Source organism: Oncorhynchus kisutch, linkage group LG20 (assembly GCF_002021735.2).
Source record: "Oncorhynchus kisutch isolate 150728-3 linkage group LG20, Okis_V2, whole genome shotgun sequence".
Taxonomy (NCBI): Eukaryota; Metazoa; Chordata; class Actinopteri; order Salmoniformes; family Salmonidae; genus Oncorhynchus; species Oncorhynchus kisutch.
In genome coordinates, this window is record NC_034193.2 from 36489924 (window position 1) to 36634102 (window position 144179).

Genomic DNA, 144179 nt, shown 5'->3' on the forward strand with positions numbered 1-144179 from the left:
TAAAGTGTATAACCATACCCTGCCTGCAGTTTGATAAACATAGTGCATTCAACCCTGTGTAAACTCAGGATTCTGTAAAAGCATACCCTAATGAGGATGTGTGTTGACTTAAAGCTTCCTGTGCCAACCGGAAGTGCCATAATTGGTGTCTCAGGGGCTGTTTCGAGGGGTTAAAAAAGTCAGATCTTTCCAAAACTTCATATGTGTGATTAGGCAACCCCCATGAACTGGAAATCAGTCATTTTTGCCATAAAATTTCTAAGGAAAACTAAATCACACACACACACAGCTTGGAAGGAGGTACCCATTGAGGTGCGTAGAGACATACACTGCCTGCATTAGTTAACCTTGTTGGAACTTTTAAAGAACCGTCAGACCTAGAGTTCCGAAACTTTAGAATCCTGTTCTAGACCTCAGGTCGATAGTGCGTGGTGAGTTATGTGGCTCTAGAATGTTCTCGGACCGAGAAACAGCCTCGTACATTTGCAATGACTTAATTCATTTTTGCATCACAAAAATGACGACATTTAGAAATGTCCCAGAGTCTCAAGACTAGGTGCATTGTGACCGTCTCGGCCCATATAGACGGATCCCAACGTTCCTGTCCGATAGCTCATTCAAGGACCCCGTAGCAAGTCATGGAAAAAAATAGATTTTCAGCACCAATTAGGGTCTTGCTCGGACACCAAATGACCTATCGAGCCGAAACTTGGGATTCGGGGTCGCCTCAGCTAGGCCTACGCATAACATCAGAAATGGACCTGCAGCTAGAATGTAACTTCGTGTTTTATGTTTTTTTTAATGGTTTGAACCAAAGGCGTTGTGAATTTTGGGCCAGCTCTGAAGTATGTGACAGTTGGCTACTAAACGAGTTGGAAAAAGTGGGTTTGGTGTCAGTTTGTATCAGTTTGCTCTCAGAATGATATCTAATTGACTGATGGACGGTGACTTGCTGGTGACTCTTGTCCATTTGCAATATGTTTAAACAGTGAGGTACCATCACCAAAGTGACATTCTGAAATCAACCCTAACAAGCGATTGAGGATGACTGATTACCAGAATGACTGCCCAGCCATCCCGAGTTCATCGGGCCAGTCAATTTCGCATTCCTGCAGGATTTTTATAGCATGACAAATTCGTGATGGTAAATGCCCATTGAACCATATTGCAAATGCACAGTGACTTAGCAAAAGTGAGAAAACATAAACAAATGGACATAATGAAATCAACACAACGAGCGATGGAGAAGACCCACTATCAATGCCCGGCCATCCTGTGTTCATCAGGCCAGTCAATGTTGCATTTCTGCAGGATTTTTGAGCATGACAAATTTGTGATGGTAAATGCCCATTGAACCATATTGCAAATGCACATGCACTTGCAATATGATTCAACAGTGAAAAAACATCACCAAATGGACATGATGAAATCAACACAACGAGTGATGGAAAGGAACAACTATCACTGCCCGGCCATCCTGTGTTCCCATAGCGGGCATTAATATCAGAATGACCGGTAAATGCATTTTACAACCATATTTTTATTTTTGGGTTACCAGGTGCCTATTTTCAATCACCAGTTGCACAACAATGTGTATCCATCAGAATATTTTAAACAGTCCATAAAGCACTCAGGACGGCCCCCATGGATAGAGGGCCGTAGTAAGGTACTCCCATAGCGGGCATGGACAATAGGAGTCCCGGTAAATGCATTTACAACCATATTTTTAGTTTTGGGTTACCAAGCACTTTTTTTACGAGGGTGATACGTTTAAAAAAAAAAGTTCAAATTTTTGACTTTTGACTTCCTATGAAATCATATTGGAAATGGACAAAACATATGCCTTATGCACAAGTAAAAAAAAATATATATCTTTAAGAAATGGCTTTCTTCTTGCCACTCTTCCATAAAGGCCAGATTTGTGCAATTTACGACTGATTGTTGTCCTATGGACAGAGTCTCCCACCTCAGCTGTAGATCTCTGCAGTTCATCCAGAGTGATCATGGGCCTCTTGGCTGCATCTCTGATCAGTCTTCTCCTTGTATGAGCTGAAAGTTTAGAGGTACGGCCAGGTCTTGGTAGATTTGCAGTGGTCTGATACTCCTTCCATTTCAATATTACCGCTTGCACAGTGCTCCTTGGGATGTTTAAAGCTGGTGCTGCTGCTCCAGTTTCAACTGTTCTGCCTTATTATTATTCGACCATGCTGGTCATTTATGAACATTTGAACATCTTGGCCATGTTCTGTTATAATCTCCACCCGGCACAGCCAGAAGAGGACTGGCCACCCCACATAGCCTGGTTCCTCTCTAGGTTTCTTCCTAGGTATTGGCCTTTCTAGGGAGTTTTTCCTAGCCACCGTGCTTCTACACCTGCATTGCTTGCTGTTTGGGGTTTTAGGCTGGGTTTCTGTACAGCACTTTGAGATATCAGCTGATGTACGAAGGGCTATATAAATAAATTTGATTTGATGATTTGATTTGATTCAGTAAAGACTTAAAGGTTGAGACCGAGTTTGCGTCTCTCACATGGGTAGGCAGACCATTCCATAAAAATGGAGCTCTATAGGAGAAAGCCCTGCCTCCAGCTGTTTGCTCAGAAATTCTAGGGACAATTAGGAGGCCTGCGTCTTGTGACCGTAGCGTACGTGTAGGTATGTACGGCAGGACCAAATCAGCGAGATAGGTAGGAGCAAGCCCATGTAATGTTTTGTAGGTTAGCAGTAAAACCTTGAAATCAGCCCTTGCCTTCACAGGAAGCCAGTGTAGGGAGGCTAGCACTGGAGTAATATGATCAGATTTTTTGGTTCTAGTCAGGATTCTAGCAGCCGTATTTAGCACTAACTGAAGTTTATTTAGTGCTTTATTCGGGTAGCCGGAAAGTAGAGCATTGCAGTAGTCTAACTAGAAGGAACAAAAGCATGGATGAATTTTTCTGTATAATTTTTGGACTGAAAGTTTCTGATTTTTGCCATGTTATGTAGATGGAAAAAAGCTGTCCTTGAAACAGTCTTGATATGTTCGTCAAAAGAAAGATCAGGGTCCAGAGTAACGCCGAGGTCCTTCACAGTTTTATTTGAGACGACTGTACAACCATTAAGATTAATTGTCAGATTCAACAGAAGATCTCTTTGTTTCTTGGGACCAAGAACAAGCATCTCTGTTTTTTCCGAGTTTAAAAGTTGAAAGTTTGCAGCCATCCACTTCCTTATGTCTGAAACACAGGCTTCTAGCGAGGGCAATTTTGGGGCTTCACCATGTTTCATTGAAATGTACAGCTGTGTGTCATCCGCATAGCAGTGAAAGTTAACATTATGTTTTCGAATTACATCCCCAAGAGATAAAATAAATAGTGAAAACAATAGTGGTCCTAAAACGGAACCTTGAGGAACACCGAAATTTACAGTTGATTTGTCAGAGGACAAACCATTCACAGAGACAAACTGATATCTTTCCGACAGATAAGATCTTAACCAGGCCAGAACTTGTCCGTGTAGACCAATTTGGGTTTCCAATCTCTCCAAAAGAATGTGGTGATCGATGGTATCAAAAGCAGCACTAAGGTCTAGGAGCACAAGGACAGATGCAGAGCCTCGGTCTGATGCCATTAAAAGGTAATTTACTACCTTCAGAAGTGCAGTCTCAGTGCTATTGTAACGGTTTTGACTTGAGGTTATTATATATAGGGGTGCCAGGTAGGTTGTGCCTACCAGAGAAAACATTGGTTTCTCATTTTGGTTTGGGAGGGAATGAGTCCCATCTGGTCTGTCAAGTCTACACCAATACAAAGGACTTATGTAAAAGTCAGGATGGAAATAAACTTTTCATAAACCCTTAAAACATCGGAAAGAACTTCAAAAACGATTATTTTGCGTGGGTTGTATTACCAACATAAATGATTACACACACATATAATAATATAACACAATGAGTTCTGATTCCTCCAGAAATGTCCTGTACCTCGGGCCTAAAAAGAGTCCAGCCCGGTAATGGAGTTCAGGGAACTCCAGTGACCTTTGTCACGCAATGTTTGTCCGTTCATTCAAGAGTAGCGTAAACCCAGTATTAATCATACAATCAAAATAACAATTATTTTACCACACAACTATAAAGCCTATCAACTCTTACTAAGTCCTCAACTACAACTAACTACATAAATCATCACAGTATACAGCACATCAAAACAAATGAAATACCGTATACAAAAAGGTTGTAGTCAGTCGGTCAGTCAGACAATCCAATCCTCCAACAGATCTCCAGCGGAGAAAGGGCATGGATGCAAAGAGTGGATCCGATCCTGGGTAAACTCTATTAGGCTACAAAACACACGTTTAAAGGCAACAAAACAAACGGAATAAAGAAGCTTCGGAACTGAGGGTTGAACACATCCTCATTCACGTCTCCATCACAACCCCCCTTTTGCGCAGCTGATGCTGGCTATTTAATTGGGAATTAAAGGGAAAACGCCCTATTGGAAGGAGAAGCACTGAGACGTTGTCGTGGAAATTTCCTGTATTTACCAAATCATGAGAGCAAACCACACACAAGTCAGAGTTATCACAAAGTCCATTTTTAATTATATGAGCTCCATCACAACCCTGTAACTCTCAGATCAATTCAGTGTCTATAAATGAATTCTCTGAGAGTCCCTTACACATTGCAACTGAGATCCTTTATAGCAAAGACACACATAGCCAGACAGCATTGGCCATAATTTATTGCTCAGCTTTGTCTCCTAAACGATGTTCTTTTCTCGCTCTCAGAACCATAAACCAAATCCTCATATCAACAGGCATATATCAAATCCACCCCTCCTTGACAAGATCACAGAGACACATTGACTGGCACACAGACATTGTGGAGCCAAGAGATACACGCTTGACCTGTAATGGTTCTCTTCATCTGAAGGAGAGGCGGACCAAAGCGCAGCGTGGTGGTTATTCATATTCTTTAATTGATAAAGAAACTACACATGAGATAACTAACAAAAACAACAAATGTGAGAAAACCTAAAACAGTCCCATCTGGTGCAAACACAAAGACAGGAACAATCACCCACAAACACACAGTGACACCCAGGCTACCTAAGTATGATTCTCAATCAGAGACAACTAATGACACCTGCCTCTGATTGAGAACCATACTAGGCCGAAACATAGAAAACCCCAAATCATAGAAAATCAAACATAGACTGCCCACCCAACTCACGCCCTGACCATACTAACTAAATACAAAACACAGGAAATAAAGGTCAGAACGTGACAGTACCCCCCCCCAAAGGTGCGGACTCCGGCCGCAAAACCTTGACCTATAGGGGAGGGTCTGGGTGGGCGCCTGTCCGCGGTGGCGGCTCTGGCGCAGGACGCGGACCCCACTTCACCATTGTCTTAGTCCGCCTTATTGTCTGCCTCCGTGGCTTTCTCACCATGGCCACCCCTCTCAATGACCCCACTGGACAGAGGGGCAGCTCGGGACAGAGGGGCGGAAGCTCTGGACAGAGGGGAAGAAGCTCTGGCGCCTCTGGGCTGAGGGGCTCTGGCGCCTCAGACTCCGGCAGCGGCGCCGGACAGGCGGGAGACTCCGGCAGCAGCGCCGGACAGGCGGGAGACTCCGGCAGCAGCGCCGGACAGGCGGGAGACTCCGGCAGCAGCGCCGGACAGGCGGGAGACTCCGGCAGCAGCGCCGGACAGGCGGGAGGCTCCGGCAGCGGCGCCAGACAGGCGGGAGGCTCCGGACAGGCGGGAGGCTCCGGCAGCGGCGCCGGACAGGCGGGAGGCTCCGGCAGCGGCGCCAGACAGGCGGGAGGCTCCGGACAGGCGGGAGGCTCCGGCAGCGGCGCCGGACAGGCGGGAGGCTCCGGCAGCGGCGCCAGACAGGCGGGAGGCTCCGGACAGGCGGGAGGCTCCGGCAGCGGCGCCGGACAGGCGGGATGCTCCGGCAGCGGCGCCGGACAGGCGGGAGGCTCCGGCAGCGCTGGAGTGAAGGGAGCCCCTGTAAGGATGGGCCGGAGAGACAGCCTGGTGCGGGGGGCTGCCACCGGAGGGCTGGTGCGTGGAGGTGGTGACGGATAGACCGGGCCGTGCAGGCGCACTGGAGCTCTTGAGCACCGAGCCTGCCCAACCTTACCCGGTTGAATGGTCCCGGTCGCCCTGCCAGTGCGGCGAGGTGGAATAGCCCGCACTGGGCTATGCAGGCGAACCGGGGACACCGTGCGCAAGGTTGGTGCCATGTAAGCCGGCCCAAAGAGACGCACTGGAGATCAGATGCGTAGAGCCGGCTTCATGGCACTTGGCTCGATGCCCACTCTAGCCCGGCCGATACGCGGAGCTGGAATGTACCGCACCGGGCTGTGCACCCGCACTGGGGACACCGTGCGCTCCACCGCATAACACGGTGCCTGCCCGGTCTCTCTTGCCTCCCGGTAACCACAGGGAGTTTGCACAGGTCTCCCACCTGGCATAACCATACTCCCTGTGAGCCCCCCCCCCCAATAAATTTTTGGGGCTGACTCTCGGGCTTCCATCCGCTCTGCCGTGCTAGTTCCTCATAATGCCGCCTCTCTGCTTTTGCTGCCTCCAGCTCGGCCTTGGGGCGGCAATATTCTCCTGGCTCTGCCCAGGGTCCTTTACCGTCTAGAATCTCCTCCCAAGTCCATCTCTCCAAATAGTGCAGCCTCTCCCACTGCTGCTGCTGCTGCTCCTGCTGCTGCTGCTGCCTCTGTTGCTTCTCCTGCTGCTGCTTTTGCCGTTGCCCATTACCACGCTGCTTGGTATGATTCTCAATCAGAGGCAGGTGTCATTAGTTGTCTCTGATTGAGAATCATACTTAGGTAGCCTGGGTGTCACTGTGTGTTTGTGGGTGATTGTTCCTGTCTTTGTGTTTTGCACCAGATAGGGCTGTTTAGGGTTTCACACGTTTCTTGTTTTGTTGTATCAGTTGTTCATGCGTAAGTTTACTTATTAAAAGAACCATGGACACTTACCACGCCGCATATTGGTCCTCTGATCCTTTTCGCCTCTCCTCCTCTCCCCTCTCTCCGGCCCAAGTAACTTAGTCCTGACAGAGAACAGATAACTGCAAACCCGGCCACAGTATTATACAAAAATAAACATTCTGATGAGAAGTAACTTACAAACATATGATGAATATGAAACATCTTACCTATGTTACCAACTAATTCTGATTATTCCCCAACAACGGTTCAGAAAAATTCAGGGCCCAGGGATGGGGTCTAAAACCAGACTGAAGCATTTCATATACATTGTTTGTCTCCAGGAAGGCAGTGAGTTGCTGCGCAACAGCCTTTTCTAATAATGTTGAGAGGAATGGAAGATTCGATATAGGCCGATAGTTTTTTATATTTTCTGGGTCAAGGTTTGGCTTTTTCAAGAGAGGCTTTATTACTGCCACTTTTAGTGAGTTTGGTACACATCCAGTGGATAGAGAGCCGTTTATTATGTTCAACATAGGAGGGCCAAGCACAGGAAGCAGCTCTTTCAGTAGTTTAGTTGGAATAGGGTCCAGTATGCAGCTTGAAGGTTTAGAGGTTCATCATTGTGTCAAGAGATATAGTACTAAAACACTTGAGCGTCTCTCTTGACCCTAGGTCCTGGCAGAGTTGTGCAGACTCAGGACAACTGAGCTTTGAAGGAATACGCAGATTTAAAGAGGAGAACGTAATTTGCTTTCAAATAATCATGATCTTTTCCTCAAAGAAGTTCATGAATTTATCACTGCTGAAGTGAAAGCCATCCTCTCTTGGGGAATGCTGCTTTTTAGTTAGCTATGCGACAGTATCAAAAAGGAATTTCGGATTGTTCTTATTTTCCTCAATTAAGTTGGAAAAATAGGATGATCGAGCAGCAGTAAGGGCTCTTCAATACTGCATGGTACTGCATGGTACTGTCTTTCCAAGCTAGTCGGAAGACTTCCAGTTTGGTGTGGCGCCATTTCCATTCCAATTTTCTGGAAGCTTTTATTTTTATTTTTATTTTATTTAACTAGGCAAGTCAGTTAAGAACAAATTCTTATTTTCAATGATGGCCTAGGAACAGTGGGTTAACTGCCTGTTCAGGGGCAGAACCACAGATTTGTACCTTGTCAGCTCGGGGGTTTGAACTTGCAACCTTCCGGTTACTGGTCCAACGCTCTAACTCCTAGGCTACCCTTGCTTCAGAGCTCAGGTATTTTCTGTGTACCAGGGAGCTAGTTTCTTATGAGAAATGTTTTTAGTTTTTAGGGGTGCAACTGCATCTAGTGTATTGCGCAAGGTTAAATTGAGTTCCTCAGTTAGGTGGTTAACTGATTTTTGTCCTCTGGCGTCCTTGGGTAGACAGAGGGAATCTGGAAGGACATCAAGGAATCTTTGTGTTGTCTGTGAATTTATAGCACAACTTTTGATGTTCCTTGGTTGGGGTCTGAGCAGATTATTTGTTGCAATTGCAAACGTAATAAAATGTTGGTCCGATAGTCCAGGATTATGAGGAAAAACATTAAAATCCACACATTTATTCCATGGGACAAAACTAGGTCCAGAGTATGACTGTGACAGTGAGTGGGTCCAGAGACATGTTGGACAAAACCCACCGAGTCGATAATGGCTCCGAAAGCCTTTTGGAGTCACCAAAGATTAGAATATAATCTGCTATGACTACAAGGTCCGATAGGAATTCAGGGAACTCAGTGAGGAACGCTGTATATGGCCCAGGAGGCCTGTAAACAGTAGCTATAAAAAGTGATTGAGTAGGTTGCATAGATTTCATGACTAGAAGCTCAAAAGACGAAAACGTATTTTTTTTTTGTAAATTGAAATTTGCTATCGTAAATGTTAGCAACACCTCCGCCTTTGCGGGATGCACGGGGGATATGGTCACTAGTGTAGCCAGGAGGTGAGGCCTCATTTAACACAGTAAATTCATCAGGCTTAAGCCATGTTTCAGTCAGGCCAATCACATCAAGATTATGATCAGTGATTAGTTCATTGACTATAATTGCCTTTGAAGTAAGGGATCTAACATTAAGTAGCCCTATTTTGAGATGTGAGGTATCATGATCTCTTTCAATACTGACAGGAATGGAGGTGGTCTTTATCCTAGTGAGATTGCTAAGGCGAACACCGCCATGTTTAGTTTTGCCCAACCCAGGTCGAGGCACAGACACGGTCTCAATGGTGATAGCTGAGCTGACTACACTGACTATGCTAGTGGCAGACTCCGCTATGCTGGCAGGCTGGCTAACAGCCTGCTGCCTGGCCTGCACCCTATTTCATTGTGGAGCTAGAGGAGTTAGAGCCCTGTCTATGTTGGTAGATAAGATGAGAGCACCACTCCAGCTAGGATGGAGTCCGTCACTCCTCAGCAGGTCAGGCTTGGTCCTGTTTGTGGGTGAGTCCCAGAAAGATGGCCAATTATCTACAAATTCTATCTTTTGGGAGGGTCAGAAAACAGTTTTCAACCAGCGATTGAGTTGTGAGACTCTGCTGTAGAGCTCATCACTCCCCCTAACTGGGAGGGGGCCAGAGACAATTACTCGATGCCGACACATCTTTCTAGCTGATTTACACGCAGAAGCTATGTTGCGCTTGGTGATCTCTGACTGTTTCATCCTAACATCGTTGGTGCCGACTCTCTATACTCGCCAGTTTTAGCTTTAGCCAGCACCATCTTCAGATTAGCCTTAACGTCGGTAGCCCTGCCCCCCGGTAAACAGTGTATGATCGCTGGATGATTCGTTTTAAGTCTAATACTGCGGGTAATGGAGTCGCCAATGACTTGAGTTTTCAATTTGTCAGAGCTAATGGTGGGAAGCTTCGGCGTCTCAGACCCCGTAACGAGAGGAGTAGAGACCAGAGAAGACTTGGCCTCTGACTCGCTGCTTAATGGGGAAAACTGGTTGAAAGTTTCTGTCGGCTGAATGAGCGACACCGGTTGAGCGCTCCTACAGCATTTCCTTCCAGAAACCGTGAGAAAGTTGTCCGGCTGCGGGGACTGTGCCAGGTGATTTATACTACTAACAAAGTGTCCAAAGAAGGGCCAGATGTATACAGAATGGTGCCGTCTGCGTAGAGGTGGATCAAGGAATCACCCGCAGCAAGAGCAACATCGTTGGTATATACAGAGAAAAGAGTCGGTCTGAGAAATGAACCCTGTGGTACCTCCATAGAAACTGCCAGAGATCCGGACAACAGGCCCTCCGATTTGCCACACTGAACTCTGTCTGAGAAGTAGTTGGTGAACCAGGCAAGTCAGTCATTTGAGAAACGAAGGCTGTTGAGTCTGCCAATAAGAATACCGTGATTGGTGACAAAGTCGAAAGCCTTGGCCAGGTTGATGAAGACGGCTGCACAGTACTGTCTTTTATCGGTGGCTGTTATATCGCTTAGTACCTTGAGCGTGGCGGAGGTGCACCCGTGACCAGCTCGGAAACTGGATTGCACAGCGGAGAAGGTAACGGTGGGATTCAAAATGGTCAGTGATCTGTTTTTTAACTTGACTTTCGAAGACTTTAGAATGGCAGGGCAGGATGGATATAGGTCTGTAATAGTTTGGGTCTAGAGTGTCACCCCCTTTAAAGAGGGGGATGACCGCGAAAGTGTTCCAATCTTTTGGAATCTCGGACGATATGAAAGAGTGGTTGAACATACTAGTAATATGGGTTGCCACAATGGCGGCGGATAATTTTAGAAAGAGGGGGTCCAGATTGTCTAGCCCAGCTGATTTGTACAGATCCAGGTTTTGCAGCTCTTTCAGAACATCAGCTATCTGGATTTGGGTGAAGGAGAAGCTGGGGAGGCTTGGGGAAGTAGCTGCGGGGGTTGGGAGAGCTGTTGGCCGAGGTTGTGGTGGCCAGGTGGAAAGTTTGGCCAGCAGTAGAGAAATGCTTATTGAAATTCTCGATTATTCGTGGCGTTATCGGTGGTGACAGTGTTTCCTAGCCTATATAGGGTGTGGTGTATTAGGTATTAGTATTAGCTATAGGGTGCAGGGTATTAGTATTAGCTATAGGGTGTAGGCAATTAGGTATTAGTGTTAGCTATAGGGTGTAGGATATTAGTTATAGGGTGTACGCTATAAGGTATTAGTATTAGCTATAGGGTGCAGGGTATTAGTATTAGTTATAGGGTGTAGGCTATTAGGTATTAGTATTAGCTATAGGGTGTAGGCTATTAGCTATAGGGTATGGGGTATTAAGTATTAGTATTAGCTACAGGATAGTGCATTCGTAATGTATTCAGACCCCTTCACTTTTTCCACATTTTGTTACATTTCAGCCTTATTCTAAAATGGAAGTTATTTTGACCCCTCATCAATCTACACACAATACCCCATAATGACAAACCAAAGTTGTTTTATTTTATTTTTTAAAACATGTTTGCACATTGATTAACTTAAGTATTCAGACCCTTTACAATGATATCAGATGCATCCTGATTCCATTGATCATCCTTGAGATGTTTCTACAACTTGATTGGAGTCCACCTGTGGTAAATTCAATTGATTGGACATGATTTGGAAAGGCACACACCTGTCTATATAAGGTTGACAGTGCATGTCAGAGCAAAACCAAGCCATGAGGTCAAAGGAATTGTCTGTAGAGCTCCAAGACAGGATTGTGCCGAGGCACACATCTGGGGAAGGGTACAAAAACATTTCTGCAGCATTGAAGGTGCCCAAGAACACAGTCACCCCCATCATTCTTAAATTTAAGAATTTGGAACCACCAAGACTTCCTAGAGCTGACCGCCCAGCCAAACTGAGAAATCGGGGGAGAATGGCCTTGGTCAGGGAGGTGACCAAGAACCCAATGGTCACTCTGACAGAGTTCCAGAGTTCCTTTGTGGAGATGGGAGAACCTTCCAGAAGGACAACCATCTCTGCAGCACTCCACCAATCAGGCCTTTAAGGTAGAGTGGCCAGACGGAGGCCACTTTTGATGAAAACCTGCTCCATAGCACTGAAGATCTCAGACTGGGGCGAAGGTTCACCTTCCAACAGAACAAAGCCCGTAAGCACACAGCCAAGACAACACAGGAGTGGCTTTGGGACAAGTCTCTAAATAACCTTATGTGGCCCAGCCAGAGCCAGGACATGAACCCTATCTAACATCTCTGGAGAGACCTGAAAATAGCTGTGGGCAACGCTCCCCTTCCAACCTCGCAGCGCTTGAGAGGATCTGTGGAGAAGAATGGAACAAACTCCCCAAATACAGGTGTGCCAAGCTTGTAATGTCATACCCAAGAAGACTGGAGGCTGTAATCGATGCCAAAGGTGTTTCAACAAAGTACTTTGTAAAGGGTCTGAATACTTATGTAACTGTGATTTTTCAGTTGATTTGAATAAATTAGCAAAAATATGTAACGTTTTTGCTTTGTCATTATGGGGTATTGTCGATTTGAGTATTTGAAATGTATTTTAAATCATTTTTAGAATAAGGCTAACGTAACACAATGCGGAAAAAGTGGGAAGGAATGTTGTTACACCATGTAGGAGCAGTATAGACCTAGTCTGTTCATTATATACATCTACATGATGTATTGTTACACCATGTAGGAGCAGTGTAGACCTACATTAGCTAGCTACTTACTTAGTCTTTTTATTTGCACTAATCAATCAACACATGCAGGTCTTTGTATGTGTCAATATAATAGTATTATTTAATTAAATCCATTTTAAATAATCTTTGTCTGAAAATAAAAATGATCCTCAACTGCGTTTCCCCTCAAATCAGAAGACGGCGATGTGCGTCTTTCAGGCGACGCTGCCAGCGTGACGTATAATCTAGTGGACGGTTCTTCATAAACAGCTCGTCAACCACCTCGGTAGCTTGCTAACCAACATAGCCGAAAGATTCAAGCTATTTATGCGCTTTCGGTGTATATTAGCTACTGTGTTTTAGACACACTTCTGTTTCTAAACTTGTTAACCTATTTAATTTAATATTACGTTATTTTGTATTAGTCAGCTATAGTAGCTGGCTGGTTTAGTTAGCACTAGCCTAGTCGCTAATGATAGCTAGCTAACATCCCCGACCATGAGTTTACTCAACTACTCTCCTCCTGTTCAAGAAGAGGAGGTCTGCTGGACGGAGAAAGAGGGTCTGTGGCTGAACATTGTTGTGAAAGAGGAGAAGGAAGATGAGGATGTCACAGTTAAACAAGAAGTAGAGGGTGAGGCTGTTACAGTGAAAGAAGAAGAGAAAAACGTTACAGTGAAAGAAGAGGAAGACGCGTTCAGAGTGAAAGAGGAGGAAGATGTTACAGTAAAAGAAGAGGAGGATGCAGTTTTTGGAGTGAAGGAGGAGGGGGAGATGACTGTCACGTTGAAGGAGGAAGAAGAGGAGGTTGGAGATCTGTTTCACACCAGTAAGTACCGTCTCTGCAGTCGTTGAACCAATATGCAGTAAAGGGGTTCTACACTTTAATGTTGTTCTGTAGGTATGGCTGAAGCTACGCTAACGTGTAGAACATCAAGAGTGGACCATCAACAAAACGTCAACAATTGATCAAATGCATCTAATGACATTGCCTGAAATACTGTAGTCCTCAATTTCTCCTATTAGATTAGCCCAATATGTACTCTTAAAGGGGCATTCAGCAGTTGTTACATCCAATTTGGGACTTATACATTAATGATATGTACCCATTGTTTCTTGAAGAAGTCACTTATAAATGCCTCATGAGCTTAGTTCAACTGTCGTACCCCATTAGAACCCCAAATATAAGCTTTTTTTACTCCAATGTTTATCAGTAAATGTAAAATGTATCCTCAACATAATTAATTGATTTAATTGAGTCTCAAGCATTACTAAAACATTTAACATTTTCATTTAATTCTTTAAAAAAAAATCTAATTTAGAATAAGTAACGTAATAAAATGTGTAAAAGGGGAAGCGGTCTGAACTTAATGAATGCGCTGGGGCCCCAACTAAAAAAAAACATGGGTCAACCAAGAGTCATCTTTTCTTTCTACAAACCGATTGGTAGAAATGTTATAATGTTTATTTTTCCATATATAGACACACCCCATGTGTTTTAATTTAATCAACTATATGTACTGAACTGGTCTGATGCTTTAAGCACACTGTTTGATTAAATAGTTAAGACACACAAATGACTTGGGAGCCAGAGATCAAGATAGCCTAACCACCAGAAAAAAAACCTCTTCCTCCTCCCGCTGCTGCTGGCCTTCGTAAATTCTGATGTTATGCTCCTAAAGTTTCTGGTAATAGGCTACACCAGCAGTCTGCAACCTTTTTCCATCCATCCTTTGGGTTCCTTTTGGCAAACTCCAAGCAGGCTGTCATGTGTCTTTTACTGAGGAGTGGCTTCCGTCTGGCCACTCTACCATGAAGGCCTGATTGTTGGAGTGCTGCAGAGATGGTTATCCTTCTGTAAAGTTTTCCCATCTCCACAGAGGAACTCTGGAGCGCTGTCAGAGTGACCATCAGGTGTTTGGTCACCTCCCTGACCAAGGTCCTTCTCCCCCAATCGCTCAGTTTGGCCGGGTGACCAGCTCTAGGAAGCGTATTCCATTTAAAAATGATGGAGGTCACTGTGTTCTTGGGGACTTTCAATGCTGCAGAATTTTTTTGGTACCCTTCACCAGATCTGTGCCTCGACATAATCCTGTCTTGGAGCTCTACGGACAATTTGTTCGACCTCATTTCTTGCTTTTTTCTCTTGACATGCACTGTCAACTGTTGGACGTTATATTGACTGGTGTGTGCCTTCCAAATCATGTCCAATCAATTGAATTTACCACAGGTGGACTCTGAACAAGTTGTAGATACATCTCAAGGATGATTAATGGAAACAAGATGCACCTGAAAGCAATTTCGAATCTCATAGCAAAGGGTCTGAATACGTATGTAAATAAGGTATTTCTGTTTATCTGTTGTCATTATGGGTTATTGATGACACCCCTCTGAAACAAGATAGCCTAACCATCAGAAAAAACCTCTTCCTTCGCCTACTCCTCCCGCTGCTGCTGGCCTTTGTAAATTCTGATGTTATGCTCCTATAGTTTCTGGTAATAGGCTACACCAGCAGTCGTTATGCTCCTATAGTTTCTGGTAATAGGCTACACCAGCAGTCGTTATGCTCCTAAAGTTTCTGGTAATAGGCTACAACAGCAGTCAGCAACTTTTTCCATTTGGTGCCAAGTTATCTGACCATTTCTACTTATCTGGTGCCAGTTATGATTTTCATATTCACATTTTATTGGTAGTTTCATTTAATTTATAATAGTAATGATAATTATTATAGTCTTTATCTCAACATCATTCTCTGTGGTTAATCTACATTCTATTTAAATGAAAATGATTTGGAACATTTTTATTGCCATTGCTAACTTTCTTTTTAATAAGCTACATAAAGCAAAAAAATGCTAACATTGCAGCCTGCATGTATTAAATATCATATAAATCTCATCTCATCTTGAACTTCTTCCATTTTCTAATAATTGCGCCAACAGTTGTTGCCTTCTCACCAAGCTGCTTGCCTATTGTCCTGTAGCCCATCCCAGCCTTGTGCAGGTCTACAGTTTTATCCCTGATGTCCTTAACACAGCTCTCTGGTCTTGGCCATTGTGGAGAGGTTTGAGTGTGTGGACAGGTGTCTTTTATACAGGTAACGAGTTCAAACAGGTGCAGTTAATACAGGTAATGAGTCGAGAACAGGAGGGCTTCTTAAAGAAAAACGAACAGGTCTGTGAGAGCTGGAATTCTTACTGGTTGGTAGGTGATCAAATACTTATGTCATGCCATAAAATGCAAATTAATTACTTAAAAATGATACAATGTGATTTTCTGGATTGTGTATCATACAATGTGATTTTCGGCAGTGTATCAAATACTTGTTCTCCCCACCGTAAGTATTTGATCACCTACCAACCAGTAAGAATTCCGGCTCTCACAGACCTGTTAGTTTTAACAAACAGATCACTGACCATTGAATCTCACCGTACCTTCTCTGCTGTGCAATCCGATTTCCGAGCTGGTCACGGGTGCACCTCAGCCACACTCAAGGTAGTAAACAATATCATAACCGGCATCGATAAAAGACAGTACTGTACAGCCGTCTTCATCGACCTGGCCAAAGCTTTCGACTCTGTCAATCACCGTATTCTTATCGGCAGACTCAACAGCCTTGGTTTTTCAAATGACTGACTCGCCTGGTTCACCAACTACTTCTCAGATAGAGTTCTGTATCAAATTGGAGGGCCTGTTGTCCAGACCTCTGGCAGTCTCTTTGGGGGTACCACAGGGTTCAATTCTCGGACCGACTCTTTTCTCTGTATATACCAACTATGTTGCTTTTACTGTGGGTTATTCATTGATCCACCTCTACGCAGATGACACCATTCTGTACACATCTGGCACTTCTTTGGACATAGTGTTAACAAATCTCCAAACGAGCTTCAATGCCATTCAATGCAATACCAAACTCCTTCTGTGGCCACCAACTGGTCTTAAACGCTAGTAGAATTAAATGCTCTTCAACCGATCTGCACCCGCCGCCTGACTGGCGTCACTACTCTGGACGATTCTGACTTGGGTATTTGTTGTTGTCCACATATTCTGTGGACAACAGCCATTATCACAGTACATTATTATACTTTGGTCGCCTTTCCATCCAGTTCTCTGCTGCCAATGACTGGAACGAATTGCAAAAATTGCTGAAGTTGGAGATTTATATCTCCCTCACTAACTTTAAGCATCAGCTATCTGAGCAGTTTACCGATAGCTGCAGCTGTACACAGCCCATCTGTAAATAGCCTATCCAACTGCCTGCCTCATCCCCATGTTTTTATTTACTTTTTTTGCTCTTTTGCACACTAGTATTTCTACTTGCACATCTATCACTCCAGTGTTAATTTGTAATTATTCGCTACTATGGCCTTTTTATTGCCTTACCTCCATACTCCATTTGCACACACTGTATATAGATTTTTCTATTGTGTTATGTGAAATACTTTTTTTAGTAAAAAATAATCGTAACTTTATTGACAACACCCAAATGGATACTGTCAATAACGCGGTTCTTCAATAATTACACATAATTCATAATACTGTAGCAAACATTATATTAAACAGGACATTCAAACTAGCCTTACAATTATAATCCAAAGTAGTGTGAAATGTACTCATAAGCAACCTGGAAATGGAGGTTACTCCCCTGAGTTTTCCCCCATTCACATTCAGAATACATTGTGAAAAACTAAAATCTTTGCTCCCCATTTTTGCTCCAGGCAGATATAGTACATCCATAACTATCGGTTTCCTCATTAGCAGGGAGGAGTTTTTGCAATCAAATTGCCCTCGTGCCGCAATTTTAGCAAACACAGAAAGTGGCCTATATTGGAGACAAAAGTCATCTGGCACACTGTTTATAGTTTCAACAACATGAATAACTTATTTCTAGCCTACAATCATTCGATGTTACTACTAATGTGAAAACAAGACAACATATGACTTTTCTTGCTCATTTTAAGACAATTGTCAAATAATTGTAACATTCATTACAGATGTCAATTGTTGTACAACATCATGGCTTCGCTGTTGGCATCAACTTTTACAGTGGATTACCGCTGTTGTGAGCCTTTAATCATCTGTCTGACTTTGTTGTTCACACAGGAGCGATACTCAACTATTGTGGATCCTCTGGGGAGCCTCAACAACCTCATGATGCTGAAGAGGCAGAGAAGAGTCTCTCCGGATCAGAACAAGTTAATAAACACCTGCAGAGATCCACAGGGAAGAGAACTCACTGCTGCTCTGACTGTGGGAAGAGATTCACCTCATCAGGCATTAAAATTCATCAGAGAACACACACCGGAGAGAAATCTTATAGCTGTGGTGAATGTGGGAAGAGTTTTGGTCAATCTGGCCATCTGACGCAACACCAGAGAACACACACAGGAGAGAAACCTTACAGCTGTGGCCAATGTGGGAAGAGTTTTGGTCAATCTTGCCATCTGACGCAACACCAGAGAACACACACAGGAGAGAAACCTTACAGCTGTGGTCAATGTGGGAAGAGTTTTACAACATCTCGCTCTCTGACTCTACACCAGAGAACACACACAGGAGAGAAACCTTACAGCTGTGGTCAATGTGGGAAGAGTTTTTGTCGATCTGGAGAGTTGACAGTGCACCAGAGAACACACACAGGAGAGAAACCTTATAGCTGTGGTCAATGTGGGAAGAGTTTTGGTCGATCTGGAGAGCTGACAGTGCACCAGAGAACACACACAGGAGAGAAATCTTATAGCTGTGGTCAATGTGGGAAGAGTTTTGGTCAATCTAGCCATCTTACTCTACACCAGAGAACACACACAGGAGAGAAGCCTTACAGCTGTGGCCAATGTGGGAAGACTTTTGGTCAATCTAGCCATCTGACTCTACACCAGAGAACACACACAGGAGAGAAACCTTATAGCTGTGGTCAATGTGGGAAGAGTTTTGGTAGATCTGGCCAGCTAATATCACACCAGCGAACACACACAGGAGAGAAACCTTATAGCTGTGATCAGTGTGACAAGAGATACTCTGATAAAAGATCTCTGATCAAGCATCAGACAATGCATACATGAAGGAGTTATTTCGTGATATCAATGAATTAATGTCACAATGTAGAATGTTTTGATGTTGTGAAATTCCTTAAAATACTCCAACAATGTAGAACCCTAAACGTTTGCCCCATTCAATTGATTTCAGTGTGATATGGATATTAGCCTTGGGAAAAATCCAGGCTCTGAATTGAAAGAGTACTATTTATGTGATTTAACAAAAAGTGACTAACACAAAAAGAGTTGTGTTACACTTACCGTGTTGGTGACCCACTTGAATCAAAATGCAACACTTCAAAATGTAGCTAGCTGTTTTCTACAAGTTGTCCTCTAAACAGTGATGTACACATTATTCCCAGATTCTGTGTGGTTTATGAGCTGTTAGTTTTAACATCCTCTCTGCTCAATTGATTTTGACATGATATCGATGAGTGATGACAAATAAGTGTTGTGTTCCTTTGTTTAGCGACCTCTAAATTTAAATGCATCACTCCAAAATGTAGCTGACTGTCTTCTGCAGGTTGTCCTCTAACCGGTGGGGTAAAAGATATCTCCCATTTCCAGGTGTTTTGTTTAGTTGTGTTCGTTTCAACATCATGTACATCCTGATTTCCCCCCAAATCGATATCAGTGATTTATACATATTACTTTATGTTCTATATTATACATACGATACATATTAACAAAGGGGTGTACATTTGGGTTTGATATTTAATATTTACAATTCATGTAACATTTAGTAATCATAATTATTTATGCAATCAACTGACAATTTTCGGGTATAATTATATTGACGTTGTTGCCCTTCTTTTAGAATATCAGGATTCATTCTCTTTTAGAATATCAGGGTTCAGTACATTTGGGGACTGGGCCCGATCCAACAACATGCCTATCGAGTGAACCCTGAAAAGAGAGAGAAGCTTCGCAGTGAGGTGGAAAGTTACTACGGATATTGTAGGAGTTTCCTCTTGAAATCAGACATGTCCGTGGCAAGGACAACTTGGATGTTGATTGTCTCAAAGGTGGTCAGTCAAAAAGATTTGTGTTGTGCGTTTAGCCAGTGCGTTACCATGGATCACAATTTATTTTGACTGCATGTTTTTCCTGTATTGGAGATGAGTTTTGTTTGGGCTCGTTCCAAGAGGATGAGAGTTCTAGAAGTTAACGTCAACTCACCCCATTCCGTACAAATGTGCGCAACCACGACATTCAAACGAGGCTACAAAGAAAACTAATGTGACTGTGTTGACTTCAAAATCTGGGGTGTGAACAACGTTTCTATTCAAGCGTTGATCGACATGGTAATGTCCATCGTGACGTGTCATGTCGTAACGTTCAGCACGCATAAAGCAACTATTTCTGTCTTACAATCTCTCCACCTGGTGTAGCACTTCTCTCGTTTAAAACAAGATATGGACAGTGACGGGGGTAAGGGGGGGATACCTAGTCATATTTTGCGTCGTCACTGCAAGCCATCACGACTCTCAAAAAAACGGTTTACTTCTGAAGATCACTTTAGCACTGTCCTAAAACCCGATTCAAATTCGACACAAACCTTCAAATAGGTATGTAATGACACATTATATAAACTCGTTATAGTGTTTTATTTACATTTTAGCGGTGATAAGTTGGACAGATCGAGTGAAAAAAAAGCTATTTTCCCACACAACATCTCTCCTTACTATCACGCATTAGTTTCGCTTCCCCACCCGCTATTTAAATAAAAAAAAGACCCGACAGGGTTCGTTGCCTTCTTCAATCATACAGAAACGGGCAGCGTTTAGGTTCATGTCATTTATTTTCTTGAAAAGGGGAGAAAGTGTGCTTTACAATGGTATTGACATTACAATTGATCTGGAAGTATTACGTTTTTGGGGCGCTAAAATGAGGTCAATTGTACGGACCAAGGCGATGTTCAAAAGTGAGTGAGTTTTAGGAAAAGGAGAGTTCTAGAAACAAAAAATTATAACAACAAAAAATATTTAGAATTACTCAATTCTAATTCTAAAATTTTATTTGATTTTACCTCATGTTTTGAGGTTGGACTTCAGCCGGTCTAGCTCGTTAGCACATAGGACGCAGTGATTGGTGTCACCTCGTTAGTATGTGTTACACCTGTGCTGGCTTGTCCATCTCGTTAGTGGGAAAGTGTTTCACCTGAGCTGGTCCAGGTTCTATTTAAGAGTATCTGGCCCAGTGCTCCATTTGTCTTGATAGATGTGGAGAGTCAACACCTTTAGTTGCTCCAACTTTTTGGTTTGCTTCCCGTCTGTAAGTTTGAGTTTTTCTTTCGTTTGCCTCTTGGGCAGATTTAGTGGGTCTCATGGTGGGTGTCTTTTAGGTTCCAGTTGTTGTTACTAGTCAACTTTCAGTGGACACCCCCATAGTGTCATTCAGAATCCCTCCTAAAACCCCACCTGTTTAGTTTTGTTGTTGTCAGTGACTTTGTTAGTTCCCTCTTCTATTTAAGTGACGTTTCTGGTTTTCTTGCTGGGGAATGTTACAACAAACAATGTAGTAAAACAAGCTTATATTTTGGGTTGTAGCATCCAATTCTTGCTAATCAAAGGCATTTCCTTGAAATGTTCATTAGTCTTTCAGTTGTTGTTCTGTTTGCTGTGTATGTTATTTTTTAAATATTTTTGTGACGTGCTGTTTAATTAAAGCTCGGTTTGAACATATTGCAAAATAAATGGAACCAATCAACAGACTTTTGCGCCATCTTAGTATGAAAAACAGTATAAATTCAGTGCATATGTTGAAATCAACAATATGTCAAAGGATTCAATTACTGACAACTGATTTTTTTTATTTTTATGGATCAAACGGATCAATCCCACTTTTCCAGCCTGCTGAAGGCGTGGTGGAGTGGTAAACACCACCCCCGGCTCTACCAGAGGCTTGAGGTGGTCTCCCACAGCTCTTATGTCATGTCCTGTGGCCTTGCAGTTCCTTTTCTTGACTGCCCCTGCAACACAAACACATTTAGACATATAATAGGAAACATTCAGGGCTGGTTTCCCAGCTAATCTTCAGCTTAGTCCCAGACTAAAATAGTTGTTTGAGCTGTCTTATCTCAAAGCGACTTGCACAGACTTCTCTTTAAATAGTGGTAGATTTAGCCTGTTCTGGACTCAACAAAGCCGATTGCAAGAGGGCAGATTAGAGCTACTTCAGGACTGAATGGAAGCTTAAATGAATCTTTCAAAGAGGCAGGTTTAACTTCTGCTTTGTGCTGTTTGTGAGGGAGCCTGGACTATGTGGAATGTCTAAATGAAGACCAACATGCACTACAGAGGTCAGACCAGTACTGGCGGATAGGAGTCATCCATTACATTACTTTGAGACCGCTTTCCTATGTACAAAGAAAATGCATTGGAGATATCTCTGCTTGAGCCTAGACTTTCCTCTCTGTCTCAAAGAGGAAGGCCTTCACCCAATTCTCTCCAACTTCTGATCACTGAGGTTTTAGGCATCTGGAATCTTTCATTGTGAAACTGGTGATTTGTGTGGTTCCAGTGAAGCAACTGTGTGTTTAATTGTTCAATGTCTGCAGGGCCATTTGTGAACTGAGTCTTTACATCTAGTTTCCTGATGCTGCTGGTCAAGCCAATTATAAAGTGCAATTCTCTGAATATGGGCAGTTCCCAGAAGTGATTGGCTGGTTAGATGGATGTCATGTTCCCATCAAGTCCTGATGCTGAGGAGTACCGTAACCATAACTGGTTTCCCATCAACTCCTGATGCTGAGGAGTATCGTAACCATAACTGGTTTTCCATCAATGTTCAGGGTGGATGCACTCCTCATTGAGAGTTCTCAAACATTGTTGCCTGTTGGAAAGGTGCAACTCAGGATTGAAGGATTTCCCTCAACTCTTCATTGGTCTCAGTTTCAGAGAGGACAACTACTTGGTGACAGTAGATATTAGGGTGAGAAACATGGTTTACTAATAGTTACTACTGTCGTGGAGAATCGTAACAAAATGTAACACTTACAAGAACTTGTGAATTCAATATAGGCTTTTAATACAAACATATCAGAAGCCTAGATGGTCCGCGGAACACACACTTTTCCAGAGCACTGGCTCTGATTTATACACATACAACATATGAGTCCATCCCACATGCAAATTAAGTTACTTCCCTCAGTCCATCTGCCAACATTATCTTTCAATCTGTGCTTGTTCACGCCCAATAACGCCCATATCTGCTTTCAGTCAAGTTATAATGGTGACAGGACCTCTTCATGTCCCAAAAATAATACATGCCCATCTTATCCTATGGGCCCTTTATGTTTGGCTTGTCCTTATTAGGACTAGTAGACTGTGTCTCTTCTGTTCATGTCCTAAAAATATATGCCCTATGTCTATAGTCCATCAGTTGGTCATTTGGCTGACCCCCCTCCTTTGTATGTCCCTCTGACCTTGGTTTGTCCAGCTGTCCTATGCTCTCATGGCCTTACTCTGGCCTCCTGTCCTATACAATAGACAATGCATTTTACCAGAATGGCAAATGCACTCTAAGTGTATCTTTCTCTTATGTTACAGTATTATGTTCCTCCCTATATGTACATCTTTCTCCCACACTACATAGTAACGTGGTCTACTAATAGTTACTACGTAGTAACATGGTCTACTAATAGTTACTACATAGTAACATGGTCTACTAATAGTTACTACACAGTAACATGGTCTACTAATAGTTACTACACAGTAGCATGGTCTACTAATAGTTACTACACAGTAGCATGGTCTACTAATAGTTACTACACAGTAACATGGTCTACTAATAGTTACTACACAGTAACATGGTCTACTAATAGTTACTACACAGTAACATGGTCTACTAATAGTTACTACACAGTAACATGGTCTACTAATAGTTACTACACAGTAACATGGTCTACTAATAGTTACTACACAGTAACATGGTCTACTAATAGTTACTACACAGTAACATGGTCTACTAGTTACTACACAGTAACATGGTCTACTAATAGTTACTACACAGTAACATGGTCTACTAAGAGTTACTACACAGTAACATGGTCTACTAAGAGTTACTACACAGTAACATGGTCTACTAAGAGTTACTACACAGTAACATGGTCTAAGAGTTACTACACAGTAACATGGTCTACTAAGAGTTACTACACAGTAACATGGTCTACTAAGAGTTACTACACAGTAACATGTTCTACTAAGAGTTACTACACAGTAACATGGTCTACTAAGAGTTACTACATAATAACATTCCTTTCCTCTGGAAAAAGAACACTGTTAGAAGCACAAAAACTCATATGGTTCTTAGAATGAAGAAGAATAAAGATATATTTACCAAAGGAAGTAACCAATTTACTGTCTTTGGTTATAAGAGCCAGTACACAGTGAGTTTGTATATGTACCATTTGTGCTCAGTTCTTCATTTGAACTGTCCAAATGGTCATCGTCAGGGTATAACCAATCCAGAGGTTGGTCGTCGTCTGGTATACCATCCAGAGGTTGGTCGTCGTCTGGTATACCATCCAGAGGTTGGTCGTCGTCCGGTATACCATCCAGAGGTTGCTGCTGCTCTATTATTCCAGACAGGAAGTCACTCAGTTCATCAGTGTTGTGTTGTTTTGGTGGTCCACCACCAGTAGTAAATCTCTCTCTGGTTTCTCTCTTTTTAAAGACAGTTTAAGGTTTTTCCACAGTCTATAAAAAGGCAGAGATAATTTAATAATAGAAGTGACGTCACAAAAATATGAATTTGAGAAATGTGAAATAATGATAATGCAGCTCTCACCTCTGTTTCTTCTTGTAATCCTGATAATAATGCCGATATCTCACCTCTAGTTGTTGTTTCTTCTTGTAATCCTGATAATAATGCAGATATCTCACCTCTAGTTGTTGTTTCTTCTTGTGGTAACATTTCCATCGAATTCACAGCAAATTGCAGACCAACCTGCTTGTTCTACTGCTCAGTAGCAGCAGTGTGGTTTTTACCTTCAATAACTGGACGGTTTGGCAACATTTGTTTTGGAGCGTTTTTTCATACACTAAAGTTTTTTTGAACAAATTATTTTTTCCTCTGCTTTTGTTTCGTCTCAAGATTACTGAACCTAATCAGACTTAACCCAGGTGTTCATACTGAACCTAATCAGACTTAACCCAGGTGTTCATACTGAACCTAATCAGACTTAACCCAGGTGTCCTCATTTAGGCTTACTTACCTGACTCCAGTCTCCGACTAACTAAGCCTAATTTAAGCCACGTTCAGGAAAGCTTCTTAAATGTCCTAGTTTAACTAGTCCTGGCTTAATCTAAGCCCTGCAGGGTCTGAATGAAACCTAATGTCCAGTGGGATTGATCTGTTTGATCCAATTGTTTGTTTCAGTTTACAGTTGTTGAATCCTTTAACGGATTGTTGATTTTCAAAACTTTTCAGTTTCAACAAATGCACTGGGTTGGTTGAAAAGTGAAACTGTTTTGACATAGTGGAAGATACACTGAATTGATACTGTTTTTCATACTAAGATGGACTAAAATATGTGCTCATTAGTTATGCAAGAGGGCGGCAGGTAGCCTAGTGGTTAGAGCTGACAAGGTAAAAATGTTGTTCTGCCCCTGAACAAGGCAGCACTGTTCCCTGGTAGGCAATCATAAATAAGAATTTGTTCTTAACTGACTTGCCTAGTTAAATAAAGGTTAAATTAAATAATTAAGTCTGTTGATTGTCAGCCATAAGGTTAATTTGTTTTGCAAAATGTTCAAATCAATCAATCTTTATTTATACGGCACATCTCAGACATGGATGCAACACAATGGCTTCACAGCAAAAAAATGAAAAACAATGAAAAACAAACAATATTTACTACACAACAAACATAAGAGGATAAAAAAACAAGATTAACAACTGAAAGACTAATGAGCATCCTAAGAAAAATCCATAAAATATTAACAATTGGATGAAATGTTCAACCATAACGAGATGGACAAGCCAGCACAAGTGTAACACATACTGACTAACAAGGTGACACCAATCGGTTCTCCCTACATGCTAACGTGCTAAAGTCCAACCTCAAAACATAAATGGAAAAACCAAAGCCTGTAACACTTAAGACAACAAATATATCCTATATTTTTGTTGGACAACTTTGCTTACCACCAACAGAAAACAACTTCCATTTAACATTATAATCAACTACAATGCTCCACCTACAATATAAACATGGTGTCTACTGGCTGTCAACAAATAAAAACAAGAAAGAAAAAAAACTTTTTCCCCCCACTAGCTTCTAGAACTCTCGTCTTCCTAAAACTCACTAGCTTCTAGAACTCTTGTCTTCCTAAAACTCACTAGCTTCTAGAACTCTTGTCTTCCTAAAACTCACTAGCTTCTAGAACTCGTCTTCCTAAAACTCACTAGCTTCTAGAACTCTTGTCTTCCTAAAACTCACTAGCTTCTAGAACTCTTGTCTTCCTAAAACTCACTAGCTTCTAGAACTCTCGTCTTCCTAAAACTCACTAGCTTCTAGAACTCTTGTCTTCCTAAAACTCACTAGCTTCTAGAACTCTTGTCTTCCTAAAACTCACTAGCTTCGAGGTAACACACACCATGGTAACACACTGGCAAAACACAAAACGTTTTGACTGCCCCCCCTTGAGACGATCAGCAACCAAGTTGTCCTTACCACGGACATGTCTGGTTTCAAAAGGAAACTCCTGCAATATCCGTAGTAACTTTCCACCTCACTGCAGAGCTTCTCTCTCTTTTCAGGGTTCACTAGAGAGGCATGTTGTTGGATCGGGGCCCAGTCCCAAATGTCATGCTCTAGTACATTTGGTTTGGCACATCTGAGAATGAACCCTGATATTATAAAAGCAGGGTAACAATGTCAATATAATTGTACCCCAAAATTGTCAGTTGATTGCATAAATAATTATGATTACTAAATGAATTGTAAATACGAAGTATCAAAACCAAATGTACACCCCTTTGTTAATATGTATTGGCAATATTTCACGTAATGGTGAGGCATGGAATAATAAAACATGTATCTTTTGTCAGGCTGAATGTTTGAAATGTGAGTAGGTGATTTGGGTCATGCTTCTTCAGTAGTGGAATAAAGACAATTAGCACTTGGAATATAAAGAAATACTGGAGTGATGTCAGATTGTTAACTTCTTAGGCCCCTTTTTTCTCTCCACTTCCTCTCTGAATGACGTGCCCAAAGTAAACTGCCTGTATCTCAGGCCCTGAAGCCAAAATATGCATATAATTGGTAGCGTTGGAAAGGAAACACTGAAGTTTGTCAAAATGTTAAAATAATGAAGAATATAACACATCCATCCCTGGATGCAGTTCCTATGGCTTCCACAGGGTGTCAGCAGTCTATGTTCAAGGTTTCAGGCTTGTAACTTCAAAAATGAATAAGAAATGTCAGTTTTAGTAGAGGGACAGTCTTGGAAATTTGTGTTTGCACACACCATAAAGACATTTAGCACCTGCTCAAATCGTTTTTTAATTTTTTTATTTGACCTTTATTTAACTAGGCAAGTCAGTTAAGAACAAATTCTTATTTTCAATGACGGCCTAGGAACAGTGGGTTAACTGCCTGTTCAGGGGCAGAACGACAGATTTGTACCTTGTCAGCTCGGGGATTTGAACTTGCAACCTTTCGGTTACTAGTCCAACACTCTAACCACTAGGCTACTTCTTTCCAAAATAATTATTATAGTTTGATTACATTTTAGGGTATTTGAGGAGTAAATAAAAAACATATTTTGACTTTTTGAAACAACGTTTAGGAGTAGATTTTTGGATTCCTTTATCTGCATGTTGAACGAGTGGATTACTCAAATCGATGGCGCCAACTAAACATACTTTTTGGGATATAAAGAAGGATTTTATCTAACAAAACGGCATGTTATAGCTGGGACCCTTTGGATGACACATCAGAGGAAGATTTTCAAAAAGTAAGTGAATATTTAATCTTTAAGTGTATGAAACCTGTGCCGGTGGAAATTTGTATGTGGGGCGCCATCCTCAAACAATCGCATGGCATGTTTTCGCTGTAATAGCTACTGTAAATCAGACAGAGCATTTAGATTAAAAAGGATTTAAAATGTCATGATTTAAGACACTTGTATGTTCATAAATTATTAAAATCCATAATATTTCGGATTATTTATTCCAACAGGAAATTGACCCGCTAGCGGATCCGTTATTACCATGACGACCGGGACTCCTGTCCCTAAAACTGATTGTAGATTTATTATACTGCGTCCATGTATATAGGCTGCAAGTACGTTGAAATTAAATGGTCTTCTTTTCAACTTTAAACTAAAACTTATATTGTACGTCGGGCATATCATAACCGGCATCGATAAAAGACAGTACTGTGCAGCCGTCTTCATCGACCTTGCCAAGGCTTTCGACTCTGTCAATCACCATATTCTTATCGGCAGACTCAGTAGCCTCGGTTTTTGACTGCCTTGCCTGGTTCACCAATTACTTTGCAGACAGAGTTCAGTGTGTCAAATCGGAGGGCATGCTGTCCGGTCCTCTGGCAGTCTCTATGGGGGTGCCACAGGGTTCAATTCTCGGGCTGACTCTTTTCTCTGTATATATCAATGATGTTGCTCTTGCTGCGGGCGATTCCCTGATCCACCTCTATGCAGACGACACCATTCTATATACTTCCGGCCCGCACTTGGACACTGTGCTATCTAACCTCCAAACGAGCTTCAATGCCATACAACACTCCTTCCGTGGCCTCCAACTGCTCTTAAACGCTAGTAAAACCAAATGCATGCTTTTCAACCGTTCGCTGCCTGCACCCGCACGCCTGACCAGCATCACCACCCTGGATGGTTCCGACCTTGAATATGTGGACATCTATAAGTACCTAGGTGTCTGGCTAGAGTGTAAACTCTCCTTCCAGACTCATCAAACATCTCCAATCGAAAATCAAATCAAGAGTCGGCTTTCTATTCCGCAACAAAGCCTCCTTCACTCACGCCGCCAAACTTACCCTAGTAAAACTGACTATCCTACCGATCCTCGACTTCGGCGATGTCATCTACAAAATTGCTTCCAACACTCTACTCAGCAAACTGGATGCAGTTTATCACAGTGCCATCCGTTTTGTCACTAAAGCACCTTATACCACCCACCACTGCGACCTGTATGCTCTAGTCGGCTGGCCCTCGCTACATATTCGTCGCCAGACCCACTGGCTCCAGGTCATCTACAAGTCCATGCTAGGTAAAGCTCCGCCTTATCTCAGTTGACTGATCACGATGGCAACACCCACCCGTAACACGCGCTCCAGCAGGTGTATCTCACTGATCATCCCTAAAGCCAACACCTCATTTGGCTGCCTTTCGTTCCAGTTCTCTGCTGCCTGTGACTGGAACGAATTGCAAAAATCGCTGAAGTTGGATACTTTTCTCCCTCACCAACTTCAAACATCTGCTATCTGAGCAGCTAACAGATCGCTGCCGCTGTACATAGTCTATCGGTAAATAGCCCACCCATTTTTACCTACCTCATCCCCATACTGTTTTTATTTATTTTATTTTATGCTCTTTTGCATACCAGTATCTCTACCTGTACATGACCATCTGATCATTTATCACTCCAGTGTTAATCTGCAAAATTGTAATTATTCGCCTACCTCCTCATGCCTTTTGCACACAATGTATATAGACTCTCCTTTTTTCTACTGTATTATTGACTTGTTAATTGTTTACTCCATGTGTAACTCTGTGTTGTCTGTTCACACTGCTATGCTTTATCTTGGCCAGGTTGCAGTTGCAAATGAGAACTTGTTCTCAACTAGCCTGCCTCGTTAAATAAAGGTGAAATGAAAAATAAAAATCTTCAACAACATTTTGCTAAGTGGGATAGCCCCAATGTCACCGTTTTAACGTGTCCAAATCAATAGTCCAAATGCATAAACAGTTTGTGATAAATTGAAAACCTTAACATAAAATGTGCTATATACACAAACATCTGCACAATTATCGTATTACTTTTTAAATAAGCTCCTTTATAAACTGCACAAGCACCAAAAACGCTGTTGTTTTGACAAGTAGCAATAAATCACTGAATTCGATTAGGGGGGGGGGGGGAATCAGGTTGTACTTGCTGTTGGAACTAACACAACTAAACAAAACACCTGGAAACAGGAGATATCTTTTAGCTCACTGGTTAGAGGACAACCTGCAGAAGACAGTCAGCTACATTTGGGAATGATACATTTAAATGTAGGGGGTCGCTGAACAAAGGAGCACCACTTATTTGTCATAACTCATCGATATCATGCTGAAATCAATTGTGTGACAGGAGGGAGATGAAGTTGCACGTCCTGTTAGTTTTAACAGCACAAAAACCATACGGAATCTGAAAGTAATGTGTACATCTCTGGTTAGAGGACAATTTGTAGAAAACAGCTCGCCACATTTTGAAGTGTTGCATTTTGATTCAAGTGGGTCACCAACTTTTCTTTAGGTTAGTCTCTTTTTGTTAAATCACATAAATAGTACTAGTCCATTTCAAAGACAAAGATTTTCCCGCTGAGGCTAATATCCATATGTTGAAATCAATAGAACAGGGGGCAAACGTTTAGGGTTCTACTTTGTGACATTAAAATACTCCTTCTACAATGTTAAGCAATTCTCTATTGTGACATTATTTTGTTGATATCATGAAACAACTCCATGTATTTTCTGATGTTTGATCAGTGTATCTCTTCCCACATTGATCACAGCTATGAAGATTCTCTCCTGTGTGTGTTCTCTGGTGTATAGTCAGATTGCTAGATGTAGTATAACTCTTCCCACATTCATCACAGCTATAAGGTTTCTCTCCTGTGTGTCTTCTCTGGTGTACAGTCAGATGGCTAGATGCAACAAAGCATCAGCAGTTTCAGACGACTTTGTGATCACGCTCTCCGCAGCCGATGTGAGTAAGCCCTTTAAACAGGTTAACATTCACAAGGCCGCAGGGCCAGACGGATTACCAGGACGTGTACTCCAAGCATGCGCTGACCAACTGTCAAGGGTCTTCACTGACATTTTCATCCCCTGTCTGAGTCTGTAATACCAAGATGTTTCAAGCAGACCACCATAGTGTTCTTGAGCACAGGGACTAAGGCGACCTACCTAAATTACTACTGACCCATAGCACTCACGTCTGTAGCCATGAAGAGCTTTGAAAGGCTGGTCATGGCTCACATCAACACCATTATCCCAGAAACCCTAGACCCACTCCAATTTGCATACCGCCCCAACAGATCCACAGATGATGCAATCTCTGTTGCACTCCACTCTGCCCTTTCCCACCTGGAGAAAAGGAAAACCCATGTGAGAATGCTATTCATCGACTACAGCTCAGCGTCCAACACCATAGTCCCTCAAAGCTCATCACTAAGTGAAGGACCCTGGGACTAAACACGGAGCATGCCCCCATTCTCAGGTTGAGAGCTTCAAGTTCCTTGGTGTCCACATGCTTGGGGTCAACATTATAGGCGTAGTTAACTGGTGAACTGTTGAAATCATGGAAACATAATGACGATTCTAATTCTAGATTTGGAATATAATGTGCAGCACCTTGAATATATTGTTGTTTGACTACCAATTAATAAACCAGGGAGGAATTACTGACAGAGTAGGAGCATGGTGGAGACATCCTAGAGAGGTAAATCAGGAAGGGAAATGACAGCAAGTAGTGCAGACGAAAGGGATAACAAGTTGGTGAAGCAACATATGTGCTGGAATGAGAACAATATAGATGCTACTTTGAGAACACAAACTCTCACATCTTTCACAGCACAGAACGAGGGAGTCCAGGGGATGACTGGAGGAAGCATTGTGGGATTCTCTTGGCACGAGTACAGTTGTTGAGATTGTGTGGAGGATGGTGAAGAACAGTGGAGTGAAAAGGGCTAAAGTTGGTAATGAACAGCAGTTTAGGGTCGGAGTGGGAATCATCAGCAAGGATGTTTTTGTGGGTGACCTGTTAAATCAAATCAAATCACATTTTATTTGTCACATACACATGGTTAGCAGATGTTAATGCGAGTGTAGCGAAATGCTTGTGCTTCTAGTTCCGACAATGCAGTAATAACCAACAAGTAATCTAGCTAACAATTCCAAAACTACTACCTTATAGACACAAGTGTAAGGGGATAAAGAATATGTACATAAAGATATATGAGTGAGTGATGGTACAGAGCGGCATAGGCAAGATAAAGTAGATGGTATTGAGTGCAGTATATACATATGAGATGAGTATGTAAACAAAGTGGCATAGTTAAAGTGGCTAGTGATACATGTATTACATAAAGATGCAGTAGATGATATAGAGTACAGTATATACATATGAGATGAATAATGTAGGGTATGTAAACATTATATTAGGTAGCATTGTTTAAAGTGGCTAGTGATATATTTTACATCATTTCCCATCAATTCCCATTATTAAAGTGGCTGGAGTTGAGTCAGTGTGTTGGCAGCAGCCACTCAATGTTAGTGGTGGCTGTTTAACAGTCTGATGGCCTTGAGATAGAAGCTGTTTTTCAGTCTCTCGGTCCCAGCTTTGATGCACCTGTACTGACCTCGCCTTCTGGATGATAGCGGGGTGAACAGGCAGTGGCTCGGGTGGTTGTTGTCCTTGATGATCTTTATGGCCTTCCTGTGACATCGGGTGGTGTAGGTGTCCTGGAGGGCAGGTAGTTTGCCCCCGGTGATGCGTTGTGCAGACCTCACTACCCTCTGGAGAGCCTTACGGTTGTGGGCAGAGCAGTTGCCGTACCAGGTGGTGATACAGCCCGACAGGATGCTCTCGATTGTGCATCTGTAGAAGTTTGTGAGTGCTTTTGGTGACAAGCTGAATTTCTTCAGCCTCCTGAGGTTGAAGAGGCGCTGCTGCGCCTTCTTCATGATGCTGTCTGTGTGGGTGGACCAATTCAGTTTGTCTGTGATGTGTATGCCGAGGAACTTAACTTACTACCCTCTCCACTACTGTTCCATCAATGTGGATAGGGGGGTGTTCCTTCTGCTGTTTCCTGAAGTCCACAATCATCTCCTTAGTTTTGTTGACATTGAGTGAGAGGTTATTTTCCTGACACCACACTCCGAGGGCCCTCACCTCCTCCCTGTAGGCCGTCTCGTCGTTGTTGGTAATCAAGCCTACCACTGTTGTGTCGTCCGCAAACTTGATGATTGAGTTGGAGGCGTGCGTGGCCACGCAGTCGTGGGTGAACAGGGAGTACAGGAGAGGGCTCAGAACGCACCCTTGTGGAGCCCCAGTGTTGAGGATCAGCGGGGTGGAAATGTTGTTGCCTACCCTCACCACCTGGGGGCGGCCCGTCAGGAAGTCCAGTACCCAGTTGCACAGGGCGGGGTCGAGACCCAGGGTCTCGAGCTTGATGACGAGTCTCAAAGATGGTGAAGGCTGAATTGGGTAAAGTGGAATCGGTTCGAGTGACCAGGAGCGGTATGATACTGATTGTGTGTCAACAGCGCAAAAGGAGAAAGCTTTGTATCTTTTAGGTTAAACATTTCAGACAGATGCACATTAATTAAAATGAATGATAGACGGAAGGTCTTACTGTGTTTTGGTGAAGTGGTTCTCCCATCTTATGTAAAACCTGGGTAAGTGAGATATACAGAAGCCGCTGCAGTGTTACAATTGTAAAAAAGTTTGGAAATGTGGCAAGTGTTTGTCAAAGGAATAAATATGTCGTAGTCAGATGAAGCATGTTGTAATTGTGATGGGAATCCTGTTCCCGAGTTGCCAGAGTGCCCTGTACGGATGAAGGATGTCACAGTAGCTAGGATGATCAGGCCCATCCAGCAAGTGTCCTATGTGGAGGCAGTGAAAATAGCTGAAGGGGGGAGAGGAGAAGGTAGTTCATGTCCCACAGTCTGCAGTGAAGCCATGCAGGAGAAGGATCCCAAAACACTAATAGTGAACAAGGTGGACTTTGTTGTGTTTATAGAGCAAGTGATAAATTGAATTAATAAATTATTAGTAACGTTCGTCCAAAACTAGCAGTTTACGCATTAGCTTGGAGTTTCTTCAACAAAATTGTGTTTGCATTGCCCTCACTGCCGCAGTGATAAATTGCATTAATAATAAACTAATAAAACATCTAAGAAGCAAGACATCATTGTGAAGGCGGCAGGTTCCTGAACCTGTGTAGGGATCTGAATAGTACCATTTTTGTTTGAAATTCAGGGTAGTGGAGTGAATTTGTAGGCTGACAATAAACCTCATAGAAGAAGACATGGTAGGAACCAAAGTGTTGGTCAGTGTTTCCAGTTGACCCTAATTAGATGTTACATTATATGTTGTCTTCTTACTTCATGTAGCCGGCTAGCAAGCTAATATATTCATACTTTGCTTAGTCATCTCCGATAAGACACCGCTGCACGAACATGCTTATCTAGGCCTACACCAGCACTGGTACCAGGCAGTATTAGCTAGCTACGTTTGCTCTGACTCTTAGCAAGCTAGCTAGCCCACTAACTAGCAATTAGCATTAACAGCTAATATTATTTGAGCAACACCTTGCTAAGAAAAGACAATCTTTCACCTTTAATGTAATGGCATGAAAAGAATTGCCAGAATATTATACAATGACTTATCAACAGCTGTAAAAATTTGACCCCCACAGGAAATTTATACTGGCAGTTATAGAAAGAACCATTTGCTATATGACCATTGATTCTTGAAGAATATAACTTATAAATGCCTCAAATGTTTAAACCGTATTACCCCACCAGAAACCAAAACATAAGCTCGTATAACGCCACTGTTTGTAAACTAATACTATATGGCTGAGGAGTAGGGTCAATCCAAGCGTTCTGACCTCACAATGACAGTAAAGCACCCAAGCTAACTGGCTAACGTTGGATAACTTGCTAGACACAAATCAGAGAGAACCTCACTCTTACCATTTTACTTGCCTTAGCAGAGCTGGTTAGGCTGTTTTCATGTTATCCAGAGCGTTGGTGACTAACTGTGCTGCTGGCAGCAATTTAATTTGAGCTTTTTTGCAGATGTTGACTGACACCGGCCATATTCAACGGGTGTTGAGCTTTATTAAATTCATCAGTTATTCTGCTCTCTAATCAAGTCAATAAACATTGGGTAGTTAGTTAGAATATATTTACTATACTGGCAAGTTTGATGTATAAGTAGCCAACTAACATTAGGTAGCTAGGTGACATACTGGTGCATACTGCTGTAAAGATATGCTATGCGTTTTGTAAGGATAGTGTAGCTAACATAATGTGTAACGTAACTTATTTGAAAAGTCATTACTTTATTACATTTCTCAACATTTCTCAGAATTATTTAAATCAGTTAATTTGTATCTGCTCTCGTTGGACTTTGGCTGAATATTTTCCTCCATTTTCTTCAAATCTGAAATCGATGTGATGCCACGCCCATTTTCAAAAAAATTGCATAATGGGCCCTAAAGTACTGCGTGTTAACATCCTATTTTGGCGAATTGAGTATGACATCCGGGAACTTTTGGCATACCAACTACATCATACTATGACCAATAAGCAAACTATATACTCAATATCACAAATAGTACGGTTAGTATGAGTATTCTAACACAGCTCAGGTCTCTGGGCAGCCATTTTGTTTGTTTAAAAACTAGGTGGCACCTTTAAAAAAGCCTCACAACAATCAACCAATCTGCAGTTCAACCAATAACAAAGCTGTAATTCCACCAATGTTTTGGTAATAAGATGATGGATGGGGCTGGAGAAATGTAACTACTCTCAAATTCATGCAAGGACTGACCATCCATGATATCAACATTGTAGTTTTAACCATGTTTTGAGGATATACAGTGTTGGTTTGCATTGTTTCTAAACATTGGAGTAAAAAAAAGCTTATTTGGGTTTCTGATGTGGTACTACATTTGAACAAAGCTCATGAGGCATGTGTTATATTCTTCAAGAATCAATGACTATAAATAAATAATTTAAAAAGTCAAAATATGGATGTAGCAATTGCAAATTTCCCCCACAACACCACACATCAGTTCAACAACCGCATAGTTTGTGCTTCTGTTTTTAAGACAGTACTTACTAGTGTTAACCAGGGCATGTTCACCATTAGAACCATTGGATGCCTTATGATGCATTTGGGAAACCGGGCCCAGATATCCAGTTTCCTCCTCTTCTTCATTTTCCGATGTGACAGTGACCTCCCCCTCCTTCTTTCACTGAAACGTCGTCGTCCTCTTGAACTCTGAATGCGTCTTCCTCTTCTTTAACTGAAACATCTTTCTCTTCTTCTTTCACGGTAACAGCCTCAACCTGTAACAGCCTCACCCTCTACTTGTTTGTGTACTGTAACAGCTTCCTCTTCCTCCTCCTCTTTCATGAGAGCTTCTTTCTCTATCCAGCAGACCTCCTCTTCTTCAGCAGGAACGGGGTTAAGGATGTCACAGTAGCTAGGATGAGATAATCAGTGGTGTAATAGATGACATAAAGGCTACGCTGCTACGGTGTGTGACTTCATATATAAAAATGTGGCTGTTCTAAATTCTGTGTCGCTCAAAGCCTTGAGTAATGAACCTGTTTTTGACACAATTGGCTGGAAAGCATTAATGCTTCGGGAAGCTTTGTTTCCCCATCACTACTTTTCAACATGTTTTCTGTGAATTAGACTAAGGGAATTTTGTAACCTTTTCCACCTTGGCTTACTGCTAGCGCACAAGCTGACTGACATCTGGAATGTATCTATTTTGGATGTTGGGCATTTTCCCTGCCATCATTCCCTCCTAATGGAGCTTTCTGAAGGTGAGTTTGTGACAAAATATATATTAGATTTGGATGCGGGGGATTGTTTGAATATTATGGATATTATTGTAATATTAAAGTTATAAGTTATAAGTGTTTGAAACGGGGGTCAATGCCCGTATTCTTAAAATTAAAAAAAAATGTATATAGGACAAATAACTGTTAATATTATCTAACGTTTGTAGGGTCTCCATTGTTTATGCAGCTTTTAAGAGGTTTAATTGATCTGGAACAGAACGCATTAGACGGTGATTCTCAGATGCAAAACCCATGCAGCCAATCCCCATCACGCTATTTTCTACGTAAATCCAAATAATCACATACCCAAGAATATTTATACATTAAAACAAAGTGTGCACCCTATATTAAAAGCTATTTTTATATTTACAGCCGACATACAGCCAAGAAGGATAACTGCCTCCTTATGGACCCTGAATGACTTCGTTGAAGCAGATGACACATCCGATGACACAGATGCAATTCTCCTGTTCTGCACGAACGTTTTTTCCAACACACAGAGAACGGAGAATTTAAACGTCCTGCCAACTCCCCCGGGAACCTCCACCCACTCGCTACATATTCCAGGCCCCAACAAGCAACGCATAACGAGGGCTCTTGTACATTGCTCTGAATCCACCCCCCCAGAAAAGTACTACTGTGCAGGGAACTTGCGGCTCCACGATCAGGCGCTCCATGGACACGGTATGAAGTCATTATATATATTATTAGTTATACATAGTTGTATTATTTATACATTTTTTAGGCTTGAATAAAACAAGGACAAATAATGTATGACTCCCACGAGACCGGCCCTGCAGAATCGGGAACGCTTGAAGAAAAAAAGTCAAAAAAGTTTCTGCGATTCGTCAGAACAGCCCGCACCAAAAAAGACGAGGTATTATAACTATGTATTGTTAATGTATAGTATTATACCTGAAATGTATTTGACATTATATGTATCTAACATATTTTTATATTTAATAAACAATTTTGAATGTATTGTTTTCTATCAGACTCCTCCCCGGCGTATAACGGCACAGAAGGCCACATACATCAAGAGCTGGGGGATTCCGGCTCACCGAACATTCCCAATGAAACAACCAAAGTGGAAGATATCCCGGTTTTAAATGACATTTCAGAGGCAGACGATCGTCTATTATTTGATGCAGCCAACCTTCTAGAGCCCGCCAATTCTATGGTGGCAACATCCGGATCTGAAATAGAACAAGCAAGGTTTTTCAGTCTTTTCCAGGGCTTTGAAATCGAGGAAGGTTTTGCTACACAAACGACTGAGGGTTTTACTTGAGAGACAGTACCGAGGCGATATGTTATTCTGGCATAGAACAATTCCACACATGTTAAACAGCAAACCGAATAAAAAACACATACAGTCGCTAAAATCATATGTGTAACACGGATCATTCCAGAAATAGCCAAGAACGCACATCCTTAATTATCCAAATGGCAGAGCCATCAGACCAAGTTGAGACAGTTGAAAGCCTCTTATCACAGATACCGCCAGAACTCCTAGAAATTATTAATCGTATGAACGAGGCGGGGGTAACAGACATAATACCGATAGATGAAAGCATATTATCACAGATTCCAGCAGAACTCCTAGACATTATTAATCGTATGAACGATTCAGGTACGCCCGATGAAAACCTGTTATCACAGATTCCCGAAGCCCTCATTTCCCTAATTAATCAGATGAACAAGAGCCAGACATCTTCGGCATCCCACACACCAACTTCGACATCCCAACCGTTAACGCCCATGTCCGTAGAGTCTGAAACGCAACACAATGTTTTTGGGGAATTGGAAAATTGTCTAATAAATCAGGTGGGAGATGGTATTGATAGAAGTGTCCGGGTTGTGTACCGAAATAAATTCAACAATACAGAGATTCGATAGTTTTTCAATTTCATGTGGGTGAATCAGAATCTTGACTATGCTGTGTTTTACGTAATGATATTGGACACTCTGAACGATCTGTTAGACGGCAAGAGATTATGGCGAACCACGTGATGTCTTACAGTTGGAAATTTGTGGAGATAGCCTGCATAACACGGTATCTCTTATTTTACCCAATGGCGAAGCAGATCTTGAACAATTTATCGCACGGTTAGAACGCCTTGTTCAGTCAAATTTAGCAGTCATAGCAGATCGGACCCTCGAGCTTGTAGTGCAAATAATACGGCAACCCCAGGGTGGTGGGGGTCAGAGGAAGCTTGATAGCCTAATGCAGTCAAAAATCATAAGCAATAAAAGGGCCTACCTCATAAACGTTCACAATCCCGATAATAAGCTATGCTTTGCAATAGGTCTAGCACATTTACTCAACCCTAGATGTACTGATCTAGCGGCATTGCAAAAGGCTAGAGAGCTCCAAACGGCCGTGGGTCTCGGTATACAGGATGCTGTGGCTTTCTCTGACATAGTCAAATTTGAAAACTTTCTGAATATCAAGATTGTGGTTTTGTACCACAGTAGAGCTAATGCTCTCTTGAAGTTCCAAAACAACCCCCAACCTCATCCTCAGATCCTGTACTTTTATGTGCAAAACGAACATTACTATGCCGTTACTAACATCACCGCACATGTCGTTCGACCTACTGTTACGAAAAACACAAAATTGAAACATGGCACCCCAAGGCCTGTAAATCTGTAAGCAGTTGTGACATTAACAAGAAATGCCCAAAATGCCATTGCAATTACAACCTTAAAATAGATAGCCCTAAACCGCATGTGTGTGGAATCATACATTGTCCATTCTGTAAAGGGCCTTTGAAAAGCAGAGACGCTGAAGTGGTTCAAGAAGTGCCACACGAGTGTTATATTCATCCCTTGGCTGAAGATTAACATTCAGAGAAATGTGTCCTACGATTTTGAGACAAATTAGCAATCGGGTTCATTTGCCTATTTTTGTATATTGATACAATATTAATACAGCAAGGCGTGGCACCCAGTGTCATAGCTCAAGGTAGTAAAATCTTGTGTTTTGTAGACCCAGTCTTCACCCAGAGATACATTGACAGTTTAAGCTTCTTACCCATGAGATTGGCTCAAATGCCAGAGGCCTTGGGATTTGAAAACTCTGTGAAAGGCTGGTTCCCCCACTTCTTCACACCTGAGGAGAATCTACATTATATCGGATCATATCCCAGCCCTGAAATGTACGGGTGTGATCAAATGTCTCCCAAAGAGTGTGAGAGATTCATGACGTGGTACGAGACAGTAAGACATGTCACCTTTTGATTTCCATAAAGAGATGGAATCATACTGCGACAATGATGTGGTTATACTTCGTGAAGGATGCCTCAGATTCGAGGTAATCAAAGATGCAGGCATTGGCCCCTGGAGTTGTACAACTATTGCATCGGCATATATGAAAACCTATCGTACACACTTTCTGCCTACAGCATCTATAGTAATCCCCTCGCCTGACAACTACCGACGCCAATTCAAGTCATACTCTAGTGGGTCCATTCAATGGTTGGAGTACAGGATAAAGACATTTTTATTCAACATGCTTTGAATTATTCAGAGACTTGTCCCGAAGCAACTCCGCCGTTGTCTTGGCTGTGGGCTTAAGATCGTTGTACTGTTGGTAGGTGAACCGTTGCCCCAGTCTAAGGTCCTGAGTTCTCTGTAGCAGGTTTTCATCAAGGTTCTCTCTGTACTTTGCTCCATTCATCTTTCTCTTTCTGATTAGTCTCCCAGTCCCTTCCGCTGAAAAACATCCCCACAGCATGATGCTGCCACCACCATGCTTTACGGCAGGCGAGACGCTTGGCATTCAGGCCAAATAGTTCAGTCTTTAGTTGCCTTTTGGTTCCAAGCGGGCTGTCCTGTTGTTATTACTGAAGAGTGGTTTCAGTCTGGCCCCTCTACTATAAAGGTCTGATTGGTGGAGTATTGCAGAGATGGTTGTCCTTCTGGATGGTTCTCCCATCTTCACAGAGGAACTCTGGAGCTCTGTCAGAGTGACCATTGGGTTCTTGGTCACCTCCCTGACCAAGGCCCTTCTACCCCCATTTCTCAGTTTGGCCCGCGGCCAGCCAGCTCTAGGTAGAGTCTTGGTGGTTCCAAACTTCTTCCATTCTAGAATGATGGTGACAACTGTTCTTGGGGACCTTCAATGCTGAAGACATTTTTTGGTACCCTTCCCCAGATCTGTGAATCGACACAATCCTGTCTCGGAGCTCTATGGACAATTTCTTCGACCTCATTGCTTGGTGTTTGCTCTGATGGGCATTGTCAAATGTGGGACCTTATATAGACAGGTATAATCATAAACAATATGATTTTACGTGGCATAAACAAAAACACAAATTCTCAGTCAGAAAATATAAGTCAGAACACAGCGCCTTTATTCTCTCATGTGATTTCAGGTTCTGAAAATGTCCTTCCACACAGAAAGAGAGCAGTGGTAGGGCTTTTTTGGTGTGTGTCTTCTTATGCTCCTTCAGGCTCCTTAACCAGACAAAACTCTTTACACACTGGGAGTATTGGAAAGGCTTTTCTCCTGTGTGTGTCCTCTCGTGAGCTTTTAGGTCTCCTACTCGTGAAAATCAGTTAAACACTGGGAGCAGTGGTATGGCTTCTCTCATGTGTTTGTCCACTCATGCTCCTTCAGGCTCCCTAACTGAATAAAACTCATTCCAAAGTGGGAACAGTGATAAGTCTAGTCCCTCTCATACCAAAGACAGAGTATTTAGTAAAATACTAAGAAGAGAACTAAATTAAACCTCCATAAAATAAAACTGTCTTCCTGCGAGACTAGATTCCTCAAAAACCTGAAGTCAGTTTTCAGAACATACCATAATTTCTTAACTTGGTGGCCGCCATAATAAATTATAATCCAGAACATAAAATCTAATATTTCTCTCATGTTTATAGCAGAGCTCTATAGGCAAAGGGGGATTCCTAGACATTTGTACAACTGAATGCATTCAACTGAAATATGTCTTCTGCATTTAACCCAACCCCTCTGAATCGGAGAGGTGCGGGCGACTGCCTTAAATCGACATCCACATCATCGGTACCCGGCTTTTCGTCTGTGTGTTTTCTCTCATGCCTTTTCAGGGTAGCTAACACTGTACAACTCTTTCTACAATGGGATCAGTGGAAAGGCTTTTCTGCTGTGTGTTTCCTCTCCTGAGCTTTTAGGTCCACTACTCTGGAAAATCTATTTTTACACTTTGAGCAGTGGTAAGGCTTTTTTCCTGTGTGTATTCTCTCATGCCTTTTTAGGTTACTTAACACGATAAAACTCTTTCCACACTGGGAACATTGGAAAGGCTTTTCTCCTGTGTGTGTCCACTCATGCTCCTTCAAGCTCCTTGACTGAATAAAACTCATTCCACAGTGGGAACAGTGATGAGGCTTTTCTCCTGTGTGTATTCTCTCATGCCCTTTCAGGTTAGCTAACACGGTAAAACGCTTTCTACACTCGGAACAATGTAAAGGTTCTTCTCCCGTGTGTCCATTCATGAGCTTTTAGGTTCCCTGATTGGGAAAATCTCTTTTCACATTGGAAGCAGTGGTAAGGCTTTTCTCCTGTGTGTATTCTCTCATGCCTTTTCAGGTTAGCCAACAGGGTAAAAATCTTTCTACACTGGGAACACTGGAAAGGCTTTTCTTCTGTGTGTGTCCACTCATGCGCCTTCAGGCTCGCTAACTGAATAAAACTCATTCCACAGTGGGAAGAGTGATACGGATTTTCTCCTGTGTGTATTCTCTCATGCTCTTTTAGGTGCCTCCTCTGAGTCAAACGCATTCCACACTGGGAACAGTGATAAGGCTTTTCTCCTGTGTGCATCCACTCATGCTCCTTCAGGCTTCCTAACTGAACAAAACTATTTTCACACTGGGAGCATTGGAAAGGCTTTTCTCCTGTGTGTGTCCTCTCATGAGCTTTTATGTCCCCTGATCCGGAAAATATTTTTTTCACAGTGGGAGCAGTGGTGTTGTCTCGCTGATTTGGGCATCTCTGGGTCTGGTTCCCCCCAAATTACTCTTCCTGCTGTCATAGCGAGAGTCTGGTCTCCCCCCTGCCAAAGACAAACAGAGTATCTAGTTAAACAGAGACCTGAATGAAACCTCCACATGATAAAACTGTCTTCCTATGAGGTTTAATCTAGACTAGATTCCTCAATAAAAGAGCAGAACTGGTCGTCACAGAGTGGCTGTAGTGCTTTGTAGGCTGGGTAAATCCATTTGAATTCAATACATTTTTGATTTAAAAACAATCTTTCCTTACATGTTTAACTATGGAAGAAGTGGTAAGAAAGATACTTTTTGTAACTGAATGTAAAAATATAAAAGAGATATACAGTACCAGTTAAAAGTTTGGACACACCTACTCATTCCAGGGTTTGTCTTTATTTTTACTATTCTCTACATTGTAGAATAATCTTACAACTATGAAAACACATATAGAATCATGTAGTAACCAAAAAAAGTGGTAAACAAATCAAAATATATTTTGGATTCTTCAAAGTAGCCACCCTTTGCCTTGATGACAGTGTCGCACACTCTTGGCATTCTCTCAACCAGCTTCACCTGGAGTGCTTTTCCAACCGTCTTGAAGAAGTTCCCACATATGCTGAGCACTTATTGGCTGCTTTTCCTTCACTCTGCGGTCCAATTCATACCAAACCATCTCAATTGGGTTGAGGTCGGGTGATTGTGGAGGCCAGGTCATCTGAAGCAGCACTCCATCACTCTCCTTTTTGGTCAAATAGCCCTAACACAGCCTGAAGGTGTTTTGGGTCATTGTCCTGCTGAAAAACAAATGGTAGTCCCACTAAGCACAAACCAGATGGGATGGCATATCGCATTTGGGCAAATTTATTTAAATAGCCCTTCTTAGATCAGCTGATTTCTCAAAGTGCTGTACATGATGATGGAAACAGTATGCACCTGAGCTCAATTTCGAGTCTCATAGCAAACAGGTAGAATACCTATGTAAATAATAATAATAAATCATGTTTTTTCTTTTAATAAATGTGACATTTTTTCTAAAAACCTATTTTTGCTTTTTCATTACGGGGTATTGTGTGTAGATTGATGAGGATTTTTATTTATTGTAGAATAAGGCTGTAACGTAACAAAATGTGGAAAGACTTTACTGACATAAATAAGGGATTAAAGACATCCAAACAAATCTCACAGATATAGGACAGACACCAGATATAGGACAGACACCAGATATAGGACAGACACCAACAAACTTCCTTTAGATGTTTTGGGGGAAACAATGTTACTATGGTTACTGTTGTTCCATCTTGTGAATGTTATCCAATGTGTTACTATGGTTACTGTTGTTCCATGTTGTGAATGTTATCCAATGTGTTACTATGGGTTATAGCAGTACGGACAAATAATTTTTTGACATAAAATAATTTAATATTTTGTTGATACATCCATTGGTCTTACAATTCTAAATGTAATAGCAAAATGATCCTTGGTATAACCTTAAAACATTTCTCATTCCGTTGTCGTTGAAGTGAGGCCTAGCCTACCGGTGAACAGGGTCTCATTCATATTGGGAAATTATTTGGCTGGAGGAAGGTTGTGCCAAATCCTGTCATTTGTAAGGAACCCAGAATTGAGGAACCTGATGGTTTATCAGAAAAGTACCCTGCAGTGTTCCCAGCACGTGCCGTTACACGTGCTCTGTCTAAGAAAGTCACAGGGAGCAAGTCTAGTATGTCAGCGATCCCACCATGGTCGATCTGTCAGACATTTATGGGTGATCCTGAATTCGGTGAACCTCCTGAGTTGACCTCTCCTTTGAAAACCACAAAGGTGAGAGTTTGTAGAACCTCAATGAAGAGAGGATCCCTACAGTTGACACTTGGATGTCTAGGAAGCAGCAGATTGATGAACAGAGTAAAGATGTTTCTAGGAAGCAGCAGATTACTAAACAGAGTAGAGATGTTTCCCTCTCCCCTCTTTTTGCTGAGATGCATCCAGAAGAAGAGTTTAATTAAGTTCGTGTTGGTAATTTTGACATATGGCATTCTAACGAGGAAACGGCGCTCTAATGAGGAAATTGTGTTCTCGCGCCACTTCTGGGCAAGACGATTGGCCCAGTTTCGACCGATTAGGATTTTTCAATGCCGATACCGATTATTAGAGGACCAAAAAAGCCAATACTGTCACGCCCTGGCCTTAGTTATCCTTGTTTTCTTTATTATTTTGGTTAGGCCAGGGTGTGACATGGGTGATTTATGTGTTTGGTCTTGTCTAGGGGTTTTTGTAGATTTATGGGGTTGTGATCTTTTAGGTGTCTAGGTAAGTCTATGGTTGCCTGGATTGGTTCTCAATCGGAGGCAGGTGTTTATCGTTGTCTCTGATTGGGAGCCATATTTAGGCAGCCATATTCTTTGCGTATTTTGTGGGTGACTGTTTCCTGTGTCAGTGTTTGTGCCACACGGGACTGTTTCGGGTTTTCACGTTTCTTGTTTTGTAGTTGTGTTCATGTTGAGATTTTCTTATTAAAAGAACCATCGACACTTACCACGCCGCATATTGGTCCTCCGAGCCTCTCCTCTTCAGATGAAGAGGAGGAAAACCGTGACAGATACCAATTTATCGGCCTATTTTTTTATTTGTAATAAAGACAATTACAACAATACTGAATGAACACACTATTTTAACTTAATATAATACATCAATAAAATCAATTTAGCCTCAAGTAAATAATGAAACATGTTCAATTTGGTTTAAATAATTCAAAAACAAAGTGTTGGTGAAGAAAGTAAAAGTGCAATATGTGCTATGTAAGAAAGCTAACGTTTCTGTTCCTTGCTCAGAACATGAGAACATATTAAAGCTGGTGGTCTTCAATATTCCCAGGTAAGAAGTTTTAGGTTGTAGTTATTACAGGAATTATAGGAATATTTCCCTCTACACCATTTGTATTTCATTCATCTTTGACTATTGGATGTTCTTATAGGTACTTTATTGCCAATGTAACAGTATAGCTTCCGTCCCTCTCCTCGCTCCTCCCTGGGCTCGAACCAGGAACACATCGACAACAGCCACCCTCAAAGCAGCATTACCCATGCAGAGCAAGGGAAACAACCACCCCAAGGCTCAGAGCGAGTGACTTTTGAAATGTTATTAGCGCGCGTTAACTAGCTAGCCATTTCACAACGCACAACGAAGAGCGGCTGGCAAATCGCACGATAGTGCTGTTTGAATGAATGTTTACGCGCCTGCTTCTGCCTACCACCGCTCAGTCATATACTTAGATACTTGTATGCTCAGTCAGATTATATGCAACGCAGGACACTCTAGATAGTATCTAGTAATATCATCAACCATGTGTAGTTAACTAGTGATTATGATTGATTGTTTTTTATAAGATACGTTTAATGCTAGCTAGCAACTTACCTTGGCTTACTGCATTCGCGTAACAGGCAGTCTCCTTGTGGAGTGCAACGAGAGAGAGGCAGGTCGTTATTGCGTTGGACTAGTTAACTGTAAGGTTGCAAGATTGGATCCCCCGAGCTGACAAGGTGAAAATCTGTCGTTCTGCCCCTGAACAAGGCAGTTAACCCACCTTTCCTAGGCCGTCATTGAAAATATGAATTTGTTCTTTAACTGACTTGCCTAGTTAAATAAATGGTATAAAAGAAAATCGTGCAAAAATACAAATTTCCGATTGTTATGAAAACTTGAAATCGGCCCTAATTAATCAGCCATTCCGATTAATCAGTCAACCTCTAGAACAGAGTAAAGATTTTTATTTATTTTTATTTATTTTACCTTTATTTAACCAGGTAGGCAAGTTGAGAACAAGTTCTCATTTACAATTGCGACCTGGCCAAGATAAAGCAAAGCAGTTCGACAGATAAAACGACACAGAGTTACACATGGAGTAAAAACAAACATACAGTCAATAATGCAGTATAAACAAGTCTATATACAATGTGAGCAAATGAGGTGAGAAGGGAGGTAAAGGCAAAAAAGGCCATGATGGCAAAGTAAATACAATATAGCAAGTAAAATACTGGAATGGTAGTTTTGCAATGGAAGAATGTGCAAAGTAGAAATAAAAATAATGGGGTGCAAAGGAGCAAAATAAATAAATAAATTAAAATTAAATACAGTTGGGAAAGAGGTAGTTGTTTGGGCTAAATTATAGGTGGTCTATGTACAGGTGCAGTAATCTGTGAGCTGCTCTGACAGTTGGTGCTTAAAGCTAGTGAGAGAGATAAGTGTTTCCAGTTTCAGAGATTTTTGTAGTTCGTTCCAGTCATTGGCAGCAGAGAACTGGAAGGAGAGGCGGCCAAAGAAAGAATTGGTTTTGGGGGTGACTAGAGAGATATACCTGCTGGAGCGTGTGCTACAGGTGGGAGATGCTATGGTGACCAGCGAGCTGAGATAAGGGGGGACTTTACCTAGCAGGGTCTTGTAGATGACATGGAGCCAGTGGGTTTGGCGACGAGTATGAAGCGAGGGCCAGCCAACGAGAGCGTACAGGTCGCAATGGTGGGTAGTATATGGGGCTTTGGTGATAAAACGGATTGCACTGTGATAGACTGCATCCAATTTGTTGAGTAGGGTATTGGAGGCTATTTTGTAAATGACATCGCCAAAGTCGAGGATTGGTAGGATGGTCAGTTTTACAAGGGTATGTTTGGCAGCATGAGTGAAGGATGCTTTGTTGCGAAATAGGAAGCCAATTCTAGATTTAACTTTGGATTGGAGATGTTTGATATGGGTCTGGAAGGAGAGTTTACAGTCTAACCAGACACCTAAGTATTTGTAGTTGTCCACGTATTCTAAGTCAGAGCCGTCCAGAGTAGTGATGTTGGACAGGCGGGTAGGTGCAGGTAGCGATCGGTTGAAGAGCATGCATTTAGTTTTACTTGTATTTAAGAGCAATTGGAGGCCACGGAAGGAGAGTTGTATGGCATTGAAGCTTGCCTGGAGGGTTGTTAACACAGTGTCCAAAGAAGGGCCGGAAGTATACAGAATGGTGTCGTCTGCGTAGAGGTGGATCAGGGACTCACCAGCAGCAAGAGCGACCTCATTGATGTATACAGAGAAGAGAGTCGGTCCAAGAATTGAACCCTGTGGCACCCCCATAGAGACTGCCAGAGGTCCGGACAGCAGACCCTCCGATTTGACACACTGAACTCTATCAGAGAAGTAGTTGGTGAACCAGGCGAGGCAATAATTTGAGAAACCAAGAGTGTCGAGTCTGCCGATGAGGATATGGTGATTGACAGAGTCGAAAGCCTTGGCCAGATCAATGAATACGGCTGCACAGTAATGTTTCTTATCGATGGCGGTTAAGATATCGTTTAGGACCTTGAGCGTGGCTGAGGTGCACCCATGACCAGCTCTGAAACCAGATTGCATAGCAGAGAAGGTATGGTGAGATTCGAAATGGTCGGTAATCTGTTTGTTGACTTGGCTTTCGAAGACCTTAGAAAGGCACGGTAGGATAGATATAGGTCTGTAGCAGTTTGGGTCAAGAGTGTCCCCCCCTTTGAAGAGGGGGATGACTGCAGCTGCTTTCCAATCTTTGGGAATCTCGGATGACACGAGAGGTTGAACAGGCTAGTAATAGGGGTGGCAACAATTTCAGCAGATAATTTTAGAAAGAAAGGGTCCAGATTGTCTAGCCCGGCTGATTTGTAGGGGTCCAGATTTTGCAGCTCTTTCAGAACATCAGCTGAATGGATTTGGGAGAAGGAGAAATGGGGTGTGCTGTTGTCCGGGGTAGGAGTAGCCAGGTGGAAAGCATGGCCAGCCGTAGAAAAATGCTTATTGAAATTCTCAATTATGGTGGATTTATCAGTGGTGACAGTGTTTCCTATCTTCAGTGCAGTGGGCAGCTGGGAGGAGGTGTTCTTATTCTCCATGGACTTTACAGTGTCCCAGAACTTTTTTGAGTTAGTGTTGCAGGAAGCAAATTTCTGCTTGAAAAAGCTAGCCTTGGCTTTTCTAACTGCCTGTGTATAATGGTTTCTAGCTTCCCTGAACAGCTGCATATCACGGGGGCTGTTCGATGCTAATGCAGAACGCCATAGGATGTTTTTGTGTTGGTTAAGGGCAGTCAGGTCTGGGGAGAACCAAGGGCTATATCTGTTCCTGGTTCTAAATTTCTTGAATGGGGCATGTTTATTTAAGATGGTTAGGAAGGCATTTAAAAAAAATATCCAGGCATCCTCTACTGACGGGATGAGATCAATATCCTTCCAGGATACCCCGGCCAGGTCGATTAGAAAGGCCTGCTCGCAGAAGTGTTTCAGGGAACGTTTTACAGTGATGAGTGGAGGTCGTTTGACCGCTGACCCATTACGGATGCAGGCAATGAGGCAGTGATCGCTGAGATCTTGGTTGAAGACAGCAGAGGTGTATTTAGAGGGGAAGTTGGTTAGGATGATATCTATGAGGGTGCCCGTGTTTAAGGCTTTGGGGAGGTACCTGGTAGGTTCATTGATAATTTGTGTGAGATTGAGGGCATCAAGTTTAGATTGTAGGATGGCTGGGGTGTTAAGCATGTTCCAGTTTAGGTCGCCTAGCAGCACGAACTCTGAAGATAGATGGGGGGCAATCAGTTCACATATGGTGTCCAGAGCACAGCTGGGGGCAGAGGGTGGTCTATAGCAGGCGGCAACGGTGAGAGACTTGTTTTTAGAGAGGTGGATTTTTAAAAGTAGAAGTTCAAATTGTTTGGGTACAGACCTGGATAGTAGGACAGAACTCTGCAGGCTATCTTTGCAGTAGATTGCAACACCGCCCCCTTTGGCAGTTCTATCTTGTCTGAAAATGTTGTAGTTTGGAATTAAAATGTCTGAATTTTTGGTGGTCTTCCTAAGCCAGGATTCAGACACAGCTAGAACATCCGGGTTGGCAGAGTGTGCTAAAGCAGTGAATAGAACAAACTTAGGGAGGAGGCTTCTAATGTTAACATGCATGAAACCAAGGCTATTACGGTTACAGAAGTCGTCAAAAGAGAGCGCCTGGGGAATAGGAGTGGAGCTAGGCACTGCAGGGCCTGGATTCACCTCTACATCGCCAGAGGAACATAGGAGGAGTAGAATAAGGGTACGGCTAAAAGCTATGAGAATTGGTCGTCTAGAACGTCTGGAACATAGAGTAAAAGGAGGTTTCTGGGGGCGATAAAATAGCATCAAGGTATAAAGTACAGACAAATGTATGGTAGGATGTGAATACAGTGGAGGTAAACCTAGGTATTGAGTGATGAAGAGAGAGATATTGTCTCTAGAAACATCGTTGAAACCAGGAGATGTCATTGCATGTGTGGGTGGTGGAACTAATAGGTTGGATAAGGTATAGTGAGCAGGACTAGAGGCTCTACAGTGAAATAAGCCAATAAACACTAACCAGAACAGCAATGGACAAGACATATTGACATTAAGGAGAGGCATGCTTAGTCGAGTGATCAAAAGGGTCCGGTGAGTGGAGAGGTTGGTTGGTGATTTAGACAGCTAGCCAGGGCATCGGTAGCAAGCTAGCATAGGATGGAGGTCTGTTGTTAGCCACCTCTTGCGTTCCGTCAGTAGATTAGTGGGGTTCCGTGTGGTAGAGGGGATTAATCCAAATCACACAACAACAACAAAAATAAAAACAATAGATATAGTTATAGAGGCCCAAGAAGAAAACATAATAATAATAATAAAAAAATTTAAATTGTCCGATTGTCTATTCAGATAGCAGCCGGTAAGACAGCTAACGGTTAGCAGGCCGCAGATGGGCGTTCGGGTAACGTCGCGACGGAGGAGCCAGCCGAATAACTCCTTCGGGTAGATAACGTCGGCAGTCCAGTTGTGAAGGCCCGGTGGGGCTCCGCGAAGGCAGTAAAACGGGTCCGGATAGGTGACTGCAGCCCAGGTGTGATTGATGGAACTCAGGAGTGATTGACGAAGCTTGCTAGCTCCGGAATAATTGATGTTTGCTCCGGAATCGACGAAGGCCGATAGTCACACGGATAGCAGCTAGCTAGCTGTGAGATCCGGGTATGAATGTCCAGAGAGCAGTCGAAATCCAGGGACATGGAGAGAAAAATTGGTCCGGTATGTTCCGTTCCGAGCCGCGCTGCGCCGTACAGAACTGGCGATAGATTTTCGAGCTAAAGGATAGCTGATGACCACAAACCGTGGTTAGCTGAATACTAACGATTTGCCAGTAAAGGAGCTAACTAGCTTCTGAACTAGCTTCTGGATTAGCTTCTGGCTAGTTTCTGGCTAGCTTCTTGGAGGATTACAGATCTGAGGTAAATAATACTTTTTTATAAATATACATTGGTGAGGCGGGTTGCAGGAGAGTGTTTTGAAGATGAGTTGATGGAAAATAAAAATAAAATGTATGTGAAAAAGTTGTAAATATATATATATACAGGACACGACAAGACGAGGACAAAAGACGTCTGAACTGCTATGCCACCTTGGAATGACTATGTGGAACAGATGTTTCTAGGAAGCAGCTGACTGCTGAACAGAGTAAAGATGGTGTTCTAACGAGGACATGGTGTTCTAACGAGGACATGGTGTTCTAATGAGGAAATGGACTGGGTACTGTCGCCGGAAGCTCTGGACTAGGTACTGTCGCCGAAAGCTCTGGACTAGGTACTGTCGCCGGAAGCTCTGGACTAGGTACTGTCGCCGGAAGCTCTGGACTAGGTACTGTTGCTGGAAGCTCTGGACTAGGTACTGTCGCCGGAAGCTCTGGACTGCCGAGTCGCACTGGATACCTGGTGCGTAGTGCCGGTACCGGGCTGGTGACACACACCTCAGGGCTAGTGTGGGAAGCAGGCACAGGATACGTGGAGGCGCATTGGAGATCTGGGACGTAGAGCTTGCTCAATGCGTCCTGGCTGTATGCCCATTCTAGCCTGGCAAATGCGAGGAGCTGGAATAGAGCGCACCGGGCTATGAATGCGAACTCGAGACACCGTGCGAATCTCTGCAGAACACGGTGCCTGACCAGTCACATGCTCCCTACAGTAAGCACAAGGAGTTGGCTCAGGTCTCCAACCTGACTCAGCCAATCTCCTCGTGTGCACCCCCCAAAACATTTCTTGGGGCTGCTTCTCGGGCTTCCGTGCTAGCCGTGTCCCCTCATAATGTCGTCGTTCCTCCTGCGCTGTTTCTACCTGATTCCATGGCAGAGTCCTGTCCCCTCGGTACTTCTCCTCGTAGTATCGCCATTCCGCTTTCGCTGCCTCCATCTCCTCCTTAGAAAGGTGATACTCCCCCGGCTGCGTCCAGGGTCCTGCTCCCTCCAGAATTTCCTCCCATGTCCATACTGACTGCTCCTCCGGAACAATCTGCTTGGTCCTTTTATGGTGGGTTCTTCTGTCACGGTTGTTGTATGGAGGAGACCAAGGCGCAGAATGGTAAGCGTATTTTCTTTTTTAATTAAAGACAGAACACTGAACAAACTATCAATACAAAACGAACCGTGAAGCTAATATGGGCAGTGCAGTCAGGCAAATAAACATAGACCAAGAACCCACAAAATACCGAAGGAATATGGCTACCTAAATATGGTCCTCAATCAGAGACAACGATAAACAGCTGCCTCTGATTGGGAACCAATTCAGGCCACCATAGACTTACCTAGACACCTAAAAGAATCCACTATCGTATAGTGGATTTAACAATTTCTACTAATTCATAATTAGTAAAGACATTATTTTCATGTGTCTCATATTCACTACATCAGAATAAACTGTCATCTATTATAGTATCAAAAATATGTGTTTTTTTTAAACAGCAACAAAATGGCTGCCCAGAGACTTGGTTTGGTAAACAGCTGAGGGATGGAGGAAGAAGAAGTGTAACCACTCAAATTCATTGAGAACGGTAGAAACCGTAACCCAACACCTAGCGACCTCGGTGTTGGCTTGACAGTCGCTGGACCCAGGTTTGAGTTCAGCTCAGGGCTACCCCCTGAATTCACTACACTATGAATACAAGGACTGGCCATCCGTGATGTCATAATGATAGTTTAACCAGGTTTCTAGGCTATATAGTATATTCTAGAATTCATCCATGAGGTCATAATGATAGTTTAACCAGATTTCTAGGCTATATAGTATATTCTAGAATTCATCCATGATGTCATAATGATAGTTTAACCAGGTTTCTAGGATATATCGTATATTCTAGAATTGCCAGTGTAGATTTCCCGTGGGGGTCAAATTATTAAAGCTATTGATAAGTCATTGTATCATATTCAGCCATTTTTTTTTCATGCCCTTACATTAAAGGCAAGACATACCTAGATTCAATTACATTCATGAATTGGTTTGAAACCTTTGTTTTAAACCCTTCTCAAAGTTGGCGCCTTGACGGATTTGTAAAAAATGGTTTGTCATGAAACACAATTTTTCATTTGTTTAAATGTAACTTTTATTTAACTAGGCAAGTCAGTTAAGAACATATTTCTTATTTACAATGACTGCCTACCCTGGATGACGCTGGATGACGTCCTATTGGACTCCCAATCACGGCCTTTCGTGATACAGCCTGGATTTGAACATGGGTGTCTGTAGTGACACCTCAAGCACTGAGATGCCGTGTCTGCTGTGCCACTCGGGAGCCCCAGAATCATGTTCCAGTGCTGTCCCCAACTAAAATACATCTTGGTCAACCAAGAGTCAGTCATCTGTTCTTTCTACCAATCGCCCCATGTGTTTTTATATAATCTATATGTACTGAACTTGTCTGATGCTTTAAGCACGCTGTTTGATTAAATAAATTATACACACAAATGACTAGAGGGAGCCAGTCGTCAACATAACCCGACCAGAGGGAGCCGGTCGTCAACATAACCCGACCAGAGGGAGCCGGTCGTCAACATAACCCGACCAGAGGCATCCGGTCGTCAACATAACCCGACCAGAGGCATCCGGTCGTCAACATAACCCGACCAGAGGCATCCGGTCGTCAACATAACCCGACCAGAGGCATCCGGTCGTCAACATAACCCGACCAGAGGCATCCGGTCGTCAACATAACCCGACCAGAGGCATCCGGTCGTCAACATAACCCGACCAGAGGCATCCGGTCGTCAACATAACCCGACCAGAGGCATCCGGTCGTCAACATAACCCGACCAGAGGCATCCGGTCGTCAACATAACCCGACCAGAGGCATCTGGTCGTCAACATAACCCGACCAGAGGCATCCGGTCGTCAACATAAACCGACCAGAGGGGCCCGGTCATCAACATAACCCGACCAGAGAGAGCCCCTCTCTGCTGCTGGACTTCGTAAATTTTGCCGTTCTGCTCCTGAAATTTTCAGTAATAGACTGCACCAGCAGTCTGCAACCTTTTCCAGTTGTAGTGCCGATTTATCTGACCATTTCTACCAATCTGTGTGGCGGTTATGATTTTCATATGCACATTTTCGTGGAACAGTTTCATTTAAATTATAATAGTATCTCAAAATCATTGTCTGTGAATAATCTACATTCTATCTAAATCTAAATAAAAATTATACAAATCAACAAAGTACAAAGTAACTTTTATTGCCAACTATGTAAAATACAACAGCCTACATAAAGCCAACAAATAAAAACATGGCATTCTGCATTCACTGAAATTATTTAGGATTTCTGTGCCCATAAACTGTTTCCCAGCGTAATATAAGGAGACACTAAATGTTACGTAGGTAGAGTGCATTTCAGAGATCTGAATATGAAAAACTGTCTTAACAGGACAATAATCTAAACCACAAGGCCAACTCTACACTGGAGGAGCTTACCAAGATTACATTGAATGTTCCTGAGTGGCCTCGTTACAGATTGGACTTAAATCGTCTTGAAAGTCAATGGCAAGACTTGAAAATGGCTTTCTAGCAATGATCAACAACCAACTTGACAGAACAGGAAGGATTTTAAAAAGAATAAGGAATATTCACATTAAGATCTGTCTCCTATTGGATGACATCACGACTTCCCATCAAGCCAACTACCTGAAGGCCTTACCATAACATCACTCACTCCTTCAAGCTTGCAGTTGTCAAAAAAAAAAAACTATTTTGCTCAAGACATTTATTTTTTTCCCTTTAGTGTGTTTATACTTTACTGTATTTATATATTACTTTTCAACAGGAAAAGTTAAAAATCACTGGAGGACGTCATGAACAATTCCTACAGTACAAAAACATATTCAAGTGTAGAATGCCCTTTTAAAATCACACATTAGTTCAACAACTGCAGAGTTTGTGCCCCTGTTTTATAAGATACAGATTTATAAGATAGTACTCACTGTATTTACTGGTGGCAATCAGATCAATGTCCGTTTTATAAGATAGTACTCACTGTATTCACTGGTGATAATCAGATCAATGTCCCTGTTTCAAAAGATAGTACTCACTGTATTTACCGGTGTTAATCAGATCTCCAGTCTTCTCTTCTTCATCCTCCTCTAATGTGACAGTAATCTCCCCCTCTTCATCCTCATCTCGAAAAACTGCATCTTCCTCTTTCACTCTGAAGGTGTCTTTCTTTTCTTTCACTGAAACGTCTTTCTCTTCTTCTTTCACGGTAACAGCCATACCCTCTACTTGTTTTTGTATTGTAATAGCCTCCTCTTCCTCCTCCTCTTTCACGAGAGCTTCTTTCTCCGTCCAGCAGACCTCCTCTTCTTTAGCAGGAGGAGAGTAGCTTAGTGACCTCATGGTCGGGGATGTTAGCTAGCTAGCATTAGTTACCAGACTAGTGCTAACTTAACCAGCCAGCTAGTTGACTTACAACGTAAATATGAAATTAAATGGGGTATCTAGTTGTTTCCACATAAGTATATTTAAATCATAGTGTCAAATAAAACACGAAACTTTCTAAATAACTTGAATGTTCCGACTTTGTTGGCTAGCGAGCTACCGAGGTGGCTGCAGTTGTTGAAGAGCGTTCCGTCCACTTGATTTTACGCCACAGTAGAAACATCGCCTGAAAGACACATCGCTATCTGCTGTCCGGAGGGAGGAAACGCAGTTGAGGAGGGAAAGCTTGTTTTTTTTCCTTCAATGAATTATAATATTATAAAGCAGTTTTGGGAAACATTTTTCCTCTCCATTAAATATGAATATTATATCAACACGTACAAAGAGCAACAAGTGTTGTTTGATTAGGTCAGATTTTTATGAGAATTCAAAGCAAACTCTACATCTACTCCACATCTGTATTTCTGATTCATTCAAATAACTAATAATAAGCACCTACTTATTGATACCCTTGATAAAGATGAGCAAAAATGTATGTATAAAATAAATCAACTTTACCCACTACCAGGATATTTTAGCCCAAAACCTGGTTACCTCTCTGCTAGGAGGCTGAAACTTGGCCATAAGTGGATCTTCCATCAAGACACATCAACACCCACGAAGAAATTAATTAATTGGGCACAAAATCAACATTTTCAACGGCCATCTCAGTCTTCGGACTTGAACTCCATTGAAAACCTGTGGTTTGAATTGAACAGGGCAGTCCATAAGCACAGACAAAATAAATCAAGGACCTGGAGAGATTCTGTATGGAGGAATGGTCTAAGATCCCACCCAATGTGTTCTTGAATCTCATAAAACATTTCAGTGTTGTTATCCTCCCAAGGGGAGGGTGCTGGAATATTGAAAACATTGGTAGCAATAATTCAGACCCCTACCTTTTGAGAATTACATGTTAAACTATATCTCTTTCTCTGAGCAATTGTATTCGTATAAAATAATATAATTTCCCTTTATTTTTTTACATACAATATAGATCAGTATTTGAATTCTTTATTTTATAGAGTCGTTTATCTCATCTTTATCAAGGGTGTCAACAATTTTGTCCCCCACTGACCTCTATACTGCTGCTACATGGTGTAACAATACATCATGTAGATACTCCTACATTTTTGTATTATTATTATTATTTCACCTTTATTTAATCAGGAACAAGTTCTCATTTACAACTGCGACCTGGCCAAGATAAGCAAAGCAGTGTGACAAAAACAACACAGTTACACATGAACAAACATTCAGTCAATAACACAATAGAAGATCGATAATATATTTTTATGTTTAGGAATATTGTGAAACATGATCATTCCACTATTAATGTAGATATTATGGACATTTTATTAAATCAAACGTTTTACCATTGGGACGCTTTATTTAATTAAGTAATTATTATTTTCGGATATAAAGACGACGCTGTATTAACAAAAAACGGATTGCAACTTGCAAAACATCTGGGAAGAAAATTACAGACGGAGGCGCACCAACTTCCAACTTTGTTCGACATTTGAAGCTGCACAAAGAACGGTAAGTCGTGGCTAATATAGCCGACAGCTATATAATTAATTGTTTTGCTAGTATAGCATGTAGGCTAACGTAACATTAAATCAATGAGACTCCACACAGTCAGTCAGTGCGGGAACGTGAACATTGCACCCAAGATTGAGCAACAACTGGCTAGGCAGTTGGTAGCCTAAATCCTACCTGATGTTACTGCTGTTCCTAAAACCATTGACATACGTTAGCCTACTGTAACCACACACAGAGAGGGTGTGTGTGTGTGTTAAGGTTGGGCGATTGTGTAACCGCCAACATCGCCCGACTGCGCCCCATAGCTTGTCTTGACTTGGGACTTGAGTGCTAAGACTTGAGACTTGTAAAACAATGACTTTGTCCCACCTCTGGTATATACTACTGTATATTAGTCTATGTATTACTCATCTCATATGTATATACTGTATTCTATACTATTCTACTGTATCTTAGTCTATGCATTACTCATCTCATATGTATATACTGTATTCTATCCTATTCTACTGTAACTTAGTCTATGCCGCTCTGACATCGCTTGCCTAAATATTTATATATTCTTATATTACTGGACTGTTGGAAGCTAGAAACACAAGCATTTTGCTACACCCACAATAACATCTGCTAAACATGTGTATGTGACAAATAAAATGTGATATGATGTATATACAAGTCGAAAGTTTACATACACCTCAGCCAAATACACTTAAACTCAGTTTTTCACAATTCCTGACATTTAATCCTCGTAAAAATTCCCTGTTTTAGGTCAGTTAAGACCACCACTTTATTTTAAGAATTTGACATTTCAGAATAATAGTAGAGAGAATGATTTATTTCAGCTTCTATTTCTTTCGTCAGATTCCCAGTGGGTCAGAAGTTTACATACACTCAATTAGTATTTGGTAGCATTGCCTTTAATTTCTTTAACTTGGGTCAAACGTTTCAGGTAGCCTTCAAAAAGCTTCCCACAATAAGTTGGGTGAATTTTTGCCCATTCCTCCTGACAGAGCTGATGTAATGGAGTCAGGTTTGTAGGCCTCCTTGCTGGCACACGCTTTTTCAGTTCTGCCCACACATTTTCTATAGGATTGAGATCAGGGCTTTGTGATGGCCACTCCAATACCTTGACTTTGTTGTCCTTAAGCCATTTTGCCACAACTTTGGAAGTATGCTTGGGGTCACTGTCCTTTTGGAAGACCCATTTCCGACCAAGCAATGCAGATGTTGCTTCAATATATCCACATAATTTTCCTACCTCATGATGCCATCTATTTTGTGAAGTGCACCAGTAGCTCCTGCAGCAAAGCACCCCCACAACATGATGCTGCCATCCCCGTGCTTCATGGTTGGGATGGTGTTCTTCGGCTTGCAAGCCTCCCCCTTTTTCCTTCAAACATAATGATGGTCATTATGGCCAAACAGTTCTATTTTTGTTTCATCAGACCAGAGGGCATTTCTCCAAAAAGTATGATCTTTGTCCTCATGTGCAGTTGTCTAGCTTTTTTATGGCTGTTTTGGAGCAGTGGCTTCTTCCTTGCTGAGCGGCCTTTCAGGTTATGTCGATATAGGACTTGTTTTACTGTGGATATAGATACCTTTGTACCTGTTTCCTCCATCTTCACAAGGTCCTTTGCTGTTGTTCTGGGATTGATTTCCACTTTTCGTACCAAAGTACGTTCATCTCTAGGAGACAGAACCTTCCTGAACGGTATGACAGCTGAGTGGTACTATTCTTTGTACAGATGATACATTCAGGCATTTGGAAATTGCTCACAAGGATGAACCAGACTTGTGGAGGTCTACAATCTTTTTTTCTGAAGTCTTGGCTGATTTCTTTTGATTTTCCCATGATGTCAAGCAAGGAGGCACTGAGTTTGAAGGTAGGCCTTGAAATACATCCACAGGTACACCTCCAATGGACTCAAATGATGTCAATTAGCCTATCAGAAACTTCTAAAGCCATGACATCATTTTCTGGAATTTTCCAAGCTGTTTGAAGGCACAGTCAACTTAGTGTATGTAAACCTCTGACCCACTGGAATTGTGATACAGTGATTTATAAGTGAAAAAATCAGTCTGTTAACAATTGTTGAAAAAATTACCTGTATCATGCACAAAGTAGATGTCCTAACCGACTTGCCAAAACTATAGTTTCTTAAAAATAAATTTGAGGAGTGGTTGGGTGTATGTAAACTTCCGACTTGTAGGTCTGGTGTTGGAGATCATTCCACACTCTGTGGATCTCCTGCATGCATTTTCTGATGTTTAATCAGACCACTTGAATGAGAGTATATCTTGTCACATTGATCACAGCTATAAGGCTTCTCTCCTGTGTGTGTTCTCTGGTGCTCTTCAAGGCTTTTGCCCTGATCATTTTTATGACTGCTCTCCTGTGTGTGTTCTCTGGTGTGATACCAGGTTGCTTGACTGAGTAAAACTCTTGCCACACTGATCACAGCAAAAAGGCTTCTCTCCTGTGTGTGTTCTCTGGTGTGATACCAGGTTGCTTAATGAAGTAAAACTCTTGCCACACTGATGACAGCTATAAGGCTTCTCTCCTGTGTGTGTTCTCTGGTGCGTTTTCAGATTACTTGAATGAGTAAAACTCTTGCCACACTGATCACAGCTATAAGGCTTCTCTCCTGTGTGTGTTCTCTGGTGTGATACCAGATTGTTTGACTGAGTAAAACTCTTGCCACACTGATCACATCTATATGGCTGCTCTCCTGTGTGTATTCTCTGGTGTGATACCAGGCTACTTGACTGAGCAAAACTCTTACCACATTGATCACAGCAATATGACTGCTCTCCTGTGTGTGTTCTCTGGTGTGATACCAGGTTGCATGAATGAGTAAAACTCTTGCCACACTGATCACAGCTATAACGCTTTTCTCCTGTGTGTGTTCTCTGGTGTTTTTTAAGATAACTTGAATGAGTAAAACTCTTCCCACATTGATTACAGCTATAAGGTTTCTCTCCTGTGTGTGTTCTCTGGTGTCCTTTAAGGTGTCCTATCCAAGAGAAGTTTTTTCCACATTGCTCACAGCTATATGGCTGCTCTCCGGTGTGTGTTCTCTGGTGTGATACCAGGTTGCTTGACTGAGTAAAACTCTTGCCACATTGATCACAGCTATATGGCTTCTCTCCTGTGTGTGTTCTCTGGTGTGAAAGGAGGTTTCTTGAATTAGTAAAACTCTTGCCACACTGATCACAGCTATAAGGCTGCTCTCCTGTGTGTGTTCTCTGGTGTGATACCAGGTTGGTTGACCGAGTAAAACTCTTCCCACACTGATCACAGCTATAAGGCTTCACTCCTGTGTGTATTCTCTGGTGTGATACCAGCTTTCTTGAATTAGTAAAACCCTTGCCACACTGATCACAGCTATAAGCTGTCTCTCCTGTGTGTGTTCTCTGGTGTGATAGCAGGTTGCTTAACTGAGTAAAACTCTTCCCACATTTATTACAGCTATAAGGCTTCTCTCCTGTGTGCACTCGCTGGTGTATTTTAAGCTTTGATGAATATGTGCAATGTTTCCCACAGTCAGAGCAGCAATGAGATTTCTTCCCTGTGGGTCTCTGCAGGTGTTTGAGGTGTTCTGATCTGGAGAGACTTTTCTCTGCCTCGTCAGCATCATGTTGTTGTTGAGGCTCCCCAGAGGATCCACGATAGTCCCGTCTCTCTCCTGTGTGAACAACAAAGTCAGACAGATGGTTAAAGGCCGACAACAGCAGAAATCCATTGTTAATTTGAGGTAAAAGGTGATGCCCAGAGTGTACCCATGAACTTGTACAACAATTGACATTGTTAAATTATTTGACAATTGTCAAGTGAGCAACAATAGTCATATTTGGTCTTGTTTTCACATTAGTAGTAACATCGACGATTGTAGGCTAGAAATAAGTTAAAGTTGCTGAACCCCTAAGCAGTGTGCCAGAAGACTTTTGGTCTCCAATGTAGACCCCTTTCTGTGTTTGTTAAAATTGTGGCACGAGGGCAATTTGGTTGTAGAAACCCCTCCATGCTAATGAGGAAACCTCCAGCTGCGTACCCCCTCTAGCACCTGGGTCAGCGCACTCTCAAGTGTTGTTTTTTGCCATCATTGTTAGCACACTAAGGGATTTCCTCCTCTTCTTCCGAAGAGGAGAGGTGAGAAGGATCAGAGGACCAATATGCGGCGTGGTAAGTGTCCATGGTTCTTTTAATAAGAAATAGTACACATGAACAACTGAATACAAAACACAATAAACGTGGAATGAACGAAACCCAAAACAGTACACAGACACGGAAACAAACACCCACAAACAAACAGTGAAACCCAGGCTACCTAAGTATGATTCTCAATCAGAGACATGACACCTGCCATGACACCTGCCTCTGATTGAGAACCATACTAGGCCGAAACGTACAAATCCCCAAATCATAGAAAAACAAACAGACTTCCCACCCCAACTCACGCCCTGACCATACTAAATAAATACAAAACAAAGGAAACAAAGGTCAGAACGTGACACACACACACACTATACTATACATTTATTAAACATAAGTTCATCACAACCCGGCTGGTGGAAATTGACAGAGGACCAGTGCACTAATAATAATATAAAGCAATCATTTTGCTCTTTATTTAACCATCTTACAAATAAAACCTTTGTTCATTGAAATTGTGAATAACTCACCACAGGTTAATGACAAGGGTGTGCTTGAAAGGATGCACATAACTCTGCAATGTTGGGTTGTACTGGAGTCTCTCAGTCTTAAATCATTTTCAGCACACAGTCTGTGCCTGCATTTAGTTAGTGAGGGCCGAGAATCCACTCTCACATAGGTACGTAGTTGCAAAGGGCATCAGTGTTTTAACAGTGCGATTTGCCAAGGCAGGATACTCTGAGCGCAGCCCAATCCTTCTGATTAAATAACATTTTCACAGAACCTTGTTGCAATTTCGATGAGGTTCTCTTGTTAAGATATCGGTAAGTGGACTGGAGGCAAGGCATGAAAGGGATAAGGAATCCAGTTGTTTGTTCGTGTCATCCGTTTCGGGAAAGTACCTGCGTAATTGTGCACCCAACTCAGGTGCTTCGCTATATCACATTTGACATAGTCTGTAAGCTTGAGTTCATTTGCACACAAAAAAATCATAGAATGATTGTCCTTGGTAATGCAGACAGAGTGATTGTCCTTGGTAATGCAGACAGAGAACAGTTCCTACTTCTTAATCATAGCCTCAATTTTGTCCCACACATTGAATATAGTTGCGGAGAGTCCCTGTAATCCTAGATTCAGATCATTCAGGCGAGAAAAAACATCACCCAGATAGGCCAGTCATGTGAGAAACTCATCATCATGCAAGCGGTCAGACAAGTGAAAATTATGGTCGGTAAAGAAAACTTTAAGGTCGTCTCTCAATTTAAAAGAAAAACGTGTCAATACTTTGCCCCTTGATAACCCCCCTTGATAACCAGCACTGTATGTTGTAAAAGCGTTACATGGTTGCTGCCCATATAATTGCATAGTGCAGAAAATACACGAGAGTTCAGGGGCCTTGCTTTAACAAAGTTAACCATTATCACTGTGGTGTCCAAAACATTTTCCAAACTGTCAGGCATTCCCTTGGCAGCAAGAGCCTTTTGGTAGATGCTGCAGTGTACCCAAGTGGCGTCGGGAGCAACTGCTTGCACGTGCGTTACCACTCTACTATGTCTCCCTGCGCAATCAGTACAGATACCAACATGAGCAGCAGCTACGTTTGGCTACATACATTAGTGGAATTCCTGCGAGAGAGTAATGGTTAATGTGATTGGAAGTTAATTATTTGACTACGGTACCTGTATTTGACATTGTGTTGCTATTTCACAGAACACTAGATGGTTTAATTTTATTTTTGCCAGTGAAACGAGGCTACTCAGGTGAGAAAAAACCTCACCCAAATGTATAGCCCTGTTGGAAAATATAAATTGACAGTTTGAAAATGTGAAGAAAATTTATTATTTGTACATTTTTTAAAATGTGGTTCACATTAGTACTAGGCGCACCCCTGACGGCATACTCCAGTTTGGGAATACCTGTGATAGACCTACTGTAGGACCCATAATTTTACCTAACAACATAGACCTACTGTAGGACCCATAACTTCATCTAACAACAACATAAACCTACTGTAGGACCCATAACTTCACCTAACAACAACATAAACCTACTGTAGGACCCATAACTTCACCTAACAACGACATAGCTCTACTGTAGGACCCATAACTTCACCTAACAACAACATAGACCTACTGTTGGACCCATACCTTAACCTAACAACAACATAAACCTACTGTAGGAACCCATAACTTCACCTAACATAGATCTACTGTATGACCCATATCTTCACCTAACAACAACATAGACCTACTGTTGGACCCATACCGTAACCTAACAACAACATAGACCTACTGTAGGACCAATAACTTCACCTAACAACAACATAGACCTACTGTCGGACCCATAACTTCACCTAACAACCACAACATAGACCTACTGTAGGACCCATAACTTTACCCTAACAATAACGTCACCTAACAACAACACAAACCTACCGTAGGACCCATAACTTCACCTAACAACAACATAGACCTACTGTAGGACACATAACATCACCTAACAACATAGACCTACTGTAGGACCCATGACTTCACCTAACAACAACATAGACCTACTGTAGGACCCATAACTTCACCTAACATAGCGCTACTGTAGAACCAATAACTTCACCTAACAACAAAATAGATCTACTGTAGGACCCATAACTTCACCTATCAACAACATAGACCTACTGTAGGACACATAACTTCACCTAACAACAAAATAGACCTACTGTAGGACCCATAACTTCACCTAACATAGCGCTACTGTAGAACCCATAACTTCACCTATCAACAACATAGACCTACTGTAGGACACATAACATCACCTAACAACAACATAGACCTACTGTAGGACCCATATACTCACCTAACATAGACCTACTGTAGGACCCATAACTTCACCTAACAACAACATAGACCTACTGTAGGACCCATAACTTCACCTAACAATAACATAGACCTACTGTAGGACCTATAACTTCACCTAACATAGACCTACTGTAGGACCCATAACTTCACCTAACATAGCGCTACTGTAGAACCCATAACTTCACCTATCAACAACATAGACCTACTGTAGGACACAACTTCTCCTAACAACAAAATAGATCTACTGTAGGACACATAACATCACCTAACAACAACATAGACCTACTGTAGGACCCATGACTTCACCTAACAACAACATAGACCTACTGTAGGACCCATGACTTCACCTAACAACAACATAGACCTACTGTAGGACCCATAACTTTACCTAACAACAACATAGACCTACTGTAGGACCCATGACTTCACCTAACAACAACATAGACCTACTGTAGGACCCATGACTTTACCTAACAACAATATAGACATACTGTAAGACCCATATACTCACCTAACATAGACTTACTGTAGGACCCATAACTTCACCTAACAACAAAATAGATCTACTGTAGGACCCATAACTTCACCTATCAACAACATAGACCTACTGTAGGACCCATAACTTCACCTAACATAGCGCTACTGTAGAACCCATAACTTCACCTATCAACAACATAGACCTACTGTAGGACACAACTTCTCCTAACAACAAAATAGATCTACTGTAGGACACATAACATCACCTAACAACAACATAGACCTACTGTAGGACCCATGACCTCACCTAACAACAACATAGACCTACTGTAGGACCCATAACTTTACCTAACAACAAAATAGATCTACTGTAGGACCCATAACTTCACCTATCAACAACATAGACCTACTGTAGGACCTATAACTTCACCTAACATAGCGCTACTGTAGAACCCATAACTTCACCTAACAACAACATAGACCTACTGTAGGACACATAACTTCACCTAACAACAAAATAGACCTACTGTAGGACACATAACTTCACCTAACAACAAAATAGACCTACTGTAGGAACCATAACTTCACCTAACATAGCGCTACTGTAGAACCCATAACTTCACCTATCAACAACATAGACCTACTGTAGGACCCATAACTTCACCTAACAACAACTACAGACCTACTGTAGGACCCATAACTTCACCTAACATAGACCTACTGTAGAACCCATAACTTCACCTAACATAGACCTACTGTAGAACCCATAACTTCACCTAACAACAACATTGACCTACTGTAGGACCAATAACTTCACGTAACATAACTTCACGCAACATAGACCTAGGACTATAAATCATTTCATATTTCAGGTGAAACATGGAAACAAAAATGTCTTTGTCATGACATTGCATAACCAGATAATTTTGTGAATAATCCCACTAGGCTACTCTGTAATGTGTTGTCATTCTAAATGCCCTGAATAAAGGAAAATAGCCCTGTGTGTTGTACAATAGCCTATCCATCAAGGAACAGTTCTCTACACATTATGAGCTAAGTATCTCTGTGTCCAAACAGACTAACGAGAACCTACTGTAAATCAAGCGGACAATAACACATTATAAACACCAATTTGTTAGGGATGTTGGATCCAACATGGAGCACGGCCAAATCTACACTGGATGAACTTACCAAGATGACATTGAATGTTCCTGAGTGGCCTAGTTACAGATTGGACTTAAATCGTCTTGAAAGTCTATAGCAAGACTTGAAAATGGCTTTCTAGCTATGATCAATAACCAACTTGACAGAACAGGAAGGATTTTAAAAAGAATAATGAATATTCACATGAAGATCTGTCGCCTATTGGATGACATCACGACATCCCATCAAGCCAACTCCTTGAAGGCCTTACATAACTCACTCCTTCTAGTTTGCAGTTTTCTAAAGAAACACTATTTTGCTCAAACTTATACGTTACTGTATTTATATATCACTTTTCAACAGGAAAAGTTTTTTTTTTTATCACTGGAGGACGTCATGAACAATTCATACAGTACAAAAACATAACCAAGTGTAGTGCCCTTTTAAAAATCACACATTAGTTCAACAACTGCAGAGTTTGTGCCCCTGTTTCATAAGATAGTACTCATTGTATTTACTGGTGTTAATCAGATCAATGTCCCTGTTTTATAAGATAGTACTCACTGTATTTACTGGTGTTAATCAGATTAATTTCCCTGTTTTATAAGATAGTACTCACTATATTTGCTGGTGTTAATCAGTTCTCCAGTCTTCTCTTCTTCGTCCTCCTCTAATGTGACAGTAATCTCCCCTTCTGCATCCTTCATTCCAAAAGCGTCTTCATCTTCTTTCACTTCATCCTCCACTCCAAAAACGGCATCTTCCTCATTTTCTTTCACAGTAACACCCTCCTCCTCTTTCACTCTGATCGCATCTTCCTCTTCTTTCACTGAAACGTCGTTCTCTTCTTCTTTCACCCTAACAGCCTCACCCTCTACTTGCTTTTGTATTGTAACATCCTCCTCTTCCTCCTCCTCTTTCACGAGAGATTCTTTGACCGTCCAGCAGACCTCCTCTTCTTTATCAGGAGTAGAGTAGCTTAGTGAGCTCATGGTCGGGGATGTTAGCTAGTTAGCATTAGCGACTAGACTAGCGCTAACTTAACCAGCCAGCTAGTTGACTTAAAACGTAAATATTAAATTAAATGGGGTAACTAGTTGTTTCCACATAAGTATGATTAAATCATAGTGGCAAATAAAACACGAAATTGTCTAAATAACTTGAATGTTCAGACTTTGTTGTCCAGCGAGCTACCGAGGTGGCTGCAGTTGTTGAAGAAGCGTTCCGTCCACTAGATTATACGTCACAGTAGAAATATCGCCTGAAAGACACATATCGCCATCTGCTGTCCGGAGGGAGGAAACGCAGTTGAGGAGGGAAACTTTCTTTCTTCTTCATTGAATTATAATATTTGAAAAGCAGTTTAGGGAAACGTTTTTTTCCTTTCCATTAAATACGAATATTATATAAACACATAAAAAAAGAAACAAGTGTTTGATTAGTTCAGAATTTTTATGAAAATGTAAAACAAACTCTACAAATACTCCACATCTGTTTTTCTGATTCAGTCAGTCAAATAACTAGATATCAAAATAAGCACCTAGTTATTGATACCCTTGATAAAGATGAGCAAAAATTACTGTATACAATAAATAAATAAACTCTACCCACTACCAGGATATTTTAGCCCAAAACCTGGTTACCTCTCTGCTAGGAGGCTGAAACTTGGCCATAAGTGGATCTTCCAGCAAGACACATCAACAAAGAAATTGTAAATTAGGCACAAAATCAACATGGGTGGCAATAATTCAGAACCCTACCTTTTGAGAATTTCGTGTTAATCTAAATCTCTTTCTCTGAGTTTTGTATTAGTATAAAGTAATATAACTTCCCATTATTTTGTTGGTGTAACAATACATCATGTAGAAGTGTATAATGAACAGACTAGGTCTATACTGCTCCTACATGGTGTAACAATACATCATGTAGATGTGTATAATGAACAGACTAGGTCTATACTGCTCCTACATGGTGTAACAATACATCATGTAGATGTATATAATGAACATACTAGGTCTATACTGCTCCTACATGGAGTAACAATACATCATGTAGATGTATATAATGAACAGACAAGGTCTATACTGCTCCTACGTGGTGTAACAATACATCATGGAGATGTATATAATGAACAGACTAGGTCTATACTACTCCTACATGGTGTAACAATACATCATGTATATAATGAACAGACTAGGTCTATACTGATACTTCTCACTATAGTACGAAAGACCAGTCATAATAAAGGTCTGTTATAATATTATAGAGAAGGTAGATCTAGCTGGTCTTTCATAATATAGTAGAGAAGGTAGATCTAGCTGGTCTGTCATAATATAATAGAGACAGTAGATCTAGCTGGTCTTTTATAATATAGTAGAGACAGTAGATCTAGCTGGTCTGTCATAATTTAATAGTGACAGTGGGTCTAGCTGGTCTGTCAAAATGTAGTAGAGACAGTAGATGTATCTGGGCTGTAGTAATATAATAGAGACAGTAGATCTAGCTGGTCTATCATAATATAGTAGAGACAGTAGATCGAGCTGGTCTGTCATAATATAATAGATACAGTAGATCTAGCTGGTCTGTCATAATGTAATAGGGACAGTAGGTCTAGCTGGTCTTCCATAAAATAGTAGAGAAGGTAGATCTAGCTGGTCTGTTCTAATATAATAGAGACAGTAGATCTAGCTGGTCTGTCATGATATGGTTGAGACAGTAGATCCAGCGGGTCTGTCATCATATAATAGCTACAGTAAATCTAGCTGGTCTGTCATAATATAATAGAGACAGTATATCTAGATGGTCTGTCATAATATAATAGAGACAGTAGATCTGGCTGGTCTGTCATAATATAATAGCTACAGTAGATCTAGCTGGTCTGTCATAATATAATAGCGATAGTAGATCTAGCTGGTCTTTCATAATATAGTAGAGAATGTAGATCTAGCTGGTCTTTTCTAATATAATAGAGACATTAGGTTTAGCTGGTCTGTCATAATATAATAGATACAGTAGATCTAGCTGGTCTGTCATAATATTATAGAGACAGTAGATCTAGCTGATCTGTCATAATATAGTAGAGACAGTAGATCTAGCTGGTCTGTTCTAATATAATAGAGACAGTAGATCTAGCTGGTCTGTCATAATATAGTAGAGACAGTAGATCTAGCTGGTCTGTCGTAATATAATAAAGACAGTCGATGTTTGTGGGCTGTAGTAATATAATAGAGACAGTAGATCTAGCTGGTCTGTCATAATTTATTAGGGACAGTAGATCAAGCTGGTCTGTCATAATTTAATAGGGACAGTAGGAATAGCTAGTCTGTCATAATATAGTAGAGACAGTAGATCTAGCTGGTCTTTTCTAATATAATAGAGACATTAGGATTAGCTGGTCTGTCATAATACAGTACAGAAAGTAGATCTAGCTGGTCTGTCATAATATAATAGATACAGTAGATCTAGCTGGTCTGTCATAATATAGTAGAGCCAGTAGGTCTACAGTAGGTCTAGCTGGTCTGTCATTATATAGTAGAGACAGTAGATCTAGCTTGTCTGTCATAATTTAAAAGGGAAAGTAGGTCTAGCTGGTCTTTCATAACATAGTAGAGAATGTAGATCTAGCTGGTCTGTTCTAATATAATAGAGACAGTAGATCTAGCTGGTCTGTCATAATATAGAAGAGACAGTAGATCTAGCTGGTCTGTCAAAATATAATAGCTGCAGTAGATCTAGCTGGTCTGTCATAATATAGTAGAGACAGTAGATCTAGCTGGTCTGTCAAAATATAATAGCTGCAGTAGATCTAGCTGGTCTTTCATAATATAGTTGAGAAGGTAGATCTAGCTGTTATTTCATTATATAGTAGAGACAGTAGATCTAGCTGGTCTGTTCTAATATAATAGAGACAGTAGATCTAGCTGGTCTGTCATAATATAGTAGAGACAGTAGATCTAGCTGGTCTGTCATAATATAATAGAGACAGTAGTAGATCTAGTCGGTCTGTCATAATATAGCAGAGACAGTAGATCTAGCTGGTCTTTCATAATATATTAGAGAAGGTAGATCTAGCTGTTATTTCCTAATATAGTAGAGACAGTAGATCTAGCTGGTCTGTTCTAATATAATAGAGACAGTAGATCTAGCTGGTCTGTCATAATATAGTAGAGACAGTAGATCTAGCTGGTCTGTCATAATATAGTAGATACAGCAGAACTAGCTGGTCTGTCATAATATAATAGAGACAGAAGATCGAGCTTGTCTGTCATAATTTCATAGGGACAGTAGGTCTAGCTGGTCTTTCATAATATAGTAGAGAAGGTAGATCTAGCTGGTCAATTCTAATATAATAGAGACAGTATATCTAGCTGGTCTGTCATAATATAGTAGAGTCAGTAGATCTAGCTGGTCTGTTCTAATATAATAGAAACAGTTGATCTAGCTGGTCTGTCATAATATAATAGGGACAGTAGGTCTAGCTGGTCTGTCAAAATATAGTAGAGACAGTAGATCTGGCTAGTCTGTCATAATATAATAGATACAATAGATCTGGCTGGTCTGTCATAATTTAATATATTGGACAGGCATAGTCTTATTTTCAACATCTTTGGAAATAAATTTTGCTAAATGGGAATAGTGCAATGTCAAAACAGGCCAGATGAAGGCCAGATGAAGCAAAACTCTTCCCACATTGATTACAGGTACAGTGCCTTGCGAAAGTATTCGGCCCCCTTGAACTTTGCGACCTTTTGCCACATTTCAGGCTTCAAACATAAAGATATAAAACTGTATTTTTTTGTGAAGAATCAACAAGTGGGACACAATCATGAAGTGGAACGACATTTATTGGATATTTCAAACTTTTTTAACAAATCAAAAACTGAAAAATTGGGCGTGCAAAATTATTCAGCCCCTTTACTTTCAGAGCAGCAAACTCTCTCCAGAAGTTCAGTGAGGATCTCTGAATGATCCAATGTTGACCTAAATGACTAATGATGATAAATACAATCCACCTGTGTGTAATCAAGTCTCCGTATAAATGCACCTGCACTGTGATAGTCTCAGAGGTCCATTAAAAGCGCAGAGAGCATCATGAAGAACAAGGAACACACCAGGCAGGTCCGAGATACTGTTGTGAAGAAGTTTAAAGCCGGATTTGGATACAAAAAGATTTCCCAAGCTTTAATCATCCCAAGGAGCACTGTGCAAGCGATAATATTGAAATGGAAGGAGTATCAGATCACTGCAAATCTACCAAGACCTGGCCGTCCCCCTAAACTTTCAGCTCATACAAGGAGAAGACTGATCAGAGATGCAGCCAAGAGGCCCATGATCACTCTGGATGAACTGCAGAGATCTACAGCTGAGGTGGGAGACTCTGTCCATAGGACAACAATCAGTCATATATTGCACAAATCTGGCCTTTAAGGAAGAGTGGCAAGAAGAAAGCCATTTCTTAAAGATATCCATAAAAAGTGTCATTTAAAGTTTGCCACAAGCCACCTGGGAGACACACCAAACATGTGGAAGAAGGTGCTATGGTTAGATGAAACCAAAATTGAACTTTTTGGCAACAATGCAAAACGTTATGTTTGGCGTAAAAGCAACACAGCTCATCACCCTGAACACACAATCCCCACTGTCAAACATGGTGGTGGCAGCATCATGGTTTGGGCCTGCTTTTCTTCAGCAGGGACAGGGAAGATGGTTAAAATTGATGGGAAGATGGATGGAGCCAAATACAGGACCATTCTGGAAGAAAACCTGATGGAGTCTGCAAAAGACCTGAGACTGGGACGGAGATTTGTCTTCCAACAAGACAATGATCCAAAACATAAAGCAAAATCTACAATGGAATGGTTCAAAAATAAACATATCCAGGTGTTAGAATGGCCAAGTCAAAGTCCAGACCTGAATCCAATCGAGAATCTGTGGAAAGAACTGAAAACTGCTGTTCACAAATGCTCTCCATCCAACCTCACTGAGCTCGAACTGTTTTGCAAGGAGGAATGGGAAAAAATGTCAGTCTCTCGATGTGCAAAACTGATAGAGACATACCCCAAGCGACTTACAGCTGCAAAAGGTGGTGCTACAAAGTATTAACTTAAGGGGGCTGAATAATTTTGCACGCCCAATTTTTCCGTTTTTGATTTGTGAAAAAAGTTTGAAATATCCAATAAATGTCGTTCCACTTCATGATTGTGTCCCACTTGTTGTTGATTCTTCACAAAAAAATACAGTTTTATATCTTTATGTTTGAAGCCTGAAATGTGGCAAAAGGTCGCAAAGTTCATGAGGGCCGAATACTTTCGCAAGGCACTGTATATGGTTTCTCTCCTGTGTGTGTTCTCTGGTGTATAGTTAGATAGCTAGATGTAGTAAAACTCTTCCCACATTGATCACAGCTATAAGATTTATCTCCTGTGTGTGTCCGCTGGTGTACGATCAGGCTTTTTAGCAGAGTAAAACTCTTCCCACATTGATCACAGATAAAAAAATATTTCTCTCCTGTGTGTGTTCACTCTGGTGTGTTGCCATTTGGCCAGATGTACCAAAACTCTTTCCACATTGATCACAGCTATATGATTTCTCTCCTGTGTGTGTTCTCTGGTGTATAGTTAGATAGCTAGATGAAGTAAAACTCTTCCCACATTGATCACAGCTATAACGTTTCTCTCCTGTGTGTGTTCTCGGGTGTTTTGTCAGACAGACAGATGTACCGAAACCCTTTCCACATTGATCACAACTATATGGTTTCTCTCCTTTGTGTATTCTCAGATTTTTAGTGAGAAAGCTTGACTCAGTAAAACTTTTCCCACATTGATCAAATCCATAAGGTTTCTCTCCAATGGGAAATCTTTGATGTATTTTAAAGTCTGATGAAGAGTTTATTTTTTTCCCACAGTCAGAGCAGCAGTGAGTTCTCTTCCCTGTGTATCTCTGCTGGTGTTTCTTGAGGTGATCTGATCTGGAAGGACTCTTCTCTGCCTTGTCATTATCATGATGTTGTTGAGGCTCCCCAGAGGATCCACGATAGTCCCGTCTCTCTCCTGTGTGAATGACAAAGTCAGACAGATGGTTCGAGGCCCAGAACAGCAGAAATCCACTGTTTATATTTGAGGTAAAAGATGATGCCCAGAGCATACCCATGAGTTGTTCAACAATTGACGTCTGTTAAATTATTTGACAATTAAGACAGTCAAGTTAGCAACAAGTCATATTTCATCTTGTTTTCACATTAGTAGTAACATCGATGATTGTAGGCTAGAAATAAGTTATTCAAGTGGTTGAAATACTAAGCAGTGTGCCAGACAACTATTGGTCTCCAATGTAGGCCCTTGTCTGTGTTTGCTAAAATTGCAGCACGAGTGCAATGCACAAACCATTTGAATGCTCCCTGCTAATGAGGACACCGATAGTTATGGATGTAGTATATCTGCCTAGAGCAAAAATGGTGAGCAGAAAATTTAGGTTTTCACAATGTATTCTGAATATTACAGCACAAGATCAGGAGTGCTACTCAAGGAAACTCACATTAAGTTCTGTGTCTATTCACTAATTCACAACCGTGGGGGAAAACTCAGGGGAGTTCTCATAGGCTGACAGCAAAAATAGCTTCCATTTACAGGTTGCTTATGAGTGCATTTCACACTACTTTTGGATTATAATTGTAAGGCTCATTTGAATGTCCTGCTTAATATGTTTGTGTTTTTGTCGCAAATCAACTGCTATATACTTAAAAAACACTTAACCAGTAAAATGCTCTTTGGCTAGCTGTAACATCAGCCATAACGTCACGAAACAATAACAAAGATCTACTGTAGGACCCATAACTTCACCTAACAATAACATAGACCTAGGATTATAAATCATTGAATATTTCAGGTGAAACATGGAAACTCATGACATTTCATAACCTGATCATTTAGTGAATAATCCCACGAGGCTACTTTGTAATGGGTTGTCATTCTAAATGTCAATAAATAGAGGAAAATAGCTCTGTGTGTTGTACAATAGCCTATTCATCAAGGAACAATTCTCTACACATTATGAGCAAAGTATCTCCATGTCCAAACATACTAACGAGACCCTACTGTAAATCAAGCAGATAATAACATTATAAACATCAATTTGTTAGGGATGTTGGATCCAACATGGAGCACGGCATAACTGTCTTTAGCAGAGTAATGAATGAAGAAGCACTTTGGTTGTTGTTGCATGTCGTGATGTTTGTCATGTGACTGGCATTCAGAAAATGATTTCCTGGATCAGCTGATGATAGTTAAACATGTGACTAACAAAACAGCTACACTATTAAGAATTACGTGTCATTATTGAAAAACCGCGTTCATGACAGTTTGCATTTGGGTGTTGTCAATAAAGTTAAGGTGACTCTCAGTTACAACCACTGGATTTAGCAACCTCCATGTGTCCATGAAAACTGTTTTCCCAGCGTAACATAAGGAGACACTAAATGTTACGTAGTTAGAGTGCATTTCAGAGATCTGAATACAAAACAACTGTCTGACAGCAAGATCTAGTATTTAAGTTGATGTTCATCATATGACAAGCGTAACGTTATGACTATAACTACTGTTCCCTGAAGGAGGGAAACTAGGTACAACATACTATTAAATCCACATGTTATGACTATAACTACTGTTCCCTGAAGGAGGGAAAGTAGGTACAACATACTATTAAGTCCACATGTTATGACTATAACTACTGTTCCCTGAAGGAGGGAAACTAGGTACAACATACTATTAAATCCACGCTTCACTGGAAGCCCCGCCTTCCACAGGTGATAAGCTTGAGGCTCGGATTTATTCCTTCAATTTAATACCGCACTTCACCGACCCAAGAAGTGGCGGGGCCAAACAGGTGTTGTAACTCGTTCATAACTGACACGCAGATTGGTAGAAATGGTCAGATAAATTGGCACTCTAAATTGATTTTTTTTTTCCTGGAAACTTCATGAGCATAATGTCAGAATTTAGGAAGGCCAGCAGCAGGTCGGTTGGTTATTTCCTTCTGGTTATATTGATCTCTGGCTTCCTCAAGTCATTTGTGTTAATTATTTAATCAAACGCTTGAAGCATCAGTTCAGTTTAAGTTCCGCACAAACAGTTGATTTGATTCAACACATACAGTTGATTTGATTCAACACAAACAGTTGATTTGATTCAACACAAACAGTTGATTTGATTCAACACATATTGTTGATTTGATTCAATACAAACAAGTTGATTTGATTCAACACAAACAGTTGATTTGATTCAACACATACAGTTGATTTGATTCAACACAAACAGTTGATTTGATTCAACACATACAGTTGATTTGATTCAACACATACAGTTGATTTGATTCAACACATACAGTTGATTTGATTCAACACATACAGTTGATTTGATCCAACACATACAGTTGATTTGATTCAACACAAACAGTTGATTTGATTCCACACATACAGTTGATTTGATTCCACACATACAGTTGATTTGATTCAACACAAACAGTTGATTTGATTCAACACACAGTTGATTTGATTCAACACATACAGTGGATTTTATTAAACACATGGGGTGTGTCTATATGGAAAAATACACGTCATAACATTCCAACCAATCAATTGGTAGAAAGAAAATACTATTTTTTTGTTATCTTGGACACCACTAGAACATACAACATTCATTCAGACCCGTTCCCTTTTTACACATTTTGTTACGTTCTATTCTAAAATGGATTATATATATTTTTAATTATCAATCTTCAGACAATACCTCATAATGACATCACAATACCCCATAAATTGAGAAAAAAGTTTAGAAATGCTTGCATACCAGTGGTTGTATCTCTCTAGGTCATGCCAGTAGGTTACAGTAGGTTGTATCTCTCTGTGTCATGCCAGTAGGTTGCAGTAGGTTGAATCTCTCTAGGCCATGCCAGTAGGCTACAGTAGGTTGTAACTCTCTAGGTCATGCCAGTAGGCTACGGTAGGTTGTATCTCTCTAGGGTATGCCAGTAGGTTACAGTAGGTTGAATCACTCTAGGCCATGCCAGTAGGCTGCAGTAGGTTGTACCACTCTAGGTCATGCCAGTAGGCTACAGTAGGTTGTATCTCTCTAGGGTATGCCAGTAGGCTACAGTAGGTTGTATCTCTCTATGTCATGCCAGTAGGCTACAGTAGGTTGTAACTCTCTAGGTCATGCCAGTAGGTTACAGTAGGTCATGCCAGTAGGTTACAGTAGGTTGTATCTCTCTAGGTCATGCCAGTAGGCTACAGTAGGTTGTAACTCTCTAGGTCAGGCCAGTAGGCTACAGTAGGTTGTATCTCTCTAGGTCATGCCAGTAGGTTACAGTAGGTTGTAACTCTCTAGGTCATGCCAGTAGGCTGCAGTAGGTTGTATCCAAGTGGAAACAATTATCAACCCAATGTGGAAAGTGTCGAATTTGGTCAACAACAAAAATAATGGCTTATTTGCAATGTGAGGTTTACTTGATCCAACAGAAGTTTCGTAATGATTAAGTTGTCATGTGGACACGTGACATACCGACAACTTTGATAAAAACATTATAGGAGCTGTCTCCAGATCGCTATGCATATTCATGCTAGTAGCTTAGCATCTCTCTCCATTGAATACAGGCGGTTGACGTCAACAACCCTCATAGAATATAAACAATAGATTACAATAATAAGATGTGTCCACCAATCCAAAGAAAGGATAGGTGGGAGCTAGACAACCCGCAGTGCCGCTTTGTGGATAACAACTCCCCTTGTTAGGGAGGAGAGACATCTTGTCAGTATATCCATAATCTTTGGTGTAGCCAAACCAACTCTCACATTGGCACTATTGGGGGGCAAGGTGTGTAGTAAAACATCACTACATGAAAATCACAACATGCCGTGCCCCCCAGTCTGCAGTCAGCAGATAGACCCTTCTCAAATATATATGTTCAGTCACTTTTTGGAAACGGAACGGAGAAAACAAGGGGTAGCTTGCTCTCTACGTCGTCTGATTCTAGACATATCAGTCATCATCCTAGGGCCCTCCGTTGAAGAGGTATTGACGAGCCAACTCTGAATATCCAAAGTTAAAAACAAATTTAAGGCGATACTTACTGGTGTTAATCAGATCTCCTATCTCCACCTCTTCATCTTTCAATGTGACAGTCATCTCCCCCTCCATCTTCACTCCAAAAACTGCACCCTCCTCTTTATCTTCCTCCTCCTCTTTCACTCTGAACGCGTCTTCCTTTTCTTTCACTGAAATGTCTTTCTCTTCTTCTTTAACGGTAACAGCCTCACCCTCTACTTCTTGTTTTACTGTGACATCCTCCTCTTCCTTCTCGTCTTTCACGACAATGTTCAGCCCCTGAGCTTCCTCATATTGTAAATGGATTTAATTAAATAGTACCATTATATTGAGACATAAAAAGACAGGAATGTGTTGATTGATTAGTGTGAATAAAAAATGTTTACTACAGCACATTTAATGCAGTTTCATTAAGTCATACTACATCTAAATAAGTAGCTAGCTACTGTAGGTCTATACTGCCTATACATGGTGTAACAATACATTATGTAGATGTATATAATGAACAGACTAGGTCTATACTGCTCCCACATGGTGTAACCATACATTATGTAGATGTATATAATGAACAGACTAGGTCTATACTGCTCCTACATGGTGTAACAATACATCATGTAGATATATATAATGAATAGACTTGGTCCATACTGCTACTGCTAATAATATTTGTGTCATTCTCAAAACTTTTGGCCAGGACTGTACATTTTACTCAACTGCGTTACCCACTTCAGTCAGCAGATGGCGGTGTGTGAATTTAAGGCAACATCCCCGACCATGCGGTCATTAAGCTACTCCCCTGCTAAAGAATGGTGGGGGGTCTGCTGGACGGGGGAAGAAGTTATCGTGAAAAAGGAGGAGGAAGAGGAGACTGTTTCAATGCAAAAACAGGCAGAGCGTGAGGCTGTTAACGTGAAAGAAGAAGAGAAAGACGTTACAGTGAAAGAAGAGAAAGAGGATGATGCGTTTTTTGGAGTGAAAGAGGGGGAGATGACTGTCACATCGAAAAAGGAGAAGGAAGAAGAGGAGGGAACTGAATATCTGCGCCCGGTTTCCCAAATGCATCCAATGATTCTAACGATGAACGGGCACTGATTAACAGTAGTAAGTACTGTCTTAAAAACAGGCACAAACTCTGCAGTTGTTGAACTGATGTTTGGTGTTAAAGCGGAAATATGAAATTACTACGTGAATATTTTGGCTTTTTAATATTTTTTTTATAGCCATTGATTCATGAAGAATATAACACGTATAACACATGCCTCATGAGCTTAGTTCAACTGTTGTACCCCATCAGAATTCCAAATAAGCTTTTTTTACTCTGTTTAGAAACTATGTAAACCAACACTGCATCACCTCAACATGGTAAAACTTATAATGTTGATATCATGGATGGTCAGTCCTTACATCCATAGGTCTGTCTGTGAATTTGAGAGAAGTTACATTTCCCATCATCATCTTATTACCAAAACAGTGGTGGAATTACAGCTTTGTTATTGTTTGAACTGCAGATTGGTTGATTTGATTGTGGCCTTTTTTAAAGGGACAACCTAGGTTTTAAAAATCAATAAAATGGCTGCCAGAGACTTCGTTTGGTAAACAGCTGAGGGATGGGGGCTGGAGAAATGTAACCACTCAAGTGCCAAATGGTGAAAGGGTGACCGCTGGAAATATTTTATGAAAATACTTTGAGGAACTATTGTCATTTGCAAATGATTTTGATCAGACGTTGTTTACTTGCTGTTTGAGGTGAAGACATTTTTATTTTGAGAAGCTCCACAACTCATTAGTGGTTCAGCGTTTAAGACAATGAGAAATACTATCAGACTTCCCCAAATGGGCACATTTATAGGCCTACATTTGCATGCAGGCCAGGTAGACTAATCCTACTTCCTACTTGCAGGCCAGGTAGACTAATCCTACTTCTATATGCGCAATCAGTTGTGGGTCTTTACTCAACATTGACAGGAGTGTTTCAAATGAAAGACAATTTAATAAATTGACAAAACTGACGTATCTTGCGGGGTAAGGTCTGGGTGGTCTGCCAGTTTAATTTAGTATCAGTTTGGGTCAGCTAGGAATAAAAAATCTGGGAGCAGTAGTTATAGTCAGAACGTTAAGCATAAGTCATATGATGAATTTCAACTTAAATACTGGTTCTTGCTGTCGGACAATTTTGATAGTCAAATTACAAACATCACGACATGCAACAACAAGCAAAGTGCCTCTTCATTCATTACTCTGGTAAAGACAGTTATGCCGTGCTCCACGTTGGTTCCAACATCCCTAACAAATTGATGTTTATAATGTGTTATTGTCTGCTTGATTTACAGTAGGGTCCCATTAGTCTGTTTGGACACGGAGATACTTTGCTCATTATGTGTAGACAACTGTTCTTTGATGGATAGGATGTTGTCGGAACTAGAAGCACAAGCATTTCGCTACACTCGCATTAACATTGCTAACCATGTGTATGTGGCAAATAAAATTTGATTTGATTTACATACAACATTCAAAGTAGTGGATATGGAGCATCTACAGCCTCAGTAACACCTGACATCTAAATGTGACTCCTGTCATCTGATCACTCCAAACTGCATTAGGTTCAGATCTACCAGGATGGGCCTTTGACAGTCTGTATGCAGTCAGGCCACTGAATATAAATAAGCAAACTGGAGATTCCTTCAAAACAATTGCCTACAGTTAACGTGTAGGGCACTGCAAGGTTGGGTGACCAGGGTCATCGGTTGTGCGAAGGCCACCTGTGTCCTGCGTAACTTCATGAGGATGGACACGAGGACCAGGAGGGGATCTGCAGCTCGCCGCCGTGTGCCAGAGGAGAAGTCTGCTGCTCTGCAGGATGTTCTACAATTGAAAAATTGTAGAACAATTAGACACCCTATAACCCACACCTTCACACTCATGTATAAATCTGATTGATGGATTGTGTTGTGCAGTAAGCAGGTTCAGGTGTATAACTGTGGCTCCTTCCACCTTCAAAGAATAGGCAAGAGGGCCAACCATTGAGAATAGTAAGACACTTCATTATTTCTATAACTACGATGTATTGTTTGTCCTTGTGGGTCCATTCATGTTTTTCAGCATAAAGTACTCTGCAGCCACTTAGTGTGGTGTGGACACCAGATGAGGCCACACAGATTCCTGTTGAACACTGTCACTTTAACTACCTTATCTCAATAACAGTCTCTCTCCTTCACTTCATCCCTTCTCCCTAAATCCTCTAGGTTATATCAGCGGTGTCGGTGAACCCCTCCTGCATCTGAACTGGCTACATCGAGGGCACAGCATGATCAGAGGTGAGAGGTCACTTGGTCAGGCCAACAGGAAGTATTATTAAAGAGATGCTTTACATTGAAATACAGATAGAGATGCAGTAGTCCCAGAGTTAATGATCCCAGGTCAGTTTTGCATTTCACCTCCTGATTGATAACTAACAATGTCAGATTAAAAAAATAAAAACACAAGGCTTAAACATGCTTTCTCACTCCATCTGTCTCTCGTCTGCAGATATGTTTTGATGTGAGAGGATGCCAACCCCCAGTCTCATCATCGCCACCTCACCTGCTTTTAAGATAACCTTTGTGTCAATGTGAGACACTATTATGTAATTGTGATGAACTGAGAGAATATTTAGGTTGCACTGTGATTCATTAATCACGTGCTGCCTTCCCTGCTCCTATGTGTTTACCTCTTTCCCTTTCTGTCTTTTACACCTCTCTCACCACCTCCTCTTTCTTCCTCTGTTTTTATAATTCACAACAGATGTGCATTGAAGTACAGATTGAACTTGTATTTATAACACTTGTATAATGAGCTTTTCAATAAAGCGTTTCACATTCTCTACTGGTTGAAGTGTAATGTGATGAAATACTCCACCTGTCCTGTGTTTATCAGATCAATACAGATGAAGGGCATTAGATGTTGAGATGAACCGGTGTTAAGAGTATTTACGTGATGCATAGGAAGTGGAGTGTACTGTTTTTTAACATTAGATTTCTGTATATATGAATTAACTAGTTAAATCCTGTTTCTAGTCTATTAGTTACAATGTGTAACCATTGATGTCCCAGGACCAAGATTGGTAAACACTGTTGAAGTGTATAATTGCAATACATACATGCAGACACAGCATCATTCAAAGACTGGAATTTGATACTCCTGGTATTGGATATGACTGAAAATAATCTCAAAGACATTCATACCTAAACTGCACCTTTATTTGCCAAGGTAGAGTACATGATCAGTGAATAGATCAAATGTACAGGCTACAATGTGGGGATCTCATGCATGGTAATAACTACATGTATATACGACTTCAATCCTTGGCACAACGTGATATTATATTCTACTCAACCCATAGGCTTCATTAATGTCATTCGGGCTGTTTTGGAGTTGATACAACTGGCTATGATAGCTGAGGTTCATAGCTAGGTTCTGAACTAATATGTATACCAAACGGTTGGGTCCATACACAGATCGGCTAGATAGCTAGCTACACATCCATAGGCATACAGGTATTTTAATAATCCACTGCACAATAAGCAAGAACATAGCAAGCTACGTTATTTAATCTGCATGCATGGCATATATCAGCAAGGCAAGCTAACACAATTGTACATTCAATTTGCAGTAAATTCTTCAGCTAGCTAGATTCTATACATCCATTGTTTCACAAAACGACAGCCTGGTTTGCTGGTTGTTTCAGGAGTCCCTAAAACAACCAGAAGTACAATTTCATACTCATGTCACAACACCCATAATGCTAGCTGTCTAATGTTAGCTAGTCAGCTAGCTGGCTAATGTTAGCTAGTCAGCTAGCTGGCTAAATCTCGATTTTAGTAAATTAACTTTATGATAAAAAAATGTATAATCGTTTGTCTCAACATTAACTAACATTCCTGTCAACTGTACATGTTTTTTGCATGATTCGTTATGACGTTATAATCCCTTACATTTGCTTCCATTCTAGTATTTCTGTCCGCCAACAATGATCCAGTTCAGTTCTGTGTAGCGGTACCCCTCTCTCCTAGTATTTCTGTCCGCCATCTATGATCCAGTTCAGTTCTGTGTAGGGGTACCCCCCTCTCCCCGTATTTCTGTCCGCAATCTTTGCTGAAGACAGTCTAACAGTCACTAGTGCAGCAGCAGCCTCCCCCGGTCCTAGTGTCGGTCCGGTAAGAAGTTTAAGATGAGATGGAACGGTTGACGAAAAAAAGAAATAGCAGAAAAAATATATTGACTGATATTGATTTATTTAGGGGGGGTTAATTAATATTTTTGGACTAGCGGCGTCTGAAAATAAAATAAATGTTTTACTCAACTGCGTTACCCACTCCAGTCAGCAGATGGCGGTATGAGACTTTAAGGCGATGCTTCTAGTGTGACGTATGATCGAATGGACTGAACTCTTCTTTCAACAGCAGCAACAGTCAGTCAGCCACCTCGGTAGCTTGCTAGACAAAATAGACAAACAAAATAAAGCCAATTAGATGCTTTCGTGTATATTAGCCACTGTGTTTTAAACCCACTTCTGTCGTCTACTTAGTTATCCGATTTAATTTCATATTTACGGTGTTGCTGTCAGTTAGCGGACTGGTTTAGTTAGCATTAGCCTAGCTAGCTAAAACAAAAATCCAGAAAGTCATATTGTATGATTTTTAAGTAATTCATTTGCATTTTATTGCATGACATCGGTATTTGATCACCTACCAACCAGTAAGAATTCCGGCTCTCACAGACCTGTTAGTTTTTCTTGAAGAAGCCCTCCTGTTCTCCACTCATTACCTCTATTAACTGCACCTGTATGAACTCGTTACCTGTATAAAAGACACCTGTCCACACACTCAATCCTCTCCACAATGGCCAAGACCAGGGAGCTGTGTAAGGATATCAGGGATAAAATTATAGACCTGCACAAGGCTGGGATGGGCTACAGGACAATAGGCAAGCAGCTTGGTGAGAAGGCAACAACTGTGCAATTATTAGAAAATGGAAGTTCAAGATGACGGTCAATCTCCCTCGGTCTGGGGCTCCATGCAAGATCTCATCTCGTGGGGCATCAATGATCATGAGGAAGGTGAGGGATCAGCCCAGAACTCACGGCAGGACCTGGTCAATGACCTGAAGAGAGCTGGGACCACAGTCTCAAAGAAAACCATTAGTAACACACTACGCCGTTATGGATTAAAATCCTGCAGTGCACACAAGGTCCCCCTGCTCAAGCCAGCGCATGTCCAGGCCCGTCTGAAGTTTGCCAATGACCATCTGGATGATCCAGAGGAGGAATGGGAGAAGGTCATGTGGTCTCATGTGGTCTGATAAACTCCACTCGCTGTGTTTGGAGGAAGAAGAAGGATGAGTACAACCCCAAGAACACCATCCCAACCGTGAAGCATGGAGGTGGAAACATCATTCTTTGGGGATGCTTTTCTGCAAAGGGGAAAGGACGTCTGCACCGTATTGAGGGGAGGATGGATGGGGCCATGTATCGCGAGATCTTGGCCAACAACCTCCTCCCCTCAGTAAGAGCATTGAAGATGGGTCGTGGCTGGGTCTTCCAGCATGACAACGACCCGAAACAAACAGCCAGGGCAACTAAGGAGTGGCTCCGTAAGAAGCATCTCAAGGTCCTGGTGTGGCCTAGCTAGCCTCCAGACCTGAACCCAATAGAAAATCTTTGGAGGGAGCTGAAAGTCCGTATTGCCCAGCGACAGCCCCGAAACCTGAAGGATCTGGAGAGGGCCTGTATGGAGGAGTGGGCCAAAATCCCTGCTGCAGTGTGTTAACTTGGTCAAGAACTACAGGAAACATATGATCTCTGCAATTGCAAACAAAGGTTTCTGTACCAAATATTAAGTTCTGCTTTTCTGATGTATCAAATACTTATGTCATGCAATAAAATACAAATTAATTACTTAAAAATCATACAATGTGATTTTCTGGATTTTTGTTTTAGATTCCGTCTCTCACAGTTGAAGTGTACCTATGATAAAAATTACAGACCTCTATATGCTTTGTAAGTAGGAACACTGCCGATTTTGCAGGTTTATCAAATACTTGTTCTCCCCACTGTATATCCATTGATTATTGAAGAATATAACACATGCCTCATTAGCTTAGTTCAACTGTTGTACCCCATCAGAACCCCAAATAAGCCTTTTTTACTCCAATGTTTAGAAGCAATGTAAATAAACTATAATGTTGATATCATGGATGGTCAGTCCTTGCATCCATAGGTCTGTCTATGAATTTGAGAGTAGTTACATTTCTCCATCCCCATCATTTTATTACCAAAACAGTAGTGGAATGACAGCTTTGTTATTGTTTCAACTGCAGATTGCTGGGTTGTGTGGGTTTATTAAACAGCAACAAAACGGCTGCCCAGAGACTTGGTTTGGTAAACAGCTGAGGGATGGGGGAAGGAGAAGTGTAACCACTCTCAAATTCATAGAGAAAGTTATTGTAGCAACCATAACCCAACACCTAGCGACCTCATCAAGAAGTTCAGACATCTTGGTGTAACAGTTCCAAGGTGTTGGCTTGACAGTTGCTGGACCCAGGTTTGAGTTCAGCTCAGGGCTTCCCCCTGAATTCACTACACTATGAATACAAAGACCGGCCATCCATGAGGTCAAAATTATCATTTTAAACAGATTGAGGCTATATAGTATATTCTAGAATTCATCCATGATGTCATAATGACAGTTTATCCAGGTTTCTAGGCAGTGAGGTGAAAAAGTATTTGATTCCCTGCTGATTTTGTACGTTTGCCCACCTTTATTTAACTAGGCAAGTCATTTAAGAACAAATTGTTATTTACAATGACTGCCTACCCCGGATGACGCTGGGCCAATTGTGCGCCGCCCTATGGGACTCCTAATCACGGCCGGTTGTGATACAGCCTGGATTTGATCCAGGATGTCTGTAGTGACGCCTCAAGCCCTGAGATGCAGTGTCCGCTGCGCCACCCGGGAGCCCCAAAATCATGTTCTAGTGTTGTCCCCAACTAAAATATATCTTGGTCAACCAAGAGTCATCTGTTCTTTCTACTAATCACCCCATGTTTTAATAAAATCAACTATATGTGCATAACTTGTCTGATGCTTTAAGCATGCTTTTTGATTAAATAATAACAGATACACAAATTACTTGAGGGAGCCAGTCATCAATATAACCGAGAGAAACTCTTCCCTCCTCCCGCTGCTGCTGGACTTCGTAAATTCTGCCGTTATGCTCCAGAAGTTTTCAGTAATACACGACACCAGCAGTAGTCAAACTTTTTCCATTTGGAGTGCAAATTTATCTTACCATTTCTACCAATCTGCATGCAAGCTATGATTTTCATGTGCTCATTTTTGTGGAACAGATTCATTTAATTTATAATAGTATCTCAAAATCATTGTCTGTGATTAATCTACATTCTATATCAATCTAAATTATACAAATCTAAAAGTAACTTTCATTGCCAACTATGTCAAAACTTAAGCCAAAAAAGAGAACTTAAGCCAACAAATAAAAACATTGCAGCCTGCAGGTAGAAAATATCCTGATAAAAATAAATATCCTATAAATCACATTGGCTGCACATGGCCTGTCTACAACAAACTTTAAACATTGTATCAACTATCAACTGGGTTAGCCCGAAACTCGTGATAGCAAGCTTGCAACATTGTATAAAATATTCTGGGCCCTCGGAGTTTCCCGGCCAGTGAGTTTGGGACAGACACCGCTGTCGGCTATTTGTGTAAAGGATAAGAAGTAATCAGGTTGTCACGCCCTGGTCTAAGTATTTTGTGTTTTTCTTCATGTATTGGGTCAGGCCAGGGTGTGGCATGGGGTTTTTGTATTGTGGTGTGTTTTGTCTTGGGGTTTTGGTGTGTATGTATTGGGATTGTAGCTAGTGGGGTTATCTAGCAAAGTCTATGGCTGTCTGGAGTGGTTCTCAATCAGAGGCAGGTGTTTATCGTTGTCTCTGATTGGGAACCAGATTTAGGCAGCCATATTCTTTGAGTTTGTCCTTAGTGTCCCTGTTCCTGTCTATGCGTTAGTTTTCACTAGTATAGGCTGTTTCGGTTTTCGTTACGGTCTTTGTTTTTGTAGTGTTTGTATTATTTCGTGTTTCGTTTTTGTTCATTAAACATGGATCGCAATCTACACGCTGCATTTTGGTCCGACTCTCCTTCACACAGAGAAAACCGTAACACAGGTATTTTATGACATTTCCACTGGATCAGAGCATTACATCTTTCCCTTTTATGCTGAGTGGTTATCGAAAGGGCGAGAGCTTGAAATATTTTATGAAAATACTTTGAGGAACTATTGTCATTCGCAATTGATTTTGACTAGAATTTGTTTACTTGCTGTTTGAGGTGAAGAAAAAATTACTTTGAGAAGCTCCAACTCATGAGTGGTGGTGCGTTAAGACAATCAGAAATACTATCAGACATCCCAAATGTAACTTTGACGATAATTACTCTTCCCCGAAGGATTGGAAATGAGGTACAACACCTGTTTGAATCACGCCTTTTCCTGGGTCGGTGAAGAGCGGTATTAAATTTAAGGAATGAATCCGAGCCTCACACTCATCACCTGTAGAAGGCGGGGCTTCCAACGAGGCATGGATTTAATAGTATGTTCCTAGTTTCCCTCTTACAGGGAACAGTATTTATAGTCATAACGTTAAAACCTGTTAGGGAGGCTGCGAATTTTCGCAGCTTTTTGTAAAAAATCGCGCAAGATTTCAACGTCCTGCTACTCATGCAAGGAATATAGTAAATGCATATAATTAGTATGTGTGGATAGAAAACACTCTGAAGTCTCTAAAACTGGTTAAATCATGTCTGTGGCTATAACAGAACGTGTTTAGGAGACAAAATCGCAAGGAAAACTGTTCACCAAAAACACACAAAATCAATCCGCCAGTCTCTGTATTGTCTATGGCAAGGGAAAATAGATATAGCCCCGTTTACAATGCCTACAGCTTCCACACGATGTCGCTAGTACTGGCAATTCAGTTGTAGTTTATCCTTGGTGGGATGACGAATAGGCACTTCCTGTCTTGGGGTCCACCGAAGGAAGTTATGAAAGGGAGAATATGGACGATGATTTCAAGACTTGCTGCTATCGAATACAGATCGCCCCGTGATCAATTTTATCGATTATTAACGTTTATTAATACCTCCAAGTTGGTTTACAAAAGGTAGTTTGAAGTGTTTTGTCAAAGTTTATAGGCAACTTTTTTAATTAAAAAAAACGTCGTTGCGTTTTAGAAAGGTGCTTTTTCCTGGATCAGACGGGCTTCATAAATGGACATTTTGGGTATACATGGACGGATTTAATCGAAAAAAAGACGATTGTGATGTTTATGGGACATATAGGAGTGCCGACAAAGAAGCTCGTCAAAGGTAATGAATGTTTTATATTTTATTTCTGCATTTTGTGTAGCGCCGGCTACGCTAATTATTTCTGTTTACGTCCCATTTGGTTATTTCGGGGGTTGCATGCTATCAGATAATAGCTTCTCATGCTTTCGCCGAAAAGCATTTTACAAATCTGACATGTTGGCTAGATTCACAACGAGTGTAGCTTTAATTGAGTACCCTGCATGTGTGTTTTAATGAAAGTTTGAGTTGTATCGAGTACTATTAGTTGGCGCTCTGAACAGGGACCGCAGCCGTAAAAGGTGCTTGTCATATGATGAACTTCAACTTATATACTGGATCTTGATGTGGGACAGTTTTTTTTGTATTCAGATCTCTGAAATGCACTCTAACTACGAAACATTTAGTGTATCCTTATGTTACGCTGGGAAAACAGTTTTCATGGGCAGAGAAATCCTAAATCATTTCAGAATTTGCTGAATCCAATGGTTCTAACCGAGAGTCAACTTTAACTTTATTGACAACACCCAAATGGATACTGTCATTTACGCGGTTCTTCAATAATTACACATCATTCTTAATACTGTTGCAATTTAGTTAAAGCCACATGATCAACTATCATCAGCTGATTCAGGAAATCATTTTCTGAATGACAAACATCATGACATGCAACAGCAACAAAAGTGCTTCTTCATTCATTAGTCTGGTAAATATAGTTATGCCATGCTACACGTTCCATTCCATAGGATGCAACATCCAACCCAAAATAGAAGCTGTTTTTGAGGAGGAGCTCTGAAAGTCACTATGGGGGTATTCACTGAAAGTTGACTAGTAACAACAACTGAAACCCAAAAGACACCCACCATGAGACCCACTAATTCTGCCCAAGAAGAGGCAAACAAAAGAAAAACCCACACCAAAATTAAAGACAGGAAGCAAACCAAAAAGGTGGAGCAACTAAAGGTGTTTACTCTCCACATCTATAAAGACAACTGGAGCACTGGGCCAGACACTCTTAAATAGAACCTGGACCAGCTCAGGTGATACACCTTCGAGACGAGATGGACAAGCCAGCACAGGTGTAACACATACTGACTAACGAGGTGACACCAATCAGTGCGTGCTACGTGCTAACTAGCTATACATGCTAACAAGCTGGACGTGCTAACGAGGTGACACCAATCAGTGCACTGAAGACACATTTCAGTTGAACGCATTCAGTTGTACACACTAGGTATCCCCCTTTCTTACGTGCTAAAGTCCAACCTCAAAACATAAATGGAAAAACGAAAGCCTGTAACACCTTCCCCCTTAATCACGGTTCTCCATTTTGGGTTCCTTGTGCCCCCTACCCTAGTGAGGTTAACACCCTGGCTGTCCTACAATCCAAGCTAGATGCCCTCAATCTCACACAAATTATCAAGGAACCCACCAGGTAAAGCCCTAAATCTGTAAACATGGGCACCCTCATAGATATTATCCTGACCAACTTGCCCTCCAAATACACCTCTGCTGTTTTCAATCAGGATCTCAGCGATCACTGCCTCATTGCCTGCATCCGTTAGGGGTCCGCGGTCAAACGACTACTCCTCATCATTGTCAAACGCTCCCTAAAACACTTCTGCAAGCAGGCCTTTCTAATCGACCTGGCCCGGGTATCCTGGAAGGATATTGACCTCATCCTGTCAGTAGGGGACGCCTGGTTGTTCTTTAATTGTAATTTCCTCACCACCTTAAATAAGCATGCCCTTTCAAAAATGTAGAACTAAGAACGGATATAGCCCTTGGTTTACTCCAGACCTGACTGCCCTCGACCAGCACAAAAACATGGAATACTCTCTGCGATATGCAACTTTTCAGAGAAGTCGGGAACCGATACACACAGTCAGTTAGGAATGCAAAGGCTAGCTTTTTCAAACAAATGTGCATCCTGTAGCTCTATAACTGAGGCTAGGAAACACTGTCACCACCGATAACAGAATTTCAACCAGCATTTCTCTATGGCTGGCCATGCTTTCCTCCTGGCTACCCCAACCCCGGCCAACAGCTCCACACCCCCCGCAGCTACTTCCCCAAGCTTCCCCAGCTTCTCCTTCACCCAAATCCAGATAGCTGATGTTCTAAAAGAGTTGCAAAACCTGGACCTGTACAAATCAGCTGGGCTAGACAATCTGGACCCTCTCTTTCTAAAATTATCGTATCGTATCGTCCGAGATTCCTAAAGATTGGAACGCTTCCACGGTCATCCCCCTCTTTAAAGTGGGTGGCACTCTAGACCCAAACTATTACAGACCTATATCCATCCTGCCCTGCCATTCTTCGAAAGTCAAGTTAACAAATAGATCACTGACCATTTTGAATCCCACCGTACCTTCTCCGCTGTGCAATCCGGTTTCCGAGCTCGTCACGGGTGCACCTCAGCCACGCTCAAGGTACTAAACGTAACAGCTATTGGTAAAAGACAGTACTGTGCAGCCGTCTTCATCAACCTAGCCAAGGCTTTCGACTTTGTCAATCACCGTATTCTTATCGGCAGACTCAACAGCCGTCGTTTTTCAAATGACTGACTCGCCTGGTTCACCAACTACTTCTCAGACAGAGTTCAGTGTGTCAAATCGGAGGGCCTGTTGTCTGGACCTCTGGCAGTCTCTATGGAGGTACCACAGGGTTCAATTCTCGAACCGACTCTTTTCTCTGTATATACCAAAGATGTTGCTCCTGCTGCAGGTGATTCCTTGATCCACCTCTACGCGGATGACACCATTCTGTATACATCTGGCCCTTATTTGGACACTGTGTTAACAAACCTCCAAACTCGCTTCAGTGCCATTCAACACTCCATCCGTGGCCTCCAACTGCTCTGAAACGCTAGCAAAACTAAATGTATGCTCTTCAACCGATCGCTGCCCGCACCCCCCCGTCCAGCACCACTACTCTGGATGGTTCTAACTTAGAATATGTGGACAACTATAAATACCTAGGTGTTTGGCTAGACTGTAAACTCTCCTTCCAGACTAATATTAAGCATTTCCAATCCAAAATTAAATATTCCTATTTCGCATCATCGCTACCTTCACTCACGCTGCCAAACATACCCTCGTAAAACTGACTATCCTACCGATCCTTGACTTTGGCGATGTCATTTTCAAAATAGCCTCCAACACTCTACTCAGCAAACCGGATGCAGTCTATCACAGTGCCATCCGTTTTGTCACCAAAGCCCCATATACCACCCACCACTGCGACCTGTATGCTCTCGTCGGCTGGCCCTCGCTACGTGTTCGTCGCCAACTGGCTCCAGGTCATCTATAAGTCTTTGCTAGGCCGCCTTCACTCAGCTCACTGGTCACAATAGCAACACCCACCCATAGCACACGCTCCAGGAGGTATATCTCACTGGTCATCCCCAAAGCCAACACCTACTTTGGCCACATTTCCTTCCAGTTCTCTGCTGCCAATGACTGGAACGAATTGCAAAAATCTCTGAAGTTGGAGACATTTTTCTCCTTCGCTAACTTTAAGAATCAGCTATCTGATTGCTGATAGCCCATCCAATTGCCTACCTCATCCCCATGTTTTTATTGATTTTTTTTTGCTTTTTTGCACACCTGTATTTCTACTTGCACGTCTTATCACTCCAGTGTATTTTATTAAATTGTTTAATACTTCGCTACTATGGCCTATTTATTGCCTTATCTTCATACTCCATTTGCACACTGTATATAGATTTTTCTATTGTGTTATTGACCTTACTTTTGTTTATCCCACTTGTAACTCTGTTGTTTTTGTCGCACTGCTTTGCTTTATCTTGGCCAGGTTGCAGTTGAGAATTTGTTCTCATCTAGCCTACCTGGTTAAATAAAGGTGAAATATTGTGGCAAAGAAGGGGGATGAGTGATAAATGGCAGATATGTGAGAGCAGAACTAATAAACGGGCTCTGCCCGATCACTAAAATGGCCACCCCTGTCAGAACTACAGATCACAAAATGGCCGACCGCCAAAACTACAAGTCCCAGAAGCAAGGGAACCCTCAGAAGGTGGAGCCAACCCACAGATAAAGGGTCAAGAAAAACCAGGAAGAGGGAGAGAGAGGGCTGGAAGGATCTATGAACAATAGAGAAAGAGACAATAGAGATTGGCTGGATTTACCGTGTATGAGCTGGATTGTTTTGGACTTACCTGTTGGCGTTTGGACCTGGACCTACCGAGAACCCGATTCGTGTACCGACCCCTGCTATCCTTGATACTTTGCTCATACAACACAGAGCTGTTTTCCTATATTTGTTGTTAGGTGAAATTATGTGTCCTACAGTAGATCTATGCAAACTGCCAATTTGGCAAACAGTGTACAAACTCTCATTGTCAGGCTGATGAAAAAGCCAAAGAGCATTTTACTGGTTGAAGTGTTTTTTTAAGTACAAAGCGGTTGATTTGCGATGATGTACACAAACATTATATTAAGCAGGACATTCAAAAGAGCCTGGCAATTATAATCCAAAGTAGCGTGAAATGCATTCATTAGCAACCTGGAAATGGAGGTTACTCCCCTGAATTTCCCCCATTCAGAATACATTGTGAAAAACGAAAATCTTTGCTCACCATTTTTGCTCCAGGCAGATATACTACATACAATTTTAGCAAACACAGAAAGGGGCCTATATTGGAGACCAAAAGTAGTCTGGCACACTGCTTAGAGTTTCAAGAACATGAATAACTTATTTCTAGTCTACAAACTTGGATGTTACTACTAATTTGAAAACAAGACAAAATATGACTTTTGTTGCTCATTTTAAGACCTATGTCAAATAATCATTACATTCATTACAGACGTCAATTGTTGTACAACATCATGGCTACGCTGTTGGCATCACCTTTTACAGTGGATTTCTGCTGTTGTGGGCCTTTAACCATCTGTATGACTTTGTCATTCACACAGGAGAGAGAACTGACTACCATGGGTCCTCTTGGGAGACTCAACAACCTCATGATGCTGACAAGGCAAAGAAGAGTCTCTAGATCAGAACTCCTCAAGAAACACCAGCAGACACCCACGGGAAAGAAATCTCATTGCTGCTCTGACTGTGGGAAAATATTCACCTCATCAGCAGGCATTAAAATTCATCAGATAAGCCACACTTTAGAGAAACCTTATTGCTGTACTCAATGTGGGAAGAGTTTTACTCACGTAAGCACCCTGATATCAGACGGGAGAATACACACAGGAGAGAAACCGTGCAGCTGTGATGAATGTGGGAAGAGTTTTGCAAGGTCGAGCAATCTGACTCTTCACCAGAGAACACACATAGGAGAGGAATCTTATAAATGTGATAAATGTGGGAAGAGTTTTACTCAGCTAAGCAGCCTGATATCACACCAGAGAAAACACAAAGGAGAGAAACCATATAGCTGTGATGAATGTGGGAAGAGTTTTACTGAGATGAGCAGTCTGATTCTTCACCAGAGAACACACACTGGAAAGAACCCCTATAGTTGTACTCAATGTGGGAAGCATTTTACTCAGTCAAGCCACCTGATATCACACCAGAGAACACATACAGGAGAGAAATCTTATAGCTGTGATAAAAAATATATCTGATTAAACATCAGAAAATACATGCATGAAAGAGTTTTTTTCATGATATCAAACATTGTAGAAGGAGTATTTTAATGATGTCACAATGTAGAAGGTTTTAACATTGTAGAAGGAGTATTTGGTTGCTGATTCTCTCAAGGTTGGGCAGTCAAAAAGTTTTGTGTTTTGCTTTTAGCCAGTGCATCACAATTTATTTTGACTGCAAGTTTTTCCCGTACTGGAGATTAGTTTTGTTTGGGCTCCTTCCAAGGGGACGAGAGTTCTAGAAGCTAGTGAGTTTAAGGACACAGCTGATATAACCTAGAGGATTTAGGGAGAAGGGGAGAGGGGGATGAAGTGAAGGAGAGGGAATGTTATTGAGAAAATAAGGTAGTTAAAGCGACAGTGTTCAACAGGAATCTGTGTGGCCTCACCTGGTGTCCACACCACACTAAGTGGCTGCAGAGAACTTTATGCCTAAAAACATGAACGGACCCACAAGGACAAACAATTTAGCTAGTTAGTTATAGAAATAATGAAGTGTCTTACTATTCTTCATGGTAGCCTTCACACACCTGAATTCCTTCAGGAGGCAGTCCCAGAAGACCCTGGTCACCCAACCTTGCCGCGCCCTACACGGTAACTGTAGGCAATCGTTTAGAAGGAATCTCCAGTTACAAGGTATCTGTAGGAATATGGAAGACAATGTAATTATTAGACTGTTACATCACCAGGTCATTGTGGATTACTAAAGTATCATATCCCTGATAACAAATCATGACAACATTGGATTGATAGATGCATGGACACACACATGTACATGTGTAGCATGTGACAATAACAGGATCATATCAAGGATAGCACCTCAAATGAATACATAAATAGCACTTGAAGTTTGATGATGAGTTGGTCATTTGAATCAGCTGTGCAGTGCTGAGGCAAAAACAACAATGTGCCTTTTTGAGTCCCCAGGACTGAGAACCACTGCTCTTCATTGGGACCTCTTCATATGTAGACTGGCTTTCGTAGCGCTCTTTATCTGAGGATAGAAAACCTCACAAGAAACAGACTTCATTCTAGTCAAATTACACCACACTGAATATTTTGTTCCTATTATCTCCATCCTCACTTCTTGGGCCAGGAACTACACAAAAGTACCTGCCGTATCCAGAATAGCCTCCTCTCTCACTGACAGTTGGGGCTGCTATCCTTTCACCCTCCTCCATGGCTGTTAGCTAGCTACCTAAAAATGCATTTGGAGTTTGTTTTTTACAGTGATAAATACATCAAGATAGCAAGCTAATATGAAGTTAGGTAGCTGGTGATATTTAATTAACTTAGCTAGCTATCTATACAGTATTTGAAGTTGTCTAGATAGCTCATGTATAATCTCATTTGAGTTAGCCTGCACTGTAGCTAGTTAGCTAATAATATCATCGTTTTTTTTACATTTTCAAAATCTATTTACTTACTTACCTGAATAGGTTCTCCCAGAAATGTGGAAAACTGGAAACAGGGCAGCAAAGTTCATCACCAGAGGGTTTTAAAGGATATTACTATTGAACTATGTACCCATTTAATAACCAGACTTTCATACAAACTTGCTCTGCTGAATTTTTGAAGGAGTCACAACGGGCGGCCTAAACGGCATCTCGTCCATCTGCTGACTGGACGCAGTTGAGGAAAATGTAGATTTTAGTTTAGGAAGCATGAGTTTTTACTCACCCGTTTAACAACACAGTGTGGTTAAAGACAAACAAATACAAATATATATATATATATACAAACAAGAGTACATTAACCTAACAAACAGGGGTACTACATATCAAAATTAATTTTCAATTTGTTAAATACTTTTATGGTGCGTATTGCTTTTTTGTTTTTACATTTACTGATCACTTCAAAATAATATTTAAATTATATCTTAAATCATGTGAAGAGGGGTTTGTCCACTTCATTTTATGGACAAAGAATCTTCCATGAAAGATAAATAAATGAACAATGAAAGTTAAATCAGGGTCCATATCATTTGGATCAAAATAAAACATAATATCAGATTAGCATTAATAGTTGTTTATTTTAAAATAAAATCTTCTGACACGAGAGCAGTCTCAAAATAAATGGTCGAGAGTCTCTGGGTCAAAATCACAAAATACACATTTGTTATCAATAGCTATTTTAAATCTGTGTATAATAAAGGTCTTTACAGTTTGTATGATGCTTATTTCACCTTACAGTATTTACTAGACAACAACGAGACTTTGTTCCGAGTCACTTGTCCTAGGGCTGCATTCCAGGTCTCTTGTCCTAGGGCTGCATTTCCAGTTCACTTGTTCACGGGCTGCATTCCAGTAGACTTGTCCTAGGGCTGCATTCCAGGGCACTTGTCCTAGGGCTGCATTCCAGTAGACTTGTCATAGGGCTGCATTCCAGTAGACTTGTCATAGGGCTGCATTCCAGTAGACTTGTCCTAGGGCTGCATTCCAGTAGACTTGTCCTAGGGCTGCATTCCAGTAGACTTGTCCTAGGGCTGCATTCCAGTTTACTTGTCCTAGGGCTGCATTCCAGTGCACTTGTCCTTGGGCTGCATTCCAGGTCACTTGTCCTAGGGCTGCATTCCACTACTCTTGTCCTAGGGCTGCATTCCCCCGCTCTTGTCCTAGGGCTGCATTCCAGTTTACTTGTCCTAGGGCTGCATTCCAGTTTACTTGTCCTAGGGCTGCATTCCAGTGCACTTGTCCTTGGGCTGCATTCCAGGTCACTTGTCCTTGGGCTGCATTCCAGGTCACTTGTCCTAGGGCTGCATTCCAGGTCAATTGTTCTAGGGCTGCATTTCAGTTCACTTGTCCGAGGGCTGCATTCTAGTTCACTTGTTCTAGGGCTGCATTCCAGTTCACTTGTTCTAGGGCTGCATTCCAGTTCACTTGTTCTAGGGCTGTATTCCACTACACTTGTCCTAGGGCTGCATTCCAGTTGACTTGTCCTAGGGCTGCATTTCAGTTCACTTGTCCTACGGCTGCATTCCAGTAGACTTGTCCTAGGGCTGCATTCCAGTTCACTTGTTCTAGGGCTGTATTCCACTACACTTGTCCTAGGGCTGCATTCCAGTTTACTTGTCCTAGGGCTGCATTTCAGTTCACTTGTCCTACGGCTGCATTCCAGTAGACTTGTCCTAGGGCTGCATTCCAGTTCACTTGTTCTAGGGCTGTATTCCACTACACTTGTCCTAGGGCTGCATTCCAGTTTACTTGTCCTAGGGCTGCATTCCAGTTTACTTGTCCTAGGGCTGCATTCCAGTTCACTTGTCCTTGGGCTGCATTCCAGTTCACTTGTTATAGGGCTGCATTCCAGGTCAATTGTCCTAGGGCTGAATTCCAGTAGACTTGTCCTAGGGCTGCATTCCAGTTCACTTGTTCTAGGGCTGTATTCCACTACACTTGTCCTAGGGCTACATTCCAGTTCACTTGTTCTAGGGCTACATTTCAGTTCACTTGTCCTAGGGCTGCATTCCAGTTTACTTGTCCTAGGGATGTATTCCAGTTCACTTGTCCTAGGGATGTATTCCAGTTCACTTGTCCTAGGGATGTATTCCAGTTCACTTGTCCTAGGGCTGCATTCCAGTTTACTTGTTCTAGGGCTGTATTCCAGTTCACTTGTCCTAGGGCTGCATTTCAGTTCACTTGTCCTAGGGCTGCATTTCAGTTCACTTGTCCTAGGGCTGCATTTCAGTTCACTTGTCCTAGGGCTGCATTTCAGTTCACTTGTCCAAGGGCTGCATTCCAGTTCACTTGTTCATGGGCTGCATTCCAGTGCACTTGTCCTAGGGCTGCATTCCAGTTCACTTGTTCTAGGGCTGCATTCCAGGTCAATTGTTCTAGGGCTGAATTCCAGTAGACTTGTCCTAGGTCTGCATTCCAGTTCACTTGTCCTAGGGCTGCATTCCAGTTCATTTGTCCTAGGGCTGCATTCCAGGTCACTTGTCCAAGGGCTGCATTCCAGGTCTTGTCCCAGGGCTGCATTCCAGTTCACTTGTCCTAGGGCTGCATTCCAGAGACCCTGTCCCAGGGCTGCATTCCTGTTCACTTGTCCTAGGGCTGCATTCCAGTTCACTTGTCCTAAGGTTGTATTCCAGTTCACTTGTCCTAGGGATGTATTCGGGTTCACTTGTCCTAGGGCTGCATTCCAGTTTACTTGTCCTAGGGCTGCATTCCAGTAGACTTGTCCTAGGGCTGCATTCCAGTTCACTTGTTCTAGGGCTGTATTCCACCACACTTGTCCTAGGGCTGCATTTCAGTTCACTTGTCCTACGGCTGCATTCCAGTAGACTTGTCCTAGGGCTGCATTCCAGTAGACTTGTCCTAGGGCTGCATTCCAGTTTACTTGTCCTAGGGTGCATTCCAGTTTACTTGTCCTAGGGCTGCATTCCAGCGCACTTGTCCTTGGGCTGCATTCCAGTTCACTTGTTATAAGGCTGCATTCCAGGTCAATTGTCCTAGGGCTGAATTCCAGTAGACTTGTCCTAGGGCTGTATTCCACTACACTTGTCCTAGGGCTACATTCCAGTTCACTTGTCCTAGGGCTGCATTTCAGTTCACTTGTCCAAGGGCTGCATTCCAGTTCACTTGTTCTAGGGCTACATTTCAGTTCACTTGTCCTAGGGCTGCATTCCAGGTTCCTTGTCCTACGGCTGCAATCCAGTACACTTGTCCTAGGGCTGCATTCCAGTTCACTTGTCCTAGGGATGTATTCCAGTTCACTTGTCCTAGGGATGTATTCCAGTTCACTTGTCCTAGGGCTGCATTCCAGTTTACTTGTTCTAGGGCTGTATTCCAGTTCACTTGTCCTAGGGCTGCATTTCAGTTCACTTGTCCTAGGGCTGCATTTCAGTTCACTTGTCCAAGGGCTGCATTCCAGTTCACTTGTTCACAGGCTGCATTCCAGTGCACTTGTCCTAGGGCTGCATTCCAGTTCACTTGTTCTAGGGCTGCATTCCAGTTCACTTGTTCTAGGGCTGCATTCCAGTTCACTTGTTATAGGGCTGCATTCCAGGTCAATTGTTCTAGGGCTGAATTCCAGTAGACTTGTCCTAGGGCTGCATTCCAGTTCACTTGTCCTAAGGCTTCATTCCAGTTCACTTGTCCTAGGGCTGCATTCCAGTTCATTTGTCCTAGGGCTGCATTCCAGGTCACTTGTCCAAGGGCTGCATTCCAGGTCTTGTCCCAGGGCTGCATTCCAGTTCACTTGTCCTAGGGCTGCATTCCAGAGACCCTGTCCCAGGGCTGCATTCCTGTTCACTTGTCCTAGGGCTGCATTCCAGTTCACTTGTCCTAAGGTTGTATTCCAGTTCACTTGTCCTAGGGATGTATTCGTGTTCACTTGTCCTAGGGCTGCATTCCAGTTCACTTGTTCTAGGGCTGTATTCCACTACACTTGTCCTAGGGCTGCATTCCAGTTCACTTGTCCTAGGGCTGTATTTCAGTTCACTTGTCCTACGGCTGCATTCCAGTATTCTTGTCCTAGGGCTGCATTCCAGTTCACTTGTTCTAGGGCTGTATTCCACTACACTTGTCCTAGGGCTGCATTTCAGTTCACGTGTCCTACGGCTGCATTCCAGTAGACTTGTCCTAGGGCTGCATTCCAGTAGACTTGTCCTAGGGCTGCATTCCAGTTTACTTGTCCTAGGGCTGCATTCCAGCGCACTTGTCCTTGGGCTGCATTCCAGTTCACTTGTTATAGGGCTGCATTCCAGGTCAATTGTCCTAGGGCTGAATTCCAGTAGACTTGTCCTAGGGCTGCATTCCAGTTCACTTGTTCTAGGGCTGTATTCCACTACACTTGTCCTAGGGCTACATTCCAGTTTACTTGTCCTAGGGCTGCATTTCAGTTCACTTGTCCAAGGGCTGCATTCCAGTTCACTTGTTCTAGGGCTACATTTCAGTTCACTTGTCCTAGGGCTGCATTCCAGGTTCCTTGTCCTAGGGATGTATTCCAGTTCACTTGTCCTAGGGATGTATTCCAGTTCACTTGTCCTAGGGATGTATTCCAGTTCACTTGTCCTAGGGCTGCATTCCAGTTTACTTGTTCTAGGGCTGTATTCCAGTTTACTTGTCCTAGGGCTGTATTCCAGTTCACTTGTCCTAGGGCTGCATTTCAGTTCACTTGTCCTAGGGCTGCATTTCAGTTCACTTGTCCTAGGGCTGCATTTCAGTTCACTTGTCCAAGGGCTGCATTCCAGTTCACTTGTTCACAGGCTGCATTCCAGTTCACTTGTTCTAGGGCTGCATTCCAGTTCACTTGTTCTAGGGCTGCATTCCAATTCACTTGTTATAGGGCTGCATTCCAGGTCAATTGTTCTAGGGCTGAATTCCAGTAGACTTGTCCTAGGGCTGCATTCCAGTTCACTTGTCCTAGGGCTGCATTCCAGTTCATTTGTCCTAGGGCTGCATTCCAGGTCACTTGTCCAAGGCCTGCATTCCAGGTCTTGTCCCAGGGCTGCATTCCAGTTCACTTGTCCTAGGGCTGCATTCCAGAGACCCTGTCCCAGGGCTGCATTCCTGTTCACTTGTCCTAGGGCTGCATTCCAGTTCACTTGTCCTAAGGTTGTATTCCAGTTCACTTGTCCTAGGGATGTATTCGTGTTCACTTGTCCTAGGGCTGCATTCCAGAGACCCTGTCCCAGGGCTGCATTCCTGTTCACTTGTCCTAGGGCTGCATTCCAGTTCACTTGTCCTAAGGTTGTATTCCAGTTCACTTGTCCTAGGGATGTATTCGTGTTCACTTGTCCTAGGGCTGCATTCCAGTTCACTTGTTCTAGGGCTGTATTCCACTACACTTGTCCTAGGGCTGCATTTCTGTTCACTTGTCCAAGGGCTGCATTCCAGTTCACTTGTTCTAGGGCTACATTTCAGTATTCTTGTCCTAGGGCTGCATTCCAGGTCATTTGTCCTAGGGCTGCATTCCAGGTCATTTGTCCTAGGGCTGCATTCCAGTTCATTTGTCCTAGGGCTGCATTCCAGTTCACTTGTCCTCGGGCTGCATTCCACCAGACTTGTCCTAGGGCTGCATTCCACTACACTTGTCCTAGGGCTGCATTCCAATTAATTCGTCCTAGGGATGCATTCAAGGTCACTTGTCCTAGGGCTGCAAAAGTTCAGGTCCAGATAAAGACAGAATTCTTATTAACCAGAAGTTAAATCTCTTCCCAATTTTCTCTACAATAAGAGAGAAATTTAAGTTGGCCCTTTCTTTCTGATCTTTGCTAACTGTAATACCAAGATATGTGATCACACCTTTTACAGGGATATTACATACCGAATTTTTAACACAAACAATTCACATTTCCTAATATTCCGAGATAAACCTGATACATGTGTGATATTAAAGTTTAATATTATATTAAGTCGTTCAAAAAGAAGCATGTGTTGATTGATTCGTGTTTAATTTATGACAAACTTTACACACCACTACATATTTGCATTGAACCATACTTCTGGCATGGATCAGTTTGACTCCAGAGACATATCTTTTATCATATAAAAAATGTGGTTTATTAAATTCTTCCATTTTTTCATGACTTTGTCAATCAACTTGTTCTTAATAAATCTAAATATGGTTTAATGTTTCTGTATCAAAATGGATTTTAATAAATTCAAATCTTTTGGAGTCATTTTGACCCCAGCCAAAAGAACCTTTGATAAATAGGATGTTTATTTCAAATCAAATCAAAACATACTGTTTAGCAGATGTTATTGTGGGTGTAGTGAAATGCTTGTGTTTCTAGCTCCGACAGTGCAGTAATATCTAACAAGTAATATCTATCAATTTCACCCCATATACCCAATACACAGAAATCTAAGTATTTGAATCTAGGTTTCTCTGTAGACATGATCCATCCCACCAGAGGGTGGAGGAGCACCTTTATCAGTGGTTTTGTCCAGATAGACACCTGCAGACACACAGTATAGTGCCTCCCATGAACTCTCCTAAGTTGGACCTTACTATACCACGTATCACGTGACTGTGTACAAAACTGCCAATGGTAGAAAACTCTGCCAGCGGTATACAGTGCATTTGTTAAGTATTCAGACCCCTTCAGTTTTTCCACATTTTGTTACATTACAGCCTTATTCTAAAATGGAATAATTTTACTTAAGTATTCAGACCCTTTGCTATGAGACTCGAAATAGTGCTCAGATGCATCCTGATTCCATTGATCACCTTTGAGATGTTTCTACAACTTGATTGGAGTCCACTTGTGGTAAATTCAATTGATTAGACATGATTTGGAAAGGCACACACATGTCTATATAAGGTCCCACAGTTTACAGTGCATGTCAGAGCAAAAACCAAGCCATGAGGTCAAAGCAATTGTCCATAGAGCTCTGAGACAGGATAGTGTCGAGGCACAGATCTGGGGAAAGGCACCAAAAATGTCTTCAGCTTTGAAGGTCCCCAAGAATACAGTGGCCTCCATCATTCTTAAAAGGAAGAAGTTTGGAACCACCAAGACTCTTCCTAGAGCTGGTCGCCTGGCCAAACTGAGAAGGGCCTTGGTCAGAGAGGTGAACAAGAACCTGATGTTCACTCTGACAGACCTCCAGAGTTCCTCTGTGGAGATGGGAGAACCTTCCAGAAGGACAACCATCTCTGCAGCACTCCACCAATCAGGCCTTAATGTAGCAATGATTGAATTGTCCATATGTATTTCAATGGACAATTCAGTGAGCTGTTCTGTGAAAGGTATCGGCTAGAGATGACATGCAGGAGCTTGCAGGGATTTGTAGTCTTGCATGTCGTCTACTTTAATGCTAATTAGCATTTTAGAATCCAAGAGTAAAGAGACACAAATATATTGATACAAGTATTTGTATTTATTATGGAACCGCATTAGTTCCTGCCAAGGCAGCAGCTACTCTTCCTGGGGTTTATTATGGATACCCATTAGTTCCTGCCAAGGCAGCAGCTACTCTTCCTGGGGTTTATTATGGATCCCCATTAGTTCCTGCCAAGGCAGCAGCTACTCTTCCTGGGGTTTATTATGGATCCCCATTAGTTTCTGCCAAGGCAGCAGCTACTCTTCCTGGGGTTTATTATGGATCTCCATTAGTTCCTGCCAAGTAAGGTCAGGGAGCGTGCCAGCCAGCCCTGAATTAAAAGGTATAAATGATGGGTTATGAACTAACAGGTATAAATGATGGGTTATGAACTAACAGGTATAAATGATGGGTTATGAACTAACAGGTATAAATGATGGGTTATGAACTAACAGGTATAAATGATGGGTTATGAATTAACAGGTATAATTTATGGGTTATGAACTAACAGGTATAAATGATGGGTTATGAACTAACAGGTATAAATGAATTATCCCTCTACACATGTTCTGCATTGGAATTATCTCAAACTAGACACTAATGTACTTGTCCTCTTACTCAGTTGTGCACCGGGGCCTCCCACTCCTCTTTCTATTCTGTTTAGAGCCAGTTTGTGCTGTTCTGTGAAGGGAGTAGTACACAGCGTTGTATGAGATCTTCAGTTTCTTGGCAATTTCTCGCATGGAATAGCCTTAATTTCTCAGAACAAGAATAGACTGACGAGTTTCAGAAGAAAGTCATTTGTTTCTGGCCATTTTGAGCCTGTATTCGAACCCACAAAAACTGATTCTCCAGATACTCAACTTTTTTTAAATCATAACAACAGTTCAGCTGTGCTAACATAATTGCAAAAGGGTTTTCTAATGATCAATTCGCCTTTTAAAATGATAAACTTGGATTAGCTAACACAACGTACCATTGGAACACAGGAGGGATGGTTGCTGATAATCTGCCGTTTCCAGCTGCAATAGTCGTGTTCAATATTAACAATGCCTACACTGTATTACTGATCAATCTGATGTTATTTTAACGGACAAAAACATTTGCTATTCTTTCAAACACAAGGACGTTTTTCTAAGTGACCCTAAACTTTGAACGGTATTGATAGTTGGTATTCAGCAGTCATAAAGCCTTATTTACTTTAATGAACTACTAAAATAGTGATTTTGTCAGACAGCAGCTCTACACTTTATTGACTGACTGATCCATTCATTCCTCCTCGGCCTTCCTCACCTCTGAAGAACCAGTGAGTGTGGAGCTCAGTCAGAGAGCTGTTGAGGGACTGGTTTGGAAGAACACTTCTACAGCCAGAGAGGTGAGAGGTCACACATGGTTTAGATGGTAAATATTTATGTCCCCTTAGCGGTTCATCACGTAAGCAGAAGGGAGTATGTTCCATCATCTATGTTTATTTACATTAGTGCAAATTGTCCACTGATATTAGTGTCATTTCTCACCCCTTTTTTGCTGTATGAAAGTTGATATCCCCTCAGGCACACACATTTGTTCTTCGATATTATATAGGTAATTTGTGTCAAATATACTTTTACCCACTCATTCACCCCATCTTTTACATATGCATATTCGGTGGCCAGACTGAAATTCCGAACACAATGCCCATCCTGGCAGATCTAAACCTAATGTAGCACATTGTGACTTTTGTGCATCCAGACCTAATGCAGCTTGGAGTGATCAGGTGACAGAAGTCACATCTAGGTGCCAGGTGTAACAGAAGCTGTAGATGCTCCATATCCACAACTTTGAGTGTTTTATATAATATTACTATATGTGTTTCTGTGTTGCAGGGGCAGTCAAGAAATGGAATGGCAAGGTCACAGAACATGACATAAGCAGAGCTGTGGGAGACCACCTCAAGCCCCTGGTAGAGCCGGGGGTGGTGTTTACCACTCCATCATGCCTTCAGCAGGCTTGAAAAGTGATACGGATTTTCATACTAAGAGGGACCAAGAGTCTGTTGATTGGTCAGTCATTGGTTTTGCAATACGTTCAAATCAAATCAAGCTTTATTTATACAGCACATTTTTATTAATTGTACCTTTATTTAAGAAGAACAAATTCTTATTTTCAATGACTGCCTAGGAACAGTTGGTTAAATGCCTTGTTCAGGGGCAGAACGACATAATTGTACCTTGTCAGCTCGGGGATTCAACTTGCAACCTTTCAGTTACTAGTCCAATGCTCTAATCACTAGGCTGCTGCCCAATGTCAGACATGGATGCAACACAATGGCTTCGCAGAAAAAAAATAGAAAATAAACAGAAATATTGAGGATAAAAAATAAAGAACAACAACTTAAAGAATAATTGTAGGGACATGCCATTGATTCAAATATTAACAATTTGATGCTATATCCAACCCAAAATATAACTTTTTTAGGAGGGGCTCTGAAAGACACTGGGGGCATCGACTGAAAATTGAAAATTGACTGGTAACAACAACTGGGACCTAAAAGACACCCACCATGAGACCCACTAATTCTGACCAAGAAGAGGTAAACAAAAGAAAAACCCACACCAAACTTAAAGACAGGAAGCAAACCAAAAAGGTGGTGGTTAAAATAATTTATTACAATCAATACCATTCATACTATTACAAAATCATAATTCTCATTCATTCTTAATAAAATTCTATTTACAAAAACATCAAACAAAAACAAACCTCAGGGGAGCATCGTCCCTCCCAGTCATACCTAACCAATACCTAACCCTTTCCCTATCTCCCCTTCCCTAATCTATCCCCTTACCAAACTCACTCTAACACTCCCAGCCCTAAACCCCCTTTCCACCTCTCCCGTGCCGCATGCTTCCCCCACTTCCTCTCCTCCCTCTTCATCTTCCCCCTCAAATCACCTTCCACCCTTCTCACTATCCCTTCCACCCCCCAATCTCTCCCTGTCTTGACTAAATTCTTCCTGGCTTCCCACAGTCCCTTTTTAAAGAGACTCATGAGAAGACAGAGCAGAAACCTGTCCCTATCCGTTCCCTTTGCTCTCCCTACGCCTCTCTCTAGCCTAGCCCATGTCAAAACAAAATCACTCCTAACCACACCTAGCATCACCCGTGCCCTAGCCCATACTAGTCCGGCAAAGGCACAGTCCCAGAAGGCATGGCGCACAGTCTCCTCCCTGCCACAAGCAGATCTTGGACAGGTGGGGGATCGCACCAAACTATACCGGTACAAGATGGAAAGTACCGGCAAACGCTTATGAAGGCTCAACCAATTCAGGTCCTTGAGCCCGTTGTCCAGGCCCCGCGCCTGCACTCCCCCCCAGACCACTGACGAGATGCCCGCTACGGGCGCAGGACTCCCTGCCTGCCTGACCTCCTCGTACAGGTGCCTGTGGTCTAAACCTACTCGGGCAACTTCAACCTCAGGGTGCGCACGCAGCCACTTGGCCGCATGACCAAAGTGCCACGGCAGCTGTTCCGCCCGAGGACCCGTGTTAGACCACACCATTACGCTTCTCGCCTGATACGAGAAGAACACCCGCAGGAGGTAACCGGACGGGTGTATCACTGGCTGAGCAAGCTCCGCTAACAAGAAAGAAACAAAAATGTAGTCCAGCTTGAGGGGGAAATGTGGTACCCCCCTTACCTCCCTCCCCGATGGGACAGATCATGCGTGCCCTGGCGACCCACTCGCACCTGCCACTCCACATAAACTGAAACACAAGCCTCACTAGAGGCCTCCTCAGACAAGCCGGCAATGGGTAGATGTATGCCAAATACAAAAGAGACGGCAACACATCCACCTTTAGGACCAGGACTTTGCCCATAAAAGACAAATACCTAGCCTTCCACATTGCTAGCTTCCTCTGTACCACTGCGATACGCATGTTCCAGTTTAGCGTCGCTGAGCCGGAGGTCTCAAAATGAACCCCGAGAATCCTCAGGGCCCCTTCACAGAGAGAGAACCCCCCAGGCACATCCGTTCTACCGCCCCATCTTCCGAAAAACTTGACGGAAGACTTTGCATGGTTCAGAACTGCTCCCGACGCTCGGGTGAAATCCCCAAAGATGGCAAGGGACCTTGTGCAAGGACTCGTGCCTGACAACAGTAAGGAAGTGTCGTCGGCGTACTGCGTCATCTTAACACGCAGCCCACCACTTCCAGGGATCAACAAGCCTTCCACCCCTGTGTCTGCCCTAATGGCAGCCCCCAGAGGCTCCATGTACAGAACGAAGAGGAGAGCCGAGAGTGGGCATCCCTGCCTGACCCCAGACGAGAGGTCAAAAACGTCACCTAAGTGACTATTTACACTAACTCGACACCCCGCTCCGACATATATAAAGTACGGATCCATCCTATAAACTTCTCCCCAAATCCTAATCTACCTAACACCCTGAATAGAAAAGTTCTATTCACGCGATCAAAAGCTTTCGCCTGATCTAGCACTGCTACCATTAAAGGCAGCCCTCTATCTTCAACCCAAGCGATGGAATCCCTGATCAACTGTAGGTTCCATCTTATAGAGCGGCCCTCTACCCCGCACGTCTGATCCTCGTGGACGACGTAGGGAAGGGCTGTGCGCAACCGGTCTGCTAAAACCTTTGCAAGAATCTTGTAATCTACGCACAGCATGGTCAATGGCCGCCAGTTGCCAAGGTCAGTTGCTTCCCCCTTCTTATAAAGAAGTGACAGCACACCAACAGCCATTGATCCCCCCGGAACCCCCGTCTCAAGGATGGCCTTCAAGACTTCGAGAACCACTGGTCCAAGTATACCCCAAAACTTGAGGTAAAACTCAGCCGGCAGCCCATCCATCCCAGGCACCTTCCCTTTTCCCATCCTCCTAAGAGCGCTCTCAACCTCTTCTAGTGAGATCTGGGCCTCCATCACGTCTCTAATGTCCTCTGGCAACCGCCGGGACAAGTGTTCTAAAAACAAGTTTCCCTGCTCTACATCTATTTCCCTTTCCTTCAATAAACCTTGGAAATGATCAGTTGTCACCCTGACCATTTCATCTGGTTTACTTACTATACTACCATTTTCTTCCCTAACTCCATGCATTACCTTCCTACTCTGCCTGGCCCTAACCGACTTAAAGAATATAGCGGAACAAGTCTCATTATGTTCTAGAAAGCCACTATGCGCACGCTCCAGGAAAGCTTGAGCCTTCTGCTCCTGCAGCTCCCTGAGCTGCGCCTTTAGGGCTGCGAATCTCTCCCAGTCAATCGACCCGCCGAGGTTGCCTGCCTCGTACTCGAGTTCAATTAACCTTTGGATACGATCCACCTCCCTCCTTTCCTTCTACAATATCCTATTATAAAAGCCCTAATCCTCACCTTAACTAAATCCCACCACTCTAACACCCCCTCGCACATGGACCGGAGGCCGTCAAGCCTCCGAAAGAAACAAAAAAATGCGTCAACGAAAGCCTGCTCCTCCAGTATATCCCGATCTAACTTCCAGTAACCCCTACCGAAGAGGCAGACTGGCGACCCCACCTGCAGGAACACCCCGTCGTGATCCGTGAAGAAAACAGGCAACAGCCGCCCAGACAACTGACCCAAAGACCTGGATACAAAAATGTAGTCGAGCCTCCGCGCAACCCCCCTGGAGTTGCACCATGTAGGACCGACCATTGCCGGAGTAGTGTGCAGGCCACCATCAACCAGACCATGGCAAACCATTAGCCCAGAGATGGCACCTGCACTGCTATCACCGCCTACCCCTAAATCTATATTAAAGTCTCCTCCTATCACCAAGTGCCTGTTTGTAACACACAGGGGCGCCAGACAGTCCACCATCTCCCTCCTGTCTGCCACCACCTGTGGCCCATACACCCCAATTAACCTATATCTAGCTGCTCTAAACTTAACATCTATCCCCAAAACTCTACCCTGCATTATTACAAAAGTGTTCTCTATTTTAACCTCTCTATGCCCACACAAAATCCCTACTCCTGTTGAGTGCACCCCTCCTATGCCCCAAAAAGATTCCCCCTTATCCCACTCCCTCTTAAATCTACACACATCCCCACCATCCCTCAGGTGAACCTCCTGTAAAAAACAGAAATCAAACCCCACACCCTCTAAATAACAAAAAACCGCCCTCCTTTTAACATTATTCCTTAACCCCCTAACATTTAGACTAAAAAAAGAAACAGAACTATTCATTTAATTATTAAAAACAAATAAAAAATAAAATAAAATAAAAAAAACAGGAGACTCACCCGATGCTCCCCTGGTCCATCTCCACCGGCGGGGACGTCCTCTCCTCTCCTGACGCCCCCCGTCCTCCATCCCAACCCATGACCCAGGCAGTGTGTTGGGTAGGGGGACCTCCTCAAACAGGAGTTGGGATCCCTCTAGCAAACAGCCCACCGACCCCTCACTGGAGTCATCCACTAAAATGCAAGGGGCTGAGGCAAACCGGGAGGACAAATTACCCTCCCCTCCCCCCCCCGCCACTCTCTTAGCCCCCCCCTCCCCCTCCACACCCCCCTCCCTCTCACTTCCTGCCAAGCTCCCCCTCTTCATCCCTTTCTTCTTTGGTGAAGGAGGTAGCGGGGAGACACAACGTCCCATCCCCGCTAACTCCTCCACCAAATCCCTCATTTCGACCTCGAGGAAGCCTGGCAGGCTGTCCCCCCACTCCTTCCCCCCATCTCCCCCCCCTCCCACCCCCTCCCCTCCCACCTCCACTCCTCCCTCCTTCTCCGTCACTGTCCCTGTCACTGTCCCCGTTCCCTCTTCCACTCCTTCTCACACCACTGTCCCCTTCACCGCTCCTTTACGTTCTTCTGCCTTCTTTTCCTTCTCTTCTTTTCCACTCTTTCCTTCTTCCCGCCTCTTTCTTCTCATTTCTTCCTTCTTTCCATCCTCTTCTCTTGCCTTCTTTTCCCCTGTGCCATCCGTACAATCCGCACGCGTCCTTTCTTTCCTCCCCCCATCCCCCGCTCCCCCCCCCAGCTGCAGACGCGTATGACCTGTGACGATCCGGGCAATCACGCCACAGGTGTTCTCTGGAGCCACACCCGTGGCAAGCCTTGGGCTCGTCACACTCCCTGGCCTCGTGCTCTTCCGACCCACAAAAACGACATTTCTTGTTACTGCACGAGGCCAGGGTATGGCCGTAGGCCACACAACGCCCGCAGAACGGGGGCTGACGTGCATAGTATAGGGTTCCCCTGTCAGCCCCCAGGGAGAACATTGACGGAGGATGGAGGTAGCCATCCACACTCTTCGGGGACTCCCTGAGTAACGCCTGGAAGCCTCTCTTCCCATTCCAGAAACCCAGGGAGTCCCTGAGGTACCTCGCTGAGGAGACATTGTCCATGTACCTCCCCAGAAAGGCCCTCACTTCTTCGTCCTTCACGTGCGGATTGTACATGGTTACGGTGACCACCCTGAAGTTGTTTCTTGCCAGGCTGGTCACCGTGTAATGACACAGGGGACCTTCTTCTTTCCCTTCCGTCACCGTCTTCATAATCTCATTGTGTTTTTCTTCTATAGGGTTACATCAAACCCCTTCTCCATTGGGTACCCCTGAAGGCATAGAACATCTTTAACCTTCAATTTTAGGTGCCCCATTAGGATGTTCCTCCCGAAGGTTTCTCTCCCCCAAGGCTCCATCTCTTTTCCCCGCCAAGAAAAGCGCACCGTGTTGGCCAGTCCAATCCCCGGAACCGACGGTCCAGATGTACTTTGCACCATCTCCTCACGGACGATGGCACACCTGTCCCACCACCTCAAACTTATAAACAGGAAGCAAAAAACCCAAAAAGGTGGAGCAACTAAAGGTGTTGACTCTCCACATCTATCACGACAACTGGAGCACTGGGCCAGACCCTCTTAAATAGAACCTGGACCAGCTCAGGTGAAACACCTTCCCACTAACGAGATGGACAAGCCAGCACAGGTGTTACACAATACTGACTAACGAGGCGACACCAATCGGTGTGCCTTTGACACATTTCAGTTGAACAACTGACAAGAAAACAACTTCCATTTCACATTATAATCAACTACAATGCTTTACTTTCATCAATATAAACATGGTGTCTACTGGCTGTCAACAATTAAAAACAAGAAATAAAACACGTATTTCTAAATAATAATATACAATCGTATCTTTTCTCCTTTTTCGTTGAATAGAATCCTAAAACTCACTAGCTTCTAGAACTATCGTCCTCTTGGAAGGAACCCAAAAATAAACTCAAATCACATGTGCTGAATACAACAGGTGTATACCTTACAGTGAAATGCTGACTTACGAGCCCCTCACCAACAGTTCAGTTTCAACAAAATACAGAAAAGAATAAGAGATACAACTCATCTCCAACACGGAAAAACGTGTCAAAATAAATTGTGATCCATGGTAACACACTGGTTAAATGAAAAACACAATTATTTTTGACTTCCCACCCTTGAGACAATCAGCAACCAAGTTGTCCTTACCACGGACATGTCTGATTTCAAGAGGAAACTCCTGCAATATCCGTAGTAACTTTCCACCTCACTGTGGAGCTGCTCTCTCTTTTCAGGGTTCACTAGATAGGCATGTTGTCGGATCAGTGCCCAGTCCCCAATGTCATGATCTAGTACATTTGCGTTGGCAAATCTGAGAATTAACCCTGATATTCTAAAAGCAGGGCAACAGTGATGCATTTAAATATAGGGGTCGCTAAACAAAGGAACGCAACGCTTATTTGTCATCACTCAACGATATCATGTTGAAATCAATTGTGCCGAGAGGAGGGAGATGAGGTTGCACGTCCTGTTAAAACGAACAGCTCAAAAACTACACGGAATCTGGGAATAATGTGTACATCCCTGGTTAGAGGACAACTTGTAGAAAACAGCTAGCTACATTTTGAAGTGTTGCATTTTGATTCAAGTGGGTCACCAATGTGGTAAGTGTAACAACTCTTTTTTTGTTAGTCACTTTTAGTTAAATCTCGTAAATAGTACTCCATTTCAGAGCCTGGATTTTCCCCCTGAGGCTAATATCCATATCATGCTGAAATCAATAGAACAGGGGGCAAACGTTTAGGCTTCTACATTGTGACATTATTAAAATACTCCTACTACAATGTTAAAACATTCTACACTGTGACATTATTTCATTGATATCATGAAACAACTCCATGTATTTTCTGATGTCTAATCAGAGACCATTTATCATAGTATCTTTTCCCACAGTGATTACAGCTATATGGTTTCTCTCCTGTGTGTGTTCTCTGGTGTTTTGTTAGACAGCTAGATCTAGAGAAACTCTTCCCACATTGAGTACAACTATAAGGTTTCTCTCCTGTGTGTGTTCTCTGGTGTATCTTTAGATAGCTAGATGAAAATAAACTATTCACACATTGATCACAGCTATAAAATGTCTCTCCTGTGTGTGTTCTCTGGTGTATAGTTAGATTGTTAGATGGAGTAAAACTCATCCCACAGTGATCATAGTCTAAAGATTTCTCTCCTGTGTGAATTAGTTGATGCATTTTAAAGTCTGATGAAGAGTTTAATCTCTTCCCACAGTCAGAGCAGCAGTGGGATTTCCCTCCAATGTGTATTCGCAGGTGTTCTTTTAGTGAATTTGGTATTGAGAAATATAACCCACAATCAGAGCAGCAGTTAGATATCTTCCCGGTGGATCTCTGCTGGTGTTTCTGGAGTTCTGATCTGGAGAGACTCTTCTCTGCCTCGTCGGCATCATGAGGATGTTGAGGATCCCCAGAGGATCCACCATAGTCACGTCTCTCTCCTGTGTGAACGACAAAGTCAGACAGATGGTTAAAGGCCCAAAACATCAGGTGACAGGTGATGCCCAGAGCATACCCATGAAGTTGTACAACAATTGACATGTGTTAAATGATTTGACAGTCAAGATAGCAACAATAGTTATATTTAGTCTTGTTTTCACATTAGTAGTAACTAGAAATAAGTTGTAGAATTAAAGTTGTTGAAATCCTAAGCAGTGTGCCAGACAACTATTGGTCTCCAATATAGCCCTATATGTGTTTATGGCCCCTTTCTGTGTTTGCTTAAATTGCGTCACGAGGGCAATGCACACACAATTTGATTAACTCCTCCATGCTAATGAGGAAACCACTAGTTATGGATGTAGTATATCTGCTAATGAGGAAACCACTAGTTATGGATGTAGTATTTCTAGTAATGAGGAAACCACTAGTGTTCTCATAGGCTGACTGCAAATATAGCCTCCATTTACAGGTTGATTATGAGTGCATTTCACATTACTTTTGGATTATAATTGTAAGGCTCGCTTGAATGTCCTGGTTAATATGTTTGTGTTACTGTCGCAAATCAACTGCTAAATACTTAAAAAACACGTAACCAGTAAAATGCTCTTTGGCTTTAACATCAGCCATAACTTCACCTAACAACAACATAGACCTAGGACTATAAATCATTTAATATTTCAGGTGAAACATGGAAACTAAAATGTCTGTCATGACATTTCATAACCAGATAATTTTGTCAATAATCCTACTAGGCTACTCTGTAATGGGTTGTCATTCTAAATGTCCTGAATAAAGGAAAATAGCTCTGTGTGTTATACAATACCCTATCCATCAAGGAACAGTTCTCTACACATTATGAGCTAAGTATCTCTGCGTACAAACAGACTAACGAGACCCTACTGTAAACCAAGCAGACAATAACATTATAAACACCAATTTGTTAGGGATGTTGGATCCAACGTGGAGCACTTTGGTTGTTGTTGCATGTCGTGATGTTTGTCATGTGACTATCATTCAGAAAATTATTTCCTGGATCAGTAGATGATAGTTGACCATGTGACTTAATAGCTACAGTATTAAAAATGTCTAATTATTCAAGAACCGCATAAATGACAGTATCCATTTGGGTGTTGTCAATAAAGTTAAGGTGACTCTCGGTTAGAACCATTGGATTTAGCAAACTCTGAAATTATTTTGTATTTCTGTGCCCATGAAAACTGTTTTCCCAGCGTAACAGAAGACACCAAATGTTACGTAGTTAGAGAGCATTTCAGAGATCTGAATACAAAAAAAACTGTCCAACAGCAAGATCCAGTATTTAAGTTGAAACTCATCATATGACAAGCGTAACGTTATAACTATAACTACTGTTCCCTGAAGGAGGGAAAGTAGGTACAACATACTATTAAATCCACATGTTATGACTATAACTACTGTTCCCTGAAGGAGGGAAAGTAGGTGCAACATACTATTAAATCCACATGTTATGACTATAACTACTGTTCCCTGAAGGAGGGAAAGTAGGTGCAACATACTATTAAATCCACACCTCACCGCCTTCCACAGGTGATGAGCTTGAGGCTCGGATTTATTCCTTAAATTTAATACCGCTCTTCACCAACCATAACTGGGGCGGCAGGGTAGCCTAGTGGTTAGAGCGTTGGACTAGTAACTGGAAGGTTGCAAGTTCAAACCCCCGAGCTGACATGGTAAAAATCTGTCGTTCTGCCCCTGAACAGGCAGTTAACCCACTGTTCTTAGGCTGTCATTGAAAATAAGAATTTGTTCTTAACTGACTTGCCTGGTTAAATAAAAATAAAAAATAAAAACTTGCACGAAGATTGGTAGAAATGGTCAGTTAAATTTCCAAATGGAAATGGAAAAAGTTTACAGATTTTACCGGAAACTTCATGAGCAGAACATCAGAATTTAGGAAGGCCAGCAGCAGGTCGGTTGGTTATTTTATTCTGGTTATATTGATCTCTGGCTTCCTCAAGTCATTTGTGTCAATTATTTAATCAAATGCTTGAAGCATCAGTTCAGTTCAAGTTCCGCACAAACAGTTGATTTGATTCAACACAAACAAGTTGATTTGATTCAACACATACAGTTGATTTGATTCAACACATACAGTTGATTTGATTCAACACATACAGTTGATTTGATTCAACACAAACAAGTTGATTTGATTCAACACATACAGTTGATTTGATTCAACACAAACAAGTTGATTTGATTCAACACAAACAAGTTGATTTGATTCAACACATACAGTTGATTTGATTCAACACAAACAGTTGATTTGATTCAACACACAGTTCATTTGATTCAACACAAACAGTTGATTTGATTCAACACCTACAGTTGATTTTATTCAACACATCTATATGGAAACATACACGTCATAACATTTCAACCAATCAATTGGTAGAAAGGGAACAGTATGTTTTTGTTATCTGGGACACCCTAGAACATACAGTGCATTCAGACCCCTTCCTTTTGACACATTTTGTTATGTTACTTTCTATTCTAAAATGGATTGTATATATTTTTAATTATCTTATCTTCAGACAATACCTCATAATGACATCACAATACCCCATAAAAGCAAGAAAAAGGTTTAGAAATGCTTGCATTTCTGTAGGACTTATAACTCTCTAGGTCATGCCAGTAGGCTACAGTAGGTTGTAACTCTCTAGGACATGCCAGTAGGCTACAGGAGGTTGTAACTCTCTAGGACATGCCAGTAGGTTACAGTAGGTTGTATCCAAGTGGAAACAATGATCAACCCAATGTGGTAAGAATCGAATTTGGTCAACAACAAAATGAAAGGCGTATTTGCTACGTTAAGTTTACTTGATCTAACAGAAGTTTCGTAATGATTAAGTTGTTATGTGGACACGTGACATACCGACAACTTTGATCAAAAGCACTAAAGGAGCTGTCTCCAGATCGCTATGCATATTCATGCTAGTAGCTTAGCATCTCCCTCCATTGAATACAGGCGGTTGACGTCAACAACCCTCATAGAATATAAACAATAGATTACAATAATAAGATGTGTCCACCAATCCAAAGAAGGGATAGGTGGGAGCTAGAGAACCCATAGTGCCGCTTTGTGGACAACGACTCCCCTTGTTTGGGCAGAGCGACATCTTGTCAGTATATCCATAATCTTTGGTATAGCCAACCCAACTCTCGCATGGCACTATTGGGGGGCACGGTGTGTAGTAAATCATCACTACACGAAAATCCCAACTTCCTCATCTTTCACTCTGAATGCGTCTTCCTCTTCTTTCACTGAAACGTCTTTCTCTCCCTTCTTTCACTGTAACAGCCTCACCCTCTACTTCTTGTTTTACTATAACATCCTCCTCTTCCTTCTCCTCTTTCACAACAACGTTCAGCCCCAGACCCTCTTCCTCCGTCCAGCAGACCTCCTCTTCTTTAACAGGAGGGGAGTAGTTTAGGGAGCTCATGGTCGGGGATGTTAGCAAGCTATCATTAGCGACTAGACTAGTGCTAACTTAACCAGCCAGCTACTATAGCTGACTAATACAAAATAACGTAATATTACATTCAATAGGTTAAGAAGTAGATACAACAGAAGTGTGTCTAAAACACAGTAGTTAATATACACCGAAAGCGTATAAATAGCTTGAATCTTTCGGCTATGTTGTCTAGCAAGCTACCGAGGTGGTTGACGAGCTGTTTCTGAAGAACCGTCCACTAAATTATACGTCAAACTGGCAGCGTCGCCTGAAAGATGCACATCGCCGTCTGCTGACTGGAGGGAAACGCAGTTGAGGATCATACTTTTTTATTTTCAAACCAAGTTAATTTTAAATGTATTTAATTAACTTTTTAAACTCTAGTTTACATTCGGAAAGTATTCAGACCCCTTGACTTTTTCCACATTTTGTTGGATTAATTACAGCTTTATTCTAAAATGGATTAAATAGAAAATGTTTGTCATCAATCTACACACAACATAATGACAAAGTGAAGCAGGTTTTTCGAAATTATCGGAAAATACAAATACAAATAAAAAACAGAATGACCTTATTTACATAAGTATTCAGACCCTTTGCTATGAAACATATTACAGACATATTCAATCTCTCCCTATCCCAGTCTACTGTCCCCACATGCTTCAAGATTTCCGCTATTGTTCCTGTACCCAATATATATTTTTATTTAACCTTTGTTTAATTAGGCAAGAGTTTTACTCAGTTAAACAGCCTGGTACGACACGAGAGAACACACACAGGAGAGAAATATCTTAGCTGTAATCAATGTGGGAAGAGAGACTCTGATAAAAGTTATCTGATCATACATCAGAAAATACATGGAGTTGTTTCATGATATCAATGAAATCATGTCACAATGTAGAATGTTTTAACATTGTAGTAGGATCATTTTAATGATGTCACAATGTAGAAGCCTAAATGTTTGCCCCTTTATCAATTGATTTCAACATGATTTGAAATCAACATGATTTGAAACACAAATAAGTGTTGTGTTCCTTTGTTTAGCGACTCCTAAATTTAAATGCATCACTCCAAAATGAAACTGACTGTCTTGTGCAGGTTGTCCTCTAACCAGTGAGGTAAAAGATACCTCCCATTTCCATGTGTTTTTTAGTTGTGGTAGTTTCAACAGCACGTACAACCTAGTCGATATTATTGATTTATTGCTACTTGTCAAAACAACAACGTTTCTGGTGCTTGTGCAGTTTATACGGTGCTTGTTTAAACAAATACAAGTAATATGATTATTGTGGCAGGTGTTTGTGTATATAGTACATTTTATGTTTAGGTTTTCAATTTATCCCAAACTGTTTCTGAATATTGGTTATTGATTTGGACACGTTAAAACTGTGTTTTGACATCGGGCTATCCCACCTAGCAAAATGTAATTGAAAAGATGTTGAAAAGAAGACTGGCCGATATACGTTTGGTTGAAAGTGAAAGTTGAAAATATGTATTTTCGGGTAGTTTTTTCAAGTGACTTGAAAATAACTTAATTTCAACTTACTTGTAGGTAGCCTAGTGGTTAGAGCGTTGGGCCGTCATTGTAAGCCAGAATTTGTTCTTAACTGACTTATTTACATTGACGGCCTACCAGGAAACAGTCGGTTAACTGCCTTGTTCAGGTGGAGAACGACAGATTTTTACCTTGTCAGCTCGCGATTCAAACCAGAAACCGTAAATGAAGGTTAAAATAAATTAATACACATGGATGCAGTATAATAAATTGGTCTATAATCAATTTGATTAACAATCACTCCAGTATTTCTTTTATTTAACCTTTATTTTACTAGGCAAGTCAGTTAAGAACAAATTCTTATTTTCAATGACGGCCTAGGAACAGTGGGTTAACTGCCTGTTCAGGGGCAGAACGAGAGATTTTGAACTTGCAACCTTTTGGTTACTAGTCCAATGCTCTAACCACTAGACTACCCTGCCGCCCGTGTCTGTGTGGGAACTATTTCTTGACAGCATTCAAGTGCTAATTGTCTTTATTCCACTACTGAAGAAGCCTGACTCAAATCACCTCATATTTCAAACATTCAGCCTGACAAAAGATACATGTTTTATTATTCCATGCCTCACCATTATGATAATTATTGCCAATACATATTAACAAAGGGGTGTACATTTGGTTTTGATATTTCATATTTACGATTATGTAACATTTAGGAATCATAGTTATTCATGCAACCAACTTAACATTTTTGGGAACAATTATATTGAGAATGTTACCCTGCTTTTATATCCAACAACATACCTATCGAGTGAACCCTGAAAAGAGAGAGAAGCTCCGCAGTGAAAAGTTGGAAAGTTACTACGGATATTGCAGGTGTTTCCTCTTGAAATCAGGCATGTCTGTGGTAAGGACAACTTGGTTGCTGATTATCTCAAGGGCTGGCAGTCAAAAAGATTTGTGTTTTGCATTTAGCCAGTGTGTTACCATGGATCACAATTCATTTTGACATGTTATTCCGTGTTGGAGATGAGTTCTCTCATTCTTTTCTGTATTTTTTTGAATCTGTGCTGTTAGGGGCTCGTAAGTAAGAGTTCCAGTGTTGTATCCGGTGCATGTGACTAATACAATTTGATTTGAGTTTTGTTTTGTTTGGGCTAGAAGCTAGTGAGTTTGATTTGATTTCAAATCAAATCAAATTTTATTTGTCACATACACATGGTTAGCAGATGTTAATGCGAGTGTAGCGAAATACTTGTGCTTCTAGTTCCGACAATGCAGTAATAACCAACAAGTAATCTAGCTAACAATTCCAAAACTACTACCTTATAGACACAAGTGTAAGGGGATAAAGAATATGTACATAAAGATATATGAATGAGTGATGGTACAGAGCAGCATAGGCAAGATACTGTAGATGGTATTGAGTGCAGTATATACATATGAGATGAGTATGTAAACAAAGTGGCATAGTTAAAGTGGCTAGTGATACATGTATTACATAAAGATGCAGTAGATGATATAGAGTACAGTATACACATATACATATGAGATGAATAATGTAGGGTATGTAAACATTATATTAGGTAGCATTGTTTAAAGTGGCTAGTGATATATTTTACATCATTTCCCATCAATTCCCATTATTAAAGTGGCTGGAGTTGAGTCAGTGTGTTGGCAGCAGCCACTCGATGTTAGTGGTGGCTGTTTAACAGGCTGATGGCCTTGAGATAGAAGCTGTTTTTCAGTCTCTCGGTCCCAGCTTTGATGCACCTGTACTGACCTCGCCTTCTGGATGATAGCGGGGTGAACAGGCAGTGGCTCGGGTGGTTGTTGTCCTTGATGATCTTTATGGCCTTCCTGTGACATCGGGTGGTGTAGGTGTCCTGGAGGGCAGGTAGTTTGCCCCCGGTGATGCGTTGTGCAGACCTCACTACCCTCTGGAGAGCCTTACGGTTGTGGGCGGAGCAGTTGCCGTACCAGGCGGTGATACAGCCCGACAGGATGCTCTCGATTGTGCATCTGTAGAAGTTTGTGAGTGCTTTTGGTGACAAGCCAAATTTCTTCAGCCTCCTGAGTGTGTTCTAGATACTAGATGCTAGTGAGTTTTAGGATTCTATGGAAAGAAAAAGCATAACAAAAATTACAGTTTTTATATTATTATTCAGAAATAAGTTAATTGTTGACAAGTATTGTAAAAATGTAACCAATTACAGAATTAAATGTATGTGAAGACACCATGTTTATATTGTAGATGATTATGTGAAATGGAAGTTGTAGAGATACTCTGAATGATTGGCTATGAAAAGCCAACTGACATTTACTCCTGAGGTGCTGACCTGTTACACCCTAGACAACCACTGTGATTATTATTATTTGACCCTGCTGGTCATCTATGAACATCTTGGCCATGTTGTGTTATAATCTCCACCCGGCACAGCCAGAATAGGACTGGCCACCCCTCAGAGCCTGGTTCCTCTCTAGGTTTCTTCCTAGGTTCTCGTCTTTCTAGGGAGTTTTTCCTAGCCACCGTGCTTCTACACCTGCATTGCTTGCTGTTTGGGGTTTTAGGCTGGGTTTCTGTACAGCACTCTGTGACATCAGCTGATGTAAGAAGGGCTTTATAAATACATTTGATTGATTGTACAACTGAATGCATTCAACTGAAATGTGTCTTGGGTGCACATATTAGTATCAGTATGTGTTACACCTGTGCTGGCTTGTCCATCTCGTTAGTGGGAAGGTGTTTCACCTGAGCTGGTCCAGGATCTATTTAAGAGTGTCTGGCCCAGTGCTCCAGTTGTCTTGATAGATGTGGAGTCAACAACTTTAGTTGCGCCACCTTTTTGGTTTGTTTAAGATGTTTTCATTTCAGGTTGAAGCTTCTTTCTGAAGAGAGCTTTTTTTTGAAGAAGAAAAATGAATACAAACAAGCAAACCTGGTCGGTTCCGGGGATTGGTATAGCAAATACCGTAAGATTTTCATGGACTGAAAAGGAGATGGAACCTTGGGGCAGGGAAACTTTTGGAAGGACCATATTGATGGGATGCCTCAGGATAGAGGTGAAGGAAGTACTCTGCCTTCAAGGCAACCCAAATGAAAAGGGTTTTGATGTGACGTTTCACAAGCAAGAGAAACATGATGATGTATTGAAGATGGCAAAGGAAGCGGAAAGAAAAGGACCCCTGTGCCATTATGCGGTGACCAGCCTGGCAAAGAACAACTTCAGGGTGGTCACCGTAAACATGTACAATCCGCACGTGAAGGATGAAGAAGTGAGGGCCTTTCTGGGGAGATACATGGACAATGTCTCCTCAGCGAGGTACCTCAGGGACTCCCTGGGTTTCTGGAACGGGAGGAGAGGGTTCCAGGCGTTACTCAGGGAGTCCCCGAAGAGTGTGGATGGCTACCTCCATCCTCCGGCGATGTTCTCCCTGGGGGCTGACAGGGGAACACTCTACTATGCACGTCAGCCCCCGTTCTGCAGGCGTTGTATGGCCTACGGCCATATCCTGGCCTCGTGCAGCGCCAAGAAATGTCGTTTTTGTGGGTCGGAAGAGCACGAGGCCAAGGAGTGTGACGAGCCCAAGGCTTGCCACGGGTGTGGCTCGAAAGTACACCTGTGGCGTGATTGCCCGGCTCGTCACAGGTCATACGCGTCTGCAGCTGGGGGGGGAGCGGGGGATGGGGGGAGTAAAGAAAGGACGAGTGCGGATTGCATGGATGGCACAGGGGAAAAGACGGCGCAGGAAGAAGATGGGAAGAAGGATGAGGTGGGAAGAAAGAGGCGAGGAGAAGAAAAGAATAGGTAGGATGGTCAGTTTTACAAGGGTATGTTTGGCAGCATGAGTAAAGGATGCTTTGTTGCGAAATAGGAAGCCAATTCTAGATTTAACTTTGGATTGGAGATGTTTAATGTGAGTCTGGAAAGAGAGTTTACCGTCTAACCAGACACCTAGGTATTTGTAGTTGTCCACGTATTCTAAGTCAGACCCGTCCAGAGTAGTGATGTTGGATAGGCGGGCAGGTGCAGGCAGCGATCAGTTGAAGACCATGCATTTAGTTTTACTTGTATTTAAGAGCAATTGGAGGCCACAGAAGGAGAGTTGTATGACACTGATGCACGCCTGGAGGGTTGAGTGTCCAACGAAGGGCCAGAAGTATACAGAATGGTGTCGTCTGCGTAGAGGTGGATCAGAGACTCACCAGCGGCAAGAGCAACATCATTGATGTATACAGAGAAGAGAGTCGGTCCAAGAATTGAACCGTGTGGCACCCCCATAGAGACTGCCAGAGGCCCGGACAACAGATCCTCCGATTTGACACCATGAACTCTATCAGAGAAGTAGTTGGTGAACCAGGCGAGGCAATCATTTGAGAAACCAAGGCTGTCGAGTCTGCCGATGAGGATGTGGTGATTGACAGAGTCGAAAGCCTTGGCCAGGTCATATATATATATATATATATATATATATATGCATTATTATCAGGATTACAAGAAGAAACAACAACTAGAGGTGAGAAATCTGCATTATTACAAGAATAAACAACAACTAGAAGTGAGATATCTGCATTATTATCAGGATTACAAGAAGAAACAACAACTAGAGGTGAGAAATCTGCATTATTACAAGAATAAACAACAACTAGAGGTGAGATATCTGCATTATAATTATTTCACATTTCTCAAATTCATATTTTTGTGACATCACTTCTATAATTAAATTATCTCTGCCTTTTTATAGACTATGTGGAAAAACCTTAAACTGTCTCTAAAAAGAAAGAAAGCCGAGAGAGATTTACTACTGGTGGTGGACCACCAAAACAACACAACACTGAGGAACTGAGTGACTTCCTGTCTGGAATAATAGAGCAGCAGCAACCTCTGGATGGTATACCGGATGATGACCAACCTCTGGATGGTATACCGGATGATGACCAACCTCTGGAAGGTATACCGGACGATGACCAACCTCTGGATGGTATACCGGACGATGATCAACCTCTGGATGGTATACCGGACGATGACCAACCTCTGGATGGTATATACCGGACGATGACCAACCTCTGGATGGTATACCGGACGATGACCAACCTCTGGATGGTATATACCAGACGGTGACCAACCTCTGGATGGTATATACCAGACGGTGACCAACCTCTGGATGGTTTATACCAGACGATGACCATTTGGGCAGATCAGATGAAGAACTGAGCACAAATGGTACATATACAAACTCACTGTGTACTGGCTCTTATAACCAAAGACAGTAAATTGGTTACTTCCTTTGGTAAATATATTCCTCTGTCTGTGTCAATCTTTATTCTTCTTATAGCATATCTTAATAGCATATGAGTTTATTTGTGCTTCTAACCGTGTTCTTTTTCCAGAGGAAAGGAATGCTATTATGGAGTAACTATTCCTAGACCATGTTACTATGTAGTAACTATTAGTAGACCATGTTACTATGTAGTAACTATTAGTAGACCATGTTACTATGTAGTAACTATTAGTAGACCATGTTACTGTGTAGTAACTATTAGTAGACCATGTTACTCTGTAGTAACTATTAGTAGACCATGTTTCTCACCCTAATATCCACTGTCAACAAGTAGTTGTCCACTATGTTGTCCTCTCTGAAACTGAGACCAATGAAGAGTTGAGGGAAATCCTTCAATCGTGAGTTGCACCTTTCCAACGGGCAACAATGTTTGAGAACTCTCAATGAGGAGTGCTTCCACCCTGAACATTGATGGAAAACCAGTTGTTATGGTTACGGTACTCCTCAGCATCAGGAGTTGATGGGAAACCAGTTGTTATGGTTACCTGGCCCTGCAGACTTTATAGTTGGCTTGGCCAACAGCATCAGAAGACTTGATGTAAAGACTCCTCGGTTCACAAATGGCCCTGCAGACATTGAACAATTAAACACACAGTTGCTTCACTGGAACCACACAAATCACCAGTTTCACAATGAAAGATTCCAGATGCCTAAAACCTCAAAGTGATCAGAAGTTGGAGAATTGGGAATTGGGTTTGAGACAGAGAGGAAAGTCTAGGCTCAAGCAGAGATATTATCTCCAATTCATTTTCTTTGTACATAGGAAAGCGGTCTCAAAGTAATGTAATGGATGACTCCTATCCACAAGTACTGGTCTGACCTCTGTAGTGCATGTTGGTCTTCATTTAGACATTCCAAATATTCCAGGCTCCCTCACAAACAGCACGAAGCAGAAGTTAAACCCGCCTCTTTAAAGATTCATTTAAGCTTCCATTTAGTCCTGAAGTAGCTCTAATCTGCCCTCTTGCAATCGGCTTTGTTGAGTCCAGAAGAGGCTAAATCTACCACTATTTAAAGAGAAGTCTGTGCAAGTCTCTTTGAGATAAGACAGCTCAAACAACCATTTTAGTCTGGGACTAAGTTTAAGATTAGCTGGGAAATCAGCCCTGAATGTTTTCTATAATATGTCTAAATGTGTTTGTGTTGCAGGGGCAGTCAAGAAATGGAACTGCAAGGCCACAGGACATGACATAATCAGAGCTGTGGGAGACCACCTCAAGCCTCTGGTAGAGCCGGGGGTGGTGTTTACCACTCCACCACGCCTTCAGCAGGCTGGAAAAGTGAGATTGATCTGTTTGATCCATTTAAAAAAAATGCAGTTCTCAGTAATTGAATCCTTTGACGTATTGTTGATTTCAACATTTTCCATCTTCAACAAATGCACTTAATGTATACTGTTTTTCATACTAAGATGGAGCAAGAGTCTGTTGATTGGTTCCATTTATTTTGCAATATGTCCAAACCAAGCTTTAATTAAACAGCACATTTCACAGAAAAAACAAATAAAAACATACACAGCAAACAGAAGAATAACAACTGAAAGACTAATGAACATTAAGGAAATGCCTTTGATTAACAAGAACTGGATGCTACAACCCAAAATATAAGCTTGTTTTACTACATTGTTTGTTACATTTCCAAGCAAGAAAACCAGAAACGTCACTTAAATAGAAAAGGGATGGTATGGTATACCAGAGGTCTGACAACAAAGTCACTGACAACAACAAAACTAAACAGGTGGGGTTTTAGGAGGGATTCTGAATGACACTATGGGGGTGTCCACTGAAAGTTGACTGGTAACAACAACTGAGACCTAAAAGACACCCACCATGAGACCCACTAATTCTGACCAAGAAGAGGCAAACAAAAGAAAAACCCACACCAAAATTAAAGGCAGGAAGCAAACCAAAAAGGTGGTTAAAATAATTTATTACAATCAAAACCATTCATACTATTACAAAATCATAATTCTCATTCATTCTTAATTAATTCTATTTACAAAACCATCAAACAAAAACAAACCTCAGGGGAGCATCGTCCCTCCCCATCATACCTAACCCTTTCCCTATCTCCCCTTCCCTAATCTATCCCCTTACCAAACTCACTCTAACACTCCCAGCCCTAAACCCCCTTTCCACCTCTCCCGTGCTGCATGCTTCCCCCACTTCCTCTCCTCCCTCTTCATCTTCCCCCTCAAATCACCTTCCACCCTACTCACTATCCCTTCCACCCCCCAATCTCTCCCTGTCTTGACTAAATTCTGCCTGGCTTCCCACAGTCCCTTTTTAAAGAGACTCATGAGAAGCCAGAGCAGAAACCTGTCCCTATCCGTTCCCTTTGCTCTCCCTACGCCTCTCTCTAGCCTAGCCCATGTCAAAACAAAATCACTCCTAACCACACCTAGCATCACCCGTGCCCTAGCCCAGACTAGTCCGGCAAAGGCACAGTCCCAGAAGGCATGGCGCACAGTCTCCTCCCTGCCACAAGAGGATCTTGGACAGGTGGGGGATTGCACCAAACTATACCGGTACAAGATGGCACGTACCGGCAAGCGCTTATGGAGGCCCAACCAATTCAGGTCCTTGAGCCTGTTGTCCAGGCCCCGCACCTGCACTCCCTCCCAGACCACTGACGAGATGCCCGCTACAGGCGCAGGACTCCCTGCCTGCCTGACCTCCTCGTACAGGTGCCTGTGGTCTAAACCTACTCGGGCAACTTCAACCTCGGGGTGCGCACGCAGCCACTTGGCCGCATGGCCAAAGTGCCACGGCAGCTGTTCCGCCCGAGGACCCGCGTTAGCCCACACCATTACGCTTCTCGCCTTATACGAGAAGAACACCCGCAGGAGGTAACCGGACGGGTGTATAACCGGACGAGCAAGCTCCGTCAACAAGAAAGAAACAAAAATGGCGTCCAGCTTGAGGGGGAAATGTGGTACCCCCCTACCTCCCTCCCCGATGGGACAGATCATGCGTGCCCTGGCGACCCACTCGCACCTGCCACTCCACATAAACTGAAACACAAGCCTCACTAGAGGCCTCCTAAGACAAGCCGGCAATGGGTAGATGTATGCCAAATACAAAAGAGACGGCAACACATCCACCTTTAGGACCAGGACTTTGCCCATAATAGACAAATACCTAGCCTTCCACATTGCTAGCTTCCTCTGTACCACTGCGATACGCATGTTCCAGTTTAGCGTCGCTGAGCCGGAGGTCTCAAAATGAACCCCGAGAATCCTCAGGGCCCCTTCACAGAGAGATAACCCCCCAGGCACATCCGTCCTACCGCGCCATCTTCCGAAAAACTTGACGGAAGACAATGCATGGTTCAGAACTGCTCCCGACGCTCGGGTGAAATCCCCAAAGATGGCAAGGGACCTTGTCAGGCACGAGTCCTTGCACAACAGCAAGGAAGTGTCGTCGGCGTACTGCGTCATCTTAACACGCAGACCACCACTTCCAGGGATCAACAAGCCTTCCACCCCTGTGTCTGCCCTAATGGCAGCCCCCAGAGGCTCCATGTACAGAACGAAGAGGAGAGCCGAGAGTGGGCATCCCTGCCTGACCCCAGACGAGAGGTCAAAAACGTCACCTAAGTGACTATTTACACTAACTCGACACCCCGCTCCGACATATAAAGTACGGATCCATCCTATAAACTTCTCCCCAAATCCTAATCTACCTAACACCCTGAATAGAAAAGATCTATTCACGCGATCAAAAGCTTTCGCCTGATCTAGCGCTGCTACCATTAAAGGCAGCCCTCTATCTTCAACCCAAGCGATGGAATCCCTGATCAACTGTAGGTTCCATCTTATAGAGCGGCCCTCTACCCCGCACGTCTGATCCTCGTGGACGACGTAGGGAAGGGCTGTGCGCAACCGGTCTGCTAAAACCTTTGCAAGAATCTTGTAATCTACGCACAGCATGGTCAATGGCCGCAAGTTGCCACGGTCAGTTGCTTCCCCCTTCTTATAAAGAAGTGACAGCACACCAACAGCCATTGATCCCCCCGGGACCCCCGTCTCAAGGATGGCCTTCAAGACTTTGAGAACCACTGGTCCAAGTATACCCCAAAACTTGAGGTAAAACTCAGCCGGCAGCCCATCCATCCCAGGCACCTTCCCTTTTCCCATCCTCCTAAGAGCGCTCTCAACCTCTTCTAGTGAGATCTGGGCCTCCATCACGTCTCTAATGTCCTCTGGCAACCGCCGGGACAAGTGTTCTAAAAACACGTTTCCCTGCTCTACATCTATTTCCCTTTCCTTAAATAAACCTTGGAAATGATCAGTTGTCACCCTGACCATTTCCTCTGGTTTACTTACTATACTACCATTTTCTTCCCTAACTCCATGCATTACCTTCCTACTCTGCCTGGCCCTAACCGACTTAAAGAACATAGCGGAACAAGTCTCATTATGTTCTAGAAAGCCACTATGCGCACGCTCCAGGAAAGCTCGAGCCTTCTGCTCCTGCAGCTCCCTGAGCTGCACCTTTAGGGCTGCGAATCTCTCCCAGTCAATCGACCCGCCGAGGTTGCCTGCCTCGTACTCGAGTTCAATTAACCTTTGGATACGATCCACCTCCCTCCCTCCTTTCCTCCCTTTTTTTCCTTCTACAATATCCTATTATAAAAGCCCTAATCCTCACCTTAACTAAATCCCACCACTCTAACACCCACTCGCACATGGACCGGAGGCCGTCAAGCCTCCGAAAGAAACAAAAAAATGCGTCAATGAAAGCCTGCTCCTCCAGTATATCCCGATCTAACTTCCAGTACCCCCTACCGAAGAGGCAGACTGGCGACCCCACCTGCAGGAACACCCCGTCGTGATCCGTGAAGAAAACAGGCAACAGCCGCCCAGACAACTGACCCAAAGACCTAGACACAAAAATGTAGTCGAGCCTCCGCGCAACCCCCCTGGAGTTGCACCATGTAGGACCGACCATTGCCGGAGTAGTGTGCAAGCCACCATCAACCAGACCATGGCAAGCCATTAGCCCAGAGATGGCACCTGCACTGCTATCACCGCCTACCCCTAAATCTATATTAAAGTCTCCTCCTATCACCAAGTGCCTGTTTGTAACACACAGGGGCGCCAGACAGTCCACCATCTCCCTCCTGTCTGCCGCCACCTGTGGCCCATACACCCCAATTAACCTATATCTAGCTTCTCTAAACTTAACATCTATCCCCAAAACTCTACCCTGCATTATTACAAAAGTGTTCTCTATTTTAACCTCTCTATGCCCACACAAAATCCCTACTCCTGTTGAGTGCACCCCTCCTATGCCCCAAAAAGATTCCCCCTTATCCCACTCCCTCTTAAATCTACACACATCCCCACCATCCCTCAGGTGAACCTCCTGTAAAAAACAGAAATCAAACCCCACACCCTCTAAATAACAAAAAACCGCCCTCCTTTTAACATTATTCCTTAACCCCCTAACATTTAGACTAAAAAAAGAAACAGAACTATTCATTTAATTATTTACAACAAACAAAAAAAAAAAAAAAAAAGAAAAACCAGGAGACTTACCCGATGCTCCCCTGGTCCATCTCCACCGGCGGGGACGTCCTCTCCTCTCCTGACGCCCCCCCGTCCTCCATCCCAACCCATGACCCAGGCAGTGTGTTGGGTCCTCCCTCCCCACCCACCATCCCCACTCCCTGTTTGCCTCGGGGCTGCATGTAGGGGACCCCATCTCCCCAAACAGGAGTTGGGATCCCTCTAGCAAACAGCCCACCGACCCCTGGAGTCATCCATTAAAATGCAAGGGGCTGAGGCAAACCGGGAGGACAAATTACCCTCCCCCCGCCACTCTCTTAGCCCCCCCCCCTCCCCCTCCACACCCCCCTCCCTCTCACTTCCTGCCAAGCTCCCCCTCTTTATCCCTTTCTTCTTTGGTAAAGGAGGTAGCGGGGAGACACAACGTCCCATCCCCGCTAACTCCTCCACCAAATCCCTCATTTCGACCTCGAGGAAGCCTGGCAGGCTGTCCCCCCACTCCTTCCCCCCATCTCCCTCCTCCCACCCCCACTCCTCCCTCCTTCTCCGTCACTGTCCCCGTTCCCTCTTCCACTCCTTCTCGTACCACTGTCCTCTTCTCAGCTCCTCCACCTTCTTCCGCCCCCTTTTTCTTCTCTCCTTCTGTTCCATTCTTTTCTTCTCCTCGCCTCTTTCTTCCCACCTCATCCTTCTTCCCATCTTCTTCCTGCGCCGTCTTTTCCCCTGTGCCATCCATGCAATCCGCACGCGTCCTTTCTTTCCTCCCCCCATCCCCCGCTCCCCCCCAGCTGCAGACGCGTATGACCTGTGATGAGCCGGGCAATCACGCCACAGGTGTACTTTCGAGCCACACCCGTGGCAAGCCTTGGGCTCGTCACACTCCTTGGCCTCGTGCTCTTCCGACCCACAAAAACAACATTTCTTGGCGCTGCACGAGGCCAGGATATGGCCGTAGGCCATACAACGCCTGCAGAACGGGGGCTGACGTGCATAGTAGAGTGTTCCCCTGTCAGCCCCCAGGGAGAACATCGCCGGAGGATGGAGGTAGCCATCCACACTCTTTGGGGACTCCCTGAGTAACGCCTGGAACCCTCTCCTCCCGTTCCAGAAACCCAGGGAGTCCCTGAGGTACCTCGCTGAGGAGACATTGTCCATGTACCTCCCCAGAAAGGCCCTCACCTCTTCATCTTTCACATGCGGATTGTACATGGTTACGGTGACCACCCTGAAGTTGTTCTTCGCCAGGCTGGTCACCGCATAATGGCACAGGGGTCCCGTTTTCTCCGCTTCCTTTGCCATCTTCAATAAATCATCATGTTTCTCCTCTTTGTGAAACGTCACATCGAAAGCCTTCTCATTCGGGTTCCCTTGAAGGCAGAGTACTTCCTTCACCTCTATCCTGAGGCATCCCATCAATATAGTCCTTCCAAAAGTTTCCCTGCCCCAAGGTTCCATCTCCTTTTCAGTCCATGAAAATCTTACGGTATTTGCTATACCAATCCCCGGAACCGACCAGGTTTGCTTGTTTGTATTCATTTTCCTTCAAAAAAAAGCTCTCTTCAGAAAGAAGCTTCAACCTAAAATTAAAACATCTTAAACCAAAAAGGTGGAGCAACTAAAGGTGTTAACTCTCCACATCTATCAAGACAACTGGAGCACTGGGCCAGACACTCTTAAAGAGAACCTGGACCAGGTCAGGTGAAACACCTTCCCACTAACGAGATGGACAAGCCAGCACAGATGTAACACATACTGACTAACGAGGTGACACCAATCAGTGCGTGCTACGTGCTAACTAGCTATACGTGCTAACAAGCTGGACGTGCTAACGAAGTGACACCAATCAGTGCGTCCTACGTGCTAACGAAGTGACACCAATCAGTGCACTGAAGACACATTTCCGTTGAACGCATTCAGTTGTACAGACTAGGTATCCCCCTTTCCTACGTGCTAAAGTCCAACCTCAAAACATAAATGGAAAAACGAAAGCCTGTAACACTTTCCCCCTAAAAACAACAAATATATCCTATCTTGTTGTTGGAAAAGTTTGCGCACCACCAACAGAAAATAACTTCCATTTCACATATTCTACTACAATACTTCACCTTCTACAATATAAACATGGTGTCTACTGGCTGTCAACAATTAAAAACAATAAAAAAAACATTTATTTCTAAATAATAATATACAATCGCATCTTTTCTTTTTCTTTCTATAGAATCCTTAAACTCACTTGCTTCTAGAACTCTCGTCCCCTTGGAAAGAGCCCAAACAAAACTAATCTCCAATACGGCAAAAACTTAAGTCAAAATAAATTGTGATGCACTGGCTAAAAGCAAAACACAAAACTTTTTGACTGCCCAACCTTGAGACAATCAGCAACCAAATACTCCTTCTACAATGTTAAAACCTTCTACATTGTGACATCATTAAAATACTCTTTCTACAATGTTTGATATCATGAAAAAACTCCTTCATGCATGTATTTTCTGATGTTTAATCAGATATATTTTTTATCAGAGTATCACAGCTATAAGATTTATCTCCTGTATGCGTTCTCTGGTGTGATATCAGGTGGCTTGACTGAGTAAAACTTTTCCCACATTGAGTACAGCTATGAGGTTTCTCTCCTGTGTGTGTTCTCTGGTGTGCTATCAAGTGGCTTGACTGAGTAAAATGCTTCCCACATTGATCACAGCTATAGGGTTTTTCTCCTGTGTGTGTTCTCTGGTGTTTCTTCAGATGGCTAGATTGAACAAAACTCTTCCCACATTGAGTACAGCAATAAGGTTTTTCTCCTGTGTGTGTTCTCTGGTGTATCTTCAGTTCCCCAGATTGAACAAAACTCTTCCCACATTGAGTACAGCTATAAGGTTTCTCTCCTGTGTGTGTTCTCTGGTGTTTCTTAAGATGGCTAGATTGAACAAAACACTTCCCACATTGAGTACAGCTATAAGGTTTCTCTCCTGTGTGTCTTCTCTGGTGTATCTTCAGATGGCTAGATGTAAAAAAAAAAATCCCACATTGAGTACAACTATAGGGGTTCTCTCCTGTGTGTGTTCTCTGGTGAAGAGTCAGATTGCTCGACCTTGCAAAACTCTTCCCACATTCATCACAGCTGTACGGTTTCTCTCCTGTGTGTATCCTCTGGTGTGATATCAGGCTGCTTAGCTGAGTAAAACTCTTCCCACATTGATCACAGACATAAGGTTTCTCTCCTGTGTGTGTTCTCTGGTGAAGAGTCAGATTGCTCGACCTTGCAAAACTCTTCCCACATTCACCACAGCTGTACGGTTTCTCTCCTGTGTGTATTCTCTGGTGTGATATTAGGGTGCATAGCTGAGTAAAACTCTTCCCACATTGAACACAGCTATAAGGTTTCTCTCCTGTGTGTATTCTCTGGTGTGATATTAGGTTGCATTGCTGAGTAAACCTCTTCCCACATTGATCACAGCAATATGGTTTCTCTCCTGTGTGTGTTCTTTGGTGTACAATAAGTTGGCTTGATGTATCAAAACTCTTCCCACATTGAGTACAGCAATAAGGTTTCTCTAAAGTGTGGATTCTCTGATGAATTTTAATGCCTGCTGATGAGGTGAATCTTTTCCCACAGTCAGAGCAGCAATGAGATTTCTTTCCCGTGGGTGTCTGCTGGTGTTTCTTGAGGAGTTCTGATCTAGAGAGACTCTTCTCTGCCTTGTCAGCATCATGAGGTTGTTGAGGCTCCCAAGAGGACCCATGGTAGACGGTTCTCTCTCCTGTGTGAATGACAAAGTCATACAGATGGTTAAAGGCCCACAACAGCAGAAATCCTCTGTAAAAGGTGATGTACAACATCATGGCTACGCTGTTGGCAACAATTGACGGCTGTAATGAATGTAATGATTATTTGACATTTGTCTTAAAATGAGCAACAATAGTCATATTGTGTCTTGTTTTCAAATGAGTAGTAACATGTAAGTTTGTAGACTAGAAATAAGTTATTCATGTTGTTGAAACTCTAAGCAGTGTGCCAGACAACTTTTGGTCTGCAAAAATTGTATGTAGTATATCTGCCTGGAGCAAAAATAGTGAGCAAAGTTTTTCGTCTTTCACAATGTATTCTGAATGGGGGAAACTCAGGGGAGTAACCTCCATTTCCAGGTTGCTAATGAATGCATTTCACGCTTTGGATTATAATTGTCAGGCTCTTTTGAATGTCCTGTTAATATAATGTTTGTGTACATCATCGCAAATCAACCGCTTTGTACTTAAAAAACACTTCAACCAGTAAAATGCTCTTTGACTTTTTCATCAGCCTGACAATGAGAGTTTGTACACTGTTTGCCAAATTGGCAGTTTGCATAGATCTACTGTAGGACCCATAACTTCACCTAACAACAAATATAGGAAAACAGCTGTGTTGTACAATAGCCTATCCATCAAGGAACAGTTCTCTACACATTATGAGCAAAGTATCTCTGTGTGCAAACAGACCAACGAGACCCTACAGTATATCAAGCAGACAATAACATTATAAACAACAATTTGTTAGGGATGTTGGATCCAACGTGGAACATTTGCACACAGAGATACTTTGCTCATAATGTGTAGAGAACTGTTCCTTGGATATCCAAGATGGCGTAGCAGTAAGTCGTCCTGTCGTGTCGTGTCCCTGTATATTTTGTTTATATTTTGTTTATTTTTCGTTTTTTACATATTTTTCATTTTTTTACATAGCTATCCCTTTAAAAACATTTTGCTAAACCTAAGCTTCCAAATACGCTGGATCTTCACAACTAGCTATCTAGCTAAACCGCAACCCTGGATGATTACCCCTGGCTAGCGTTTCCACCCACTTAGCTTGAAGCTAGCCCGGCCTGCGCTACCACCGTAGCATACTCCTGAGCTACAATACCCGGGCCCACGACCGGTCTATCGATGTCACCGCATGAAGAGGAATAAACAGACTCACCCCATCGCGACGTCCCCCAAAGGCTAACTCTCTAGCCCTCGCTATCTCCCTGCTTGCTAATTCGGCCCGCTAACTGCTAGCTTGTCCAGCTCCGGTCCGCTAACTGCTACCTTGTCTAGCCCGGGCCTACAAACTGTTAGCTTGTTAGCACAGGCCTGCTAACCGCCTGAATCGCCGCGTCCCAAACGCCCACCGGACCCATATTTACTTTCTATCTCTTTTGACTTTTAATTTGTTTATACCTTCCGGAAACCTGCCTCACCCAATGTGATACGGAATCGCTATTATTTTTTATTTATTTTTAGAACACACTCAAGAACCTCCAGAAGCTAACCAGCTAACTAGCTACAAGCTATTTAGTCATGGTTCGTTTTTTTAACCTGGATAACACTCGCCAGTCCAGCTTCCCTTCCCCATCCACCGCTGCCCCCTGGACACTGATCTCTTGGCTACATAGCTGATGCACGCTGGACTGTCCATAAATCACGGTACTCCATTCTGCTTGTTTGTTTTATCTGTTGGCCCCGTTGCCTAGTCTACGCCATTTTACCTGCTGTTGTTGTGCTAGCTGATTAGCTGTTGTCTCACCTACTGTTTTAGCTAGCTTTCCCAATTCAACACCTGTGATTACTGTATGCCTCGCTGTATGTCTCTCTCAAATGTCAATATGCCTTGTATACTGTTGTTCAGGTTAGTTATCATTGTTTTAGTTCACAATGGAGCCCCTAGTTCCACTCTTCATACCCCTGATAACGCCTTTGTCCCACCTCCCACACATGCGGTGACCTCACCCATTACTACCAGCATGTCCAGAGATACAACCTCTCTCATCATCACCCAGTGCCTGGGCTTACCTCCGCTGTACCCGCACCCCACCATACCCCTGTCTGCGCATTATGCCCTGAATATATTCTACCATGCCCAGAAACCTGCTCCTCTTATTCTGTCCCCAACGCTCTAGGCGACCAGTTTTGATAGCCTTTAGCCGCACCCTCATACTACTCCTTCTCTGTTCCGCGGGTGATGTGGAGGTAAACCCAGGCCCTGCATGTCCCCAGGCACCCTCATTTGTTGACTTCTGTGTTCGAAAAAGCCTTGGTTTCATGCATGTCAACATCAGAAGCCTCCTCCCTAAGTTTGTCTTACTCACTGCTTTAGCACACTCTGCTAACCCTGATGTCCTTGCTGTGTCTGAATCCTGGCTCAGGAAGGCCACCAAAAATTCAGAGATTTCCATACCCAACTATAACATCTTCCGTCAAGATAGAACTGCCAAAGGGGGAGGAGTTGCAGTTTACTGCAGAGATGGCCTGCAAAGTAATGTCATACTTTCCAGGTCCATACCCAAACAGTTCAAACTACTAATTTTGAAAATTACTCTCTCCAGAAATAAGTCTCTCACGGTTGCCGCCTGCTACCGACCCCCCTCAGCTCCCAGCTGTGCCCTGGACACCATTTGTGAATTGATCGCCCCCCATCTAGCTTCAGAGTTTGTTCTGTTAGGTGACCTAAACTGGGATATGCTTAACACCCCGCCAGTCCTACAATCTAAGCTAGATGCCCTCAATCTCACACAAATCATCAAGGAACCCACCAGGTACAACCCCAACTCTGTAAACAAGGGCACCCTCATAGACGTCATCCTGACCAACTGGCCCTCCAAATACACCTCCGCTGTCTTCAACCAGGATCTCAGCGATCACTGCCTCATTGCCTGTATCCGCTACGGAGCCGCAGTCAAACGACCACCCCTCATCACTGTCAAACGCTCCCTAAAACACTTCTGTGAGCAGGCCTTTCTAATCGACCTGGCCCGGGTATCCTGGAAGGACATTGACCTCATCCCGTCAGTTGAGGATGCCTGGTCATTCTTTAAAAGTAACTTCCTCACCATTTTAGATAAGCATGCTCCGTTCAAAAAATGCAGAACTAAGAACAGATACAGCCCTTGGTTCACCCCAGACCTGACTGCCCTCGACCAGCACAAAAACATCCTGTGGCGGACTGCAATAGCATCGAATAGTCCCCGTGATATGCAACTGTTCAGGGAAGTCCGGAACCAATACACGCAGTCAGTCAGGAAAGCTAAGGCCAGCTTCTTCAGGCAGAAGTTTGCATCCTGTAGCTCCAACTCCAAAAAGTTCTGGGACACTGTGAAGTCCATGGAGAACAAGAGCACCTCCTCCCAGCTGCCCACTGCACTGAGGCTAGGTAACACGGTCACCACTGATAAATCCATGATTATCGAAAACTTCAATAAGCATTTCTCAACGGCTGGCCATGCCTTCCGCCTGGCTACTTCAACCTCGGCCAACAGCTCCGCCCCCCCCGCAGCTCCTCGCCCAAGCCTCTCCAGGTTCTCCTTTACCCAAATCCAGATAGCAGATGTTCTGAAAGAGCTGCAAAACCTGGACCCGTACAAATCAGCTGGGCTTGACAATCTGGACCCTCTATTTCTGAAACTATCTGCCACCATTGTCGCAACCCCTATTACCAGCCTGTTCAACCTCTCTTTCATCTCGTCTGAGATCCCCAAGGATTGGAAAGCTGCCGCAGTCATCCCCCTCTTCAAAGGGGGAGACACCCTGGACCCAAACTGTTACAGACCTATATCCATCCTGCCCTGCCTATCTAAGCTCTTCGAAAGCCAAGTCAACAAACAGGTCACTGACCATCTCGAATCCCACCGTACCTTCTCCGCTGTGCAATCTGGTTTCCGAGCCGGTCATGGGTGCACCTCAGCCACACTCAAGGTACTAAACGACATCATAACCGCCATCGATAAAAGACAGTACTGTGCAGCCGTCTTCATCGACCTTGCCAAGGCTTTCGACTCTGTCAATCACCATATTCTTATCGGCAGACTCAGTAGCCTCGGTTTTTCGGATGACTGCCTTGCCTGGTTCACCAATTACTTTGCAGACAGAGTTCAGTGTGTCAAATCGGAGGGCATGCTGTCCGGTCCTCTGGCAGTCTCTATGGGGGTGCCACAGGGTTCAATTCTCGGGCCGACTCTTTTCTCTGTGTATATCAATGATGTTGCTCTTGCTGCGGGCGATTCCCCGATCCACCTCTACGCAGACGACACCATTCTATATACTTTCGGCCCGTCTTTGGACACTGTGCTATCTAACCTCCAAACAAGCTTCAATGCCATACAACACTCCTTCCGTGGCCTCCAACTGCTCTTAAACGCTAGTAAAACCAAATGCATGCTTTTCAACCGGTCGCTGCCTGCACCTGCATGCCCGACTAGCATCACCACCCTGGATGGTTCCGACCTAGAATATGTGGACATCTATAAGTACCTAGGTGTCTGGCTAGACTGCAAACTCTCCTTCCAGACTCATATCAAACATCTCCAATCGAAAATCAAATCAAGAGTCGGCTTTCTATTCCGCAACAAAGCCTCCTTCACTCAAGCCGCCAAGCTTACCCTAGTAAAACTGACTATCCTACCGATCCTCGACTTCGGCGATGTCATCTACAAAATGGCTTCCAACACTCTACTCAGCAAACTGGATGCAGTCTATCACAGTGCCATCCGTTTTGTCACTAAAGCACCTTATACTACCCACCACTGCGACTTGTATGCTCTAGTCGGCTGGCCCTCGCTACATATTCGTCGCCAGACCCACTGGCTCCAGGTCATCTACAAGTCTATGCTAGGTAAAGCTCCGCCTTATCTCAGCTCACTGGTCACGATGGCAACACCCATCCGTAGCACGCGCTCCAGCAGGTGTATCTCACTGATCATCCCTAAAGCCAACACCTCATTTGGCCGCCTTTCGTTCCAGTACTCTGCTGCCTGTGACTGGAACGAATTGCAAAAATCGCTGAAGTTGGAGACTTATCTCCCTCACCAACTTCAAACATCAGCTATCTGAGCAGCTAACCGATCGCTGCAGCTGTACATAGTCTATTGGTAAATAGCCCACCCTTTTCACCTACCTCATCCCCGTACTGTTTTTATTTATTTACTTTTCTGCTCTTCTGCACACCAATATCTCTACCTGTACATGACCATCTGATGTTTTATCACTCCAGTGTTAATCTGCAAAATTGTAATTATTTGCCTACCTCCTCATGCCTTTTGCACACATTGTATATAGACCCCCCCTTCGTTTTCTACTGTGTTATTGACTTGTTAATTGTTTACTCCATGTGTAACTCTTTGTTGTATGCTCACACTGCTATGCTTTATCTTGGCCAGGTCGCAGTTGCAAATGAGAACTTGTTCTCAACTAGCCTACCTGGTTAAATAAAGGTGAAATAAAAAAAAATAAAAAAACATGGCATAACTGTCTTGACCAGAGTAATGAATGAAGAAGCACTTTGATTGTTGTTGCATGTCGTGATGTTTGTCATTTGACTGGCATTCAGAAACTGATTTCCTGGATATTCTGATGATAGCTGTTTAGTTACAGTCACATGTTCAACTACAGTATTAAGAATTATGTGTAATTATTAAAGAACTGCGTTAATGACAGTATCGATTTGAGTGTTGTCAATAAAGCTACTATTTAAAAATATATATTTCACCTTTATTTCACCAGGTAGGCTAGATGAGAACAAGTTCTCAACTGCAACCTGGCCAAGATAAAGCAAAGCAGTGCGACAAAAACAACAGAGTTACAAGTGAGAAACAAAAGTACAGTCAATAACACAATAGAAAAATCTATATACAGTGTGCAAATGGAGTACGAAGGTAAGGCAATAAATAGGCCATAGTAGCGAAGTATTAAACAATTTAACACTAGTGATAGATGTGCAAGTAGAAATACTGGTGTGCAAAAGAGCACAAAAAAAATCTATAAAAACATGGGGATGAGGTAGGCAGTTGGATGGGCTATCAGCAATTGGTCGGTAAGCTGCTCAGATAGCTGATTCTTAAAGTTAGTGAGGGAGATATGTCTCCAACTTCAGCGATTTTTGCAATTCGTTGCAGTCATTGGCAGCAGAGAACTGGAAGGAAATGCGGCCAAAGTAGGTGCTGGCTTTGGGGATGACCAGTGAGATATACCTCCTGGAGCACGTGCTATGGGTGGGTGTTGCTATGGTGACCAGTGAGCTGAGTGAAGGCGGCCTAGCAAAGACTTATAGATGACCTGGAGCCAGTTGGTTTGGCGACGAACACGTAGCGAGGGCCAGCCGACGAAAGCATACAGGTCCTAGTGGTGGGTGGTATATGGGGCTTTGGTAACAAAATGGATGGCACTGTGATAGATTTCATCCAGTTTGCTGAGTAGAGTGTTGGGAGGCTATTTTGAAAATGACATCGCCACAGTCAAGGATCGGTAGGATAAGTTTTACGAGGGTATGTTTGGCAGCGTGAGTGAAGGTAGCTTTGATGCGAAATAGGAAGACTTAATTTTGGATTGGAAATGCTTAATATTAGTCTGGAAGGAGAGTTTACAGTCTAGCCAAACACCTAGGTATTTATAGTTGTCCACATATTCTAAGTTAAAACCATCCAGAGTAGTGGTGCTGGGGGGGGCAGCGATCGGTTGAAGAGCATACATTTCGTTTTGCTAGCGTTTAAGAGCAGTTGGAGGCCATGGATGGAGTGTTGAATGGCACTGAAGCGCGTTTGGAGGTTTGTTAACACAGTGTCCAAAGAAGGGCCAGATGTATACAGAATGGTGTTACCTGCGTAGAGGTGGATCAAGGAATCACCCGCAGCAAGAGCAACATCGTTGGTATATACAAAGAAAAGAGTCGGTCTGAGATTTGAACCCTGTGGTACCTCCATAGACTGCTAGAGGTCCGGAGAAAGGGCCCTCCGATTTGACACACTGAACTCTGTCTGAGAAGTAGTTGGTGAACCAGGGGAGTCAGTCATTTGAAAAACGAAGGCTGTTGAGTCTGCCGATAAGAATATGGTGATTGACAAAGTCGAAAGCCTTGGCTAGGTTGATGAAGACGGCTGCACAGTACTGTCTTTTATCAATAGCTGTTACATCGTTTAGTACCTTGAGCGTGGCTGAGGTGCAGCCGTGACCAGCTCGGAAACTGGATTGCACAGCGGAGAAGGCATGGTGGGATTCAAAATGGTCAGTGATCTATTTGTTAACTTGACTTTCGAAGACTTTAGAATGGCAGGGCAGGATGGATATAGGTCTGTAATAGTTTGGGTCTACAGTGCCACCCACTTTAAAGAGGGGGATGACCGCGGAAGCGTTCCAATCTTTAGGAATCTCGGACGATACGAAAGAGAGGTTGAACAGACTAGTAATAGGGGTTGCCACAATGGCGGAGGATAATTTTAGAAAGAGAGGGTCCAGATTGTCTAGCCCAGCTGATTTGTACAGGTCCAGGTTTTGCAACTCTTTCAGAACATCAGCTATCTGGATTTGGGTGAAGGAGAAGCTGGGGAGGCTTGGGGAAGTAGCTGCAGGGCGTGGGGAGCTGTTTCCTAGCCTCAGTTAGAGCTACAGGGTGCAAATTTCTGTTTGAAAAAGCAAGCCTTTGCTTTCCTAACTGACTGTGTGTATCGGTTCCCGACTTCTCTGAAAAGTTGCACATCGCAGAGAGTATTCAATGTTTTTGTGCTGGTCGAGGGCAGTCAGGTCTGGAGTGAACCAAGGGCTATATCTGTTCTTAGTTCTACATTTTTGAAAGGGCATGCTTATTTAAGGTGGTGAGGAAATTACAATTAAAGAACAACCAGGCATCCCCTACTGACAGGATTAGGTCAATATCCTTCCAGGATACCCGGGCCAGGTCGATTAGAAAGGCCTGCTTGCAGAAGTGTTTTAGGGAGCGTTTGACAATGATGAGGGGTAGTCGTTTGACCGCGGACCCCTAACGGATGCAGGCAATGAGGCAGTGATCGCTGAGATCCTGATTGAAAACAGCAGAGGTGTATTTGGAGGGCAAGTTGGTCAGGATAATATCTATGAGGGTGCCCATGTTTACAGATTTAGGGCTTTACCTGGTGGGTTCCTTGATAATTTGGGCATCTAGCTTGAATTGTAGGATGGCCAGGGTGTTAACCTCACTAGGGTAGGGGGCACTATTTTCACCTCCGTATGAAAAGCAAACTTGGTAGATTTAGATAGAAAACACTTTACAAAACTGTTATGATAAATAATGTCTGTGAGTATAACAGAACTTATATGACAGGCGAAAACATGAGAAAAATCCATCCAGGAAGTGGGATTTTTATATTTTTGCAGTTTTCTTTTGAATGCCTATACAGATTCGATTGACTTAGGACTCAAATTGCACTTCCTATGGCATCCACTAGATGTCAGTCTTTAGAAATGGTTTCAGGCTTGTATTCTGAAAAATGAGAGTAAGACCACTCTGAATGAGTGGCCCATTCAGTGTCCCAGAGATTTTTCTTGTGTGAGACCGAGAGAGCGCCTTTCTTGTTTACCTTTTATATTGACGACGTTATTGTCCGGTTGAAATATTATCTATTATTTAGGCTAAAAACAACCTGAGGATTCATTATAAACATCGTTTGACATGTTTCTATGAACTTTACTGATACTTTTCGTCTGGCTGTTGTGATTGCTTTTGAGCCTGTGGATTACTGAACAAAACATGTGAACCAAACAGAGGTTTTTGGATATAAAGAGACTTTATCGAACAAAACTAACATTTATTAAGTAAATGGTAGTCTTGGGAGGGCAACGATATGAAGATCATCAAAGGTAAGTGATTAATATTATTGCTATTTCTGACTTGTGTAACTCCTCTACTTGGCTGGTAACTGTTTGTAATGATTTGTCTGCTGGGCGCTGATCTCAGATAATTGCATGGTATGCTTTCACCTTAAGCCTTTTTGAAACCTGACACTGTGGTTGGATTAACAAGAAGTTAATCTTTAAACAGATGTATAACACTTGTATGTTTCATGAATTTTTATAATGAGTATTTCTGTTTTTGAATTTGGCACTCTGCAATTTCACTGGATGTTGGCTATGTGGGATGGTAGCGTCCCACACCCCCTAGAGAGGTTAAGCATATCCCAGTTTCGGTCACCTAACAGAACAAACTCTGAAGATAGATGGGGGGCAATAAATTCACATATGGTGTCCAGGGCACAGCTGGGAGCTGAGGGGGTCTGTAACACACTGCAACAGGGAGAGTCTTAATTTTTAAAATTAGAAGCTCGAACTGTTTATTTATTGCCCCCCTGTTTGGGCAAGAAAATGACTCTTGGTTGACCAATATGTATTTTAGTTGGGGACAGCACTGGAACATGATTCTGGGGCTCTCGAGTGGCACAGCAGATACTGCATCTCAGTGCTTGAGGTGTCACTACAGACACCCTGGTCCAAATCCAGGCTGTATCACAAACGGCCGTGGTTGGGAGTCCCATAGGGGGGCGCACAATTGGCCCAGCGTTGTCCAGGGTAGGCAGTCATTGTAAATAAGAATTTGTTCTTAACTGACTTGCCTAGTTAAATTTAAATAAATAAATAAATAAAAGTGTTTCATGACAAACCATTTTTTTTTATACGCCAAGGCACCAACTTTGAGAAGGGTTTAAAACAAAGGTTTCAAAACAATTTATGAATGTAATTGAATCTAGGTATGTCTTGCCTTTAATGTAAGGGCATGAAAAAACATTGGCTGAATATTATACAATGACGTATCAACCTCGCTAATAATTTGACCCCCACAGGAAATCTACATGGGCAATGATAGAACATACTATATAGCTGAGAAACCTGGTTAAACTATCATTATGACATCATGGATGGCCAGTCCTTGTATTGATAGTGTAGTGAATTCTGGGGGTAGCCCTGAGCTGAACTCAAACCTGGGTCCAGCGACTGTCAAGCCAACACCTTATAACTGTTACGCCAAGATGTCTGAACTTCTTGACAGGTCGCTAGGTGTTAGGTTACAGTTGCTACAATAGCTCTCTCTATGAATGTGAGAGTGGTTACACCTCTCCTTCTCCCATCCCTCAGCTGTTTACCAAACCAAGTCTCTGGACTGCCATTTTGTTGCTGTTTAAAAAAAACACACAACCCAGCAATCTGCAGTTCAAACAATAACAAATCTGTCATTCCACCACTGTTCTGGTAATAAAATGATTATGGGGTTGGAGAAATGTAACTACAGACAGACAGACCTATGGATGCAAGGACTGACCATCCATGATATCAACATTATAGTATTAACCATGTTGATGCGATACAGTGTTGATTTACATGGTTTCTAAACATTATAGTAAAAAAAGCTTATTTGGGGTTCTGATGGGGTACAACAGTTGAACTAAGCTCATGAGGCATGTGTTATACGTGTTATATTCTTCAAGAATCAATGGCTATAAATAAATAATTTAAAAGTCACAATATGGATGTAGCAATTGCAGATTTCTGCTTTAACACCTAACATCAGTTCAACTGCAGAGTTTGTGCCTCAGTACTTACTAGTGTTAATCAGGGAACGGTTTCTCAAAACCATCTTATGGCTTAATTCATCGTTAGAACCATTGGATGCCTTAAGATGCGTTTGGGAAACCGCGCCCAGATATCCAGTTTCCTCCTCTTCTTCCTCCTCCTTTTTCGATGTAACAGTCATCTCCTCCTCCTTTTTCGATGTAACAGTCATCTCCTCCTCCTCTTTCACTCTATAAACTGCTTCATCCTCTCCTTTTACTGTAACATCCTCCTCCTCTTTCACTCTGAACATGTCTTCCTCTTCTTTCACAGTAACGGCCTCACCCTCTACTTCTTGTTTTACTGTGATATCCTCCTCTTCATTAGAAGGAGAGTAGTTTAGTGACCGCATGGTCGGGGATGTTAGCTAGGCTAATGCTAACTTAACCAGACCGCTAGCTGAATAATAACAACAAAACCGTAAATATGAAATTAAATCGGATAACTAACCAAGACGACAGAAGTGGGTTTAAAACACAGTGGCTAATATACACTAAAGCGATATATTGGTTCGGCTATTTTGTCTAGCAAGCTACTGAGGTGTCTGACTAACTATTGTTGCTGCTGTTGAAATATGATTTCCGTCCACTAGATTATACGTCACACTAGCAGCATAACCATAAATTCCCACACAGCCATCTGCTGATTGGAGTGGGTAACGCAGTTGAGTAAAATGTATGTTATTTCCAGACAAAAAGTTAAAGGGTAGGAGTCAGGGACGTCACTAGAACTAAAATATTAATTAGCCCCCCCTAAATAAATCAATATCAGTCAATATATTTTTTCTGTGAATTAATTTTTTTCGTCAACCGTTCCATCGCATCTAAACGTTCTACAGGTCCGGCACTTGGAGGCTGCTGCACTCGTGACTGTAGGGCCGGTAGAACGCTGCTGCACCAGAGACTAGTGACTGTTTGACTTTCATGGACCGGGGGAGGCTGCTGCACTCGTGACTGTTAGACTTTCATCAGCAAAGATGGCGGACAGAAATAATAGGAGAGAGGGGTACCCCTACACAGAACTGGACAGAAATGTAAAGGATTATAACGTCAGTAAAAAAACATATACAGTTGACAGGAATGTTCGTTAATGTAGAGACAAACTTTGATGCATTTAAAAAAATCATAGTTCATTTACGAAAATCGCGATTTAGCAGTTAGCTTTACGTTAAACTGGCTAGCTTTATGGGTGTTGTGACATGAGTATGAAATTGTAATCATGGTTGTTTTAGTGACTCCTGAAACAACCAGCAACAGTGGCAACAGTGGATGTATAGAATCTAGCTGAAGAATTTACTGCAAATTGAATGTACAATTTTGTAAGCTTTCCTTGCTGATATTTGCCATTGCAGATAGATGACATCACGTAGCTAGCTATTGTCGTGGAAATATTTTTTTAAATAAAAATATTTATTTTCAAAACAGCCTGAATGACATTAATGAAGCCTATGGATTGAGTAGAATACAATATCATGTTGTACCAAGGATGCAAGTCGTATATACATGTAGTTATTACCATGCATGAGATCCCCACATTGTAGCCTGTACATTTAATATATTCACTGATCATGTACTCTACCTTGGCAAATAAAGGTGCAGTTTAGGTATGAATGTCTTTGAGATTATTTTTCAGTCATATCCAATACCAGGAGTATCAAATTCCAGTCTTTGAACGATGCTGTGTCTGCATGTATGTATTACAATTATACACTTCAACAGTGTTTACCAATCTTGGTCCTGGGACATCAATGGTTACACATTGTAATTAATAGACTAGAAACAGGATTTAACTAGTTAATTCATATATACAGAAATATAATGTTAAAAAACACTATACTACACTTCCTATGCATCATGTAAATACTCTAACACCGGTTCATCTCAACATCTAATGCCCTTCATCTGCATTGATCTGATAAACACAGGACAGGTGGAGTATTTCATCACATTACACTTCATTTCAACCAGTAGAGAATGTGAAACGCTTTATTGAAAAGCTCATTATCCAAGTGTTATCAATACAAGTTCAATCTGTACTTCAATGCACATCTGTTGTGAACTATAAAAACAGGAAGAAAGAGTAGGTGGTGGGAGAGGTGTAAAAGACAGAAAACGAAAGAGGTAAACACATAGGAGCAGGGAAGGCAGCACGTGATTAATGAATCACAGTGCAACCTAAATATTCTCTCAGTTCATCACAATTACATAATAGTGTCTCTAGTCGGCCCAAAGGTTATCTTAAAAGCAGGTGAGGTGGCGATGATGGGACTGGGGGTTGGCATCCTCTCACAACAAAACATATCTGCAGACAAGAGACAAATGGAGAGAGAGAGCATGTTTAAGCCTTGTGTTTTTATTTTTTTATTCTGACATTGTTAGTCATCAATCAGGAGGTGAAATGCAAAACTGACCTGGGATCATTAACTCTGGGACTACTGCATCTATCTGTATTTCAATGTAAAGCATCTCTTTAATAATACTTCCTGTATAATATAAACTGACCTTGGATCATTAACTCTGGGACTACTGCATCTATCTGTATTTCAATGTAAAGCATCTCTTTAATAATACTTCCTGTTGACCTGACCAAGTGACCTCTCACATCTGATCATGCTGTGTCCTCTATGTAACCAGTTCAGATGAAGGAGGGGTTCACCGACACAGCTGATATAACCTAGAGGATTTAGGGAGAAGGGGAGAGAGGGAAGAAGTGAAGGAGAGAGAATGTTATTGAGAAAATAAGGTAGTTAAAGCGACAGTGTTCAACAGGAATCTGTGTGTGTGGCCTCACCTGGTGTCCACACCACATTAAGTGGCTGCAGAGCACTTTATGCTGAAAAACATGAACCGACCCACAAGGACAAACAATTTAGCTAGTTAGTTATAGAAGTAATGAAGTGTCTTACTATTCTTCACGGTAGCCTTCACACACCTGAATTCCTCCAGGAGGCAGTCCCAGATGACCATGGTCACCCAACCTTGCAGTGCGCTACA

At 42.4% G+C, this 144179-nt stretch overlaps 1 protein-coding gene and 2 pseudogenes across 1 annotated transcript; 1 reads left to right on the forward strand and 2 right to left on the reverse strand.

Moving 5' to 3' along the window:
* The first annotated feature begins 13239 nt into the window (after window positions 1-13239).
* LOC109875482 (gastrula zinc finger protein XlCGF17.1-like) lies at window positions 13240-92386 on the forward strand (annotated as a pseudogene).
* Window positions 59115-62744, reverse strand: LOC116355543 (zinc finger protein OZF-like; annotated as a pseudogene).
* A 35529-nt stretch (window positions 92387-127915) lies between the features above and the next one.
* LOC109875488 (zinc finger protein OZF-like) lies at window positions 127916-141763 on the reverse strand. The gene is made up of 2 exons (XM_020467816.2): window positions 141178-141763; window positions 127916-130586 (listed from the first exon to the last, which is right to left on the reverse strand). The coding sequence occupies exons 1-2, from the start codon at window positions 141536-141538 to the stop codon at window positions 129325-129327; spliced, it is 1623 nt and encodes a 540-aa protein (XP_020323405.2). The 5' UTR covers window positions 141539-141763; the 3' UTR covers window positions 127916-129324.
* Between the last annotated feature and the right edge of the window lie 2416 nt (window positions 141764-144179).

Coding starts and splice junctions, on each gene's coding strand:
- LOC109875488 (XM_020467816.2), bottom strand. CDS start 141,538: ATGCGGTCACTAAACTACTCTCCTTCTAATGAAGAGGAGGATATCACA. Junction 130,587..141,177: donor CCGTTCCCTGATTAACACTA/GTAAGTACTGAG, acceptor TCATTCACACAG/GAGAGAGAACCGTCTACCAT.